Genomic DNA, 144,179 nt, shown 5'->3' with positions numbered 1-144,179 from the left:
TCCACTTCGAGAGCGGTCCTGCTCCTGCCAAGCTCTACGCTGCACATTCTTATCTTGGGCCACGACAAGGTTAAATCCTTTTCTTCTGCGAAAGGTACTGTGTTACACCTTTTTTTTTCCTTTTCCCGGTTCCTCATTTCCGCTGTCAAGCCGCTGACTGCTCGCGCACGCCCTCTGTTTCTAAGAGCGTCACCTAGCAACCTCGCTGACTCTATCCTGACGCATGCCAGATGCATTTCATTGAGTTGCTTGACAACTTCTGTTCCTGCTTCCCAGATACAACCTCAGCTCATTGACGTCAACTTCATTATGGGCCTACTTACCAGAAGTGCGGCCATTTTGCTTCTTCACAATTGTGCCTCCTATCAGCTCTACGCCGCCCTTTTCTCTGCAACACTGATACATTGTTGCAGCTTCTCATACTAGTCAGCTGATTCACTCTGCCGTTCACTTTTACGTATTTCTCCAGTGTTTAGCAGTTCGTACAACTTAACCGCTTCATTCAACCGCATTGTTCCTGTGATCTATTTACTACATACTGAAACATTCTCCAGCATATTACTTCATTTACGTGTTTGCTCCCTCTAGATCTCTATATTATCTGCCATATTTTTTTTTACTCCGCTGGTCAACTCGGTGGCCCGCACTCCATATCTATCCAGCGTATACTCTTACTGCTGCCTCCACATTACCTTGCAGATTTACACGCAGATCTGCACACCTTTACTCCTTCTGGCAGTTTCAGTTTTTTTTCCCCTTTATTTTTTCTGCAGTGATTCGCACACCTTATTTGTGCTGATTAAATCTAGGTTTTTTCACTTCTCTTTTCTTTTCCTTTTATCTTCATCATTTTCTTCTCTTTCTTCCCACCGTGGCTGCTAGCCAAATGATTGCTCCACCTCCTGTATTTTTACCTGAAGGTGAAACTCCATCCATTGAATGGGAGAAGTGGATTGGGATTTTTGAAAATTATCTTGAAGCCATCGATGGACAAAGATTCCAAGTGTCCAGGAAGAAAGCACTTCTGCTCAACTCTTTAGGCAAGGCAGATCAACACGCATTCACATTCTTGCCTGAGTTCCTGAGTGCTGCTGGCAAACCTATTGATAATCCCTATATTGCAGTAAAACAAAGACTTTCCAAATACTATGGTAAACAAGTTAACATAGTAATGCAACGTCATTAGTTTTATGCTTTACCCCCAAAAGAAAAAGAGCCTGTTGATCAAATGGACATTCGCCTACGTGAACTTGCTCTCAAATGTGACTTTGGTGCCATGACTGATCAACTCATCAGAGATCAGTTAACTGTTCCGTGTAAGAACAAGAGGATGCAGGAAATTCTCTGGGCTGCCAAAAATCCCACTGTTCTTGAGGCCATTGCAATTGCCAAGGTTGTGGAGGAGTCCGACAAATGTATGCAAGAAATGCAAGAAATGCATACCCTGGAGTTAAGAAAAGAAGATACTGTTAACAAGACCACATTTTATGGCTGCTATAGATGTGGTAGCATGGATCATGCTGCAAATTTTGCTGGTTGTTTCTCAAGAGACAAAATGTGCAAAAAGATGAGAAGAAAGGCCACTTGAGCAAAGTTTGTAAAAATCATTTTAAAAATAGGTTTGCTTTTATTAATGAAGAAGTTGTTGCTCCTGATATTTGTTTGCGTGCTGAAGACAATTGATCTTGTCCCTTACAGAGACCCAGAGCTATCTTTACTTTGAATGGTGTTGACGTAGCATTAATGGTTGATCCTGGGTCTATGTTCACCATTGTTCCTCTTCGCATTTATAATGGATGTTGGCCTAATGCTCCCCTTACCAATAGTGATGTTTCTCTCAAAGGGTACAGCGGTGAAACCATTTCCATCAAGGTTGTCATGGAAACCAAGTTCGAATTCAAGGGTAGAACTGCCATCGGAAAAGTGTATATCTCAAATGATGAACCGGCTATTCTTGGGTAGGCACAAGAGCATGACTTATAAATTATTAGAGACCCTAGGTCCTCTGAACAAGTTTTGGTTGTGGATGATTTCCCCACCAATGATTCTGTCTTGTCCAAATACAATGAGGTTTTCCAAATGGATTTGAGGAGTTGAGCAGGGTATGTTCATGAAATCAAGCTCAAGGATCATGCTCATCTTGTCAAGCATGCCCTGAGAAAGATTTCCATCTCCATTCGCAAAGAAGTCAAAGAAATGCTGGATGACATGCAAAAACAAGATGTCATTGAACCTGTGGAAGTCTCGGAATGGCTTTATCCACTCGTTGTCACAAAGAAAAAGGATGGCAAACTCCGGGTCTGTGTTGACCTTAGGCCCCTTAACTAAAACATCATTGTTGATAGTTTTCCCTAACCCAACATTTCTGAAATGGTGCTCTTGATGGACAAGCAAACTTTTTCTCTAAACTTGATCTTAGATCAGCCTACCATCAAATAGCATTACACACTGATTCTTGCAAATTAACAGCGTTTTTGACCATGGAGGGGGCTTTTCAGTTCAAGAGACTCCTTTTCGGCCTTGCCTCTGCTGCTAGCGTCTTCCAGCGTATGATGCACACTCTTCTTAAGGATATAAGGAATACACACTACTTTCAGGATGACATCCTTATTACTGGCAAGGATGAAGTTGATCACAACCTTACTTTGACCAAGGTGTTACAAATATTACACAGAGCGGGTCTGACCTTAAGAAAAGATAAGGGCAAATTTTTGATAAAAGAGGTGGACTACCTTGGTTACACCATTTCGGAGAGTGGCGTCCAACCTAAAGAAGATTTGCTGAAAGCCATCAGGTTGGCAGCTACTCCATCTACCAAGGAACAGTTTAAGTCCTTTATGGGGCTAATCAAATATTATTCAAAATGTGTCCGCAACTTTGCACACAAAACTGAAGCACTGCGTATGTTATTAAGGAAAGGTGCAACTTTTTCTTGGGATGCTCCACAAGTTAATGCCTTCCAAAATATCAAGGATGAAATTATCAGTGCTGGTATCCTCACCCCCTTTGAGCCCGGCAAAGATACCTTTATCACTGTTGATGCTAGCGCCCACCGCATTGGTGCCGTGCTTTCCCAAAACAATTCCGGTGTGGAAAAAACTGTGGCATTTGCTTTACACACGCTCAGTAGCTCTGAACGCAACTATGCGGTCATCGAACATGAAGTTTTAGCTGCAGCAGGGGGCGTTCAGCATTTTCGCAACTATGTGTGGGGCACACGTTTTACCCTTAGGACAAACCACAACCTCCTCATTAGAATGCTGAGTCCAGGTGGTGCCGGTTGATGAGGTTTGCAGCCAGATTAAAAGAGTTTTTGTACAATCTTGAATACATCTGTAGTTGGAAGAATGTTCAAGCGGACTGTTTATTAAGGTGTGTGTTGTGGCTAGTGTTGAGGATGCATGCACTGAGGCGTTCAAGTCCATCTCTAAGGACGAGTGGCACCAAGCTGTTACAGAAGATCCAGATTTTTGTGAGCTCATCAATGCCATTCGTTCTGGGTGGAGGCGTGAAAGTAATGTTAAGCCCTCCCTACGCAGATGTATCAAGGTACAGGATGAACTTAGTATTGGTGTCTCTGATGACCTAGTCCTAAGGGTTGAGAGATTTATTTCTCCTAGTGCGTTCAGGAAAAAGCTATTTCTTTTGGTGCATGAAGAGCATCTAGGGAAAACTATCACCATTAAACATCTTAAGAACAATTTTTGGTGGCATGGTCTTGATGAAGATGTTTGAATGTGGGTATAAAATATTTGCTATGTAAAGAAAGCGAGAAAAGGCTGAAAGTAAGTTCGCAAGGCATGGTTGGGATAATTCGCCATGGAAGAAGGTGTGCTTATTGATCCCATGGATTTTCTTGCTTGTGACAAACGTTTTGCCATGGTTTTGGTGGATTTTTCTTCTAGATGGCTCATTGTCGAATTCTTAAGAAACATCACCACTGGTACCGTCATCAAACGCTTGAGGTCCATATTCACGAGGGAAGGTTTCCCGCACATTTTGGTTACCGACAATGGAACTCAAGTTACCTCTTATGCCAGGCGCAGTTTTCATCAAGACAATGGCATCAGTCACATGTCTCAAAGTTTTCACAAGAGAGAAGACCCCACTAAGTTCCAGGGAACAGGGTACTGCCGACACTCAAAGTCAAAGAAGAATCCCTGGACTACACAAACTTTTCTTCACACTCTTAGATTTCATACACACCAAACTTTCGGAGCAACAGGATTTTTATATATGTATCAAACCAACACCAAGATATGACGTTTACTTTCTTTGTACTTTATTTGTTTGTGTTTTTTTCTATAAAATTCAGAAAACTTTCTGAAAAGCATTTTATAAAAAAACATACATAATATATCACATTTGAGACAATTATTCAAAATATTTCATAAAACATACAGTATTAAAAACAAAATATAGATAAAAACACAGATTATCCTGTCACTAAATTATCAAAACTCTACAGTACATAATGAATCACATTAAACAACCCCTTTTAACCTGTAGGTTCAAAAGTTCCTACTAACGTGCTTCACTGACCCAATATCCTCATATTGTTTTCAAAACAGAAATTACAGTATCCAAACTTTTGGTATATGTGCTATTTCGTTGGGCTCTTATTGGATTCTATTTTTCCATGCGTCGACGCGTTTCGGTGTCATTTCACGGATACATTAACACCTTCTTCAGGACAGCAAAATTCGTGGGGTCATCGTTTCTAAATTTCCTTTCTGTATATGTAAGACAATAATGAATAACACTTTCAGGAAAGGATTCTAAAAATTCTCTTTTCCTTGCATTTCAATTACTAGTTTACATTTTTAATATAAGAAAGTTTTTATCCTATTCTTCCTATCCCTGTTGTAGCTCTTGTTAAAAAAGAAAACATATTTTGTTTTGCAACATTGTCACAATGGTTTCATATATAAGGTAGACTTTTCTCCCCCTCCGTTATATTTTAGTGTTGGGCCATACATATCTGAAATCAATCATTCATTCTCATCATTCACTCAATTCCCAATACTCGCCTTGGCTTCAAAACAAATGAGAGGCGATATTATTTCAGCCCAGGAAAGGATTCTATTCCTTAAGGGTTTTTTCCGGTAGGGTATTCACTTCCTGTTACTGGTGTAACCCTGTAGGATCAATAGATGATATTCAGATATCTGATCTTTTATTTATCCTATATTCTACTTCTGATTTTTAAAGAAATTACCTTTTCTATGAGAAAAAGAGGTAAGAAGAAATCTGTAGTTTAGGCTGATATTCCTGTCCCACTTTTCTTCAATCTGATTGTTATTATGGTTGACCTAGATAATTGGAAACATAGATTAAATTATTTTTCCAATATATCCATTACTTCAATCTTTCTCTCTCTTATACCTTTGATTTACCTTTGAGCGACCTGCCCAGGGACAACACGGCCTTCCTTTCCGTTAGTTAATGTTTCCTATATACACTTCTTTTTTTCAGCGACTGTAAACTGTTGAGAATATATTATAGCATATCAGTTATGTGTCCCAATCTCTAGCTTATAGTCTGGTTTTCTTAATTAAAAGGATTCTTACCTTATTATGCGTTAACATTTTCACAACGAGGTATAGCGTCCTATTTCCGTTTTTCATGAACCGGATATGTTCTGTAGAGTAATATTAATGGGATTTTGAGTTAGTGATCTCTATCCCCCATGTTATGATACATGTATTGAGGAGACATACTATATTTGAAACCATATCCGTGCTTTATATTTTTGTTAGCTTCCTATACCAGGGAGAATTTATTTTTTTCCTTTGGTTGAGACGTATTTCATAATTAAGCAATATCTATGTACTAGAAGGCACACTCCCTTCCCTTATTTGACCATATGCCATGGTTTAGTCATTTGCGGTTTAAAACTCATTCATAAGCGTCTAGCATAAGCTGAGAGTATGTAGGCTCTCGAGACGGCGGGAGCCTTTTTGTTCCCGGGTGTCACAAAACCAGCCACCCACACACGATTTTACGATGTTTCAAATAACCCGATAATGTGGTAGAACTCGAGACGGCAGTTACCTTCTTGAGATAAAGGAAAAAAGGGGAAATTTTTTATTATATATTAATGTGTAGCCCGAGGATTTCATAGGTTACACTGGAAGGATTTCAAAACCCTTTTGCCGATTCTACATTTCAAGATATACCCATGAACCGTTAAGCCCCGCGGCATCAGTATCCCTTATTTTTAAAAGAATTCTTTTTGGCATAAATAGGTCGAGGCTTCTTAAAGTAACATTGGTAAAATTTCAATTCGCATTTACTGATTCTTCATGCTTCTATTAAGGGGGTCTGTCAGGGACACTTACCAGGATTCTTTTTCGTCCGTTCGTCTACCTCGTTCCTTCGCTATGGTGTCAATCTACATTTTGCACCCTTTTATCCTGTGTGTAAACATTGTTCATGGTACACAGGTGTGCTGCATCTCGTTTTCCCACGCATGCGCATATCGATGTTTTTTTCTTGTTTTGTGGCGCCGCCATTTTAAATTTTCCTTCAATTACTGATGGTTGCTACGAGTTTAACCTGCATTTCTTTATTACTTTATATTTATATATCTTGCATATCTTTTTTAGTTTATGTATATCTATCCCTGTCCATTTATATCCGACCTATATCTTTTTATCTTAATGAACTACGGCGTGCACGTACACGCGCATTACGATCCTATTCATAAATATTGTGCACCATCTCGTTTTCCCACGCATGCGTATATCAATTTTTTTTCCTAGTTTTGTGGACTCGCCATCTTGGATTTTCCTTTTATCAATGATGATTACTACGAGTTTTAACTTACATATATTTATTTCGGCAAATAATTTAATTTATACTTATATATTTCTATCTGTTTATATCCGACCTTAGTCTTTTATCTTGAAAAAAACTGAGGCGCACATGCGCATACGCACTGCGATCATGTTCATAAATGTTGTGCGGCTAGTCTTCTTTTTTTTAAAAGAAGACCTTTTACAGTTTGCTGCACTTTTATTTTTTAGTTTTTTAAATACATTTTGAGAACTTGACGTTTAAATGTCTTTATCGTAATTATTTCTCACCTTAGAGGAATACATTGTGTATGTTCGACAATCCTAAAGATATTCGCTATGCTTGTTTAAACAGGGAAAATAATCCCAGAATTAGGTTTCTAAAAAGTAGAAACCTCATGTTATTGCATTATATCACGTAGTTATTGTATTCTTATATTCTTGAAACCTTCACTCATTTTCCTGTGACTATGTTTATATTATTGCTTAGGATTCGTCCTTCCTGATCTCTGGTTCTTCATTTAATTAGTGATCTGTTCATATTTCAGATTAGTGTGTCCCAATCCTCTTTAGAGTTGAAACCAAATTTAATGGTGTTGAACTTAACTATATACCACTGTTCCTGCAGTTTTCGCCTCTTTTTACTATCCCCCATCCTAGTCAATTCTTTTATTTTCTCCAGAATAACCCACTGTATATCTTCAACCTTGTGTCCCATTTCTCTCCAGTGGTTTACTAATGGGGCATTTTCTTTGTTGGTTCGTATTGCAGATTTGTGTTCTCTTATTCTGAGTCTTAGTTCCCTACCTGTTTCGCCAATATATCCAATGCCACAAGGACAAAGGATCAGGTACACCACATTCTTACTTCTACAGTTATTTAACGTGGTGATCTTGTGATTAACTGAGTTGAGGACAATTTCTTTTGTTACCATACATAGATCACATATGCTACATGGTCCACATTTGTGGTTTCCTATAGCTTTTTCTCCTAACATGTTCCTTTGAGGTTCTACCTGGTCCTCCCTATAGGTATGCACAAGACTTGAACGTAGATTTTTATTTTTTCTGTAGGCGTACATTGGACGTGGTATATTGATTTCTTTACCATCATTTATGATTTTCCAGTTTCGGTTAATGATATTTTTCATCTGATTTGTGATACTGGAAAATTGGCTCACCATCACTATTTTGTCCATGTCCTTTTTTTTAACTCTATCCTTCTCCAGCAAACTATCCCTATCGTAGTACCGGGCTCTTTTTAAAGAATGACTTATTAGTTTCTTCGGATAGCCTCTCTCATGAAATTTTTGTTTAATTTCTTCTGCATATTTATAGTAGTCATTGATTGTTGTGCAATTCCTTCTTAAACGATGGAATTCGCCGAAAGGTATGTTATCCTTTTGGCTCTTTGGGTGGTAGCTATTGCAGTGTAGTACCGTATTACGGTCTGACTCCTTTTTAAAAAGCTCCACCATTAGTTGATTACCCTCAGCTTTAATACAGATGTCCAGAAATTCACTTTAAGGTTACTATAGGATGCAGTGAACTTCAGATTCTCATCTCCTAGGTTAATCCAGATTAGGAAATCCTTCAAGTCATTTTCCGTTCCTGTCCAGATGAAGAAGATATCATCTATGAATCTGGTCCAATTCCTGATGTTTTCATAATGTTGACTGATCTCATTATAGATGTGTTTTTCCTCAAACATACTGACGTAGATACATGCTAGACTTGGTGCGCAGGTTGCACCCATACTGGTGCCTTTGCGCTGGATATATAGGTCTTTTTTAAACAGGAAAATATTATTTAGTAGGACCATGGACACACATTGTAAAATAAAGTCCTTATTGGCTCCTCTAATTTCTGTATTTTCCAAAACTGTCCTAATTACTTCAATAGTGTCTCTTTGGGGTATGTTGGTGTAGAGTGACTCTAATCTAGAGGCACCATAATTTCTCTCTCACCTACAAAACTTATAACCTCTGTTTTCCCTATCATGTCAGATGTATCTTTAATGTAGGATTTCTGGGCCTGTACTATGGGTTTGAGGAATTTGTCTGCATATTTACTTAAGGGTTCCAATAGTGAATCAATGGATGCTACTATTGGTCTAAGGGGAGGATCTTCCATGTTCTTATGAACTTTTGGAAGTCCATAGATTGCTGGGGTTTTCGGGCTGTTGTTATTCAAAAATTTGAACTCATCTTCGCTAATTTCTCCATTCATTTTTGCTGTTTGTAAAAGTGTTCCTACTTCCATTTTAAGTGTCTTGAGTCTTACTTGTGATACTTTTGTGTAGTGTAATTCATTAGATAAGAGGGACATCACTCTTTTATTGTAATCATCTGTGTCAAAGATTACCACCTCCCCACCCTTCTTTGCTGGTTTGATAGTGATTTGGGTATCATTTGCTAAGGATTCTATCGCTTCTCTCTGAATTTTGGAGATGTTGTGGAGTTGGAACTGTTTTTTCTCCACTAGGTTTCCTATTTCCATTTTTACCACAGATTCAACAATTTCAATATTTTTATCTACCATTCCTGTGCTAGGGGTGAAGGTGGATTTTACTCTGAGTCCTGAGTCTGTTGGGGCATCTCTCTCTGGTCTATTTTCGAAAAATCGACGTAGTCTGATTTTTCTAAAAAACGCCCTAAGGTCTTTCTCTACTTGGAATTTATTGATGCCCGCCGTGGGGACAAAATTAAATCCCATCCCTAATACTTGTTTCTTTGCTTCTGTGAGTGTCCTGGTGGAAAGGTTTATTATAGGAGTTTTCACTAGTTCCAATACACCTTGTTCCTTGTCCTTTTGTATTCCTGAGGGGCCTGTGGTTTCTGGTAGTCCTGGTCCTGATCTCTCATTGTGGGTTTCCTTATGTAAGACCCCCTGCCTCTGTTCGAAAAGCCTCTTCGAGATCTTTGTGGGCGCTGTCCTAAACAAATTTCATATTCCCTATTTGGATGTGCATATTCATCATCATCCCTTTGGGGTGCTTCATCATCACCACTGCTTTCTGAGGTCCCTGAGAAGTTCATATGTCTGGGCCTTCTGGACTGTAATCTGACTCTAGGTCCCCTTTCCCAACTTTGTTCAGGTTTCTCTGTATAGTACTCTTTGTTTCAAAAAGGATAAATTACCTCCTGGCTAAACTTGTTTATATCCTTTCTTAATCTCTGAGTCTTCCTGTTTGTTATATATTCATAATATCCATTCATGTCCTGATTTATTTCATCTATCTTTTTTTTGGCATCTTCCAGGACATTCGTATCTTAGAGTATTTTCTCCAGCTCTTCTATTTCTTTTTTTTCTATTAGTATAGTGTTTTGGGCTGTTTCTATTATGAGGAGCATCCAACCTCTACTACATCAGTTTGAGATGAATGTCCATGTCTCCAAAAATTTGGTGTTATTTACAAAGAGCCCAGGCTCATTGCGTACCTGAAGTCCTATGGGTATAGTTTCTGCCCTTACATATTGAGTCATAAACTCCGCATGGAGCTCAGTACGAATTATTTTTTTCTGTAGGCTTACTAGTTGATTCCATTTTTCCCCTCCATTGGGAATAACTGTGATATTGCCACTATTTTTATTTGAGCCAAGTATTTTATTTAACTGCTCTTCACTGAAGCCAAGGGTCTTCAAGGTGTCCATTTTGGAAATTGGACTTTGGACTTTTAGTTTTTATAGGGAAACTTGTGATTCCACACAAAACCTATCTCTCCAACACAAGGCTGTACACTAATGTTTTCACAAGAGAGAAGACCCCACTAAGTTCCAGGGAACAGGGTACTGTCGACAATCAAAGTCAAAGAAGAATCCCTGGACTACACAAACTTTTCTTCACACTCTTAGATTACATACACACCCAACTTTCGGAGCAATAGGATTTTTATATATGTATCAAACCAACACCAAGATATGACATTTACATTCTTTGTACTTTATTTGTTTGTGTTTTTTCTTTAAAATTCAGAAAACTTTCTGAAAAGCATTTTATAAAAAAAACATACATAATATATCACATTTGAGACAATTATTCAAAATATTTCATAAAACATACAGTATTAAAAACAAAATATAGATAAAAAAACAGATTATCCTGTCACTAAATAATCAAAACTCCTTTTAACCTGTAGGTTCAAAAGTTCCTACTAACGTGCTTCACTGACCCAATAGCCTCATATTGTAGAATCGCCAAAAGGGTTTTGAAATCCTTCCAGTGTAACCTGTGAAATCCTCGGGCTACACATTTATAAAATAAAAGATTTCCCAATTTTTTCTTTATCTCAGGAAGGTAACTGCCGTCTCGAGTTCTACCGCATTATCGGGTTATTTGAAACATCGTAAAATTGTGTGTGGGTGGGTGGTTTTGTGACACCCGGGAACAAAAAGGCTACCGCCGCCTCGAGAACCTACATACCCTCAGCGTATGCTAGACGCTTACGAATGAGTTTTAAACCGCAAATGACTCAACCATGGCATATGGTCAAATAAGGGAAGGGAGTGTGCCTTCTAGTACATAGATATTGCTTAATTATGAAATACGTCTCAACCAAAGGAAAAAAATATTTTCTCCCTGGTATAGGAAGCTAACAAAAATATAAAGCACAGATATAGTTTAAAATATAGGATGTCTCCTCAATACATGTATCATAACATGGGGGATAGAGATCACTAACTCAAAATCCCATTAATATTACCCGACAGAACATATCCGGTTCATGAAAAACGGAAATAGGACGCTATACCTCGTTGTGAAAATTTTAACGCATAATAAGGTAAGAATCCTTTTAATTATGAAACCAGACTATAAGCTAGAGATTGGGACAAATAACTGATATGCGATAATATATTCTCAACAGTATACAGTCGCTGAAAAAAAGAAGAGTATATAGGAAACATTAACTAACTGAAAGGAAGGCCGTGTTGTCCCTGGGCAGGTCGCTCAAAGGTAAATCAAAGGTATAAGAGAGAGAAAGATTGAAGTAATGGATATATTGGAAAAGGAATTTAATCTATGTTTCCAATTATCTAGGTCAACCATAATAACAATCAGATGGAAGAAAAGTGGGACAGGAATATCAGCCTAAACTACAGATTTCTTCTTACCTCCTTTTCTCATAGAAAAGGTAATTTCTTTAAAAATCAGAACTAGAATATAGGATAAATAAAAGATCAGATATCTGAATATCATCTATTGATCCTACAGGGTTACACCAGTAACAGGAAGTGAATCCCCTACCAGAAAAAACCCTTAAGGAATAGAATCATTTCCTGGGCTGAAATATTATCGCCTCTCATTCGTTTTGAAGCCAAGGCGAGTATTGGGAATTGAGTGAATGATGAGAATGAATGATTGATTTCAGATATGTATGGACCAGCACTAAAATATAACGGAGGGGGAGAAAAGTCTTACTTATATATGAAACCGTTGCGACAATTTTGCAAAACAAAATATGTTTTCTTTTTTAACAAGAGCTACAACAGGGATAGGAAGAAAAGGATAAAAACTTTCCTATATTAAAAATGTAAACTAGTAATTGAAATGCAAGGAAAAGAGAATTTTTTGAATCCTTTCCTTAAAGTGTTATTCATTATTGTCTTACATATACAGAAAGGAAATTTAGAAACGATGACTCCACGAATTTTGCTGTCCTGAAGAAGGTGTTAATGTATCCGTGAAATAACACCGAAACGCGTCGACGCATGGAAAAATAGAATCCAATAAGAGCCCAACGAAATAGCAGATATACCAAAAGTTTAGATACTGTAATTTCTGTTTTGAAAACAATATGAGGCTATTGGGTCAGTGAAGCACGTTAGTAGGAACATTTGAACCTACAGGTTAAAAGGGGTTGTTTAATGTGATTCATTATGTACTGTAGAGTTTTGATAATTTAGTGACAGGATAATCTGTGTTTTTATCTATATTTTGTTTTTAATACTGTATGTTTTATGAAATATTTTGAATAATTGTCTTAAATGTGATATATTATGTATGTTTTTTTATAAAATGCTTTTCAGAAAGTTTTCTGAATTTTAAAGAAAAAAACACAAACAAATAAAGTACAAAGAATGTAAACGGCATATCTTGGTGTTGGTTTGATACATATATAAAAATCCTGTTGCTCCGAAAGTTTGGTGTGTATGAAATCTAAGAGTGTGAAGAAAAGTTTGTGTAGTCCAGGGATTCTTCTTTGACTTTGAGTGTCGACAGTACCCTGTTCCCTGGAACTTAGTGGGGTCTTCTCTCTTGTGAAAACATCAGTCACATGTCTACCTCCCTTTACAACCCCCAGGGTAATGGCATGTTGGAGCGCATGAATAGAGTCGTCAAGGGCACGATTCAATTGGCCGTACAAGGTGCTCGTGATGCTCAAAAGTGTGTGAAAGACATGGTATGGTCCTACAAAACCACCTTGCACGGTTTACAAATGTAATTCCTTTTAAAAAAATGAGAGGGAGGATACCGAAGACTAAATTGGCTTCCCAACGGATGTCTGAGAATGTGTGCAAATCCGCTCTTGTTAGGCTTCCTGGGAGGGTTAGCAAAATAGAAATTGGGGATTTCATCAAAGTCAAGTTAGGGTGAAGAGAACATGGTTTAAACAAATTCTCCGATCCCTTCAAAGGGAGAGAAGTGCACAGGTGGCACGTGGTGTTAGAGAATGGGCAGAAGTGGAACTTGAGGAGGGTTGCCCTGTATATAAAAAGCAATGACAAAAACAATGACAAAATGAGTGGTAAAGCTGTTCATTGAAGTAATAATGAAATGTATAGTGGCTCTGCTCATAACAAACCCTCTTGTGTTGTTAAACAACCACGCAAGTGTCATGTGCCAGAAAAGTATGGGGATTTCGTAATGTATTAATTTTGTTTGTGCTATTATGATGTTATATACATTAGTTTTCTCAATTCAGTTCATACACTGTATACTGTTGTGGGTTTTCTTTTTTGTTTCCAGTTTTCTCTGTTCTTGTTCTGTTGTAAGAAAAGGAGATGTGTTATGATGGGTTTCTTACCTGATTTTTCTTTGCTGCTGCGTCTCACGGGCTGTTTGAATTCTGATTGGAATTAAGGGGACAGGCGCGTTTCTTGGACAGGCGATTGCTGGAGGCAGCAGGCTGGGATTCCCATCTTGTGAAGACAACCAATAAACTTATTGTGCTGGAGCTTATTTCCTGTTTGACTCCTTTGTTTCTACTTGAACACAGGGTCATGCTACACATCCCATGATGACACAGAACAGCACCTGTCGGCTCCACAAACTTGTTAATATGAAATAAGAAATACTTCGATCTTCTATAGTATGCCCCAGGGAAGACATAGGAGAATGAGAAGTCTGATCTTAAAAACAAACACTTACTGTCATGCTGGAAAAGAGAGGGTCTTACAAGACCCGTCTCCGGTGGAGACAGATGAAATTGGATATCTGGATACTCATAGAAGCAAAAAACTTTTTGGGAAGAGTGTTTTTCTTTTTCCAAGCAGGCAAATGGATTGCCAATCCAGTCCAATAGGTAATTGAATAATAGATTTAGAATCTATAGAGTTGATCAGGATGTCCTGCCTTCCTCCTTGTGCACATGGAAAGGCTTACTGGTGTTAGAGTCTAAAGGTAGACTTTTAGTACTCATTTGAGTGAAGGCATAATTTAAAGACGTAATTAATTAAACCTTGCTGGCTGTACCATAGGTTTCTCAATTTGTATTGTTACTATTAACCAATGTAATGCTGCTAAGTTTATCAACCTCAGAAAGCTGAAAGACTGAGTTGGTTCTGCCAAGATTCACACATATTGACGGCAGGGATCTATTTCATTTTCATTTTAGTACATTTCAGAGAAATGTCATTTCATTGTACATGAAATCCATTTCAAGTTTGCAGGCCACTGATCTTCAATGAGACCTCCCTATTCTTTGCTTTGCCATTTTATTATTTTGATCCTAGTACAATTCCTAAGCATTACTTCCTCTAAACCTTTTTCACTACCCTCAGCTATTTGCTATCTTGTGTGAGGATGATTCCTTCATTCATAACTTTAACTGAGCCCCAGTGTCACTGGGTATTATGGATAGGCCTAGATGGTTTGATAAGGGTTGTACCTTGGCACAAAAGCATGTCATGTGTGCCCTGAATGCCAAGCCTAGGGATCCTGTTCTTGTGCAGCTTAGTTGCATTCAGTACAAAACATAACATAATATAACATGTGTATTTGTAAAGCGCATGTCCACCGTAGACATCTTAAAGCTAAATAACAGATGTTTAATGTTACCCAACTCAATGGTACTCATTTTATCAACCTCAGATGGATGAATGGCTCAGTGGACCCGCCCGGATGTGAACCTGTGACCATGAGGGAGAACACCGGGCCCTGCAGTGGACCCATTAGTTCACTGAGCAACCAAACCTGGCAAAAAGGAGCTGGCAGCCTGGGAAAACCTGTTTGAAGCAAGTACCTTACAAAGTAGCTCCAAATTATGGGAATTAATTAATAGCCCATTTTGACCCCAGAACCTGTAGTGTCCCTGGCTTCTCATATCACCAAGGATTATTGGGTCACCCTTTTTGAGCAGTCTTACAAGATTACGCACCCCATTGATGTGGAGGTTGAGGGGATGGTGACAGGGACCTCTAACTTGGTATTTTCCCTTGAGGAAGTTAAGAAGGGTTAGCAGGCTTAACAAGAAGTAAGGCCCATGGACCCGATGGTATCCCTCCAGATATGAATATTTGTGATGCAGAGGTATGGGCTCCAGTTTTGACTTCACTTGTGAATGTGGTGGTGATGGATGGGCCTCCGCTGGCATGGGCATCTTCTATCATTGTCCCTGTATTCAAAAAGGGGGATAGGGACAACCTGTCATGTTATAGACCCATCTCACTTCCCGATTCTGTCAAGAAGGTAGTAGGGTGAATGCTCCTGGACAGATTAGGGATGTGGGTTACGGAAAATGCAGACATGCAGTATGCCTTCCGTTCGGCGAGGTCAACAGTGGAATAGTGTCTAACCCTCTATATGGACTAAAGTGAATATACCATTGCCTGCCCTGGCTCAATTCACTTAGGGGCCATGGATGTTTACTCTGTGTTTGCCCAAGTCAATCAAGAAAAATTATGGCAGATCGTGTTTTCGATGCGGGAGGACCATGATATAGTCCTCTTTTTAAGAGATCTGCATATGAAAAGAGCAGTCTCAGTTAGTTACTCTAGCGATCCTAAATGTTCTTCAAGTTTCCACATCATAAGGGTGGTTCGTTGGCTATATCCTGTCTCTGTTCCTTTTTAACTTGTATAATAATAGACCGGAGCAGGCCCTGATTGATTCCAAAGCAGATTGTCCACATGTGGGAGCCCGATGTTTACAATTTTACATTCCAGCCAACGGGAAGAGGAGAGAAAGAAAAACGCCCCCCCAAATCCGAAAATGACACTGTGTTTCTAAGAGGTATTCCTGCTTCACCTCGGAGAAACATGGTGGTGTGGAGCGCTCCTCTCTTGTTTTCTCTTCTTTTTCCCTCTTCTTCTTTCTCCTCTCCCTCTCCTTTCCAGCTCTCCTCTACCTCCTTTTCCTATACTTCTCACCCCGCTCCCTAAGTCTTCCTCCTCCTTTCCTGGCCGCTCCCTTTTCCTTACTCTTACCCTCCTTCTGCCCCCCTTTACTGCCCTTCCACCACCTGGTCCCCGTCTTCTTGCTCTACATTTACTTTCATGCATCTCCCTTCTCTTTACTTATTGTCCTCCCTCCCCCCGCCCCCTCTTCCTCTCTGAGCTCTGGGCGCCCCCTCCCTCGCCCCCTCTCTGCCCTCCCCACCCCTCCTCCTGGGTGTGGTGCTGTACTTTTCAGGGTGAGGTCAGCTTGGCGCCGCTGTGAGTCAGGCGGGTGGGGCTGGGCTCACTTCCCTCGCAGACCTCACATCCCTCTCTCCTACCCCTGCTCTCGGCGCTCCCTCCCTGCCTCTCTCGGGCTCTCCCTCCGGTCGGTGCCTCCTACCTCCAGACGCTGCTCCCCGGGACTCTCAGGTGAGCCTGGCCTCCGACCCCCTGCCAGCATCCGCCTGAGAACTAGCGACCTGACAGTAAACCAGGCAAAATTAGCTTTATGGCGGTAAGATTTGTGTAATTTTGCATTTCTATCGTTATGCAAACTTCCCAAAATGACAGCTGTGTAAAGGGTAGGATTAACAGTGACTCAACAACGTGTTGTAAATCAGTACAAGGGATAACACTAAAGGTGGCAGACACAAAGAGGAGTGCCAGCTGGAGATTACCTAATCGCAAGCACCATTTTCACCATAAAATGTACTTGTTTCACTCCAAGCTGAAAGGATAACCGTGTAAGTCGGCCTTGTCTGAGCTCGTAGATCTGCAGTTTACACATGCACCTGGTGCTGGTGCTTAATCCTCCGAGCTATCCCAATAAAGGCAGGAAAGGTTGCTGAACTCAGACAGACTATTCACACTTGTAACAAGGAGGTAGAGAACAAGGCGGAGCACAAGCCGGACACACCAGGGCGTACAGTACCCAACGTTCACACTCACTGTTTCACCAATGAACCCAGTATCCCTGTCACAAGAAGGCCTCAGGCACGAGCGCCGCTTCCCACCGCACCGAAGGACCCAGCTACTTTACACTGCCAGGCCGCTGTAAGGAAGATGGCCACCAGCAATGGATGGATGAATTAATACATTTATGGATGTCAATTAGAGGTGCAAGTGGTGTCCCTTGCACTGCCTTGGCTGCCCTGGGGTTCAAGGGCCTTGTGAACAGCTCATGAGGTCCGGTCTATCTTCTGTAATGTCTACTACACCATCCCCAAGCCCTTCAACAGGAAATAGGAAGGTGGGTGTCCATCTCACCTCTAGTCATCCCAGACACCATTTTTAGTCGCAATTTTTCATGATAAGCAGTTGCATTCTGGGTGTTGTAGTCTTGATTAAAGGTTTAAAGACCCGATAAGACTGTAGCTTAAAAGCACAAGGCCTGGATGGAGGGATTGTAATTGCATGAAGTGAGGTCCCTAGAGAGCAGCCAAGTGGTCACAACGGTGGCATTTTCATGGTCAACGTCTCCGTAAAGACCCCTCCTACCCCAGGGCTTTTAGTGAACCATTGTGCATAAAAGCACTCATAGCAAGGCAAATCGTATCAAGACCCTGTTCGGATTTGTTACTGATTTAGAAGCGCAACTTTAGAACACCCAATGGCGATGTTCCGTGGGCACCCAACGTCAGTACCCCGAGGGTACCCAACTGTGCCCCAGGGGTACCAAACAGCAGTGTCCAGGAACACCCAATGACAGTGCCCAGGAACATGCAGTGTAGCGGAACAACACCTAGTGTGTGGAGCTTATACCGGTTGCCGTGATACTGTACCACACCAAGGGTGCTTTATTTTGCTCAGGACCCTCCATGGCTGTTGTAGTTTTTTTTTTTTTTTTTTAGATTTTTAAAACTTTTATTGTCACGAACTTCAGAGACACAGCACTTTGCCTACAACCTCAAGGGCCGGCAGTGATATTCACCTTCATACGAAACATCTGTCCTGTGTGTACACAGCCCTTCAGCCGACAACCCGGGGGTCCGGCAGCGTAACCCTTGAGGGGGCAAACGGATCACTCAGCCAACATTTCCGAGAGGGTGCAGTGGCGATATCTTACACGGTTTCATTCTTTGTCTCATCAGCTTGTCTCCCCCCACCCTCCCCTATACGCAGAAACTTAGCTTAAAATCATGTACGTGCATGTCGTAACTAACAAACAACAACACCAACCCAAGTAATGACCCTCCCCCCCTCCCCGCCATCATTGCATTCACAGTGTGCAGCAAAGGTGTAGATGCCATAGAGCGGCCATATCCAGTTGCACATCCACGCTTATTTCAGATTCCCGCAAGAGCAATGCCAGCATCCCCTCAGCGCTGTCCCAGCCAGGGTGTCTGCCTCGATGTATGTGACCCAACCATCCGTGAAATGAGCAGTGTTCCCGCGCTGCCTCCCCGACCCCCGACCCCAACCCAACTCTGTTGAGCTCTGTGTATCAAAATCTGTGTCATGTGTGCGTCTCTACTATCCCACTATACGAGGTTCCGGATCATTGCTATGGTCAGTCTGCGGGCCAGGTGGCCCTGTGTCCGGATGGGAGATCCCCTCCTGCTCCGTTCTACTGAGGTACGTTTGGTACAGAGCCCAGAAGTTTTTAGGTCGACTCTTGGGGGGTAGAAGTTCACTATAATGCTCCGCCTGGGTGCTGCAGTATAACATGTCTCGCACCCATCTAGTTTTGGTAGGGAGCGGACCCCTCATCCAACAGTGTGCCACTACTCTCTTGGCCATTAGCATCCCCATGTCCGCAAGTCTACGCAGCGCAACCGGTAGCCGCTTGGAGTTGCCTATGAGTGCCAAACCAGGGTCCGGGGTTAAGTCCACCTCCAGGATTCTGCTAATTTCCGAGAATATGTCGCGCCAGAAAGCCTGGACACCCGGGCAGCCCCATGCCAAGTGCATAAAATCAGCATTGTCAGCATTGCACCTTTCACAGAGTGCCGTTTGCCACAGTCCGTACCTATGGAGTCTCTCCGGGGTGTAATAAACCCTTTGCAAGAATTTAAAGTGGATCAGCCGGTGTCGTCCATTGAGTGAGATCCGCTTCGTGCTTTCAGAGCAGTACCGCCACACAGCGTCGTCTAACGTGGTCTACAGGTCTCTTTGCCAAGCCACTCTAGCTTTCATAAGCTGGTGCTCTCCTTGTGACCTAGCTATTCTATAGAGATTCGTGAGGAGTTTGCGGGGCTCTTTGGCCTTGATGACGAACGTCAGTTCAAGGACTTCTGGTGGTTCTGCGCCAAGCAGCTCCGAAAGGGCGCTACGCACCCTGTGAAATTGGAATCGTTGCATCATAGTGATTTCACAACGGTCGCCACCTACTTGGTTCCAGGCTTTAACTACTCCATCCTGAAAGAGGTCGCCCGCTCGGTGCAGTCCGAGTTTCACCAGCTCCCTTGTGACACCCTTCTCTCCCATAGGCGGAAGCCAATGCATCCCCTCCAGGGGCCTTTCTGGTGAGTAGAGCAGCACGCCCCCCTGTCTCTGCAGTAGCGAGTGCCAGGCTTGGTTGGTAGCGGCTATGGAATCCAGTATTCCAGTTCTGTGGTCCAAAGGCATGCAGATCATGGCCGGGAGCGGTCGCAGGTGCGCAAGCAGTCGCTCAATGCGGACATGCGGGATCATCTTGTCGCCATGTACCCAAGTGTGCAGATGTGACGCTTGTGCCACTCTGTAGTAAAGTTCAAGATCCAGGGCGCCCAGGCCTCCCATGTTGTAGGGCAGGGTGAGGAGTGACCACCTAACCCTGGGTTGTTTTCCTGCCCATGCTAAGCTTATCATGAGACTCGTCAGCCGCTGGAAAAAAGCCCTGGACAGTACTATGGGAATGGCATAGAATAGGAAAAGGAACCGCGGCAGAACCACCATTTTCATAATAGCTATGCGGCCCAACAAAGTGAGAGGCAGTCTATTCCAGAGTTCTATATCATCTTCCAGCTTGCCGACTGCCCTCCCGTAGTTTGGGCTGAGAAGCAGCTCCGGGTCCGTGTGGAGTTGTATTCCAAGGTACCTGATCGGGTTTTCCGACCACTGGAGCCGGTATTCCATCTCTAACTTCCTAGTCGCGGGTGTAAGAGGGAAGACGATAGACTTCGCCCAATTGACTTTAAGGCCTAAGAGCGCTCCGAAGTGTACCACCTCTCTCAACAATGGGGACAGATTTATCGCGGGGTCATGAACATATAGCAGCGTGTCGTCAGCATACATTGACACCACTATTTTGTAAGTTGGGAATCGTATGCCTTTATAACTATGGTACTCTCTCAGTGCGCAGGCCAGCGGTTCTGCCGCTAGAGCATACAGCAACGGAGAGAGGGGGCAGCCTTGGCGAGTCCCCCTGGTGAGTAGAAATGGCCCCTCCACCGAGTCAAACGCCTTTTCCATGTCCAGGAATACCGCCATAGCCGCTATGTTCTGCCTGACATGTTGGATAATTCCTAGTACCGTTCTAATATTATACGTCAAATTCCTGCTAGGTATAAATCCTGCTTGCTCAGGAGCCACTAATTCGGAGGCCAATAATGCTAGCCTCGTCGCTAGGACTTTGGCATACAGCTTAGTGTCCACGTTAAGTAGTGGCAGTGGCCGATATGATCCGCACTCGTCGTGCGTCTTATCTGGTTTAAGGATAGTGACGATCATTGCCTCCCTCATGGAACTCTGCATGCTGCCCTGAATACAAATGTCACTCATCAGAGTGGAGATATGCGGTAACAGTTGTTCTCGAAACGTTTTATAAAAGTCTACTGTCAGGCCATCTATACCTGGGGCGCTGCCCATGCGCATGGAGGCCAGGGCCTCCCTTATCTCATCTTGTTGTATGGGATACATGAGGAATTCCCTGTCTGTGTTAGAGAGGAACGGGAGCTTTATATGTTCCAGGTAATCTAGAATGTCAGCCGACATGTCCCCGCACTTCGAGGTATGCAAGTCCGAGTAGTATGCTCTGAATATGTTAGCTATATCGGCCTTCCGTGACGTGTTGGCCATCGGCGGCCTTTAGCTCCATGACCAGCGGCTTCCCTTTTCTGCCCTTTAGAATGTTTTCCAGAACAGAGCCAGGCCTTTCGCCCTCTCCGTAAGTGCGGGCGGTGGCATATTTGCCCAATTGTTTCACCTCCCTGTCAGCTTCATCATGATACTCTGCTAGGAGGGTTTTTATTTCGGCCTCAGTCGCATCGTCTGGTCGACTTAGTTGCCACCTCTCTAGGGTCTGAAGCTGGCTTTCTAAGTCCGATAACCGTTGCCTTATGGCCTTCAGAACGCTGGAATGTTTTGCCATAGTAATGCCCCTTATATAGACATTGAACGCCTCCCATACCGTTTGGAAGTCTTCCACTGACCCCACGTTTTTTTCAAAAAACAAGTCAATTGCCTCTAGCAGTTCTCCTCTAAAAACAGGGTCTAGGAGGGAGTACGGGGGGAAGCACCACGTAAAGGGGGAATTGTCCTAGCCGGGGCTGTAATGACCGACAGTGGGGGGGAATGGTCCGACAGGGTACGCGGTAGGACCTTACAGTCTCTAATTCTGCGTATCACCTCCGGGGTAGCAAACCAGTAGTCTATTCTAGTGTGCTCTCCATAATACGCTGAGTAGTGGGTATACCCACCCGGGTTCGCATTTCTGCTTCTCCATACGTCCTCCATGTCTAGAGTGATAAGTCTAGCAGTCAGCGTCTGTGCCGCAGCCGAAGGCCTCCGAGGTGGGCCAGTCGACCTGTCAATATCTGGGTTTAGCATCAGGTTAAAGCCCCCCCCCCCCAGATTATTTGGGTTGTGTCATAGGTGCCGATCACCGCAGCCAATGATTCATAGAATTCCGGGGCATCATAGTTTGGGCCATAAGTGTTCACTACCAGTAAATCCAGCCCCATACCCTTGCAGTTCGCTAAAACGTATCTGCCCTCTGGGTTGGATCTCAGTGTCTGCAGTCTGATTTTCGATCCCGGGTTGACCCATGTGATGACCCCTCTGGCATGGGTCGTGAACCCCGCTGCTGCTATATTCCCCTCCAGGCCTCTACTGCGTAGCATCCTGCTCGAAAGTGGCAGATGGGTCTCCTGAAGAAGCGCTATGTCTACTCTTTGTATTTTTAAATAGCTCATCACTTTCCTCAGTTTCCTGAAGTCGTTTAGCCCCCTGACGTTCCATGTGAGGGTGCGCACAGTGGCCGGCTGTGTGTACTCCTGCGCTTCGGTGGGCTAGTCATCTAGGTAGGGCATGCTTAGTGTGGGAATTGCAAGTTCTATAGTAACGTGCCTGGCCAGTGTGCTCAACTTGTGAAATGCCAATGTGCTCATCCCCCCTCACTGTTTCCCCCTGTGAACTGCAATGAAACTGTGCCCCCTCCCCCCCAAACAAAGTCCAGAACTATCCCGGGGCCCCAAACATCCCCGTGTAGAACGTCATACAGCCCCCCCTCCCACAGAAGACCTCCCCCAACCTGGCCTTACAGCACCCGTCACCACCCATCCACCCACCCGATTCACCCCAATCAGTTTCGACTCGTACGAGTCAAACTGGTGCATTGCGCGCCGGGGCCGAGGTTGCCGTATCGCCAGTTACCGGAGCCTGTATTACGCTCCTCAGTAAGCACAGCCCTCTTCGCCCTCGGTGATCAATTGCGTGCATCTGAGACTATGTACATAAATTATCAACAGTCAGTCAAAATTAAAGCTACAGTGGCTCAGAGGGTATCCAAGCTCACGGGATACCTGATGACGAGTTCCCATATCTTATGTCTGCCAAGCCTCGGTGTCGCTGCCCCTCCATCCAGCCTCTGTTCGTCATGTCCGTTCGCACTCAGTAGGGCAGCAGGGCCGCCCCCGTAGCCGTGGCCAAGACTTCCATGAGTGGTGATTCGTGAAGCCAAAAATTACTACCTGAGAGTCATCTCCACTATTATGGCCCCATGCATCCAAGCCAGACCCTCATGTCTATTGACGTCTGCAAGTTCACATATCCAACAGTTTCGCTGCTTCTACACCGTCAATAGTGTCATTCCGGCTCATCCAGGGGACTCCTATCTTCGTCTGCGTTATCCCTCGGCGAGTTGTTCCCACGCCGCTCCTTCGCCCACGTCTTGAGGGTTTGTTGCAGAGCACGTGGATCTGTGAATATGTGAGAGTGTCCCTGCCGATTTACCCCGGGTACAGCATGGCATAGTCCAAACCCATGTCTCTGAGCTGTTTTTTGTGCGGGGCAAAGCGTTTGCGCGCTTCTTGCACTTTGGCAGTGAAGTCCGGGTATAAAGAGATCTCCGATCCCTCATGCTGGGGGGATTTTTTTTCTCTGGCCTGCCTCAGGGCAGCATCACGGTCCCTGAAGTTGAGCAATTTAGCTATGATGGGGCGTGGTGGGGCACCTGGGCGCGGATGCGGCCCCAATGATCTGTGCGCCCTCTCAACTACAAACATTTGAGAGAAGGTTTCCGCTCCCAACAACATGTGAGGAACCGGAATTGATTTCCGGTTATGTGAAGCATATAATCGATGTTTAAGAATTAGCATGATGTATCTAGATTACTTACCGCAAGTACGCAAACACTAGCATACACACGAATTGCAGTAATTTAGGGTTCTAACCTACACTACATTGCACGTTTTACACTTGCTTGACTTGACCGATGCCATTTTGTGGCCTCGCTCGAAGCCCTATATTAGCAGACCATATTCAATTATTACACCGAAGCCGTTCCCCTGAGAAATAGCCCAACGGTTGCAAAACTGCTTGTCTCTGCTCGTTAGGCCTGTCAAGGTTATAGGTAGAAGGAGGAGGCCCGATAGGCACATTCCGGGAGGGGTGCGGGCGGACTCTCTCGGAGTTAGCAGAAGGGAGTCACCCGTACGACCTTGCTAATCTAGGATGAGCTAAACCAAGAGCGCTTTGTCTCCCATATATGGTCTTTCCCTCTGCACCAACATGTACCAACTTGTATTTTTCCATCTTAGGTAACGGTTTCGAAAATGTAACAGTATATATGTGATGTTCTGACAATGTGCCAGCAGTCTTCTTGGCGGACCTCGTGGGGTTAGGTCGCAAGGAGCTCCTCTGGAAGAGTTTGTTTATTATACTAAACGATTGGACCTTCTACACTGCCAAACGACTGATTATTGGTAATGGGGATGGGACTGGTTGTAAGTATAACTCTAATTGGGTGGTGGTAAATATTTTTAGGTACTTCAGTTGGCGACTCCGCCGGGACTCCGCGTTGGGGCCGTCCCTCTGTAATCAGAAGAAAAGCGGGACACTGAAAGGGGTGATTTCGATCGGGGGGGTTGAAGAATAGACCAAAAGAATTTGGGGTCTGCTCCGCTCTCCCGATCGCGAGAACCCCAGCTGCTAGTGGCCCCACGCCGGAGTCCTTCGGGTACAACCCGAGAACCAGCCACGTTGGCCTTAGCAGGAGTTGGCAGTGAAGAACATACAATCTGACCTGCGTGCACCAGGTGAGTGTCTTGTCTCGTTTTGTGTTGGATAGCGTTTTGCAATTTTGGACTTGAAACTTGGCATTTGGTGACCTGTGGTCACGGAGAAACTTTGGAGATAGGGGGTCTGACGGGGCAACATTGAAATTGCACGTGCAGATGCTTCTGGTTTGGTCTGTGAGGGATAACTAGAGATAGAGACTAGACGCCTTTGTGGAAATTGCGGTTTTCACCAGGCTGGACTGCTCTCGGGAACGCCGGTAGTTGAGATTGGGTAGCACCCGGACAGATCTGGAGCGGCGCTTGAAAAAGCGGGCTTAGCCAGAATAGTTAGGGAGGTGAACCATGAATGGTGTTGGATGGCCCGTAGGTCGGTCTGTGGTTTAGAAACCTGTGTAGCTATCTCTAGGCAGTCTAAGGACAAGACTGTTATAAGAACACGTTTTGCAGCTTTGAAAATTTGGAAAGGGTTCTCCACAGGTGGAGTCGACGGGCTCCACCTCTTGTTTGCAAATCTCTGTGTTTCTGTTTGTTGATGTCAAATTGAAGATTTGTTTTTCGATGAAAGAGTGACTTTGAATGAAAGCATGGCCATGTGTATGAGAGTGTTATGATTAATGATCATTGATTCTTCTGTGTTATGAACAATAACTCTCGATTCTTTTTCAGCTCAAATTAGGTGGAAAGAGGCAATGCCGTGCTTCAGTAAATTATGCTTTGGCTGTGTTCACCGAGGGAGCACAAGGTTGGACGAAAGCCAGCCAGCGCCTCCAGAAGGAACACCCAGCCATGATATGTATTGCATGCATGGGATAGGTCCCCTTCTTTTCAATACCTTATGGCACAAATACACCAAAGATAATGTGGAACTACAGTGGCCGAAAACTGGGTCTTTTGACGAGAAAAAGATTCAGTATTTGCAAGAACGTCTCTTTGCTAAGCGCAGTAGACAGCTATGTTTGACACCCTTAACAAATGGCAGAAAGAGGCAAAGAGTAGACGCATTCGGTCCGAGAAACTTCTGAAAATACAGCAAGGGCAGACTGTAACCCAGAAAACCATTGCACACGACAAAAATAAGACCGAGAAAAATATTGAGTACGCGGATAGACAGTTTAGGTTGCAGGTGGATAAGAGTTATGTAACACGGAATGAGACAGAGGATGAAATAGAGGATTTGTTAGATAAAAGACCTCCCCCACCGTAGGCTCCACAGCGCGTATATCCTGCGGTACCCCTTCAAGTGGTGACTGCGCCCCAAGCCTCCGCACCAGAGGAACGCAGGTCTCTCACCCCTCTGGGGAGTATCAGTGCCCCACCTACCTCAGTGAGAGACCTGGCCAGCATCGCCCTGAGCCCAGGCATACCCTGGAATCACCCCATGTACTGTTAAGTTTCCCGAGCCCCGTATGGACTTCCCAGTCAAACCGGCACAACGTCCGGAGAATCGGGACAGACACCAAAAGGGGGACCGGGAGGTTTGGGCAGTAAGCGACTATTCACTAGAGTATCTGTGGAGTATGGCGAAAAGGAAGCATTAGCAGATCAGGCCGCCCAATGGATGCGGAACAATGTATATACTGTAGCCGACATATGGAGTACTCTTAAGGATTTAGAGCCGGTGATGCAGCAACACGCACTGTACCAAATGTCTAATTTCCTCATAGGAGCTTGGAAAGTAAGCTTCCGAGATGGAAGAGCCCCTCAGATACTCTATAACATCCGAGATTGGACCCATAAATTCAATATGGATCTACAGGAGGTATATAAGAACGTAGACACACTGGTTAAGTATCGAGGCAGGATGTTTTTAAAGAGTCCCACTTCTCAACATCCTATGCGAGAGGTACACCCTATTTACTATCCCGAAATTCCCGAAGCACGCGATGATGCCCAGCAAGTAATACGGGCTCGAGTGGATGCCCGGTTCACGGAGCAATGGGTGTGCACTCCGTGGAAAAGTAGCGAGGTTCTTGCTCTAAAATCCCAACTACCTGATCCCCGTAAAAATCCCACCGCCTACTACAAGGAACTGACCGAGGCTGCGGCCTCTGCCGTAATGACCCTGGCAGATGTCGAGTTATTCTTTGGGTTACTAGTTCCCGTTGATATATGGCGGCAGGTACACGACACTGATCATGCTGAACTAGGGGGGACCTGGGAAGAATTGAGAGGTTGGGACCGAGATCGTAAACCAGGGGATAAGCCTTATGAATGATATAACTTCTTTGCAGGCAAAAATAATAGCATATATGCACACCTTGATACCTCCGCGAAAAGTTGACTGGGATAAACTGACAGCTTGTAGGCAGAAAAAGGATGAAAGTGTATCCGACTCTTCACTAGATTCGAAGGAGTCTTCATAGACTTTAGTGGGCAAGATTTGGCCACGGAGGGTGGAATTAGGTTGTTTGTGAACAGAGTTGAAACGAACTTGGCCCCAGAAATTTCCGCGGGGTTACAGGCTGCAGAAAGTACCTGGACTACCTCCACCCCCTCTGTGATCTTGAATATGGCTCAGTACTACGAACATAGAGAAAATGAAAGTAAGAATAATGTAGAGAAAAAGGCCAAAGACTAAGCATGGGCGAATTTTGCGAATTCCCGATCTGCGAATTTGCGGATTTGCGAATTCGCAATCCGCAAAATTCGTAAATTTGTGCGAATTTGCGGATTTTTGTTTTTTGCGTGTTCGCTGGTTTTTTTGCGTGTTCGCGGGGTTTTTTGCGTGTTCGCGGGGCTTTTTGCGTCTTCGCGAGCCGCTTGCATAGCGAAGTTACCTATACAGTTGTTTATGGGAGAGGGAGAGAGAGATAGATAGATAGATAGATAGATAGATAGATAGATAGATAGATAGATAGATAGATAGATAGATAGATAGAAAGAGAGAGAAAGAGAGGGAAAGAGAGAGGGAGAGAGAGAACGAGAGAAAGAAAGAGAGGCCCAATCTCTGAAGGGCCAGATTCCTGAGTTGCCCCTACAGAACATACAGCTTTTTATTTTTAGCAAAATGCATATGAAAATTGTGCTGTAAAGGTCTCTTTTAGTTTAACCCCTCCTGACAACTCAAAATGGGTGTATTTGCCATCCTCTCCCTTTTTCCTGTTTTTTATATCTGTAAGTGCTTCCTGATGAGGTTTAATTCCTTGGACAGGTGCCTCTTTGCCTACTTGTAACTATTCTCTGACCCTGCTTCAAGGGTCAGAGCAGGGTCAGAGAATAGTTGCAAGTAGGCAACGAGGCGCCAGGAAGCAATTAGCAGCAGGTGTCCAAGTTGAAGTTAATTTGTTTGTAACCCTTTTGTAAAAGGTTACAAAGAAATTAGGTTCAACTTTTGCACCTGCTGCTGTAACCCTTGCTTGGCTGAAAATTCGTCCCTGTTGATTCGCGGATTTTAACGCGATTTCGCGAGATTCGCGGATCGCGAAATCGCGGAAAATCCACAAATTCGCCCGCGAAACGGATTTTACGCCCACCCTTACCAAAGACCTCAAAACTCGGGTGCTGCTTCAGCAAGTTGTCCGAGGACAAGGAGGGGGGAGAGGAGCCAGAGGGCCCGTGTCCAGAGGGGCGGGCGCAGGCCGAGGCACGGGCGGGGCTCCGACGGTAGGGATAAACCAATGTTCATATTGTAAAGAGGAAGGACATTGGAAAGCGCAGTGTCCGTTGTTGCTTGCCCAGAACGGCGCAGTCCGAGGGTGGGGACGAGGACGAGGCGGCTCCGATCGGAGTGATATGCGCAGAGAGGAAGGATCAGGCAAGTCTGAACGAAATCATTTCGATGGTCACCAAGGCAGGCAATATTATCGTGATGATTACGCATTTGAGGATCAGGATGCGTATGTCCACGCATAGGACAGCCAGGGACAGAGTAGGGGCCAAGTGTTGATCCCAGTCAATCAACAGGGACCTTATGTAAAAGGGGAATTGATGGGGACTTCTGAGAATTTCCTAATTGACACAGGAGCAATGCATAGTTCAGTTGCTCGATCATTGGTTCCAGGGGCGGCTCTGTCCGGGCAAAATAATGTTTCTGTGGGATTCTCTGGAGTCCCAGTTGTCAGTCCCATCTCCAAACCCCTCCCCTTTACGATCGGTCCCGCCACTGTTGAATCACCTTTTCTACTAACTTCGCATTGTGGGGAGAATTTGCTGGGCTTGGATATGCTGAAAAAGTTGAATGCCAAAATACATTGCTCCCCTAATGGGGTTTATTTAATGATACAACCCCACACGGACTGCATGAAACAATGTTTTGCTAAAAACGAACCTCTTCCCCCCGAGTTTGACGGCATTCCCGCTGCCTTATGGGCAACCGGGGATGCGGACGTGGGTAAGTTGGATATCCCCCCGGTTCATATTACATTGAAGAATGGCGCAAAATTACCACGCATCCCGCAGTATAAAATTGCACCAGCCGGTGAACGGGCTCTGCTGTCCATTATTCAAGATCTCATTGACAAAGGGGTAGTGGAAGAAACTGCTGCCAATATTTGTAATAGCCCGATTCTCCCGATTTTGAAAAAGAATTCTGACTCCGGTACACAGGGCCATGGTGATGCTTACCGTTTTATGATTGATCTCAGAGCCGTTAATAAAATTGTTGTGCCACAGTATCCTGTGGTAACGAACATCACCACTATCCTCACGATGATTCCACCAACTGCCCAGTATTTTTCGGTCATAGACCTGAAGAATGCTTTCTTCAGTATCCCTATTCATCCCGATAGCAGGCAGATCTTCGGATTCTCGTTATCTGGCCGAAGCTTCCGCTTCTGTCGCGCACCTCAAGGCTATACTGAAAGTCTGAGCATCTATAGCCAAGCCCTTAAGGCTCTGTTGGACGACCTGGCCTTGCCAGAAGGCAACGTGCTGTTGCAATATGTGGATGACCTGTTAATAGCTTCAGACACAGAAGAAGGCTGCAAGGCTGCCACTGTTAAATTATTACACCATTTGGCAGCAAAGGTGAATAAGGTATCCTTGTCTAAGTTCCAATACTGTTGACAGGAGGTAACCTACCTAGGTCATCTACTGTCAAAGGAGGGTAGGCGACTAACCCCTGAACGTATTTCTACTGTCTCTAATATGTCTGTTCCTTGCACTCAGCGCGAAGTTCGTGCTTTTCTTGGCATCACTTCTTACTGTTGCCAATGGATACCTAATTTTTCTCTTCTCGCTAAACCTTTGTTGCATCTGACTACTAAGGACGTGCATGAACCCCTCCCCTGGACGGATGAATGTCAGCGCTCTTTTGACTCTTTAAAAACTGATTTATGTTCTGCTCCTGTCTTGGGCACTCCTGACGACCGTAAACCTTTTGTACTATACGTACATGAGGTCGACGGTTGCTCACTCTCAGTGTTAACGCAGGAATTTGGTGGTAAGCAAAGACCTTGCGCTTATTTGTCAGCCACATTGGATAATGTCGCCAGAGCTCTTCCTAGCTGTCTGAGGGCCACAGCAGCTGTTGCGGTGGCCATCCGGTAGTCGGAAGGACTCGGTCTAAATTCCAGTCTGACAGTGATGGTGCCGCATGCTGTGGACACATTGCTAAATAAAACAAAAACTCACGCCTCACTGGGTATGAATTGACACTGTTTGCCCCACACATCACGATCACACGATGTGCAACACTAAATCCAGCTACACTGTTACCACTCCCTCAGAGTGAAACTACCAATGATACACATGATTGCATTTACCGTACCGAAGAAGAAACAAAAGGAAGAATTGACCTTACCGACATTCCTCTATCTGACCCTCAGGGGGAGTTATATGTGGATGGGTCCTGTTTTAAATTAGCAGATGGTACAACAACAGCTGCATATGCAATTACGACTTTGAAGACAGTAGTCGAAACATTTCGAGTACCCCACCGGTCAGCCCAAGCTGCTGAACTAGTGGCTTTACTACGAGCCTGTTAATTGAGTGAAGGACTCGAAGTTAACATCTATACAGACAGTCAATACACCTTCGGCGTGGCCCATAGTTTTGGGCGGCTGTGAAGGGAGCAGTGTTTCCTTACTTACCATGGCCAGAAAATACAGATCGGCCCCCTGGTATTACGGTTGTTGGATGCCCTCACTCTGCCCAAGAAATTAGCCATAATCAAATGCAGTGCACACAAGGCAATAGTGGATGAAGTGGGGGAAGGGAATGCTTTCGCGGATCAGGTGGCCAAGCAGACAGCTCAATCCCCAATGTCAGCTATGTTTGTGATGTCCTCCGCAAGATGGGTGGAGGAATCTGAATTGTTTCATAATACTATGGAAAGTGTGAGAGAATTACAGAAGGAAGCCACCCCTGCGGAATTAGAGAAGTGGGAAGAGGAAAGTGCAGGCCGTTGTAACTATGGCCCACGGCCCTGCCCACATAGGAGCCAAAGGTATTTGTGGACTCCTGGACCCAGTATGGAATAACCCTAACATACAAATGACAGCTGTCCGGTTAGTCCAATACTGCATGGTCTGTTTGCAACACAATCCGGGGAAGGGAGAAAATGTCCTGAGTGGGAACTTTGCCCCTCCAAAATTACCCTTTGAAGTACTCCAGATGGATTACATCCACATGGAGCGTGTCAACAATTTGAAGTATGTATTGGTAGTAGTTTGTGCTTTTAGCAAATGGGTTGAGGCCTACCCTACCAAGGAGAATACTGCTCTGGCCACCTCAAAGGCCCTTCTCAAGGAGTTTGTACCACGATATGGTTTGCCCCGTTTGATCTGGTCAGACAATAGGGGACACTTCCATGGGGCCCTTGTTAAGCATATTTGTGATGGCTTACAAATAAAGCAAAAATTCCACGCGGCCCGACATCCACAATCAGCAGGGCTCGTGGAAAAATACAACAGGATTTTAAAACTTAAAATGGCTAAGATTCAGGAAAGCACAGGGTTGAAATGGCCTGACACCTTGCCCTTGGCCCTCATGTCACTACAGGTTACCCCTCATTCTGGCTCTGGTCTCTCTCCTTATGAGATAACATTCGGCCGGCCCGCTAATAAATGGGGGGTGCCCAGACCACGATCCTTTTCTGATATAGAATATCCTATGTTGATCGATTATCTGTATGCCCTGACTAAAGATCTCCGTTCTATTCATCAGCAGGTATCATCTGTACTGCAGCCTCTGCCAGAGGGCCCCGGACATCGACTACAACCCGGCCAGTGGGTTTTGGTAAAGAAGTTTGAACGAGACACCAGCCTGGCTCCAAGGTGGTCCGAGCCACGTCAGATCCTGCTCGTTAGAAAGCATTGGATCCACGTCTCCCATCTGAAAAAGCTGCCGCTTCCACTTCCACATGATCAGCGACGCCCAGGGGGAATTCTGACACAGGAGACCGAGAGATCTACTGCATTCGTACCCTTTTCCGACGCCTGCGAGACCGAACAAAGGCAAGAGGAGGGAGTGACGAGATCGGGTGAACCGGTCTCTGCTGAATCTGAAATTGCTCTAAATCCTGTTTTGAATACCCCGGCAAGCAAAAGTTTTAATGAGAAAGAGATACCTACAGTGCTGTTTTCTGATCAGGAAGTTCCGGGTCATGTGCGATACAACCTGCGGCCGAGAAAACATCACGGTGCCTCAGACCCCACCACTAGGAGATAAGGAAAGACTTGATTGAATAGATAGGGTTTGCTAGCCTGCAGGTCTGAGGTACTGAGCGAGACACTGGACTGAACCCGTTGAGAGCTGGAACTTTGATCACTGTGCTCTGTTCAGAAAGAAAGACTGACTCCTGTGAACAGCCAGGTTGTACAACAGGATCCTTCTGACCACAACTCTTTGTTCTCTTGAGATGAACGATAGGAGTCTGCCTGTGAGACTCTGACGGACACAGGGAGAAGAACTCTCTGGCAGGACGGACTGCTAGGCCCGAGTTTATTTTTTGGACTTTTAGCTAGGAATGTACCCTTTTGGTCGTATTGTACTTGAAGAAGAACTTCCCATTGCACCTCGATACGTGCCGTTCTATGAACCAATGTTTTCAACCTGGACCACGAGGGTCAAGGTAGCCTTTGTGTTGGTTATAACTGTCATAATAGCTATTTTTATGGGCTTATTCGTATATTTAGAGCATAAATACCCTTTGCAAACTCTTTTACCCTCTACTGTTGCACCGCATTTTATGTTCACTTTAGCACCCCACAAAGAACGACATCGCCAGACCTATGCGAAAAATGTATTTGTAGAAATGCTCCATCAGTCGCACAGTGCTACCAACATTACTGACTGCTGGGTTTGTGGGCTTCTGCCTTCTGTTATGCACAAACATGATCTGTTCCTCTCGCTACCCCTGTCCAATTTAGGAAGTTGTGAAGCCTGGTTTAAAATGTTTTCCGCTATGTACAATCATTATGTAGAAAATCCCAAACAGTACACCGAGAAAGATTATAATATGATCCTAGCATATATTGAAAAGCATCAGGGATTTGACCCAGAAGGTAATGAGGGACAGGGATCGTTAGATCCAGAAGCCTGTATGAATATGTATACTGAGGTTGAGAATAGTACCTGGTTGCAGGATGAACTTTATGATTTTGTCCATTTTAATGATCCCAATACTTCCCGCATTTTGTTGTTAGAAATGTTACCGGCGAACGCATTGTACCCATTCCTATTTTAAATACGTCCTCCGATTTCTGTGTACAGGGGATGGGGCATGTACAGGTTGGTGACAGTGTCTGCAATTACACTTATTGCATGAAGATATTTAGAAGCCCGCCATTATTGACGCCACCCAATGTGTATTTTGTGTGCGGGGAATATGCTTACACATGGTTACCCCGAGGTTGGGCTGGGCATTGCTATCTGTCCTTCCTGTAACCGCCTGTATACATAGCACCGTCCGACTATCATAGAACACACCAGCTACACTCCGCGAGAGCAGTACCCAATAGGCAACGTAGACAGCTCATAGCAACGGAAGTTGATCAGACTGACACCTCCTTGCAGCAGTTCACGGATTTTGGCAAAGGTTTGGTCCCATTCTGGGGACCTATATTTAATAGCAGAGAAATAAGAAGGTTGTCCAGAATAGTAGAAAATGTCATTAATATCACTACTGATATCATGACCAATATTAGGGTAGAGCTTCAGGCGACCAGGCTAGTTTCGCTCCAAAACCGTATGGTTTTGGACGTTATCTTGGCCGATCGAGGCGGAGCATGCCGAGTGATTGGCAGCTCCTGCTGTGTATATATTCCAGACTCCGCCCCCACTGTTCATTTGGCCATTCAGAAGCTGCATCGCATAGCGGCCGAAATGCATACCGAAAATGGATCCTGGTCACTGTCCGGCTGGTTCTGGGGGCTTCTGACAACTTGGGGATGGAAAGTGTTGTTAATATTGGGTGGAGCGGCCAGTGTAGGTTTCACCTGTTGCGTCCTAATACAATGTGGTCCGGCTTGTTGCTCCTATTGTGCTTCCAGAGTGACGACCATGTGCGTCCCTGCCCCAGTTTTTGCCAAGATTCAGATGCTCCAACAGGAGATTCATGAATTAATTGCTATTGATGAGGAGGTTTTCCAAGATTAGCGTCCCCTTTTTCTTTTGCTACATCACGCTAAAAGGAGGGTTTGAGGAACGGAATTGATTTCCGGTTATGTGAAGCATATAATCGATGTTTAAGAATTAGCATGATGTATCTAGATTACTTACAGCAAGTACGCAAACACTAGCATACACCCGAATTGCAGTAATTTAGGGTTCTAACCTACACTGCATTGCACGTTTTACACTTGCTTGACTTGACCAACGCCATTTTGTGGCCTTGCTCGAAGCCCTATATTAGCAGACCTTATTCAATTATTACACCGAAGTCGTTCCCCTGAGAAATAGCCCAACGGTTGCAAAACTGCTATCTCTGCTCGTTAGGCCTGTCAAGGTTATAGGTAGAAGGAGGAGGCCTGATTGGTAAATTCCGGGAGGGGTGCGGGGTGGACTCTCTCGGAGTTAGCAGAAGGGAGTCACCCGTACGACCTTGCTAATCTAGGATGAGCTAAGCCTAGAGCGCTTTGTCTCCCATATATGGTCTTTCCCTTTGCACCAACCTGTACCAACTTGTATTTTTCCATCTTAGGTAACGGTTTCGAAAATGTAACAGTATATATGTGATGTTCTGACAATGTGCCAGCAGTCTTCTTGGCGGACCTCGTGGGGTTAGGTCGCAAGGAGCTCCTCTGGCAGAGTTTGTTTGTTAAAATAAACGATTGGACCTTCTACACTGCCAACCGACTGATTATTGGTAATGGGAATGGGACTGGTTGTAAGTATAACTCTAATTTGGTGGTGGTAAATATTTTTCGGTACTTCACATGGTGAGTAAGGACTCAATGAAGCGTTCCATGTTGCCAGTCTGGGCCGTCTCTGGCAGGCCCATGTTCCGGAGGTTACAGCGCAGAGAACATGCCTCTAAGTCCTCAGTCTTGTCTTGGAAGGCCTGTATCTGCTGTTCGATTTTTTTATGGTTCGCGTCCAGCTCCATCTGCGCCCCCTCCACCTCTGAAATACGTCTTTCGTCCATATCTAGCCGCTTCGCATGCTTGTAGATTCTTTCCACCATCCTGTACATCCGATATATTAGCGAGTCAATCTTGGAGCCTAGCGTGGATATACTGCCCTGGATACCTTTTTCAATGGCTAGAAGCATGGCTTTCAGATCCTGTTCCTCTGCCAGGATCTCCTCCTCGTTGCGGGTCCGCTGCGACCTGTTCGCTCCATCCTGTGATTGGGAGCGTTGCTGCTGAAAGGACAGCTTCGACAGGGTCTTGTCTCCCCTGCCCATGACGGCGCCGTGACTACAGTGCACTGCACCTCTCCCGCCAAGGTGATCCACTCGACAGTTGCCCGTGGGGGGGAACGCAGAACCCCAACACCCGGCGCGCCAATGATCGGGTCCTGGGTATCCGGGGGTTCACTCCGGTAGCCGTGAGGGAGAGTGGGGATCCAGGACTTCCAAATGCGCACCAGCAGGTCTACACTTCGGCTGCAGGCGCTATCCCTCTCGTCGCCTAGGGTCACGTCGCCAATGTACTTCATTGACATGCTCGGTCCGATAGGGACCACAGTGCTGTTACAGTCCGGGGGTCCGTATGGACTTCAAACACCAGCTAAGGCGCTCATGAGGCACTGTTCCCCAGCCCACCTGGGCCGTCACGGCTCTTCTGGTATTGCCGGTCCCCCTGGGGCCCCGTATGAAGTGTCGGGCCCGGAGGCGTCCCCATCCGGCCTCTGTGCCTGCCAATGACCGTACGCAGCGGGGCACCCCAGCTCCCACTCAGGGCACAGCGTCTCCGCCTTCCGCCGGCAGCCGCGCGGTCCCGATGTCAGCGGGACGCCGCGGCTCTGGCGCCAAAGTTGCGTGCGTCACCCCCGCTCAGCTTATACCGTCATAGCAATAACTTCCGGCAGTGGTAGAGGTGCTCCGGGTTACTCGCCTTGTCCGAGTCTCCGGTCCCAGGCCTCACCAGCTGATGTGTTCTCGGCAGGCTCCGCATCACTCCGGCCCCTGATGCCTCTCCTCGTCCGCACACATGGCCACGCAGCTCGGGTCAGCTAGCACGCCAGCCCGCTGCTTCCCGGCCCACCGTGACTCCCACGCTTCTCTTCAGGGGATGATTTGGGTGGCGCTGTGCGGCGCGGCAGAGACATCTTCCCGGTAGCGCTGTGCTCAGGGCAGGTTGGGACAGCTGACTACCGCATCAACGGCATCTCAGGTGCAGGATAAGAAATGATTTTGGTCGATCACCGGCCGGAGCTCTGGGCATATGTAGCCATCATGTTTGCCGGCAAGCTCCACCCCCCCATGGCTGTTGTAAGTTCCCAAGTATCTACTCCCTCCATCAACGATGCACCAACACAGGTGAAGGGGGCATGCAAGTCAGGACGGGACAAGCCTCCAGTCTCAAGCAGTCTCAAGCAGGACCCTGTACAGATTCTGTGGCCACCGTTTTGACGACCAATGTTCTGACTTCCTCAGTCTGGATTGGCGAGAAGGCAGACTGGTACCTTTATTGCAAGCCTGGCCTCCGACCCCCTGCCAGCATTCCTCTGGGGGGGCTTCACTTCTGGACACCGTGGGAGAGTGCGCTCTGTGTGTGTGTGGCTCTGTGTGTGTGGCTCTGTGTGTGTGTGTGGCTCTGTGTGTGGGTGCAAATGCAATAGGTCTGCTTGTGATCGTTTTTAGTGCCTCTGTTCCCTGCTTGTGATCGTTTTTAGTGCCTCTGTTCCCTGCTTGTGTGTGTGTGTGTGTGTTTGTGTGTGTGTGTGTGGGTGGCTCTCTGTGTGTGTGGCTCTGTGTGTGTGTGGGTGCGTGTGGCTCTGTGTGTGGCTCTGTGTGTGTGCAAATGCAATAGGTCTCGCATTCGCGAGAGATTAAGCTATTGGCATTGTATAATGACAATGCCATTTATTTATATGTTTTAAAAACAAAAATAATGTCATGAGCAATGCCAATAGCTCTAACTTTAACAAGGACGAGACCATTGCAATGTAAATGCTTGTTCCTTATGGCTAGACATTTTAACAAGGCCTGTGTCAAAATTGAAGAAGGAGATTTTAAAAGACTGTATGTCCCCGGACCGGTCATTTCATATTCTCTGGCTCAAGTACATTAAGGACCTTTCTCAGAACCTAGGTAGGAGTGAGCTGTTTAGCTCTCCGGAGGGAATTGTTCAGACTGACCATAAATGAGCACAATAAAATTGTTTTCAGCTCAGGTCTGTTTCTAGATTAGAGGCTGCCTTCTTGAAACCCTGAGTGCATGCCCGTCTCCTGCTGAAGTCCGTTCCTTGTATTGAGCCATATATTTTAATCATAAAAAGTACATACAAGCGTTTTCTGTTAACCAGATTTAAGTTTTATCTTTTTTACTTTTTGCTAGCATTTCCCCAGGGGAGGAACAGGGGTCCTTTACTTGAGACCTGCTGTTGTGACAATTTGCCCCTGCAGGAAACCCTGCATTTTACAATGTTCTGTGAAATTATATGAAGTTCCAAGAAACATTATTGAGCTGCTAAAATAATGAACTTTCTTTCAGTACGACGTTCCCTCTTGTATTTACAATTGTTACTGGAAGAAATTGTTTTTAATGTGATTTGCTTCTTGAAAGCTGCCATGAGACTGAGGATAACGTATTATTGTCCTTACCCCGTCTGGTAATAGTTGTTTTCAGATGAGCTGCGTACATTTCTGTATTAATGTAATTCATGCTTGAATGTGTATTGTATATGCTAGGCATAATTCAATCATAGTTGTTCTTGTTTCTTGCTTTTATGGTATTTATACAAGGAACCGAATAAAGCATACTTTGATTTGATTTGATTTGAGTTGGCTGAGCAAGATTCACGGGAGTTTAGGTTAGGCTGAATGTAGATTAAGGGCATGTGTCTTCTTGTTTCTGGATTTCCTAACAACTTGTAAAGAACACCTTAGTGAAAAAAGTTGACAATTGCTTATTAGAGTTAGGGCAAAAATGGATTTAAAAATTGTTTGTGCAAGTTTTGCATTACAAATAGGGCCTCAATGAGGGCTTAGTTGAAGTTCAAGACAGCGGATCAAAAATTGAAGAAAATATGTATCACACATACGTACTTGTGTGTTGGGATAGCAATGTCCTTTGCGTGGCTTTGATGATCTTCCCTGCCTTGTTATTTTCCTGCAGCCTCTGTATGTTTTTCACATTTTTGTTCTCAGTGAACAATGCAATCACAATTGTTCATTGGAGGTATCCCTGTTTACATGGTTTGAAACCGCTGTCCTTTCAAACTGCCTGTACTCCAGCATGATTTCCTCTTAGTTTACTTTAACCTCAATATTTCTGTTAAAAGAATAAGCAGCAGTTTCTTTAAAGACACAGTCTGTGACAAGATAAAAACAAAATTTAAAGGCATCTCTTTTCCTCGTTGACCTTCTGAACTCTGGTGTGGTTATTGGGGGCTCCTGCAGCATCCCCAGCATCATTACTTCCAGTGCTAATGAACTATACCTGCTCTTTCTGCCAGTACCTGCTTGAAAAATGATAAAGCTGGGCTGTCTAGTCTCAAAATAGAAGAGCACTGGATTGGCTCACAGCACTTCATGGAGACCTACAAGAGTCCAACCCAACACAGGGTAATAATGCCAGGCTATATACAGTGCTTGGAGGAGCCCCCCAAAAGTCGAAGGTGATGCTAGAGCTGATTGGTCAGCTCTCGGGATAAAGGCAGATTTGTTTCATTAGTTTAGAGTGCTGGGAATATCTCATCAATCAGAGAGGAAGCAGACTCCAGTCTAACTGGAACGACTGCTGATATACATGGTTAGAACATTTGATTACCATGCTTCCAGGAGCCCTCAAGGAGAAATATTGGATTGCCTAGAGAAACAGTACTCTGCCAGTAAAGAAAAACGTGTTGCTGGACTGCCCACAGAGTAGCTGCCTTCAGGGGATATGTGCAGGATTTGGAACAATCATCAATAATGGGGACCAAGGTAAGGGTCAGTGCCTGTGCTGGAGCATGGGATTCAGTCCGTCACTTACTCATCTGCAAGAACTTTGCGCACATCTCAAGTAGATTCATCTTTATATCTGCTGAGACATCAAAGTTAAATTTCAATATAAATCATTACCAATTATTATTATCAGTTCAGTCAATAAAGAAAGTTCAGTTGAGTCAAGAGGTTTTATTTTTAAATATTATTGTTATTCATTCTTTTTATTAGAGTATTATTCTCCAAAGGTTATCAATGCAGTTTAACAATCAATCAATCAATGATGAATCAAGTTAGTGAATCCATTTTTAGCATTAATACAATAAAAGTAACCAGTGTGTTCCATGAAGAAACGTCCCAAGTCTAAGCTAAGACTAGATAATTGCAAAAAGGGGATAAAGGTGTCAGTACAGATTTCCATGAAGGGCTTCTGATGAAAGGATGTGCTGCAACATTCAAGGACACACATTTAATGTACGATTGTACTTTTGTGGGAAGATGACTTTTTCTCTTTCTGCTGGTTTGAAGCTAATCCATGAGTAAGCTATAAAGGATTAACAGAGCTGCACACCAGAATCTATGTTGAGATTTTTGCAGACATTGTGAATTTACCAATTCTTAAACACTCAACTGGTGTGAGACGAGATTCCCCCACCTCTGCTCCCTGGATTGTCAGCACACACTAGCATAGAGGTTTCAGAGAAATGCACCTTTATTTGCTCATGGCACTTTAATTTCCTTACCACTTTTAGCAGTTTCTAGGATATTATACTTTCAGACATTAACCTTGTTTTCGGACCTGGAGAACCAATGGTGCTGGCATTGCCAATAAGCATAAATCTTTAGCAAAATAAGCTGGAAAGTATTTTCAGCTCAAATAAAGACAAATCAAAGGATGAAAAAGACTTCTCATTAAGAGATGTCCAAGAAACAAAGTACAGAGTCTCCTTTTACAGGCAGGAAAAGGGAAAGGAAAAGTGAACACTCAGTCAGTCTGCTCTGCATCAAAGGATGGAAGAGTCTGAATTAAATCTTCCTAACTAGCTAGGAACATGTAATATTATAAACACACATTTTCTCTATTGCAACATTAAATGTTCTTTTTTCATCACGTTGACCAAGAACATTTTAGCACGTTCATGTGAACACGTCGTCTACTCCCCATCTTCCCACAAAAGTACATTCGTCCATTAAATGTGTGTCCTTGAATGTTGCAGCACATCCTTCATGTTTCTCAAATCTTCTATCCATAAATCATCCTCCATGTCCTTTACCTGTTCTGTGGTGTGCAGTTCACTGCCAGACATCTAATACAGTAACATCTATTCATTACTTAATAAACAGTAGCTTACAAAGTCGCAACGTTTGCAGCAAAAGAAGATAAAAAACTTGCACAACTGTCAGTCAAAGGGAAAAATAAGTATTTCAATATTTATGTGCCTTCACATTAAAACATGGCATTTTATATATGTCATGTCATCTAAAGAATCCAGGCCTTATTCCTAGGCTACAGGCCTATCATTTCTAAGTATGGTTGCCTACAACCATTTTTGTATTAAAACATACTTAATTTGTAATTGTAAATTCAGCAAATTTTATTTTAATGAAAGCATTTTATAAATAATTACGTTCACGTTAGCACATGCATTAATTTACGGTGAACCTCCTTCATCCCTCACTTCTCCCAGATGCACCAAGATGCTTTCCTCAGAGCCTTAGCCTTGACTTTTTCTCTTTCTGCTGGTTTGAAGCTAATCCATGAGTAAGCTATAAAGTAATAACAGATCTGCACACCAGAATCAATGTTGAGATTTTTGCAGACATTGTAGATTTAGCAATTCTTAAACACTCAACTGGTGTGAGACAAGATTCCCCTACCTCTGCTCCCTGGATTGTCAACACACACTAGCATAGAGGTTTGAGAGAAATGTACTTTTATTTGCTCATGGCACTTTAATTTCCTTACCACTTTTAGCAGTTTCTAGGATATTATACTTTCAGACATTAACCTTGTTTTCGGACCTGGAGAACCAATGGTGCTGGCATTGCCAATCAACTGTAGTCCCCCACACAATGTGACACAATTGTTTTATTTGCACCTGGAAATCCGCCTTTGTGCCAAGAATCAGTGCTCCTTTGTTGCTGGTGTCGGGTGTGGGATTGTGCCAGGTTGACTCCTGTAAACCATGCAGGATCTGGAGAAATCATCCCCAAAGGCTTCACTGTGCAATACACTGTCTCTGCGGGTGCAACTCACAAGGGGATGCCTCTCTGGCTCCATCCCTGGCTGCTCTTCCTGATAACGCAGACACGTTCAAAATAAACGAGCCCACACTGGTTCAGTAATGTGGGGACTAAAGGACTGAAAGTGCAAATAGCATGGTGAAGATGAACCCAGAGTAGTGCAAAGTAAAACATGGTAAGATTATCTCCATATCCTCAAAGTGACTGTGCATTCAGTTCAACAGTGTATGAACACAGTAGGTGTGGTGTAACCTTATGATAAACTCCATAGGATGAGGCTGTTTGTTGCAATGTTTATATGTGTATCTTTTAGTATTTCTAAAGCACAACCCTAACTGGTTAAGCTAGCAAAAGAGCGCTCTGCAGGGGACAGGCCCCACTGGGGATACATAACAGGGAGGGGACAGAGGGAGGCCGTAGAGCTAGTGGAAGAGGTCAGAAGTCAGACTTTTTGAGGTACTGATCCTTGAAGCAGTGAGTTTTCAGTTGCATCCTGAATTATATGACGTTTTGTGCTGTGCTGATGTCGAGGAGATGTTGTTCCATCATGTTTTCATTGTGTGAATTTCCATTTTATGTGTAGTAGTCAGCTGTGTGTGAATGAAAGTACTTGTTCTTTTTCAGAGAAAAAACATTCGACTAATTGGTAGCATTATTGATAGAAATTACTGTCTACTGAGTTCTGTGATTCTAGACCACACCACTTCCCTGAGTAAGTTTTGGACTTCGATGCCGCTGTGTTTTAAACGTCTAAAGGAATGTAGTACTGAGGCCTCAGGGCATCAGAGGTATATTACTCCAATTTTTATAACTGGGGCCCAGTGTCCCCTGATTGCCCAAGGACCCTGAAAGTCTTCCCATACTATGGGCCTGATTCTGATGGGGGTTGGAAAGCTTCCCGACCAAATCGGTTTGGAACTGGTTTCCGACCCACTCGGATCGGGAGAGTCCGACCGACGGAGTACGATGCATCCGGATGCTTCCAGATATGATTTGGTTGGACTCCCATTGACTTCAATGAGAGCATATGGTCCTAACCGCATCATAATTGGGCCCTGGGTCGGGAAGACACGTTCCCGATCCGATTTGGAAGGAGCAAATGCCATTAGGAGGCCTTCCTAACCGCATCAGAATTAACCCTGGACAAAGCACTATGCTACACTCGCATAGTTTGCGAAGTTTGCGCTACTTCGCACTACGTGAACTGCGCGTAGCAAAGTGCAAACACGCGTAGCGTAGTGCAGCGGTCATTTTTTGCTTGCTCGCAGTCCTCAACGTCAAGTTGGCGACCGCGAGCAAGCAAAATGACATCCCGGTGAGACGTTTTCCTCGTTCGCGATCAGCAACATCAAGTTGCTGATCGCGAGCGAGGAAAATAAACGTCCCGGCGAGATCCTCAACGCGGGGAGGTCAAGTTTCTCATTGCAAATGGTCGCGTATGCTTGCAACCGCTCGCGATGAGAAACTACCAGTCCGCGTTCAAAAAGCTTACGTTCGAGAAAGAATCTACTCGAGTGGCAGAAAACTACAGCTCGCACTGTGCAAGATGCCATTTTCAATGATTGCACAGTGCCGGATGCTTGTCTGCACGGTGCAATCATTGAAATTGGCATCTTGCACAGTGCAAAAAGGGTACTACGCAATTCACGTAGTGCTACGTACAGCTTGCGTAGTGCGAAGTGCACTTCGCTTAGCTACGCGTAGCTACGTGTAGCGCTACTTCGTGAACTACGCCTAGCCCTAATCAGAAGCAGGCCCTAGTTGGGAATGCTTTCCTAACCACATTAGAATCAGGCCCTATGTCTCCAGTCACTTTTTATCTAAGAATGAATGATTTGTTAGTGAATTTCAGTTTGGACTTTCAGACCATTGAGCATCTGATGTGGTGCATGCTTCTGCCTTCTGCCCAAGGCAGTCCCTGGGAATCTGTCTACTGAATTAGGGCATAATGATTATTTATCTGTTTTTGGTCAACTGACATCTACCTAAGAGACATTTTGTTATCACTCCTTTAAATATGATCCTTCTCTTTGCATTCTTCTTATCCATAGAATGTCCACTACCAAAATTTGCCAGAATTTCACTGTCAGCTGCATTCCCTACATCGGTATTACTGAGCCACTACAAGGGCATAGTCACACACCTTTAGACCAGCCTCTTGTAGGTCTTATGTGGGCAGTGTATGTGGAGTAACTGGAAGGTCTCCCTGAGCAACCTACTGGATCACACTCATGCTCAGGGAGCTGGCCACAAAGCCCCTCTTGTACGAAAACAATACACTGACCCTTGTGACAAGGTGTTCGCACTTCCACTTGGTGTTTCTGTTCAGTACTGGCACGACATGAGCAGTGGTGAGGTAAACGCTCCACACAGACTCCTTTTCACGCCACCTTGACTTACCACCACATGCTTGCCCAATGGATAAAGTCACAGCTCACTTGGCGTGTTATTTTGTTTTCTAATACGGACTTTGGCTATTTTTATGACGGTAAAATGTAATTCCAAGCCTTCCATGCTTTGATGACAATTTTATGAGTGAAGTCATTAGCCAGTATCATTTAATCCGGTTTCCAAAAAACACATAAGGATCTGGTTAAGCTGTGATCATTCTGGCTAACTTTTTGGATGCCGATATGTGACTGGGAAGGAGCAAGGAAGTAATGAGTACAAGGATAATTAAATTGTCATATTTTCTGTTGGAGGGCCACAATGTTAGAATTAACATAATTTTATTTTGTTTTGATCTATTGCAGTGTGCGTCATATGGACATACTATGAGACATATTTATTTTTAAAAAACATGCAGCGCAGCAAGTCAACTTGTTGTGCTGGAATCACTGAAAGAATATTGACTCCGAAAATATTGAGGTACAAAAATATCGACACAAAAATATAGTTGGCCAGAATATCGAAGTCCTATCTACATAATGATAAGTATTAAAATATCAAAACAAAAATATTGTTGTTAAAATATCTTTTTTTTAAATGTTTAATGTACAAGATAAAATAATACTTATAACTTAAAAACAAAGAATTCTTAGAAAATGTTTAAACTGATAAATAATACATATAATGTAAAAATAAATTAACCATGCATATATATAAAATACAATATATACATTTACTTGATAATATTGATTTAAAATTATTTTAATAAATTAAAAATTGTTAGAAACATATTAAAAATTATAAATAGAGATATATATATATACACATACACCATTAATACAAAAATTAACTATATATATAATAAATTAAAATAAAATAATTTTTATCTTTTTAAAATACAGTTTAAACTACATTAACTGAAACAGTAAAGAACATTTTGGATAGCCCAGGGGTAAAAATGACTATTCCCACTCCAGCTAGTGCAACAGTAGGGAAAGTGTTGGATAGCGGAGCGGAATAATTTACTATTCCATCTCCAGGGAGTGCAACAGTAGGGAAAGTGTTGGATAGCACAGGGGTAAACATTACTATTCCCACTCCAGTGAGTGCAACAGTAAAGAAAGTATTGGATAGCGTAGGGTTAAAAAGTACTATTCCCACTCCAGAGAGTGCAACAGTAGGAAAAGTGTTGGATAGCTGAGGGGTAAAAATTACTATTTCCACTCCAGCAATTGTAACAGTAGGGAAAGTGCTGGATAGCGGATGGGAATAATTTGCTATTCCCACTCCACAAAGTGCAACAGTAGGTAAAGTTTTGGATAGTAGAGGGGAATAATTCACTATTTCAACTACAGGGAGTGCAACAGTAGGGACAATGTTGGATAGCGGAGGGGTAAAAATTACTATTCCCACTCCAGCAAGTGCAACAGTAGGGTAAATGATGGATAGTGGAAGGGAATAATTTACTATTCCCACTCCAGCTAATTAATTAGCATTAATTAACAAACTATTAATTGATAAAAAATAATTTACCTCGCACCATATTCCCCTATAAATGACACCCCAATGTAGTAAAACATGACACAATTACATCATTAATTAACAATTAGTTACTCACTTAATAGCAATTAACAAGCAATTTATAAATAATTATTAATAAATTAATTCACACAATTAACACTATAAAACAACATTAAATAAATATTTTATAAAAATATTGAAAGATTTATTAAAATGTAATTACTTCCCACCCTACTCCCCTATCAACCCACTACCACTGCTAAAAAAATGACACAATTAACACCATTGACAATAAATGTATAAAAATTATTAACCAATTAATAACTAATTAATAATAAATTATTTACCACAATTAAGATGATAACATATTAAATAAATAGATATTGATTAATAAAAAATATAAATTAATTAATTATAATTAAATTACTTGCCACCCTATTCCCCTATGAACCCACAACCCCCCAAAAACATAATACAATTAACACAATTATCAATTATCTAATTAATAATAATGAATAACTAATTAATAATTAATAAAAACAACATTTATAAATTACTAATAAATAACAATTATTAATTTCCTTATTAAATTTAATTACTTCCCACCCCAGTCCCCTATACACCCACAACCCACTGCAAGAAATATGAAACAATTAACATAATTATCAATTAATAAATTAATAAAAAGTATAACCAATTGATAATTAATTATTGTAATACTTATCTATAAATACTAATAGATAATAATTATTAATGATCTTATTATAATTAAATTACTTCCCACCCTATTCCCCTATAATCCCACAACCCGCGACAGAACTAAAACGCAAAATGTATTTCAAATAAAATAATATGTAATGCAAATGTAATGTAATGTATGTGTCTTGTAAAGCGCACTGCTGCCCTGAGGCGTCGTGGCGCTGTAGACCGCTGGTGAGCCCGTCCTGGCTATCCCTGTGAGATGGTCCCTACTGGGTATCTCCAAGGTGAAACCAGGCATCCCCGGTGAATGTGGGGGGCCGTTGTAGAGATGAGGCAAGCTAATGGCCAGAGTTGCCGAGTGTTATCCCTGGTTAGAGTAGGCACCGAGCCGAGAATTATTGAGGCCGCTGACCCTGGTCCACGACCCTGCCGCATCGGGAATTGAACCCTGGTCCCGGGCCGTTCTCTGCTTCCGGGTCTGCCGCCTCTAACCAGTGAGCCACCCTATTCCGAGTCCGCACTGTACGAAACGGGGGAACGATCCTTTTCTTTTCTTTCCCCCCACTTCTGAAACAAGCTTCTATTTCAACTTCTCTACATTGCCGACAACCAGCGCTTTCGTAAAGAATTAAAAACGTGGCAATTTGATCAGAAATTACGCAAGTCTGGATATGATCATCAGCCCAATGGAATCTCTGCAAGCGCCATGAGACCTATCTGGTGATATTAGCGCTCAATAAGATTCTCTGACTTGACTTGACTATATATGGGGACGGTCTAATGCTTCCATACAGTTTAGAGCCTTGGGTACGACCAGGTTTAGTCACAACCCAGGAACTCAAGGAACTACCCCTAGAGACTGAAAGAGAGCAACCACTTGACCTCAAACCAGAATAAATTGGGTCTAATTTAGACAGGGTCAGTGAAAGAAATTTTATCACAAAAGGCAAAATAATTTTTTGTCATGCACTCATCTAGCAAGGAGGCAACATTTTCTTATAGTGTCTTTTGAGGTAGCTGTCTGACCATAGAAATGGCAATCACAAAAAGGAGCACCAGTGGCTAAGTAGTCAAGTCGCCCAACACTCAGCAATGTATAAACACAAGAAGACCCGACTAACTCAGAACAGTTAACTCTATTTATGAGACATAGGGATGTTTTCAATCATAAAACTTCCCTCACAGGTCAGATTCACTGCCACCAACCTGTTAATCCCACTGTTCAATTTCAACTTAAAACGTCGATGTACCACATTCCATACAAGCTTTAAGAGGAAATTTATACCCACAAAAACAGTGACCTCATGTGAAAAAATGTGAGAAAGGCCAGAAAGTACCTTGTGTTAGTATCTCCAAGGGGGGCTGCTGGCAGGTACTCGCTAGTTTGCCCACATTATCATCATCGGTAACTTTCTTGACCCAAGAAAGAAAAAAGTGTGTGGAATCAAATTCCTCAGAGGTGAGAAATCAAAGAAAGAAAGTCAGTGAAATTGTATAGAGGTGCACTATCAGTGCAAATGTCGCTCAGGGGCCGATTCACAGAACTAACTTTTGACAAAATCCTAAACGTACTATTTTTGGTATTCACAGAAGGCATTTAGTAGTCTTGAGTTAGGATTCTGTACTAAGTTTGGATTTTGTCTTAAGTTAGGATTTTGTCTTAAGTTAGGATTTTGTCGTAAGTTAAATTTAAGACAAACTTAAGTTAAACTTCAGAAAAGTTGTGCTCTCGATCCCTTTAGCTGAAAGTATTTGACAGGAGTTCTCCTGCACAGTCATTAGCCAATCCCTGTTGGACATACAGACTGCTGACCATTCACAGAAGCTGCCAGAGGGCTCCTTCATGTAATGACCACTCTAACAGAGGGGACCCCTAAATGAAGAAAAAGTTAGAGAACAAAAGAGTCAATAAGCAAACTACTCAAACAAAGAATCTCTACCTGTATGAATCAAAGTGCGCAATGCGTCACAGATTTGTAGACACATAGGAAGACGGCCTACTGACAGAAACATACCACAATTGGAATAGCAGATCATATCAAAATGTATATATATTCAATTCATGATATTTAAAAAACTGAACAAGCACAAAGCACATCCCACCCCAAGCTGACTCAATCATTCAGACAAACAAACTCATGCCCACACATACTCATACGTCCTGAAAACTAGGAATCCAACAATACACACGTCACAACTCAATGACAAGTGGACCAATTTTATCATAAAGAGTAGACATCAGTGGTGATACATTAAAAAGCAAAATTTTAGAAAAATACAACAAGAAATAATGAATTGAACATATAAAGGATTGAAAAAAAGGGGCAAAACGAAATAATCAGATAGTCCATGTAGTAGAGATCAAAGTCTCCAATGATATAATTGAAAACTTGGTCATAGACGTTTAAGGTCCACGAAGAAATTTCAGCGCCGACGCGTGTTTCGATGATCGACTCCAATATGTGTCTCACCTAATCAGGGCACATGTACCAAAGGCAATGGACATGGGATGTGCCAGCGCTCGGAGATGAGCGAGCCAAACAACAACGTACAGAATCCTTGTATAAAGAACAGTAGAGACTCTGGTATGGACCGAAGGTTGAAGACGGCGCTCAGAGACATAAAACCTGAGGAGAGATGTGTCCTGGGCAGCAAGACTATGGCACTGAGGGTAGCGTGGTAAGGACTTTGGAGAAAAATAATACCTCAAGAGTAGCTCACTTAGTTATAGGAACAGGCTCGTCGGCGTGATGAGAAGAGCACACTCCGGGTCGAGTGTGTGCACCCGCCCCTGTATGGATGCGACGCTCTGAGCAGAAAAGCCGCTCTGACACCGGATCAGATATCCTTCAGATCTCTTTCACGTAAGGGCCTTGCACAATTTAGCTAGTGGTAGAGCCCTTCCTTTATCTTGAAAACAGCAAAAAGTCTTATTTATGTGTCTTTCCAGTTATCGTAGCACAAATAATAAGGGGGATCTAAGTAGTCCTGGGCAGTACACCTTTAAGTTTTAGAAAGGATAAGACACATTTTAAACCAAAAATGGCTTCCCAAGATGCATTAGAACAAATCTGTACACGCTAAATTTCCCCATAGAAATCACAGTACCTCAGCAGTAACACCACCTCTCTATAAATGTAAAAACTCAAGGTTATGTTATGCTACCATGTGCATTGTGTAAAGCCTCAAGTACCACTGAGTTGCTTTGCCATGAGCTACAATTTAGGCAATAAGCTGATGGTTCCCATTTCTTCAAGTAGGAAACAAGGATGCATGTAATGGCGAAAGAACTGGTGATCGTGAGTGGATGTGGGGGTTATTAAAAATGATAGTTTTGCAGCTGCAAATATCAAGGTAAACATGGGGGATGATTTATGAGTTTTTGCTGTAGAGGGCCTTTTCCCCTGCACTGGTGCACAATGGGCTGCCATGCGCCAACGCAGGCACCTTTGCTTCATGGTGCAAGGGAGCCTGTGTTGCGGGATGATTATTTGTATGCAAGAAGGGAAACCTCCTGCACAAAGAGACTTTTTCCTCTTTATATGTGTGCTGCAGAAAGAAAACCGAGGAGTAATAAATATATCTCTCCTCGAAGTGCCCCCTTATACCTTCCCTGGGAGGCCTACGTTTTTGGCACTGCCTCAGAGTTACGATTTCTTGTAAATCTGCGGCAGTGTCAAAAAGCTATGGATGTTGCGGGGAATGCCCTCAGCAACACCCATTGCATGCCCCTTTAACACAGAAAACTGTGTTTAAGGGAACAATATTTACAAGGCAGATTTAAGCCCAAAAAAGTTTCTGCCTGGCAAAATATGGATCAAGCTCCTGCGCCACCGGAGCGTCACAAAAAGTGATGCACTGGTGGCGCAAGGGGCTTATAAATAAGCCCCTTGGTTTTGATTGTTGGATAATTTGATAAGGGATGAAGGTTCATAATAAACTGTTGGGATTGAAAATGTTGGAGAAGAAAGATGCCCAATGTATATGATTCGGAGTGCATTGACCTCCTCCTCTAATCACTACTTAATGGTTTCAAGGGAGGGTATGAAGGATGGTCTCTGTTTCCTAGGTCAGAACCAAGATGGGCATGAGCACATTGGATGGACTTTAGCCTACACAGAAAGTAGTGGAGTAGATAAACTAGCTGTTAAAAAGTCCCACTACGTTGCTGAGTTAAACTGAGGTTATAGATGAGGTGACCAGTGATGTCTGCGAATGAGAGACAGGGCAGGATGAAGGAGAAGAAAAGTTTGGTGATGGCATCAACCTTTAGATGAGAGCTAATTTACAGTCTATGATAAACCAAGGGATGATTTAACTGGGAATGCAAACTATGCTGAATGAGTGATGGTAAGTCCTGAAGTTTAGGGGTGAATTGAATTCCAGATATCCTCCTGCTCAATGAACACGACAATCTTAGTTATATGGATGACTTATTCAAGGAAGTTTAATTAAATCCAATGTATGATGATCACAAAGCTTAATTTCAGACAGAGTGCTGATGGGGTTTTTATCAATGTGTATTGTGGAAGGATTTGGGTGTTGACAGCATAGACCTAGAAATGGATCTGAAATGCATGATCATTACCATCTGGGGTGAACCTAAAGAGATTGTTAAGATGCTGATGATTGAGTGGAGTCTCAATAAAGAGATTGGAAATGCAAATTTCACTTTGGAAGTCAGAGTATTGCATAGCCAGGATTATGTGCAGCACTTCAGTGAGGAGGTGAAGTCAGTAGTTTTCGCCTTAAGATGGTCTTCAAGCATGCATTGGAAAAGATGAGTGAAGTTGAGCCATACATTCCACACTTTTTTAACAAACCAGATGTAATAGTCAGCGATGATTCTAAAGAAAAATCCATTATCTCCACATCTATGCCCATCAGTTACGTTTGGCTTTCCAGGCAACAAGAACCATGTAGAGCAGCAAAGGCAACATAAACAAGGGTCTCCAAAGGTAGGTATAAGAAAAACTGCATATCACTAAAATATTGGGGAATAAATACAACAAAAAGAATATCTTTAGCATTGGCACCTTTCAGGCACACCCCAAAAACTGTTCAATAGCTAGGATTGCCTCAGTCAGAGCTCACAGTCAAGAGCTTCAACAGGGATTAAATAGGCTCCAGTTAAGAGCAGATGTTTTCAATTCAGCAAGTCCTCAGTGGAAATGGAATTGTATTTTTCAGTATTGTACATGATTTTATTTCTTCATAGCTTGTTCTGGTTAGGGCTGAATTAAACATTTTCATTAATTCTTGAAATGTGTTTTCACTCTGGTGTTCCTATCAAATGGCAAATTTGTCTGTGTTAGGTATGTCAATGGTGTCATAAACCTATAATTCACTGTAATATGTCTTTCAACAGGTATTAGGGAATCCCAGGAGATCCTTACAGTTGGTCCAGACTCATGGATTGAAGTAATTCCTGTATGGTTTGTTCCTTGGATTGATCTTTTGCTGACAGATTTGAGGAAAGATGTCATAATGCAGGAACTAAGCTTGCTGCATATGAAATTCAAACTCTTCCTGTTTGAAATATATGAAACTCAGAATCCCCACAGAACCTCTTCTATCTATTTTGCTAATGTTCAATTCATTTATGAGTGCAGATTAGTGGGCCGGATAAAAGCATGAAAACAAATATGACTATGCACTCTCATTTAGAAATTGGTGACATCCGCAAGTGCATTGCACTCACTAAGTTGCATCAAGGGCCACAAAGTGAAATGCATGTTTCAATGACCCCTTCCTTCGATTTTAACTAAACTCTAAGGGCCAGGTGTATGACCATTTGATTTTACGCCTAGCAATGTGCGTCAAATTGTGAGGTGCAAATTGCATGGCACAAAATCAAATGTACAACGGTGTGTTTAACACTGTTTGCAATCCCTTATGGGGTCACAAATTGCAAGGCTCATTAATATTAACGAGCCTCTCACAATTTGAGAGCCCATTGGGAATGACAGGCACTCCCAGGGATGGTGGCCTGCTGGGCTCAGCAGACCACCATGTCTGGGACTGCTTTTAAATTAAGCAGTCTTTTTAGGGCTCGCACTGCGACGCAATCGCGAAAGCGATTGTCGCAGTGGAGTCCTATTGCAATCATTCTGGCTTTCAAGGACTAACGAGGTTTAGGACAACAGACTGGCACGCGCACGCACGCAGCCTGCCAGAATCGGATCAGGTCGCGCGCTCCGATTCCGGCAGGCTGTTCACAACACATGCACACGCAGGCAGGCACACACAACACAGACAGACAGACGCACACACACAACACACACACACATACAGACGCACGCAACCGCCTTCACCCCCACTCACCTCCACTCACCAGGCTCTTTCAGCGTGTTCTGTGTCTTCACCCGGGCCCCCTCCTGGGACCCGGGACTTCAGATTCCTGCATGCTGCTTTGGCGCCGGGGGCGCGCATGCGAGGACAGCCCCCGCCCTCTCACTGTAAACCCGGGCTGCTTTCGCTGGTCACGTCCCCGTAGCCACGACAACACACGGCGCGCTCGCGCGGACCCCGAGCAGGAGCAGAGAAGCGGCTGGCAAGTGGTATCCCGAGCGGAGGACCGGAGCAGCCTACATAACTGAGTGGCATAGCTAGGGGGGTGCGGGGGGGACGGGACGCCCATTGCGGCCTTTATAATTTATTTGGGACCTGGACCGATCGAATACAGTTTCCCCACTCCTCCCCAAATACATTATAATGGCGGCCGCGGCTGCAACGAGCCTCCAGTGCCGCGGCCGGGCCCAGTAGACAGTAAAAGTGCATGGGGACAGAGTTCACTTTGCCAATGGCCTGTCTTAAAACGTCTCCGCTTCCTGCCGCTTAATTTTGCCCCCCCATTATCTCATTATCTGCATGCCTCACGCGCCTCCGCAGAGAAAGTGACAGGCAGGTAATATTTCGTATCTCTGACATCGCAGAGATGATTTTCGTACCTCTGTAATCCCCTTTGGCAGTCCTGTCATTCAAGTATAATGCAGTCGATGCTGCTATCAGTCAACCGTGGGCGTGGCACACCATGGGGGCCGGGATTAATTATCCGGATGTGCCGGGCGGCGGTAGAGTTTGCCATCATGTCCGAAGGAAGTCAGAGGAAGTGGCGGCAGTAGCGGCGGGAGACTCATTTGAGTCAGTGGAGTACTACACGAGACTCGAGTCTCTCCTGGCTGCCACCGCGCAAAAGAGCATGATCGATTGCGGGGGCAAGCAGGAAATTCTGATATGAAAAGTAAGTGTGCCATCGATGTGCACTCTGCCTGCCTCCAGGCTTCACCCCAGGCTGCTGGCACTCGAGTCGACTCGTCCCGACCCGCTGCAGGAAATTCTGATTTGAAAAGTAAGTGTGCATCGATGTGCACTCTGCCTCCAGTCCAGTCTTCACCCCAGGCTGCTGGCACTCGACTCGTCCGGTCTCGGCCATCGACTCGAGTGCCAGCAGCCTGGGGTCAAGCCTGGAGGCAGGCAGAGTGCACATCAATGGCACACTTACTTTTCAAATCAGAATTTCCTGCTCGCCCGGCCTCCAAGATTTCATTGCCCCCCTGTGCCAAATTAGATAATTACAGGAGGAGTTCGGTGGTCGACCTGTCACCTCCTGACCTCGACACTTCCTGCCTTTTTATTAGTCTCTGTTGTGGAGGATCTCTGAAGGTTGTGTCCCACACAGTGTGAGTCTGAGAGTAGGTGCTGTGTGTCTTTAAAAGGCACAACAAGCACGGCTCTCGAGACAACAGTGCCATTTAGCAGAATATATCACGGCCATCACTACCTGAAATGTGTCCAGATTGCCAGCAGCTGCGTGCGTCCAAGGAGTGTGACAGACTCGGGACCCATCCCCAGCAGTCTTTAGATTTTCCGCTGCAGCACTGTGACTCGTTAAACTTGGTAAGAGTAAAACATGAAAGCTGCTGGCATTTTAAATGTTCATGCTAAGGTCAGATTTGAAGTTTTATTAGATAGCTGCCAAGGTTTTAGATTGCTACGTGTGACATTTGCATAATTTTAGTAACATTTTTGATATGTATATGTTTCCCTCATCTTCATTGCTTGATTTTGCTCGCAAAAAGTGTCACTCATATTTGTTGAAATGTCACTCATAATTGCACTACAATTATAACAATGTCACACATAGCAATCTGAAACCTTGGCAGCTATGCTTTGGGTGGAAGGCGTGAGCGCCAGTTTCATGTCACTGCACAATACCGCCAGTTTTCACCACACCATAGGATCTTGGGGAACTGTCTGCCACTTTTTTGCAGGCTCCTCAGTGGGAGATGTGCAGGGTGGTGAGGAACCGGGCATCAGTTACAGCATCTCACCAATGGTTTAAACCCCAGTAGTTTGTCCGAAAAGTGAAACCAATGGCATGTTTAGAGCGGGGATTCCCAGCTGACATTTGAAAAAGCCATGCGTAATATTAAACATCCTATTAAAAAGTTAATTTATACCCAAAATAACTTTGTAGCAACATTAGGATAATGAAAGACTGGGCCAAAAAATAATAATCTTACCTATACCATGCATTTTGCATGCAGCTTTTTGATAACAGTCCAAAGGAGACTGCTATATTAGGATTGTAACTTATGAACTGCAAATGACAAAAGGATTTCTGTGACCAAAGCAGTAGCCCATTGATCTATGCACATAAAATACAGTTCTGTGATCTGTATGATACATGTTCTCTGCAGCACGGACGCTAACCCTCTGAGTTACTTTATGATGACTCAAAAACTGCCTCTAGACACAACCCTGATCTCTCTCAGCAGAAACATTAATCACCAGACTTATCTTTACTTTTTTATTGTAGCCTGAAAACTACTGAACACACAAGCAACTCTCCAGCAGGTGCTTTTAAACCATAAGTTACTGCTATTATTTCCAAACACAGCGCCCCCTGTGGTCAGCGCCTGGTGCACTGCCTAGGAGGCAGAAGGTGGAGAGATGCACAAGGAGGCGCCATACAAATGTATTTGCCTTTGCTTTGTTACAATATGGGCCGGAAAATAAAACGCACCGGGCCTTTTTTTGAAATGTGACTTAGCATTAAAGATGTGCTGACTTTTCACAATTTAAATGAAAATAGACCAGTGCTTTAATTAAATACCCCCTCTCCCACTTGTGATAAAGTTACTGGGAAAGCTTTCAAGTGCTCACCGTCCGTTTTCCCCAGCAAACCCCCTCCCCCCCCTCCCCCCCGAGGGGCAGCAATCTGAGGGATAGCCCATTTGTTGCAGCTTTATATAGCACCAAATAGATCCAAAGGTATTGTACACTGGTCCCTCTCACCCACTTCTTGTGGCGAGGTTAATGCATACTCGAATTTTATTTTGGTGTGATTACTTTCAAACCTTCCCCCGTCCCATTGCTGTTTTCAATGCCATCATCCACCTTCCCATTATTGTTTTAAACCCCTCACCCCGCCACTATTTCCAGTTCTCCCCCACTATCCCTCTGTGGCTTTCTCAATTCACCCCCACCCCTCCTGCTGTTGCTTTTAAATCCCCAAAACCCTCCAGTTGTTTCTGTCAGACCTTCCCCTCCTACCTCGCCAGAAAAAACATCACCCGCTAGCCATCCCACCAGATTGCCTTTGACAATGCTTCTTTACTTAGATTTCTGCCGTGCTGCGCTTGGGCAATATGCATTTCTGAGAATGACAGTCCGGCAACTAGCCCAGAGCGTGCTCGGGGTAAATAAATACAAGTAAGAGTTAGAGTCCTAAACAGCACGGACAGTGTGACTGACTCGAGACGAGGTGCTGCAGTTCCTCAATGCTACTGTCTGTCAGACCAGAACATGTGCGCGTGGGACAGCAATGCACCGGACTTGTTCATAAAGCTCTTAGCCACCGTCCCATATCTTTGTAAACCGGCTTTGCTGCATGAAGTGACTGTTCTGCATGCCGAAACCTAAAACCCACGTGCCTTTATTATTTATCGCTCTCTCTCCTTTATTGTTATTTATCTCTCCCTCCCTCTCGTTTGTTATTAATCTCTCTCTCTCCTTTATTGTTCTTTATATCTCTCTCTCTCTCTCCTTTATTGTTATTGATTTGGACTGATCAAAGTGAACAACACTGCTGGAGTCCTGCTCACACGTTGTCATTGGTGCCTGAATCTTGTTTCCAGTGGGTCTCAGCCGGTCGGTCATCCCTTTGTTTTGAATCTGTGCTTTGTACATATGGATGCTGACAAAAAGGGGAGGTTCACAATAGGCTGCAGCATCACAGTCATGTGTTTTGTCTTGTTTTGGGTAATTACAACATGACTGTGGGCTCCGTCACTGCTCATGCGTCCACGTAGCAAGACTAATAAGCATTTGCAATCCAATAGGTCTCGCATTACTGAAAGTTTGAGCTATTGGCGTTGCATCATTATTTGCAATGCCAGTAGCTCAAACTTAAACTACTGCGAGACCTATTGCATTGCAAATGCTTGTTTTAAAATTCAGCTGGTTTTCCTAAAGGAAAACGGGATGCATTTAAAAACAAAATTAAATGTTTTTGTTTAATTTGTTAAGGGCAGGCAGCAGTCCCTGGAACCAAAAAATAATTGTGCATGCACTTACAAAGGGGAATGGGTCCCCTGGCGACCCCTTCCCATTTGCAAATGCATTACCACCTACTTGAAGCGGGGAATTGCGGTCGCTAAACATTGTTACATGGGTTTGAGACTCACTATTTGGAAGGGAACGCCCTCTCCAACTAGCGAGTCTCTAGACACTTTTTTTGCGAGTCACAATCTATTTGCGACTCGCAAAATTGTGTTGGTACATGGCCTGACAATTTTAGCATGCGCAAACGGGCGCTAACCTGTTTGCGCATGCTAAAATTGTTGTACATCTAGCCCTAAGCTCCTTGTAAATAGACTTAGATGTAATTTGCATAATCCAGTGTAGCATAATAACCTGGAGATACCAAGAATTCAGCAAGATTACACAAGAAGAGTAATACAGAATTTTTGTGCAATTTGTTTCTGTAAAAATACACCCAAAGTGGATGCAAGGATGCACTAAGAAACAGAGCTAAATGCAACAAAACATGAATAGTGAGGATGAGTGGCTGTTTGCGCTTGCTAAATGTGCTCTTCGGGTAGGACTTTCCCCCCACTTACTACTGTCATTTAGCACTACTATTTAAACACAAAATGCACCCTTGCATCCAAAATGGACACAAGGATGCACTTTGTGCTGAGAAACAGCGCTAAATGAAACTGAACAGAAATAGCGATTGCAGCAGTCGATCATGCTCACGAAATGTGCTCTTGCATTACGATTTTCCCCCAATTCAATCTTAATTATATGAGGAGGATTAATTGCGTAATTATCTGGAATTCCGCATCTTTGAGTAATGTGGAATTACCAAAATTACTTTAGCATAATTGAGATTCCGCCCAGGCATACTTGTATACCAAATTTGATTAAGATGATTGCTCCCTGTTCTCCAGTAAAAGGATCAGGCCCATATGTTCTGGACCCACTCTAGAATCACAATTCGATGGTTCTTTTTATCATAAGCATGGAGGTGAGAAAGTGTGTTAATATTGCCAATCAATTCAACCGAAATTTCTCTAGACACATAGTAACCACAGACCACTACATACGGTTAGTTAGTTTATTACAAAGCCAAAAATAACTGAACATAAAGACACCTCAAAATGAGAGTGTAGAAATACATCGGAATCAGCATGAAGTCTAATCTGCGTATACAGTTTAGATGATGTACCATAAGCAAAATAATCAATTAATGAATTAAAATTCAGAGGATCAGAAAGCATGAGTCCAATTTTCCCTGCATGAGGTTTGATGAATATAAAGCATTCATCTATCCTTACACAAACACTAAGATAACATCCCTACTTAAGCATTTTCAGGAAAAGGATTAAAAGGTGTCAGCCTGTGGAGGCTTCATAAGAAGTCTCGCCACCATCAATGGGTCAGATATCATAAAGCTATTGTAACAGAGCTGGTTCTAAGTTGCTCTCTCTCTGAAGGCAGAAGGAGAAGAGGGCATTTTCTATACTTCCAACAAGCCAATACTGAAGAGAACCTTCCCAAAATCCTTTGCACGTCATTCCATCCGCTCTGGATACCATCCTAAAGGTATTTTTCTATGAGACACCAGTGTTCTTCTCTTGACATTTTATTCTTGGTTCCCAAGCCTTCTCCTGTGCGATTGACAACAGCCTTTCCTTATCGATTCTAACCATATGATGTAACTTTACTCTCCTTTCCTGACTAGTAAAACAAAGACATTATTTTAGTTAACAAAAGCGCTTCTTTCACCTGCAACACAAAACATGAGAAAGAACAAATTCCAGAGCACACATGAAATTCAACCTGTTAATCCTAAAACGAAAGCTTCCAGAGAAAATACATTTCAGGCCTACAAAATTCAGCTAACATAAGAAAATGGCATTTGAGCTTTACAAAATTGCATAGGAAAATAAGGCACTTTCAGTTAATATTTCTACCTACATGTAAATAACAAATTAATAAACATTTGATTAATGAATGATTGTCAGTTTTCTTAACGTTAATGTTTTCTGCCAGTTACATCCACTTTCTACATTAATTCTCCATGCGACTTTTCAATGGCCTAGATACACCAAGTTCATGTTATCGCATTTCACAATTGTAGCACTTCACGTTAATACAACAAAGGATTATATGCGGGAGCACTCTACACGTGTGATTATAATGCACCCCTACAAATAAGATACAATTTCTGCTACATCATTCTTAAACTGGTGGCCAAGATTATTTATCTCTAATAGTTATAGAATTCAGATGTTGTAATCTATTCCTAAGGTAGGTCAGTCTTTATGTTATGTTTTTGTACTACTCTGTAACTAAGGTTCAATCGCAGAAAATCTCTTTTACACCTTTAGTCTTGTGCACTTAACTGGATGTTTCTATTGGCACCAACTGTTTCCTATTTAACTGATGATCCTACACAAAATGATTCAGTTCTGTTAGCCCTAGCCACAGACCCACAGAAAGACCCCAGATCAATCAGATAGTAAGAAGTGGTGTAAGCAAGATCTTGAAAGAGTTAAAGAGAAAGAGAAGACAGAGGATTAATGAACTCCACTTGAGCTTCCACAGCACTCCAAGCGGTACTCCTGTCTCTCCTTTTTAACTTGGCTGAGCGGAAGACCTATGCACACAAGTTATGTTTGACTCTGCCGGCAACAAGAACCACATAGAACAGAGAAGGGAACACAAAACAAGGGTATGGTAAAGATTGGTAGAAAAATAGCAAAACTGCATTGGTTGCTTATCACTTAAAAATCGGGGTGTATATTTAATAAAAATAATCTCTTCAGCATTGGCATCTGTCAGACGGAGGCAAAAACTGTTCATTAGCTAGGATCGCCTCAGTTGGAGCTCACAGTCAAGTGCTTCAACATGACTTAAAATGGCTCCAATTAAGAGCCGTTTTTTCGGAGACCAAGAAGGAGATAAGGCCTTCTTATCAATTTAGCAGGTCCTCCAAGTCATTCCAGTGAAAATGGAATTGTATTTTTCAGTATTATGTGGAGTTTAATATCTGGAGTTCACATTTTTTAAGCCAGTTCTTGTTCACAAGTCACACTAATTTGTCTGCCGCAACTCTTAACAGTGTTTTATTTGCAGTTTTAAATTGCACTACCTCGGACCAAGGGCATTTGGGCAGCTGCTGTCCATCCTAATGGGCTGAGGAGCCACCCCCTCATCTTTTGGCCACCAGAAAAGGTGGCTGAGCAAAGGTTCGCCTGACAGACACTCTTTATGCACAAGTCAGGCAGCCAAGAGCTAGACATGCGCTAAAGGCTCAGGCACCTGGCTGCATGAGCTGAACTTTGCCAAGTTAAAGAAGTCACAGTTCATATGGTTGTGACCTCTTAAGCCTGGCAAAGCACCTCAAGGCCCACCCCCTCATGACGAAGGGAGCGCCACTGATTGCCTCCAACCTAGGCGCTTCTGTTCTAAGTATTGAAGGGCCCAGGGCAGAGTGCCACTCACTGACACCTCGGCACAGTGTGAGGTGTTGTAAGCATCCTCACTGATCCCATCCCTGGGTAAGCAGCAGTCCTAACCCTCCGGGGATCTCTGATGCAGAGCAGCACAGGTTAGTATGCTTTATTTTTAATGTTTAGTGTGTGCCTGCATGCGTGCATGAATATTTGGGAGTGAGTGTTGTGAATGGATGTGTGTGCGTGTGTAAATGCAGGAGTGTGTGAGTTTTTATGTGTGCATTTGTGCCCTGACCGCCCAACTCCCTGCTAAAAGTACAAGCCACCACTGTATTTGGGCACTTTACAGGAGCACCAGAGACATTACATAAGTTTAGGTTACTTTTTTTAGGCATGGGGAGCTTAAGGTGTTTGCCCAGGATCAAATTATGTTGAGTCGATGCGGAACTCAAACCTAGTTCCCCAACTTCAAAGCTGGCAGCTCTGGGAGGAACTCTACATCCTTAGTGGTTGTAGTGATATAGTTGTACTGTTAGCTGCTACTCGGACATTAAGAAAACACCAGTGCTGCAAATATGCTTTCGGCTCTTTGAATCACCACAATCTCTCACTCAGTTTTGTCACTGGAACAAAACAATTACATGCTATCTTTGGCACTGCATCAAAAGAGCCTTTTGCCCAGACATGCTATTTGAATATCAGGTTTGCAGAATCTTGACAGCTACTATCTGTTCATTTTTTTTCCCATAACAGTGGCCAAGTCCAAGCCTCTATAATAGCTTTCTTAATGCTGTTATGACGCATGACTTAATTCAAATGCAAATTATTGGTATTAGAAATATTCAGTCAAGAACAGCACGGTTTTCAAATATGAACCTGAAGCAGGCCAAGGTCTCCCTGTTAGGTAAAGATAAGTTACTTACCTGTAATCCTAGTTCTTTTCCAGGGGTATACTCATCAAAGTCATAAGCACGGAATACTCCCGCCCACGTGCGGGAACCCCGGAGCAATAACAAATAATATGTATATATATATATATATATATTTAAATACTCATATATATATATATATATATATATATATATATATATATATATATATATATATATATATATATATATATATATATATATATATATATATATACATATATATATATACATATGAAGCCTGAAAACATATTACTAGGCTCACACTGCCATAATTGCATTGTAGATCTTTTCCATTTGAGAAAATAAACAAACAAACATCATGATATTTTCATGATACAGATAAAGAAAACTATTTTCAGTTTGCTTTTAAAAAAACAACCTTTATTTTCAAAGGTAAAGAGGCAAGATCATAGAGACCGAATTAGCCTAGAGAGGCTGCATATAGAACAATTGGAGAAACTGGTGCCTTGCCTTAAGACTTCCAGGAACCCCCAGGCTCCCATCATGTACCACAGGTGGCAGTTAGCTCAGTTATTTTGGGCGGCGCATAACAGTGTAAACATAGCATGGGTAACAGATATATATATATGCCCTTGGTATACGTCCGGGGAGGAGGTAGGGTTGCTTATGACTTTGATATATATACCACTGGAAGAGAACTATGATTACAGGTAAGTAACTTATACATTTCCTCCAGGGGATACTCATCAACAGTCTTAAGCACTGAATAGAGTAGCAAGCCCATCCCCATAGCCTGCGGACGAATACCAGACATAATAGCCTGATTACAGAACACATATTACCCAAACAAATTTCTTAAGGATGCTTGACCAAATTGAGCATCTAAGTGAGTGTCAGAATCAAGGCAGTAATGGCGTGCGAAAGTTTGAACCGAACGCTATTTGGCTGGTTTACAAATTTCCTGAATAGGCACATTTCTGAGCATCACTACCGTAGCTGCTTTTCCCCTTGAAAAATGAGCTCTCGGCTTGCCCGGGAGCTGTTTGTGTGCCAGCTGATAGGATAACATGATACATGACACTATCCATCTAGCAATAGACCTTTTAGAGGCAGGAAAACCAGTGTTCAATGGACCATAATTAATAAACAACCTGTCCGCCTTTCGTACCCTCTCTGTTTTATCTAGATAAAAAGTTAACACTCTTTTTAGATCTAAAGAGTGCAACGTTCTCTCAGCAGGAGTGACAGGGTTCGCAAAGAAAGTAGGAAGAGTGATTGACTGGTTGATGTGAAACTCCGAGACTACCTTAGGAAGGAACCTCGAATGAGTTCTAAGCACGACTCTGTTCGCTTGAAAAACGAGATAAGGCTCCGAAGAACACAAGCCTTGTATCTCGCTCACCCTGCACGCAGATGTGATTGCCACTTGAAAAGCAGTATTCCATGAAAGATGTTGTAGGGAGGCTTTGTGGATAGGCTTGAATGGGGGACCCATTAACTCAGAGAGACCCACATTAAGCTCCAAGGAAGGAGATGGAGATCTAACTGGTGGGTAGACCTTTTTTAGACCCTCCAGGAAATCCTTAGCAACTGGCATCTAAAAGAAAGAAGCCTGAGTGGGAGACTTTCTATATGCTGTTATCGCTGCCAGGTGAATCTTTATGGAGGAATATTGCAAACCTGTTTTGGCCAAATACAGTAAGTATGGTAACAGTACTTCTTCCTGACCTTGAATAGGGTCATGACCCTCAGCAGTACACCACATGTAAAAACGCTTCCACTTAAAAGCGTAAGACTTTCCTGTAGAAGGTCTCTGAGCCTCCTTCAAGATCTGCATGCAGTCTTGAGAGAGACCTAAATGTCCATATTGGATGAACTCAGGAGCCATGCTGCTAACCTCAGGGACAGCAGGTTGGGATGGAACACTTTGCTGCCCCCCTGGTCAGCAGATCCGGATGACACGGTAACCTCCTGTGTGGTACTTTGGACAGATGAAGAAGGTCCGGGCACCACCATTGGTGAGGCCAGTCTGGCACAACCAGGATCATCTTTGCTTTGGATTCATTCAGTTTCCTTATCACCAGGGGAATGAGGGGGACTGGTGGAAAGGCGTAGAGTAAAGTCTCTGACCAGTCTATCAACAGAGCATTCCCTCTGGAGCCTGGTTGTGGGTATCTGGAGGCGAAGACACAGCAGTTTGTGTTTTCAGCGTCCACAAAGATATCTATGTCTGGTGTTCTCCAGCTGCAAAAGATGTCTTGCACTACTTCTTGTTTTAGCACCCAGTCGTGCTCTTCTGCGAAATGCCTGCTTAGGCCGTCCGCTTGGATGTTGAGGAGGCCTGGTAGGTGAACTGCAGAGAGCTTCATGCCTCGTGCCATAAGCCACTTCCAAATCGCTTATGCTTGCAGCGACAGGGTCTGGACCTCCTTGTTCAGGTAATACATTGTTGTTGTATTGTCCATCTGAACAAGCAGAGCAGTCAAATTGATGGAAGGAAAATATGCCTTGAGAGCCAGAAGAACCACCTGAGCTCCAGAATGTTTATGTGGTATAGCTGTTCTCTTTCTGACCACAGTCCTTGTATCTGCAGGGACCCCATGTGAGAGCCCCATCCCTGAAGGGACGCATCCATCACCACAGTCTGTTTGGGAAGCTCCTCGTGAAAGGGAGTTCCTATCAGGAGATGAGACCATCAAATCCACCAACTGATGGAGAGCCAGACAGATAGAGGTAAGGTTACAGTGTCTTTCCAGCATTTGGAGATCTGAGACCATTGATCCTCCAGAGTCTGCTGTAGAGGTCCCATGTGGAGACTGGTGTTTGGGACCAGAAAATAGATGAAGCCATCAACCCCAATAGAGATTAAACCTGTCAGGCCGTGGGATGAGGCCTCTTCAAGAGGGTCTGCCACTTGCAGAGAATGGATGATAGTCTCTCCTCCAAAGGATACGCTCTCACGTTTACCCTGTCCAGAGTCGCGCCCAGGTAATCTATCCTCTGTGTTGGAGTGAGGATGTATTTTTTTAAATTGACGTGCAGACCCAGCTGATGTAGTTGCTGAATGCAGTAAGTGAGGTGTTGCTGCAGAAGAGATGGAGATGCACTTTTGAGAAGCCAGTTGTCTAGGTAAGGGTAGACGAAGATGTATTTCCTTCTCAAGAATGCAGCTACTACTACCATGCACTTTGAGAAAGTGTGAGAAGCTGATTTCAGTCCAGAAGGCAGGACCCTGAATTGGAAGTCGTCTGACTGGATGCAAAACCTCAGAAATTTCCGATGCTTTCGAGCGATTGAAATGTGGGAATAGGCATTTTGAAGATCTATAGAACACATCCAGTTCCCTTATTGTAAATGCGGGATTATTTGATGTAATGCCAGCATTCTGAACCTCTCTCTCAGAATGAATTTGTTGAGAAGCCTGAGATCTAGTAGAGACCTAAACTCCTTGCTTGGACCTTTCTTTGGGACCAAAAAATATCAGGAGTAAATCCCCTGTCGACGTTGGTGCCATGGAACCTCCTCGATGGCCTCCTTTAGGAGTAGAGTGGATATCTCTTCTCTCAGAAGATTGATGCAATCGATGACAGTTTTTCAAGGAGGATTAGCAGTTGGAGGGGACTTGAGCCTGATAGAGTATCCATTCTTTACAATATTGAGCACCCACTTGTCTAGTGTGATTTTGGTCTACTCTTCCAGATAGAAACGGACACTTACCCCACCGGAGTGCCAGGACGACGCTGGTTGGACTGTGATCTTCCTTGCTGGGAGGACCACTGAGGGGTTTGAACCCTCTGTTGATATTGGCGTCGTTCGTAGGGGTGGTAGTGTTGCCTGAAGTCCTTCCTCTTCTCGAGCCCAACCGCCTTCACAGTGTCCAGTTCGGACTTCATCCTGGACATTTCGTCATCAGCATGTGAGCCAAAGTATGATGTACCATTAAATGGGCGATTGAGGATTCGATGTTGAGCCTCTGGCTTCAAACCCGTCAATCTCAGCCAGGCAGAACGACGGGCACAAATCCCATGTGAGTATCCATGGGCAACTATGTCAGAGGCATCAGCTGCTGCACTGATGACCTGATTGGCAACTAAACCCCTTCATGGAGGACCTCCAGGAAGTCCTGTCTGTCTTCCTTTAGCAGCTTCTCTGTGAAGCGGGAGAGAGAGTCCCAGTGAGAACGGTCTTACCGACCTAGTAAAGCCGAGGCACTGGCTACTTTCCTATAGGATGCTGAGGGGTTGCACATCCTCTTGCCAATGGAATCCATGGCCCTACTATGCAGGGGTACCGCAGATGATGCTGCCCCAGTTTGGTTCTTCTGCGCCGCTGACACAATCACCGAGTCCGGAGGAGAATCAGCTCTAAGAAAAAGTGGGTCCTGCTCAGGAGCCTTGTAATTCTTAGTGATCCGCGACAGGGCCACCCCCACCAAAGCTGGAGTCAGGAATTTCTGGAGAACAGGTTCTATTAGACCAGGCACTAGGGGAAGCAAAGGCCTAAATAAAGACCTGTGATGAAGTGTTTCAAAGATGACTGATGTTGCAGGAACAGAAACAGGCATCTTAATCTGAAGCTTCGCAGCCCCCCTACACAAGACCACATTGAAGGTTAGAATGGCATCAATGGGTGATACTCTACTTGGAGGAGTGGAAGAAAGAGTAGGAGAGTAGCCTGCCTTCAATGGTCTGGAGTCTGAGGACCACAAAGAAGATCTGTGGCTTCATCCTCTAGGAGAGCGGTGGCAAGATCTGGACGCCCGACTCCTAGGAGAAACTGACGTGCGCCATTTCTGAGTCGGTGACCTCTGCGGAATGGTACGCCGCTCATGTCTCTTGAAGAGTGCACTGACTGTATTATCTGAGATATGGATCTGCTAAGAGTATGCAAAGGTCTTGTTATCCTTCGGATCTTCCAATCCCTTATGTTTCCCAGCCATCTCAGGGAGATGTTAGTTACGGGGGCGGGAGCCTGATTGGTGTGGTTTCAGGAGTGACTTGCACTATTTGGAGTTCCGGGGAGGAAGAAACACTCCTGGAGGTCTCAACCTCGACATCCTTCGGCATGGAGCAGTCCCTTGACGTCGCCCTAGGCCTTTTGGCAGGAGGAGACCTGTGACCGGACTGAGATCTCCTCGACGTCGATCTGGACTGCGATCTTCCTGACCTTCTAGGCCCAGAGGGTGAAATGGGAGGTCTCGACGTCGACCTCCTCGACGTCGACCTTCTCATGATGGGTGCGTCAACGCCATGCTTCTCGACTTCGAATGTCACGACGCCAACTTCCTTGACAGCCATTGCCTGTGCTGACTCGTAGTCAGAGAGTGACTGTGTCTTACCGGCGTCGAATCTCTCAGTGTTCGGGTCGACGTCGATGCATGTGGCACTCTCGAAGTCGGTGGTGTCCTCAACGTTGCCACAGACACTCTTGGCGATGGGCTTAAACCCTGATGTGTTGACGTCGAACCACGATTGCCTGCCGTCGTAGGTGAGCCAGACCTGGACAGCCTACGCAGAGGTGTCGAGTTCGGCCTGTGATGGGACTTCTCACCTTGAGTCGGTCGCTTCGGCGGCGAAGGAGGCGTCGACTTCGACTTCAATGCTGACTCGGAGCACAAAGGTATTCTAGACGTTGATCTGTCGCTCGACGGCGTGTGAAACCGGTGTTTTCTTTTTTCACCATTTTCTTTGCGCTCCAGCCTGTTCTGAGACGAGTGCTTCTTTGGGGAATGTTCTTCTCGGTCACATGGTACTTCCTTTCCTCTCTCCTGCATGGAGTGCAGCTTAATCTTCTCCCTTTCTCTAAGGGTTCTTTTTGAAAACTTACTGCAGTAGTAGCACTGGTCTGGCTTGTGGGATGAAGGTAGATAAGCAATACAGACCGAGTGCGTGTCCGACTTAGCAATCTTTTTTCCACAGGCGAGGCACTTATTAAATAAGGCTGGCATTTTGACAGGAAAAAATAGACAAAATTAAGAAAAAACACAAGATTTAGTACTCCTAGTACTAAAGACGTCGAGTGAAACTAAAAAAATATCACTTTAGACCAACAATTAGTAATAAAAAAACACTAACTGGTGAGCTCAATGCTCCAGGATCCTCACAGAAGGAGCCGGAAATATGAACTGACCTAACTGTCACCTGTGATGCATGATGGGAGCCTGGGGGTTTCTGGAGGTCTTAAAGGCACAGCACAAGTGTTTCCAGTTGTTCTATATGCAGGCTCTCTAGGCTAATTCTGCATCTATGATCTTGCCTCTTAACCTTTGAAAATAAAGGTTGTGTTTTTCAAACCAAACTGAAAGCAGTTTTCTTTATCTGTATTATGAAAATATCATGATGTTTTTTTTTTCTCAAATGCAAAAGATCTACAATGCAATTGCGGCAGTGTGAGCCTAGTAATATGTTTTCAGGCTGCATATGTATATATATCCGTATTATCTGTATATATGGGTATTTATATATATATATGTAGATATATGGATATTATTTGTTATTGCTCCGGGGTCCCCGCACGTGGGCGGGACTATTCAATGCTTATGGCTATTGATGAGTACCCCCTGGAAGAGAATGTTTCTTGCACAAAATGTCCAAAAGATAAAGGGTGTGTTGCCGCTGAGTGTACTAAACATTCCTTTTTTTTTAGGTCCCAAAACATGCGCAGTATTATTATTCAACTCATATGTATTCTTGAAAGATGTAAACAAATACTGATGAAGCCAACAACTTGGGCTTTTGTTTAGAAAAGGCATTCTCAGACATTGAAAACCCAAGCACAAGTGCACCACTGGCATCACATGGTTACCTCGGAAAATGGAAACATGCAATAATAGCACCAAGAGTTCAAGCTTCCCTAAAGCACAGAAAAAACTGAACAAAACCTGCCTCACACGTAGATCATTTGCAGCACACTCAACAGGGAATGGCATCAGTAAAGCACAATGCATGTTTAACTGACACATGGAGCACTAAAGCGGAAAATTATCAACACCGCGTCGGGTTTGCGTCACAAAAGTCACGCAAACCGAGTGCAAAATATTGAGCTGGGATTTACTTTCCACTGCAAATCCATATGCTGGAAAGTTTCCTACAGTAACCAAAAGTAGTGTTAGGCCCCACTTTCCTTGGGTGGTACATGGGAATTGCCATGCAACTACCCTGGGGTGTTCACGCAAATTCCGATCTACTAACATTGGGAGGCAGGGATTTTCAAAAAAAAGGTACACCTCCTCAAGTCTTTTCTCAAAACCTTTCCCTCTTTGCATGTGTACAGCTCACATACAAAGTGAGAAAAGTATTAGAGCATAGTTTTTGTACGCGAAGGATCCCCATCAAGCACAAAATCCATGCTTGACAAAACAAAAACATTCTTCCACTACGGTGCATGCGTGGGCCATGACAGCAAAAAGAGTGCCAGCACTAGGGGTAAGAAAAAATGTGAAATATCTTTGTATATATATATAGCTGGGTTTATCGGTCCAATTGACGCAACGCATCACAGCAACTTTGGTTGCAGCACTTAATTGCTCCAAAAATTAGTAAAGCTGCCCCTAACACATTAACAGTTAACAATTTATCGTATATATCACAGATAGAACACACGCAGCAGCAGTACAAGGAAATCTCATACAGAACAGGAACAGGAGATGCAGCACCATTGCAAGGTTCCCTTTCACACGTATATCAGGAATATCAATCAGGCATGCTACACAAACACAGACACACTGTGAATATAAGCTTCCCTTACATACAGAACAGGTGCCGCACAAGTGCTTGGCAAACTTCCGTCATTCACAGACCACAAAATCTAAGGACTGATAGGATGCCTTTGAGCTCAAAGTAACACAAGAAGAGTCAAAAACAAAAAAGAATGAGGTCAAAAAACAAAACTTTGGTCAGAGGGATGTGGAATGACTGATTTATTTTTATTGATGACATAGAAAAGAAGATGATTCAATCACTAATATGTTTAATAATATCCCCTTGACTTTTGAAAACATTTTCCTAAATAAAATCCAGGGTAAGATTTCTACCTTCGTTTGGGCTGGTAAGGGGATTAGACTCTCCTGGAAAAAGCTCAAATGAAAACGGGCACACGGAGGTTTGAGTCTACCAGACCTATAAATTTGGCGCACCAATTTTTTTTTTTAAAGTTCGCCTGAAAGTTTTACATGCTGCCACCAAACTATGGTTTTGATAGTCGTAGTATTTTAGGCATTCCTTATTACAGCGAGTGGGCACTGGTGTAGGACTCCCCAGTAAGCATGGGCGGAAAATCCGTTTCGCTCGCGGATTTTGCGGATTTTCGGTAAATTCGCAATCCGCGAGATTCGCGAATCTCCCGCAAAATCCGCAAATCCGCGAGCAGCGGATTTTGCTCGCACTGCTCGCACTGTTCGCGTGAGTTCGCGGCTTCCCAGTACAACTTCGCGCCCCGCGAATAAGTGCAAAATTGCAGAAATACGATCTTAGCAAAACTGAAACTACTTACCAGGTTCAAAAGTTCAGGCTCATCATTAGTAGCCATTTCCTGTAGTGCTTCCTGAGGGGCCCCTCCAGAGTTCAGTTGCCAGTTGCAACTATTATGTGACCCTGCTCTGAACCTCAGAATAGTTACACATATGCCACAAAGGTCCTGAATTACAGCTAAGGGAGACAAGCAGGAGCCAGGCTGGAGGTTCAAATCCATTAATCAGCCCCTAATTCATTATTGTCCGTTGGGGCAGGGCAGGTGTTGTAACTAATTTTGCAACAATGAAAGCACTTAGCAAGTTCAAAAGATCACTAATCAGGAAGCACTAAGGAAGCAGGTGCCAGCTAAAAAAATATTCTGTGACACATTAATCAGCCCCAAATTAATTCAGGTCACTTGAGGCAGGGAAGGTGTGCTTGCGTTGCCACAATAATGTACACTGACTGGACAACCAGAGGGTGCTGTGATGAAACAGAGGGTGGCATGGGTGGGCCAGAGGGTGGCATGAGTAGTCAGAGAGTGGCAGTGGTGACAGAGAGTGGCAGTGATGAAGAAGAGTGTCCCAAACAGGCTGGACACGTAGAAAACAACAAGTTCGCGAAACTTGCGACCCGACAGGTAAGTTCGCAATTTGCGACATTGTACAAAACCCTCGCGAATTGGCAGAAACCCGCGCAAACACACAAAAAAAAAAATCCGCAAATTCGCGAGAATTCGCGGATTTTGCGGATTGCGAGTTCGCAAATCCGCAAAATTCGCGAACGCGAGATTCGCAAAATTCGCCCATGCTTACTCCCCAGGTACTCCGGAATGCTTGAAGGACGTTTTATCTCAACCTTTAAAAGAGGAAGGGGTGAAGAGGTGGGGTGACATAGTTGAAGGAAACAGCTGTCTCTCGCGGGATGCCTGGAGCCATCTAACTAAAAACAGCCTCTCCAGAATTAAATATTATCAAATATCCACCTGGTGTGAACACCAATACTGGCAATTCGCAGGAGACTGTGCAATGGAAGAGGACCTCCAGGATACAAACCCAAGGAAGAAGGAAATCGCTCTTTGGTACAATTACTTACTGGAAGCTGCGGACAGAAAACTGGACCCCCCCCCTCAAAAAGGTTTGGGATAAGTGCTTGCCAGATGAAGAGCTCCAAACGGCAAGTATCTTCGGATAAATTATATTTATTTCTTTATTTGAAAAGTTTTATATAGCGCTGGCTAGACCCTGAGGTATCAGAGCGCTTTACATGAGGAAGAGCATTGTTTAGGAGCGTAGTTACCAGTTACATAGTTACAGGTTACACAGTTTCAGAGCATAACTACAAATTGCTGGAGCGTAGTTACATGCATTAAAAACATATCCGTAAAGGAAAAAGCAGGAACGGGAGAGATTCAGGTGACAGGGTAAGAGCAGGGAAGGTAGACAAAGAATGAAAGAGGGAAAGAGGTGGGGGATTGTGAAGGAAACATAACCGGAAGAGGAGGAAAAAACGTGGAAATTGTGTCATTCCCACACCTCTGCTGTGTGTGGCTCCCTTTACACTGTGGATTCTCTCAGGGGGGTCTCTTGTTTAATTAAATCCGCTGCACTAAGAAAGAACCACCTCTTTACCATTAACAGGATATATTGGTCTGCGCTCAAGATATTTAAAATGAGGGGAGGAGGAGAATCAAGCTGCACAAGATGCCATGCCCAAGAGGCAGACAACATTTGTATGTTTTTAACCTGTTTAGTGTTGGAGGGTTATTGGAAGAATGTGGGTAAGACCCTGACTGAAATACTTGGTAAAGAAATAGAGGTAAACCTAGTACTAATATTTTTTGGTATAGTACAGACTTCAGAGGGGGAGGGGGACATCACCGTTGAACAGGGTAAATTGGTGTTTTATTTGATCCTCCTGGCAAGGAGAGAAATTTGTAAAAGGTGGCGTCAGACAGACCCCCCATCCTGAGGGAATGGTGGAACTCAGTTAGATATTTTTAAGAATTAGATCAAAAGATTAATTGTTTTACTAACAGAAGAGAGCATAGCCTTTTTGGGGGATTATTAGATCAGGAGTAATGTGGAGGGTGGTTAGAATCGACCAATGAACTGTCCAGCGATTACACCTCTCTGTCAGTCTACATTGTGCAATGTGGGTTTGCCCCCATATAACATCAGCTGAGATCAGATCCTCTAAGTTATAAGTATTTGAGCTGCTGCCATCGAGAGGATGCTTATACAATAGTATGGAGGTTATATGAGGTCAAAAAAAAATTCAACAAAAAATCACTTATTAATAAGGTGCTTGAGAAACTGTGAATGGATTGTTCTTTTTCTTGATTCTTATTTAATATCAACTAAGACGAACATAGTAATATTTGTGATTAGCAATGCATAATCAAGAAGTATTTTGAAAACATTATACTTCAAAGGGGATTTAGTACATCTTGATCCCTAGGAGACTCGCGTGTAAGGTTGCTAATACCTCAAGAAATGAAATAATATGTATGTAATACAATAGTTTCAAAATTATTGATTCAGGATGACGGATTCCATCAGAAATTGAAGTGCTTTGTATCTAATAATAGATGCCAGCACATTATGGTCAATTTTTTAAATTTGATTATATTGTTATGATACTGAATACATTAGGGAAAGATGAAATGTATGTGCCTAGCCCATTAGCGGCGGCATATTATCAAGCAGTGATCTTAATGCTAAAATAATTCATTAAAGCTTCAAGAGTCATGATAAAGTCTATGAATAACGTGTGCCGAGGCCTTTTCACAATCCTTCAAGTTAAAAAGTTAGAATCTGCTCTTGTGAAGTTGCTCCTATGTTTCAAAGTGATTTTCACTTTTTTAGGAAATATAAAAAGTACTAGAGTAGTACTTGCAGAAATCCTGACAGTTATAGATTTCCAGGAGTACTCCTATATATAAAATGTACTCATGCAGTTTCCTCCAGGTTTAAAATTCTGCATGTGCAGATGATGCACAAACATATACTTTTCCCTTAGATGACCCACCCTCCCGTGCAAGATTGTTTCTTTTCCTTTCTCACAATGAAAAGTCTCAAATGTCTGCCTCCCATAGGAGCAAATTCACAAGCATTTCCAGTGTGAGAAACTGCCTGAAGTAGGATTGTGAATACTCTCAAACTTGCAAGTTTGTAGGTGTTCTTTTGCTTCAGCAAAGAGTCCCATCAAGAAACGCCTATAAGCTCGTTCTTGACCCTAACGTTGTAATTGTAACAAATTGATTCGTTCTCCACACCAGTTTTCAAACCCTACCATGCGTTTTAGAGCACCTAGTACCATTTAGGTGCGCCTCAAAAGTCTGCATATCGGGTCATAAGATATTGTCTTGCTATTAGATACCACTATACCCTCCTTCATGTTCTCTGGCTGTTTCAAAAATTGTAAATGTTAGTAAGTTTAGACACAGAAGAGGTTGATGTCCCAGTTGTAGAATGTAGTAAAAGAAGCATATAGTAGTCATTTGAACAACATCTCTAACTGGCGCTTTGAAAGGATTTCATGCTCATTAAATTTTAATCAATATTGGCTATTGCTGCCCATTGGATAGGATTGTGCTATCATTAAATTGTAGCAGCCTACAGCATTTTGAGCAGGTGGGGCAGCAGGGCTGGGATTTCACAGCACTTGGTACATGCACATTCAAATCCTTTTTGAAGAAATTGGCATCTGTGTCTCTGACTACAGCATAGTTGCTTAGGCTGTGACTGGGCTATGGGGCGTAACAGACACCCTTGCAGCCCCCTGGGTGCCGGGGGAGCCAGTCTTCAGCACATGAAGGGGGCCTGGTCTTTATGTCTGAGCAGCATGTCTCTCTTAAGCAGCTGCAGTGTGCAGCCCACTCTGAGCTGATACAGAACTGACCCAGGACTGAAAAGAAACAAAAAAAAGTATTTGTTTCTCTTGGAACCTGCCAGGCACCTTACATGAGTGGGTGGGGCCCCATTGAGAGAGAGCGCCCACAGCAAAGCACTGCTGGTCTTAGAGGGGAAGAGGAAGCATAGAACTGACCGGAGCAGAGGTAGGGTTTCCACCTTTCCCAGAGAAAAATGACAGCTCTCTCTCTTCATGTTTTAAGATTCTGCAAAGGCCTGCACGTGTTTCTTAAGTAGAACTTTATATGAAATAATCTGTATTCATTTTAATATTGCCTTTCTGTCTTTGCTTACTTAAGTTATCAATCAGGAGAAAATAGGGCAACTAAACACATTTTAAAGTGTTTTCTTCGTACATTAACTGTTAAAGGTATTCATTGTCAAGGGACAAAAACCAGCCATGATATATATTAAATGCTAGTCATTGCGAGTGATATCCCAATGTTTCTATTAAAGGATCTGGATAGAATCCCAGTGTTCTCATTTCCCTCTGGCATGCTTTGAATAAGGTGGCAGGCAAAAGTTAAAAGAAACATCCAATGCATATAGTTTAAAAATATATACCGTAAAAGCACAACATTCAAAAACTAAAGTGACCAGCTTTACATAAATATTTTCATGGGCTTTGTGTATTTATTTTAAACTAAAGTAGTCTACAAAGCAGATTGCCTTTGAGTTACATAAAATTTCAGTAAATTCAATATTTAAAAAAACATTTTAAGTTGCAGAACTGTAAAGCAGAGATCTCAATCTCTCTCTTGTCAGATGTATCTTTTGTTGCCACCTGTTCCTTGTTATCTTGCTTTTCTCATTGTAGATGTACCAGAATGCAATGCATCCACTGCTCACATCTGGTGCCCTATTATGTAAAGGGCGCGCTTTTCCTGTTTGGGCTCAGCGCACCTTGAAACAGGTGCGCTGGGCACAAACAGGGAAAGTGTACTCTATTACATGAAATGAGCTGCCCCCAGGGCAGCCACGAATTCGTGCTACATTGGGGGCAGCACATTCAAGAGAAATTTGGAGGCGCTTTGAAGCAGTGGCTCCGTGTTTCACTGTGCAGGCGGAAGTCAGTGACTGCACCTGCCTGCAAGGGGATGTCTGGGTGGTCATAGGACCCCCCTTTAAACTCTCCAGAGGACGTCTCTGAGGGGGAGCACTAACAGTGCTTCAGTCAGTTTGCCTCCTGAGACCTTCTTAGGCTGTGCGCACAGAGGCAGAGGGAGTCCCTCATTTGCATGGGTTACGTCCCATGCAAATGAGGGAACACACTCTGGAGATAGCGCTGGAGCAGTATGTGCGCCAGCCCTATCGGTATTACAGAAGGTGCCGCACAAACGTCTGTTGCCCCTTCCGTAATACCAAAGTGCTCCGAGGGCCTGCAAAGGGGGCGCAAATGCCCCTTGTGCCCCCCGGGGCACCTTCTGTAAAACTGCCCAAGAAACTGAAACATGCGAAGTTACTTTGTAGGGCCTAATGGATGATTCCTTGTATACATAAACAGCATGAAAGCCTTTTCCTTCATTGTTTCCACAAAGCATGTTTGTGTTTTCATACTGGAAGGACATGAATGTTTAACAGCATTGCAGTTTTAGTTCTTCTTTCATGTTTAACAATGGAATCCGTGATACCAAAGCATTGTTTATGAGCCTACAAGGTAGGGGACCAAGCACATGGTTTCATTAGGCAATGGTGATAATACCAGGTGGCTGTAAGAAAGTTATTGCTGAAAGTGGAGTCTGAAAGGCTTTATTGAATTGCCACCTGGGTTTAATGCATATTAAAAAGACATTTTGTGTTTGCAAACCCCATGACTTTGTGAATCGCAGGGACTAGAAATCCAAAATGTTTTGGTTTCTAGGTTTTATGTTAGATAAAGAATGTATTTATATTCAAGTGGTATGTTGCATTTAAAGAGGTAAATAGCTTTAAATGTAATATTTTTATCGATTTTCAGTTAAATATTTACTTTTCTGTTTTGTGCAAACAAAATACAAATATGGAAAATAGAAACAAAGTCTGCTGGTTTCACTATGGGCAATCCCATACCTAGACTACTATTCATCACAGAAATATATATATTTACTGGATCTAGTGGAGTGGGGAGACTAGTGGTGGGGGCCACATCATTATATCTTGCTGTGGTGACCCCTTAAGTTTTGTTGCACCACTGACTGGGTTTCCCCAAATAAAATGACACTAGATAAATGCAACTTCTCTGTACATGGAAAATCAAAGAATCAACATAAATATCAGGTCTCTGGGTGATAACAGCATCTCTTTGAGGACATTAACGTAGAATATCACCTAAGTGAGAATGGTGTCAGAACTCACATTCCCCTCATGTGATTTAAATACCCTTTACGACGATTTGACAGTAACCTACATTTCAATCATTCCTTTACTGTGCATGTTCAGTGAACAATAAAAGCTTCTGTTAGTCTATCCTGCTTGATTTGTTCTGATAGAAGATTGTACTTGTTGCCTTCTGTGAGAGAGGGAAGCTTGCTTTGCTACTGCCATGCAGTACCTGTTCTGTGAAGACTCCAAGCTTGCTCCGTTATTGCCCGATTTGTGCATATCCTGTAGTGAGGAATGCATGTGTTGCTTCTGCTGTAACCCTACATGTACTTTGAATGAGAGATGACTGCTCTATTTCTGTCCGAAGTGCTCCTGTACTCTGAAGAAGGGATGTTTTCGCTGTTGTTGCCACATCTTATCAAAAAATGCAATGAATATATTTAATCCACTTTCAAAACATGCCCTATCAACCAGGGACTGTAGCTATCACACAACAAATATTGTGAGATAGCGATAGTCCTGAGGAAGGTGCATAACACAACAGGAAAAATAGTAGAGCACTAAAACATGTTGATGGAAAAGATATACAGGGACTGTTTCTCTTCCCCCCTGTTTTAAAACTTATGGTTGGGAGATACCAGTAAGAAATATTTTTAGTTCACCCATACACAATGTTAAACAAAATACAGACAGTTTAAAAAAGGGAGAACATAAATGTTGACATAAGAGATATAACCTCATCCAAAATATGGTACCCGTAACAAGGTGACTATGCATCCAGTGAACTGCTGCACTCTTGTATGATTTTGAGTGCTAGATGTGGAACATACTGATGAAGCATATCACTAGGTAGGTGAAGATTGATCATACTACATAAGCTTGTGGATGTATGGTAATTGCATAAGAGGTTTGGCTGTTTCTTCTAGTAATGTAACACTTTTTGTATATTTATGGGTTTCTATAGACTGCAACAGACCTTTATTTCTCTCACTGGCTTTTTAGTGTGTTAGCTGCCTTTGTTGTTCCGGTCCTGTTTGTTAGCCACCTTTGTTGTACCGTTCCTGTTTGTGTGAGAGAAGTGTGTGGTGTTTCTACTAAAATAACCACATGCCCTTCTCTTACTTTTTGTATAATGAAGGTTGCAAAGTTGCAGTCCTTGTTTTGCCTTAGTTGTGTAGCTCAGCATTCAACTTTCCACCGCACAAAATACAAAACGATTTGCATTGTCAATGCTTATTTTAATGCTTAGTTTGAATGAAAGTATGAATCATCACAAAATATCTGAGCAGGGGTTACATTTGCTATCACATGTGAAACAAGCAGTTTCTGAAATGCGCTATTCAATTTTATAACATTTTAAAACATGGATGTCAAGTGGCTCCATGTCATGTATAAGGCCTTCTGCAAATTGAGGAATTTTAGCCAACATCACTTCGAAAACTGGAATTTTGGGCTCATAATGAAAGTGTAAAAATCAAAACTACAAGCCCCTCATTTCAACATGCTGTTTGGTTGAGAATCCAGGAATGGTGTATGGCATAGTACTAACTTGCTTACTTGTGAAAAATAAAATAGAATTTATTTCTCGACTTTCTGCCTTTGGAAATCAACAGCCCAGCGGGTGAGGAGACAGAGATAGCCTTTCAAATGCAAAAGCAAGCATCTCAATGGGCTAACATTAACACTCATGGGAAAAACAAACTAGCTTGCTAAATAGACGTTATTTACCAGAACAATGCGAGCAGCAGCTGCTGAATGTTTGCGCTAAGACACACCGAAAGGAAAAACAATGTGCTGGCACCCCTTTTCCCGAGCCCATCCTTGGCCTATAGGTTGGGGTGATTTAAGTGGAGCACCTGCAGCAGCAGTGGGATGACGCCCTACCTTAAACAGGTGTAGCACATACTGCAGATGCAGCTCCTTGAGGGCTGCCATTACTTTATAAGAATAACCATGACATCACACCTGCTAACTCACACAGAGCCACTGCATTCACAGGGTCACCTGGGGGAGAGCCAATACCACGTGGTGTGTACAAGGAGAGCTGGAAACCCTACCAGAGAGCTGGGGCCTCATTTATGAGGCCTTGCGTCACTTTTGCGCTTACAGATGCGTCAGAAATACTGACGTATCTGTAAGTCCTTGCGACATGATGCGCCATACATTAAATATGACGCATCATTGGTGTCGCAAGGAGTGCGCAGTGAAAAGTGACGCATCGCTGTTTTCACGCAGCGATGCGTCACTTTTCATAAATGAGGTCCCAGGTTTCCAGCTCTTTGTGTAGAGGTTGTGTTAGTAGCAGCTACAGAAGCTATCACACTTATCTTTTGACAAAGGCTGGGGTCTGCTCGGATGATGTTGGTTCCTAAACCCACCTCCCCTTTGCTTTGGACTACCGATTCCCTCAGTTTATTTATTTATAACGTTTTTTATAGCGGGAACAAGATCCCGAGGGATAACAGAGCGCTTTGGAATATGATGGGAGGAAGGACAAAAGCAATATCTATAACAATATTCATAAGAGTAAGGGAGAGAAAGAAAATACAGTGCAAAATACAACTAGGAGGGTAATACAATAAAACAAGTGAAGGCGGGTAAGGGTGGAACAGTGTACAAGGGGGAGCTGTATCAAAAGTGAGAACAAAGTCAGTGATTGCCCAAGTGGTGATGGACCCAAAGCTCTACCCCTACACCAGATCCCGCCCCTCATTGCAAAGTAGAATTTATTTCAGATATGACAGGCTGCAACGCCTTTATGTCGAGTGAACCATGTGACTATTGGATGCTCTGGTAACAGTGTGAGGGCGCTGCGAGGTTTTCATGAGAACAACTCTTCATGTTCCCACGATAAGAGTTCTTCCAGTAAAACGCGACTCCTAAAATATTACAATGCCTAGTTCAGCAGTTTTCTGGCAAGTATGAACTGAAGTATTTGGATGTAAAGGCAAAAAGAGAGAAAGTGAGATTAAACCATGTAGACTGGCGCTTTAAAATTCTTATATGTTAGTACATAGTAAGAAGTAAGGTAAGATGTACGGATTGTTCTTTTTAATTCAATTGGTTCTTTTCCTAAATAAACACATTTCTTGCTTGGTTTAGAACTAAAACATGTATCAAGAGAAAAGAGTGAGAGTGAGTGAAACCATAAGCGACACAGAAGGGAGGTCGAGTGAAAAGCAGTGAGGAGATTGGGGGGGAGAAAGGGAAATGGAAGAGCGGAAGAATGAACGAGAGAGAGAAGAGGACGAGACAAAAGAGCAACAAAAAAGAGATGAGAGAGATACAGAAGGGAAGAGGAAGAGAGACATTCACAAAAGAGAAGCAAGCGAGGGAGAGAATGTCAGAATCTGTATTGTGAAACAATGTCCTTTGGCACACATACGCGCACATATTTTGTTAAAAGAATCCACTTAGAGGAACACTTTGTTCTTTTCCTACAAAGACTCGCTAGATAGCGTTTCGAATGTTTGCTTAAAACATGTATTTGCTTGGTGCGCATCCCAGGCACCACTGAAGATAATTCATTCGAGAATATGGAAATGGTTAAAATATTATCTAGTAAATGCATGCATTAAACAGGCAGACTGCATTTGAATAAATCGTGAGCAGTACGAACAATGGGAATTATTAGTCCATAAACTGAAAAGGTGCCAGCCCTAAGCTTTACAAACCCAAGCAATGGTATTTTCAGCCATAAAATAAAAAGATAGCTGATAAATAAATAAATGGAACGAGCTCTTGAAGTAAGAAAGACTTGAACACGAACTTTTTAATCAGTCATTTTGGGGAAGGCCGTGACCTACATGACAGATTCTTTGGCGGCCAAAGGCGGACAGAGGACACTGGACGCTAATGATGTGAACTGGATTCACTTGCGCTTGTTGACTGGTTTACTTGCTCTTTTAGCGCTTTACTTTCAGGGTAGAGAAGCAGACAGTATGGAATTAGAGCCTCCGATTTCAGAATTAATAACATCCAGCAAATCCATGTTCGACCAGTGCTTAATCATATTAAAATGTCAACACTTTGTTATATCAACAGCAAACACTGCAAAGATAACAACACACATGTGAGGGGTCTACTATTCGATTCAGGGGTCTCGAAGTCTGTGATTGGCAGTAGTGGTTTTCTCTCGAGACAATGCTGGAGCTTCCCTGATAATCTCTGGGATATGTAGTCCTACACTAGTGATGTATTCAGGACCCAGTTCTCTTCCACTCACTGTGGTAGCCGTCCATGCACAGTTTTGATCCCACCACTTTTGCATTAGCCTCGTTTGGCTTGTTTGCTGTTCCTCGGCTAAGCCCTCTAATGCGCATGTGCACAAGCTGTTTGGGGAGTTTTATGTGGCCTGTCCTGAAACTGGAAAGAAAAGTGTGGCTCTGATGAATGAATTAATTAATTGTGTGCTTATATAGCGCAGGAATCACTCCCAAAGGGGTACCTCCACGCTTCGACCGCTGCCAAACCCTTCCTGGCTTCCCTGAGAGATGGTCCCTTAATGGGTATCTCCAGGGTGAGACCAGGCATCCCCGGTGGTCTGGTGGGACCGTTAGTGAAGATGAGGCAAGCTAGTGCCCAGAGTTGCCGAGTGTGATCGCTGATCAGAGTGGGCACCGAGGCGAGAGAATTATCGAGTCCGCTGACCCTGGTCCAGAAACCTGCCGCGTCGGGAATCGAACCCTGGTCCCGGGCCGTCCTCTGCTCTCGGGTCTGCCGCCTCTAACCAGTGAGCCGCACTACTTCAGTAGTGTCAGTAGTGCAGAATCAATAGATCTCTTTCTTTCATACACAGTCTACCAAGGGAGGGGTCGCTCTGGCACAGGACACACCCCACCCAAATGGAAAGAAGGGCCTACATTGCATCTGTTATGGCTGGAACCTGATGGAGGACTTTAATTGATGCCTGGTTTAGTTAGTAGACAGTTTGTTATTCACGGTCAGAGATGTTGTAGTTCAGTGATCATTTTGCCGTTGTTAGAGGTGTCTCCTTGGGTGCAAGTAGGCAAGGGAATTGCAGACCATTGGGCAATAGTTCTTAGGCCATTCCTCTCAGCAAAGTGTCACTTGATTGGGTTCTGAGTCCAAAGGTCAGCCCTTGAACTACAGGGATATTTGGGCCGCCAGCGGGTCGCAAAGCTCCAGACAGTCTGCTTTGTCCTTCATGTCACCTCAATGCTTTATTCATGTTGCTAAGTCTGTCTTTAAAAGTGCTAATCTATGGATTGTTTTTGTTCTAAGGAGCTCATCACTGATGAGGTAGCTTCACCAGCCAATTCTCCTCACTGGTAACTTTGTCCGTATAGGCTTTTCTTAAGCCCTTCTAACAAGGTTGTTGCTGGACACCAGGTCAGGTCCTGACCAGTGAGGAGACTGGCTTCCTTGAGAAAAGGCCCATTGTAGTGTAGTTGACGTTGTCCTTCCATCTAACAATTCCATGATTTTGAGTAATGTGTAAAATGCTGGGAAAGCCAGAGATATCAAATCATTACAGGGAAACATAATTCATGTAACCCTTACCACTATACATCCATGCAGAAAGTAGGCTGTATAACTTTAACAGCTGCCAGTGGAAATGATGAAATGCTTTTATTTTTGCTGTTAATGCTTAGCGTATAAGGATGCTAAGTTATCATCGACCATATGGTATGCATTCAATACAATATGATTTTTATTAGCAACCTAACAGTTGGCGGTGATAATAATGAAATGCTTTTAATTTGCTGTGGATATTGAGCGCATAAAGATGCTGATTTAATATTCCATGTATAATATATATCCAATATTATATGAAAGCAAACCATGATCAAGTGAAATATAAGGAAAATAACATTCTTTAGGCTTCAACCTGGTCCACTATAAGATGGCCGCCATAGTAAAGTCCATTGTTTATTTTGATTAAGTTGCACAAGACACTTTCTATGTTTCTGAAACACGAGCACTGTTTTATTTAAACACCAAAGAGTAAAGTTGTTGCTGACGAAGGCGGAAACGCTGAAACGCATTTGTCAACCATTGGAGAAACTTATTAATAAATCTAAATAATGGTTTGACCCCGTGCATGGCTTTTGATTGCACTCGATTGGAAGCAGTTCCCGTGATTGAGAAACTGGTGTTGTGGAATATATATATATATTTATATATCTCCACAAAAAATTTTTCCCATTCAGGAGAGCCACATTGGCAGGTAGGTACGAATACTGTTTAATTCTTGAAGCTGCAGCAAGGTCGGTGAACAATCGCCAAAGTTCATAACTGCCTGACGCGTTTCATGCTGACAAAAGCATTTCTTCAGAGGCACATGGTCTGTACCTGCGTGTAGCATCAATGCTCATTTAAATTGGTTCCACCTGCCCCAGTGGGCGTCGGCTCTCGGTGAGCCTCGCTGAGCATGATGGTCCTTGTAGTCTTAGTATTTCTCAAGTGAGTTGCTGCCACGCGGTAACTAATAACGACATTGAAGCCACAGTGGGTTTGGAGAGAGTTCAGCTCAACTGTGATGCAAAGTATTTCTTCAGGAAATTGACCTATCTGCCAAACAGCTGCCAGTCAAGTGACGGCATAACCAACCGCATACAATGCGGCAGGGCTTTTCCCACAACTGGGACCAGCCGTTTTTATATCCATTATAAATACGGCTGTGTCTATTTTCACAAACTACAAATATTCCTTAAAAATCGCCTGTATGACTTAAAAGCATTCTTCCAACTGTTTACAGGAGATGCACCAGTGCTGGGTCCAGAATCCACCACTGAGTAAGAAAAAGTAACAATAACACTTCTTACCTGCTAAGTGAATTAACTCCCGTAGGATAACATTGGTGATTTTATTTGAAAAAGTTTCTAAGTGTCAACTTTAAAAGTACAATAATATTCCTTAAAAATCACTACTGTAACGCTTTTACTGAACTGTTTACAGGAGATGTCCCAGGACTGAATCTAGGATCCAGTCCTGTGGTTAGAAAAGTAATCCATAAAGTAACTAATTGCATTTAACTAGAAATTCCCATTGAGCACAATGTTGCATTGTGTTTGAAATTGTGTTGCCCATTGCAACAACTGTAACTACTGCACTTAAAAGTCTATTGCCTATTTGCAAAGTATTTAAACTAAAGTAATTCATTCTGAGAAAGTATACTTTGTAATGTAATGTATAATGTAATTATAATGTATTTAAAACAATAAAATATCTAAAAATAAATAGTTTAAAAAAATGTCGTAAATCAGTATCAAAAAATAAATATAACAATTAATACATTTAAAAATTGTCATTTACAAAACCTTTGAAATTCACTGAAAAAAACATAGGTTTCAGACATGTTATAGTTAGGATTTTCTCGATACAGTCACTTATACAAGCACTGAGTCTTATGACAACTGTCACATACACTGACTTTTATATTTCTAGTTTGTTGGACATGTATCATTGAGATATATATTTACTCATCACCACACCCATAAAGAGATTCACTCACCCAAACAACTGTTTCCACATATAGTCTTACCACATATACCTACTAAATCAACTATTTACACATCTTTGGACAGTCACACACCTCTCACCCAACCAAACACACATTCACTATGCCATACAAATACTCACTTAACTAATTAATAACTAATATAGACTTTCACATAGCTAGTAACCAACTTATGTAGTAGTTTACACAACAAGAGATAGAGTGTTCACACATACAGGTATTCACAGAGTTTAATCACTATCCCATATAGTAAGTGAGACACCAGACCAGACACTTATACATCCACTCAGTCTTCAATGCAGATTGCTATATATATATATATATATATATATATATATATATATATATATATATATATATATATATATATATATATATATATATATATATATATATATATATATATATATATATATATATATATTCACTGAAAAAACCATAGGTTATAGACCATATATAGTTAGGAATTCGCATTTACAAAACCTAATTTTACTCACACAAAACCATTGAAATTCCATATATAGTTAGTTGCACTAACTATATATCGCGCACCCGCAATCCACTGCTGATGATGTCACATATTACATCATTCATGACATGGTCAGTGACATCACTGATGACATCACTGATGACATCTCAAATGACATCACTGATGACATCACTGATGACATCTCATTTGACATTACTGATCACATCACTGATGATATCATTCATGTGATAATACGATGAACCTCTTCAGACTCTAATATAACCTTAGATACAATCAGTGTAAACAGACACTCACAGACTGTCACTCATCCATGGAGTTACTCACACACCTAGTCAGTCATGCAAAGAATCAATCACACCTCCATTTCCTCAACTATACAGTTATACAAACTTTACTTATTCAAACATATACTAACACATATTTACTCTCTTATACAATCCCTGATACAAGTTCACAATGATCCATACAGCCACTCACACATTCACTGGCTCTTATGCACAGTTATTTATATATGTCAACTCTCACATGTACTGTGTTTTACATATGTACTTACTTTGACATGTAGCACTGAGATATCCATTCACTCACCAATACACTCATGCACACAGTCAACCGCCCATACAGCTGTTTCCACATGCACTTTTGAAACCATACATCTAGTGAATCAACTGCTCACACATCTATGCACAGAGTCATACACCTCCCAGCCACCCACACACACACTCAGTCTCCCATACAAATACTTGGGCAACCAATCAATAACCCATATAGTTACTCATATAGCTACTTATCAACACATGCAACAGTTTACAGAACAACAGACATAATGATGCACAAATTAAGACAGTTTAGTCACTAACCCATGCACTCAGTGAGACACATTTAATCACTCACTCATACAGTCAGTCATGCACCTACTAAATCCGTCATCCAGACACTTATACATCCACTCATTCTTCAATATGTAAGACATATTTTAACTTTACAGAAACATACAGTCACTGGATGTTGTCATCAGTGATGTCATCAGTGATGTCATTTGAGATGTCATCAGTGATGTCATCAGTGATGTCACTGACCATGTCATGAATGATGTAATATGTGACATCATCAGCAGTGGATTGCGGGTGCGCGATATATAGTTAGTGCAACTAACTATATATGGAATTTCAATGGTTTTGTGTGAGTAAAATTAGGTTTTGTAAATGCGAATTCCTAACTATATATGGTCTATAACCTATGGTTTTTTCAGTGAATTTTCAAGGTTTTGTAAATGCTAATTCCTAACTATATATGGTCTATAACCTATGGTTTTTTCAGTGAATTTTCAAGGTTTTGTAAATGCTAATTCCTAACTATATATGGTCTATAACCTATGGTTTTTTCAGTGAATATATATATATATACATACATATATAAATATATATCATCTGTATATCTATATAAATACAAACATAAATGCATGCATACATATACTTATATGCATACAGATGCATGTTATTTACATGAAAGTTGAAAAAACACTAATAAAAGCAAAGCTAAAAAGCCACCTCATTACAAACAGAATGGCTTTAACTTAAACGAGGGCGAGATCTATTGCATTTTCAATGCTTGTTTACTTTGGTTCCATCAAGAAGGCATTCAGATGTGTCACACATTTGCCATAAATTCTGAATGTTAGCACTCTAGTTGCACATTAGATCACTGTAGTAAAGCTACTGCTCACCAGGGACGTCTGCTGCTGGTATTCAAAGTGCATGTTTCAGTCTGCATGTCAGAATTTTTTTAATGAAATAGAAGAGGATTTGAGAAGTCACTCAAAATGATCCCTAATTTTTCTTTCTGAAGCACTAATCATACTTTCTATGGCAAAATTAACCCCCTCATGTTGTTCCTTTTTAAATTGAGTGTTTTCAGACTTACCACTTCATTCCAATCAAGATGGCTTCTGGTGTGCCATACTTTTGTCATAAGTAAGACTGTTAGCGCTCTAGTTGTTCTTTAGAACACTCTGGGACCTTCTGTCATTGGGCTATACTTGGGGTACATCTGGGTGATATTTGGGCTACATTTAGGCTCTTTTGTCTCTGGTGGCAATCTTGGGAGACTGTATGTCAGAATTTTTTAATGAAATTGAAGAGGGTTTGAGAAGTCACTCAAAATGTGCCCTAATTTTTCTTTCTGCAGCACTAATCATAATTCATATGGCAAAATATACCCCCTCATTTTGTTCCTTTTTAAATTAAATGTTTTAAGAGTTACCACTTTATTCCCATCACGATGGCTCCAGGTGTGCTATACCTTTGTAATAAGTAGGACTGTTAGCGCTCTAGTTGTTCTTTAGAATACTCTGGGACATTCTGTCATTGGGCTATACTTGGGCTACATCTGGGTGATATTTGGGCTACATTTGGGCTCTTTTGTCTCTGGTGGCCATTTTGGGAGACTGCATGTCAGAATGTTTTAATGAAATAGAAAAGGATTTGAGAAGTCACTCAAAATGTGCCCTAATTTTTCATTCTGCAGCACTAATCATACTTTCGATGGCAAAATATACCCCCTCATGTTGTTTCTTTTTAAATTAAATGTTTTAAGAGTTACCACTTTATTCCAATCAAGATGGCTTCAGGTGTGCCATACCTTTGTAATAAGTAGGACTGTTAGCGCTCTAGTTGTTCTTTAGAACACTCTGGGACATTCTGTCATTGGGCTATACTTGGGCTACATCTGGGTGATATTTGGGCTACATTTGGGCTCTTTTGTCTCTGGTGGCCATTTTGGGAGACTGCATGTCAGAATGTTTTAATGAAATAGAAAAGGATTTGAGAAGTCACTCAAAATGTGCCCTAATTTTTCATTCTGCAGCACTAATCATACTTTCTATGGCAAAATATACCCCCTCATGTTGTTTCTTTTTAAATTAAATGTTTTAAGAGTTACCACTTTATTCCAATCAAGATGGATTCAGGTGTGCCATACCTTTGTAATAAGTAGGACTGTTAGCGCTCTAGTTGTTCTTTAGAACACTCTAGGAGGCTGCAGTAGAACACAAAGGAATCAACTGACAGTCTCTGTCCTTGTTGGATGTACATGTTTTACTGAGAATGTCAGACTTCATTTTCACATGACTGAGAAAGATAATGTGAATTTACAGAAAATATGCTTTCAGTTTAGCTTATAGATCCCCTTCCAAACCACTGTGGGAAAATCATGAGATATTCGTTTTCTTTCAAACAATATTCATGATATCACAGCAGAAGGTTTTTTCACATGGTAAAATCACCTTAGAACCCACCACAATTCCTAAAACGAGTATGGTACCATCAACAAATGATTTATAATGTAACTAAAGTCCTAAAACCCTCTATTAACTACAATGCTTTTTAATGAGGTGCTATCATGTATATTGGTCCCAAGATGGCTGCCAACACTTCTTGGATGAAGTGCTGACAGCCAAACAGATCAGATGTGTGGTTAGGCTCCGCCCAGATATATATCTTTTTTTGAACCTAAATTACTCAAAATCCACTGGAGCACATATATTTAGACCTAGCAAAGGCACATCAGGCTAACAGTCCCTACAATTTTGCCAAGTTTCGTGCAAATCCATTCAGCCGTTCGAGCTAAAAGTGAGGCCAACCGCCCTATGGAAATTAACATGGGAAAAACGCGTTTTGGGACCCCCCTTTTTTCTCGGCTCCCCCTTGATGAAACCCCCCCAAATTTTCAGGGGCTGCTCTGAAACAAAATGTTCAATTTTCCTGAAAATTTCAGCCAATTCCGTCCACAAACGCCAAAGTTATTAGACATAGAATTTTCAAAAGTCCCATAGAGAAAAAATCCTAACTATATATACCTACTGGCGACCGCCAGTAGGTAATATATATATATATATATATGTGCGGTGATCTTCTAGCCGAAAGGAAGAAGCAGGACCCCAGGGAAACAGTTGAAGGCTTTTATTCAGTGTTTGTGGCGGATGCATTTCTGGCTGTTGATATGCCGTCGTCAGCGCCTCCAGCCTTCACAAGTAGTGCAGCACACCGTAGACTTGAGCCCGCCCTTTTGTAGGCCTTGTTGTTTAAGGTCAGCTCCACCCCCTGGTGATCCACGCAGCACACCTGTGTAGCAGTCCGTCTGAAGGGAAACTACACATCCCAGAATCCTTCATGTACAGGACACCGGGAAAGTTGCTGCGGGGGGTTATGATGTAAATATTAACACCATCCAGCTTGCAGGTGCGGGAAGCCACAATGTGTCCAACACGCCTTGTTGTGTCAGCTGGAAAATCCTGAGCAAGGCCTCCTCTGTTCCCCAGTGACGCTTCAGCCTCAGGTGCCGGGGGTAGAGTAACAGGGACTGCTGCCCAGCGCGAGGTGGAATACCTCGCTACTGTTAATGTTCGTCCCGGGTTCTGTGGCGGGCTGCAGACTTTTCAAATACCTTTGAAGAAAAACGGGGAACTGGAACATTTCTGCCAGTAAAGTCCAAGTCCAAATTGAAGCGGAGGTCCTGGAAGGCGTCTCTGGCTGACGCGTGAATATGTGCGGTGATCTTCTAGCCGAAAGGAAGAAGCAGGACCCCAGGGAAACAGTTGAAGGCTTTTATTCAGTGTTTGTGGCGGATGCATTTCTGGCTGTTGATATGCCGTCGTCAGCGCCTCCAGCCTTCACAAGTAGTGCAGCACACCGTAGACTTGAGCCCGCCCTTTTGTAGGCCTTGTTGTTTAAGGTCAGCTCCACCCCCTGGTGATCCACGCAGCACACCTGTGTAGCAGTCCGTCTGAAGGGAAACTACACATCCCAGAATCCTTCATGTACAGGACACCGGGAAAGTTGCTGCGGGGGGTTATGATGTAAATATTAACACCATCCAGCTTGCAGGTGCGGGAAGCCACAATGTGTCCAACACGCCTTGTTGTGTCAGCTGGAAAATCCTGAACAAGGCCTCCTCTGTTCCCCAGTGACGCTTCAGCCTCCGGTGCCGGGGGTAGAGTAACAGGGACTGCTGCCCAGCGCGAGGTGGAATACCTCGCTACTGTTAATGTTCGTCCCGGGTTCTGTGGCGGGCTGCGGACTATTCAAATACCTTTGAAGAAAAATGGGGAACTGGAACAGTTCTGCCAGTAAAGTCCAAGTCCAAATTGAAGCGGAGGTCCTGGAAGGCGTCTCTGGCTGACGCGTGAATATGTGCGGTGATCTTCTAGCCGAAAGGAAGAAGCAGGACCCCAGGGAAACAGTTGAAGGCTTTTATTCAGTGTTTGTGGCGGATGCATTTCTGGCTGTTGATATGCCGTCGTCAGCGCCTCCAGCCTTCACAAGTAGTGCAGCACACGGTAGACTTGAGCCCGCCCTTTTGTAGGCCTTGTTGTTTAAGGTCAGCTCCACCCCCTGGTGATCCACGCAGCACACCTGTGTAGCAGTCCGTCTGAAGGGAAACTACACATCCCAGAATCCTTCATGTACAGGACACCGGGAAAGTTGCTGCGGGGGGTTATGATGTAAATATTAACACCATCCAGCTTGCAGGTGCGGGAAGCCACAATGTGTCCAACACGCCTTGTTGTGTCAGCTGGAAAATCCTGAACAAGGCCTCCTCTGTTCCCCAGTGACGCTTCAGCCTCAGGTGCCGGGGGTAGAGTAACAGGGACTGCTGCCCAGCGCGAGGTGGAATACCTCGCTACTGTTAATGTTCGTCCCGGGTATATATATTCCAAACCACCGTCCCTCGTCCTTAGGAAGAAAAAAACGGAACGGACCACGGTAATGTGCCACTTCTTTCTTTATTTAGTTAGGGTGCAGATTCTCGCCATTAGGCGTTTCAGCCCACTACAGGCCTTGATCACATGACATGGAATACGCTTAGTTGCCGTTATTTGAAGTGAAAGGTGCTCAACAATTAGTTTCACATATGAAAATATTATCATAGACATAGAAGACATTTAAGACATATTTGTACCGCCTTATGCAATTAAAAAGATAAATAAATAAATGTCAATATAACCTCATTTTTTTGTCAAGTAGAATCTGTTTGTATGACTGTATAAATACATAAATACAAAATACAATATATAAAACCTCTTGATTACAACCTCCTTAACTACAATTACATGAAGTTTGCGAGTTTTCTTTGCACCGAGCAATGTGAGTCATCGTGTGGAGCACCCGGCATCACAATTCTCTTCAATAATGTAGATATTGGCAAAATATATACCAATTATTTACCACATAATGGGTCACTGTCCATCCGATACCATATTCATGATCTGATTGTATCGTGAGACATTTTTTTGGCATACTCAGTTGTTGTTGAAATCAAATCTATTATAACTCCATATCATTCAACCCATGTTGATTTCTTAATTAAAGAGGTATTTCAAAGTTGATATTGAGGTACGTTCAATCAATTATTGCATATTATATAGTTCTGGCGTGTGTCGCTATATGTCTAAGAAAAAGTGCTAGTGCAAATCTAATAAAGTGCAAAATATATGTGCAAAATGTTAAATAAGTGAAACGCTTGCAATCTACTGTTTTATCTCTTTGACAAGTTTTACATTTTAAATGGACTGAATTGAATTTCAGTTTCAATACCCATAAAACTCTAAAATAACTTGTCCTTAAATGGAAAATGCGCATAAAGGAACACTTAAATTATGCTAGTGGGGGGGGGGGGTTTAGAGCCCTAGATCTGATACACATTTGTATGATTGTTCATAGTTGTATATATATATATTTAGCACTTTATAGTTTTACTGACACTTTTGAAATCGGTACTGTAGCACAGTGTCACTTTTTTCTATGATATATGTAAGGCATAACAATTGTTGGGTCACAAATATAGACCCAAAAGGAATGGAACGAGAGTTATTAAACTGATCATTTAAGCCTTACATAATGCAGAACATCAGTAATTTGGTGCTCTGAATTTTGATTCTTAGTGAGGGTAAGGACAGGCAACTGGTTTTAATCTATTTTTGTTTCCTCCACAATTGGAAGGGGCACTTTTTACAATTCACTTATTTCAACTATGGACTAGAAAGGAAATTTATCATATTAGCATTTAAGCTGTCATGAGCCAAAACTGACATCATTGATATCTATATTGTATAACAGAAACTGACAAATGTCTTATATCGTTTAATAACTGTATTTTACAGTTATTTATATGTCACAGTTTATCCAGCATTTAAGCAGAGTAAGAAGTCTATACCGGAAATATGTCTTCTAAGTCCATTGTTTATTTTTTGCACTAGCACTTTAAAAGGTGGTTGTATAGTCTAAGCTTTGTCATGTGATCAAGGCCACTAGTCCAGCAAAAACGTGCCATGGCAGACTACTTTTGGCAATTAAATGATATTTGCACTTAATTTGGGTCAGCGCTCATTTCCCTTGGAGGTGGAGTGTCCGCAAGGTGTTGAAGATATATATATATGCTGACATTGACGAAGGCTGTCAGGCCGAAACGCGCTTATCAAGCCATGGGACAGGAATAAAGTAACTTGATATATTTACAGACTTGAGTGTGCTCCATACTTTGTTGCTACAGATGATTGGAGAAAAAAATATATATACACACACATATATATATATATATATATATACAATCCAAGAGTTGCCCCAAGTGAGGAAGTCACACCCGGAGGGGTAAACGCACACAGCTGCGGGCAGCAACATGCGCAGCTTCTCTCCTTCCTGCCACCCTTGGTATTAGCCAGACGCGTTTCAAGCGGTTATCGCTCTTCCTCAGTGGCTATATGAACACAGAAGCAGCTGCGTGTGGTGGAAGATTTTATATTTCAAATTACAGTCCCGCCCTTATGGTCGCATGGCATCCTGGATATAGTAGTCCAATAATGGTTGCCCCGACTTTAACTTCCATAGTACACCCCAGTGGGTGCAGCTGCCTCTCGTGGAGTGTTGAACAATGTCTCTCCCCCAGTGGGTGATGGCACATAGAAGAAACTCTGCGCTGCTGCCAATATTTCCTCACAGCTAGGCCCCCTCCGCTCCTTACTGAGTCCGCGTTTGCGAGCTTCTGGATCCGCCCGGTTAAGGCGGCGGGACCTCCTCGCGGCCGGACCTGCCGCTAAACACACAATCCAAGAGTTGCCCCAAGTGAGGAAGTCACACCCGGAGGGGTAAACGCACACAGCTGCGGGCAGCAACATGCGCAGCTTCTCTCCTTCCTGCCACCCTTGGTATTAGCCAGACGCGTTTCAAGCGGTTATCGCTCTTCCTCAGTGGCTACATGAACACAGAAGCAGCTGCGTGTGGTGGAAGATTTTATATGCCATCACCCACTGGGGGAGAGACATTGTTCAACACTCCACGAGAGGCAGCTGCACCCACTGGGGTGTACTATGGAAGTTAAAGTCGGGGCAACCATTATTGGACTACTATATCCAGGATGCCATGCGCCCATAAGGGCGGGACTGTAATTTGAAATATAAAATCTTCCACCACACGCAGCTGCTTCTGTGTTCATGTAGCCACTGAGGAAGAGCGATAACCGCTTGAAACGCGTCTGGCTAATACCAAGGGTGGCAGGAAGGAGAGAAGCTGCGCATGTTGCTGCCCGCAGCTGTGTGCGTTTGTCCCTCCGGGTGTGACTTCCTCACTTGGGGCAACTCTTGGATTGTGTGTTTAGCGGCAGGTCCGGCCGTGAGGAGGTCCCGCCGCCTTAACCGGGCGGATCCAGAAGCTCGCAAACGCGGACTCAGTAAGGAGCGGAGGGGGCCTAGCTGTGAGGAAATATTGGCAGCAGCGCAGAGTTTCTTCTATGTGCCATCACCCACTGGGGAGAGACATTGTTCAACACTCCACGAGAGGCAGCTGCACCCACTGGGGTGTACTATGGAAGTTAAAGTCGGGGCAACCATTATTGGACTACTATATCCAGGATGCCATGCGCCCATAAGGGCGGGACTGTAATTTGAAATATAAAATCTTCCACCACACGCAGCTGCTTCTGTGTTCATGTAGCCACTGAGGAAGAGCGATAACCGCTTGAAACGCGTCTGGCTAATACCAAGGGTGGCAGGAAGGAGAGAAGCTGCGCATGTTGCTGCCCGCAGCTGTGTGTGTTTACCCCTCCGGGTGTGACTTCCTCACTTGGGGAAACTCTTGGATTGTGTGTTTAGCGGCAGGTCCGGCCGCGAGGAGGTCCCGCCGCCTTAACCGGGCGGATCCAGAAGCTCGCAAACGCGGACTCAGTAAGGAGCGGAGGGGGCCTAGCTGTGAGGAAATATTGGCAGCAGCGCAGAGTTTCTTCTATGTGTCATCACCCACTGGGGGAGAGACATTGTTCAACACTCCACGAGAGGCAGCTGCACCCACTGGGGTGTACTATGGAAGTTAAAGTCGGTGCAACCATTATTGGACTACTATATCCAGGATGTCATGCGCCCATAAGGGCGGGACTGTAATTTGAAATATAAAATCTTCCACCACACGCAGCTGCTTCTGTGTTCATGTAGCCACTGAGGAAGAGCGATAACTGCTTGAAACGCGTCTGGCTAATACCAAGGGTGGCAGGAAGGAGAGAAGCTGCGCATGTTGCTGCCCGCAGCTGTGTGCGTTTACCCCTCTGGGTGTGACTTCCTCACTTGGGGCAACTCTTGGATTGTGTGTTTAGCGGCAGGTCCGGCCGCGAGGAGGTCCCGCCGCCTTAACCGGGCGGATCCAGAAGCTCGTAAACGCGGACTCAGTAAGGAGCGGAGGGGGCCTAGCTGTGAGGAAATATTGGCAGCAGCGCAGAGTTTCTTCTATGTGCCATCACCCACTGGGGGAGAGACATTGTTCAACACTCCACGAGAGGCAGCTGCACCCACTGGGGTGTACTATGGAAGTTAAAGTCGGGGCAACCATTATTGGACTACTATATCCAGGATGCCATGCGCCCATAAGGGCGGGACTGTAATTTGAAATATAAAATCTTCCACCACACGCAGCTGCTTCTGTGTTCATGTAGCCATTGAGGAAGAGCGATAACCGCTTGAAACGCGTCTGGCTAATACCAAGGGTGGCAGGAAGGAGAGAAGCTGCGCATGTTGCTGCCCGCAGCTGTGTGCGTTTACCCCTCCGGATGTGACTTCCTCACCTGGGGCAACTCTTGGATTGTATATGTATATATATATATATATATATATATATATATATATATATATATATATATATATATATATATATATATATCCAACCTATAAAGGCAGGGGGGAAAAATGTGTGTGAGTGCTTCTGTGGACTGACAGCCAAAACCTATTAATAAGGAGCAGGAGCTCTGAAACACATCAGGCAATAAAAACCTTTTGCATTGTGTGTGTTTTTTTTAATAAAACTCTGGATGACACTTCCATTGTCGAGTGCATCTTCAGTTCAGGGCAATGCACTTGGATATATATATACATATATATATTCACTGAAAAAAACCATAGGTTTTAGGGGTGTTATAGTTAGCTGGACATTTCACTTGTACAAAACCATTGAAATTCCTCTGTTATAGATAGTTGTACTAAATATAACTCACACACCCGCAATCCACTGCTGATGATTTTACATATTACATCATTTCATTCATGACATGGTCAGTGGCATCACTGATGACATCACTGATGACATCATCCAGTGAATGTGGTTTGGTTCGATATTTTAATAAGTATTATATATATAGAAATTTGCATTGAAGAGTGAGTGGAAGTTTTAGTGCCTGTATAAAAAATGTACTATTAGTGTGATTAACTGTCTAAATTACTAATTTAAAGTGTCTCACTAAATATTTGGGATAGTGATTAAAGTGTGTGAATATCTATATCAACCTGTGTCTTATTGTGTAAACTACTGCATACGTTAGTTACTACCTATGTGAAACTCTATAATAGTTTTTAATTAGTTAAGTGTCTATTTGTATGGGAGAGTGAATGTATCTGTGGTTGTGTAAGAGGTGTGTGACTGTCCAAAGATGTGTAAATAGTTGCTTTAGTAGGTATATGATGTTAAGACTGCATGTGGAAACATTTGTTTGGGTGAGTGAATATCTTTATGGGTGAGATGATGATTAAATATATTTCTGAATGATACATGTCCAATAAAGTAGAAATATAAAAGGCAGTGTATGTGAAAGTTCTTGTATTTAAATAAATCAACATAAGACTCAGTGATTGTATAAGTGACTGCATAGTGATGAAGCGGACTTTAGAGATAAGTTTAGATTTAGTTCGCAGATTTAGACTCCCATAATTTATAATACATTATCGAGTGTTGCATGTTTTTGTATTAATTCAACCTAGAATAATGTGCACCTTCACGAACACGTGGGTCTAATAATATGTGCTCTTGTCGCAACGTTTTAAATAATATATTAACTTTGTCTTTTGTTTTGTCAAACATTCCCTGCGGCTGTTTTAAATAATAGCATGTGCATTTTCTTAAATGTGCTCTTGTTTATGTCGTGTCTTTTATGTGACAGTGTTTTGTTTGTCTTTCGTGCAGTAAGCTAGGTAACATAGACTAATGGGTTAACATTAGTGAAGGGGGTGGGTAACAGAATAATTATCATTACTCTAATTAATTGATGTCTTGTGTTTCCTTGCATACTAGAGTCATGCTAAAAAGAGGCCTGTGGCCTATTTCTAAAATGGATGTCTGAAGTCCTGTCGAGTTGGGCTTTGCACAGCAGAGAATGAAAGAAAACATTTTCTTCATAACTCTTTGAAAAACACACGCGGAAGCTGAGCTGTGCGGAATGCTGAGATAAATGTTGTATAACTTTCAATGCCAAGGACAGGACATAGCGGCGGAAAAGCTTGGGCAGAGGAAGCAATGAACTGTTTCATTAATTGTTGCAAACCTCGGAAGAGCTTGTGACATACGTAAACAAAGGACAATGCCGCTATTAAGGAATATGGTTTTTGCAATGTGAAAGGCGAATGACTTCATGGACTGACATTTCTCGACCAATCACGCTTCGAGTTGGTCTTCTTTTTGTATTCTTTTAGTTAGTCTTAGATAGAGAAAAGGTATAAAAATTGCCCTCTTGGAAAGAGCTCTGTTGGCTCGTTCCTGTGCTCCAGAGATGCTGTCGGACTTTTGACTCACGTAAGATCTTTTCGAACTTATGTTTTTCCTTTTAGGTTTCTTTAGTTAAGTTAGGGAAGAAACAGGTTCTAGGAGAGTTCTTAAAATATTTAAGCATTTCTCATGCTGATTTTGATTTAAACTGACAGTCTAATGTGCCTTTCTAAATAAATAATGCTGCTTAATAAAATGCAAATAAAGAAATAAATTCCTAAAATGATTTTTGCTCAATAAATAAAGTTAATAAAATAGATTTTGAAATGACAAACTGGTCTTGTTTGTTTCGTTTAAGTTACCATTAGTTAATCCATTGCCTATGATTTTTTACTTCATTAAATGTTTATGAAAGTGTTTGATTAATTAGGTCATATGATTCAGGTGATCAATTCATGTCTCAGTCGTCTATGGGCCTAGTGATAGATTTATAAAATATGGTGAGTATCGTGGTGTATAGTTGTATATTTGAGACTGAATTTCCTTTTGCCCGCTGGATCAATAGAAAACAGTATACTTTTAATAGTGATTTTATAACACACTAAGTGTGACTTTCTATGTCTATGAATAAATAAAGTACTGTTTGTATAAGTGTGTAGTTGAGTAAATGTAAGTATAATAATTATTTGCATAAGTGAGAAAGATGGCTGCTTACCTGAATAGGAGTGTGCTGGTGTGTAATGTCAATATAGGTGTATAAGTATTTTTAATAATGTTCTAATGATCTTTCTTAGCATGTGTATGTGAATCTATAGGTAAGTGTTTAGATGTGTGTGTAGATCTACAATTAGGGAGTGGGTTTTTAGAAAGTTGTATTGGCATGTGACTGTTTTAAATATGGTACTATATATTTTATAGTGAGTAATAAAAGGTTATTCTAGTGTATGATGAGGTGTATCAGATTGTCGCGTGGATGATGTCATCAGTGATGTCATTTGAGATGTCCTCAGTGATGTCACTGACCGTGTCATGAATGATGTAATATGTGACATCATCAGCAGTGTATTGCGGGTGCGCGAGTTATAGTTAGTACAACTAACTATAACAGAGGAATTTCAATGGCTTTGTACGAGTGAAATGTCCAGATGACTATAACATCCCTAAAACCTATGATTTTTTAATGAATTTCTAAGGTTTCTAAAAGCTAATTCCCAACTATAACATGTCTGAAAGCTGTTTTTTTCAGTGAATTTCAAAGGTTTTTTCAATGACGACTTTTAAATGTATTAATTGTTATATTTATTTTTTTGATACAGATTTACTACATTTTTTTAAACTATTTATTTTTAAATATTTTTTTAAAACAAAATAACATTTCATACTTTTTACATAAATTGAAAAAAATGTTTTTTAAAAATGTCGAAATTCTATATATTTTTTAATTTTATATTTATTAAAATATATTTATAAAATATTCTTTATTGGGTTTTTTTCCCAACATTTTTTGGGAGTCGCGCTCCCAAAGAGCACCTTCCTCGACTACTGTGCAGAACCTAGCCGCCGTTTTAGTATTGCTGTGTAGGATCAGTGTAGGGTGTGCGATGGGTGCGTATTTCCCTGCGCGATCGCTATGCGGCCTGTACGCCACTTCAAGCGCATACGCGACATGTACGTATTATGTTACGTGACGCTCATGCGTTTCCACGTGATGTCATAAACCTGTTTGACGCAGTGGGTGCTCGACTCCCGTGAAATTTTTTAATGTCTACAAAGCTATATATATGTATTTAATATAAATATTAAGGCAAGACATTATCTGAGCTAATCATAAAAATAATACTCTTTAAATTTAATCAACCTATACTACGTTTAAATGCAATTTCGCGAAGTAGCGCTGGGTGCGCGCTGCGTGTGCGCACCCTACGCGGATCCCATGTGACCAGAAAACAAGAGATTAGATTGGTTCATAACACTTCCTATTCTAAATATTGAAGAACCCCACCCATTTCAATCATTCTTCTTAGACCTTCTTTGGCGCAACAACTCTACTAGAAGGAACCTAATTGTTTGCTGTTTGGAGACCCGATTTTCATTTTTATTAAAGGACAATGGCTACTGGACAACGAGAATCATCTGATTCTGAACAATTCAACAATGAAGAATTTCTACCGGAGCCTGCACGCCCTGAGAGATACAGTATCAAAGTATGGACATTTTTTACATTTCCTGCAGGCCTAAAAAAAGTGAACGCTACCAAGTTCACTTGTAAGATATGCAAAGTGATACTCTCACGTGGAGATCTGAATAAAATGTTTTCTTGCGGGACCACAAGCATGGTTAAACATTTAAAAAGTTTACATCCTGTCAATTTAGCACGCGAGGAGTGCCGAAGACTCAGAGAAAATCCACCACCAGCACCAGCAGTAGCAAGCACTTTGGGGACATCTCCATCAAGTCAACATCTAGACATACGTCCACAATTGGCCAATGCAAAAATACACTGCATTAAGTGTGATAGGCTGTTGTGCTATGGAGCACAGTCTGTGGACTTGGTTTGCCGGGCTTTAAAAAAATCATCGGTGCTACATTTTTTTTTGTTTTACCCCAGAAGTTCATTGCTTTGTTGCTCCAGTTCTCTTTTTTATTTAAAAAAAAATAAAAATAAAAAGATTGTTTAGAAAAACACACATAAAAAGTTATTTTCAGAACTAACTTCTCTCGTTAAAAAAGAGCTATATTTGTATGATAGTGTGTGAAAGTTTGGTTGAATGAATATGTACTGGATAATTGACTGAAAGAATGCATCTGTGGTGTTTGGTGAATGTATAAGTGCAGAACTATAAGGAAGTGCTGCAGCATGACACTGTAAGCTCTTTAGCTGCAGCATGCTGTGGTACTTCCAAAGCACAGGCATGCAACATATGTACATAAATATGTTGCAAGTCTGTGCTTCCCTCTGTACTGCTGAATAAACAGCAGCCATGTGGTGACACAGGCACCCTTGCACCATGGTGCAAGGATATCTTTGTCGTGTGGAAATTGTTTTTCTGAAAAAAGATACACCTTCTGCACAAAAACAATCAGTGAAAGCATATTTCTCCTTCAATGTATGCTGTGCTTAGGTATTGGCAGACTGTTACAATAACAACATATTGCTAGTTAATTATTTGAAAAATTGCATGAAAGTGATAGGAGGTAAGCACAGACTTGTGTCTGCAAAGATCCTCCAAGAAGAATGATTGAAATGATTGCGGTTCTTCAATAGCTACAATAGGAAATATTATGAACCAATCAAACCTTTTTTTTCCAGTTCACACAATATCCTATGACAATGAGATTCTAAAACTATATTGGTATAAACTGGGTGTTTTCAAGACTGTATGGATACCTTGTAGCTTCTTGCACATCTGTTTGCATAGTATATAAAGAAATGAATTTGTGATAGGATTAATACTTAGGCCAATCCTTAACTATACAAGTAACAAGTACAGTAATTTCAGTACTGCAAACAGAAAACAAGATACATTTATAAGTACTTATGTTTTGGCAAACTGATAGGACACGTTTATAGATTAGAGAAGGGAATGGATGGGGCCTGATGTGACATGTGCAAACACACTCTGTGACTTGTTTTAAGTTAAGGAGTTTTGTCTCTTTTAATCCTGAAAGTCCCTGCGTACTACTAGCCCGCCATGTCTCTCTATTGAACACCATACAGTTCCGTTGCAGAGAGGTGGTCCGAAGCCATAGCCCATTTTACACCTCTCTGCAATGCAACTCTCTGGCACTTTCTGCACATATATGGTGGATTAGTTGGACCCCAGTGACACTCAATAGTCATGTTAACTTTATCTTGTAACTTAAAACGCCCACAGAGCATCTTTCAACACATATCTATTCCATCCATCTCCCCTTTCTTCACCTGTGTGCAAACAAAGGCCATTGTGCATTTTAATACTTAGTTAAACTTACCTTCACAGTAATAGAAATAAAAAACGCTACACATTTTTTTCAGATGCTTTTTATAATTTACATTTCTGAAAATTTCATATTTTAGATTTAGGATCTGTGAAAGAAAGAAATGTAGGTAATAGTGTTAATAGGAAAAATAGTGCTCTTTTTCTATATTTCTTCATATCTGAGCAAATTATGTAGTACTCTATTATAAAAAAAATAGCGTATTTCTTTATGCTGATCTTTATGCTGATTTTGTCTCTTTCTGATTTTATCTCCTTCTTGATTTTTCAGGCATGGTAACTTTATTTTAATGATGATAAACAATATCTGTAAAAAATAAACATAAATAAATGTATATTAATAACTTTATAAATTATACTTTTCTATTACTATACAAACACATTCTATATCAAAATCATTTAACCACTTTCTTTTCTCATCACTAATTGAAATTGTAATTACCTGTCAACAAACACATGAAGTTATCAAATGCTTCTCTCACAACAGTTCCCAAATGTACACAGACTCACAGTGTGATTCTAGACAAGCAAGACTATCCTTTGAACTTCATCAAAACACATTTACTGATCTGGAAAAACTGAGGTGATTGCACACATTTCACATCTGCATTTTAGTGTTAAAGCCTAACTTAGGCCCTCATTAGGATCAGGGAGAATCTGCATCCTCCGGGCCGGAGGAAGCCACCGCCGGCCCGGAGGATGCAGATTCTCCGCAGCGGAGCCTCCAATGTCCCCCCGCCAGATTAGGATGGCTGGGGGGACGAGAAGTCCGTCTGCTGCTTTTCCGCCACGGTCGCCTTCCGACCACGGCGGAAAAGCTCTAATATGGTGGCGGTGTCTATCAGACACAGCCAGCCATATTAGGATGGTGGGAAAGTTATGCTTTTCCACTGCGGCTTTCCCGCCGTGGAAAAGCATACGGACTGTCACCTCGGGGGCCTGTTGCGTGCCCCCTGGGTGAAGGGGGTGGGGGGTGCACATGGGGGGTACCTATCGTACCCCCCTGCATTTGCGTGCACAAAGAAGCAGGCACCACTTGGTGCCTGCCGTTTTGTGCATGCAAATGCGATGCATGCATTTTTCACCTTGCAGCGGGTGCAGCTTGAAGCTGCACCCGCCGCAATGTTAAAGATAGTGGATGTGACCGCCACCCTGGTGGTCACATCCTAATCTCCTCGGAGGGAACGTCGCAGCCCCTGCGGACGTTCCCTCCTCCTCAGGGGTCGTGGACAGACTCAAGTCCGTCCGCGATCCTAATCGGGCCCTTATTTTGCAAATACATAAGCAATGATTGTTTTTTAATTCTACGAAAACTTGACAACAAGAAAGGTTTTTAAGCACATATGTCTCTGCAAACACATGAACCACCCAAATTCTTCTCTCACAATTTCCCCAAATGCATACTGACTCACAGTGTGATTCTAGACATATAACAGTATCCCTTGCCCTTTACCAAAAATACATTTACTAGTGTGGAACAGGACAGATGACTACACACATTCCACGTGTTTTAGAACTGTACTTTACTATGGAAGCCTTACTCATTTTACAAATACATAAACAATGACTGGCTTCTAAAGCTACCAAAACTTTACATCATTACAAGTTTTAAAGCAGTTAGCTGTCAACAAACACATGAAGTTAAGAAATGCTTCTCTCACAATGGTTCTAAAATGAACACAGTCTCACAATGTGATTCTAGACAAGCAAGACTACTCCCTGTACTTTACCAGGAGAAACACATTAATCTTATTCAAAACAATTTCACCATAGACAACCCCTCACAAATTAATAACTCACCTTTCAAATTGATCTGTAGATTAAGAAGTATGTCAATCACACACCAGATTTTCTTATACAGAATCTCTGTACTGTACTGCTCTTAGGAAAACCAAAATAATTGCAAACTTTCCCTTTCATTGTGCACACATATACATGTAAAAATCAAATCACATTGCTTCCCACATTCATTCAAAAGCTAACACATTTCAACCCTTTCCAATTGACATAAATTTGAAAACTACCCCCAATCTGATTACTGCCTGTTACTATGGTGACAGTTCATGGAACACTATACTGAGCTCACAGGTCACAGGTTCAGCACACAATATTCCTAATCCAAACAGCAAGTGTGCTTAACCTTTCAAAATATCACCTTATCCTATGTAATGTTCCTTTCAAACAGTTTTTCTTAATTCAATAATAAACATGCTTTTAAAAAACAGCAACATGCTGCCTACTTTTCAGACTAGAATGTTGTCAAACAGCCAATCATTTCTTTTCTTTTTTCAAAGCTGCATCTTTTGAGTGTGGATTGTGGGACACAGCTATATCTTCTGGAGCCAAGGGTATGCAGAAAACAAAGGCATTGACAAAGAACTAGCTTTATCAAATGTAGACATTAAATGTATTGGACAGAGGTTAAATCCGTTTTGCATCTCCAACACCCTGACCTCATAATTGTTCACTGTGGTGGCAATGACCTAGGCACTTTGACTGGCGTAGGTCTGGAAATGCTTATGAAGGACACCTTTTGAGAATTTATGTCACTTTTCCCACCAAACTGCCTTTGTTTATTCTAACATATGCCAAAGGTAAAAATAGAACTGGTCCAATCAATTTTGTCCACAGATTGAGAAAGCTAGGAAACATGTCAATAAATCTGTTTCTGCTTTTCACCGAGATTATAGGATGGGGTCCATTTACCACAACGATCTGCGTTTCAATATGGATGGCATCTATTGGAGAGATGATGTACATTTTACAGATGAGGGTAACTGAGTCTTCCTCAACAACTTTAGAGTCTGCATCGGTACTTAATTTTGGCGGCCATCTTAGGTGGGGTCACATTCGCCGAGCGGTCTAGTCGCCCTATAAAAGGAGGGCTTAGCGACCAGACCGGGAGATAGAGAACTACTGAGAGGCTGCTAGTCGAGCGCTCAGTTGTTGTTTTAGCTGATAAAAACTGCATTTGATTTTTTCCTTTGTGCACCACATTTTAGGACTTAAAAAAACGGAACTTTTAAAATCAATTTTAGAATCTTCTTACTGAACGCTCCTACCCTCGTTTGGGCTGAGAATTCATTTCCCTCGGTCCCCGATCCCTGGGTGCTGTGTTTAGACCAGGTCCCGGGCTCGATCCCGTTTTGGCGGCCATCTTAGGTGGGGTCACATTCGCCGAGCGGTCTAGTCGCCCTATAAAAACAGTTCCTTATGGCTCCGCGCAGCGGACGCGTGCAGCGGATGCGCCAGATTTGCGCCGGAGTTTCGCCAGAGTCAAGACGGGACTAGGGCCAGTGGCTATGCCCGATACATGCCCCCAACAAGCTAATAGGATCAGGTACACGAAGGATGAGCTCCTTTCCTATAGAACACCGAAGTATGCCACATGTTGCTATATTGCCAAAGGGGGAAAGCACTTTAGGGGATGCAGAGTTTGTCTACCAGACCTAGGAGAAACTACCCCCACTACCCTGCGTCATCTCGCCCTGCTGAATTGCAGGTCTCTCCCCTGCCACGCTACGGAGATTAACTCCCTACTTCTGGACCACAAGGTTGATGCCTTGTTTCTCACCGAGACTTGGCTATCTGACGCCTCGGGTCCGGATGTGGTTACAGCGTTGGCGCCGGGATATTTGATCTACCATCTTGACAGAGGCGCAGGGAGGGGGGGGGGTCTGGCTATTATTTATAGGGAGTCACTGGGCTGTAAGGCACGGGAGGCAGGGGTTAAAGACTGTGAAAGCTGCCAATTCTCACTTCAATTCTCCCCTACCTGCACGCTGACAGGCCTCCTAGTTTACCGACCACCTGGGAGTGTGGGTGATTTTACATCTTCACTTATGGAAACTACCACTCTCCTGGCCTCGGCCTCGTCCAACTTCATTCTGTTGGGAGATCTCAACTGCCATTTTGATGAAGCAACTGACCCAATGGCAACTAATTTGATGAGTGAGTTGAGCGCCCTGCAGATGAACTTGATAAACACCGGGGCCACACATGTTAAAGGGCATCTTTTGGACCCCCTCTTCGCGAATATGGCGGGTATATCAGCTATGCCCCCCCTCGCTCTTCCCTGGTCCGACCACTCACTGATCATGGCTAACTGGGAGGTCAAGTGTGATGACACTCTCCCACCGAGGAAATTTAGAATACACAGGGCATGGTCAAGGCTCCCGGTAGAGGCCTGGAATGCCCAGTTGGAGGGCTCCCAGCCTGAGAAAGGTCGGGATCCGGTGACTGCAGATGCTATGGTGAGGAACTGGCTGACCAACGCAGTGGACCATGTGCTTCCACGCAAGAAGATGCTTATTAGGGATAAGAGAGTGGGGTCCGCCCCATGGTATACCCTAGAGCTCAGAACCCTGAGAAAGAACTGTAAACGGGCAGAGAGATTATGGAGGAGGAACCCGGAGAGAGAGAGCAGGGAAAAATATCGTATGGAATTAAGGACATACAAACTTGCAATACGAGCTGCAAAGGCCTTCTTTTTGGGAAGAGAGTGAATCAGGCTGCGTTCTCATCCAGGGAAGCCTTTCTAGTGATGAAGGAGCTTCTTAAACCGCCTGATCCCATTCTTGTCCACGACAGACCACAGGAAAAATGTGTGTAATTGGCCACTTACTTTAAGAATAAAATTGACACCATTATTAGTTCTCTCCCCCCGGTGATGGGAACCTCGACCTCTCTCGAGGATGCGAGCATGTCGGAAAATCTATTGACGTCATTTGGCCCTGTAACCTCAGGCGAAGTACTAAAGGTCCTCGGGAGCTTGAAAAGTGGCTCGCCTCGAGACCCAGTCCCAATGCGGTATTTAAAGCAGGCTGCCTCATCGATAGGAGAGCCCTTGACCGATTTGGTCAATCTCTCCTTCGCTCATGGGACTGTGCCGCCGGACTGGAAAAATGCGGTCATTAAAGCGCTTCTGAAGAAGCCTGGCTTGGACCCACAGAACCTGGCCAATTTCAGGCCCATCTCCTTGCTACCAGGGGTTAGTAAGGTTGCCGAGAGGTTGGTTAACCGTCAACTATCCAACTTTCTTGAGGAGAATGGCCGGTTGAGGTACTCCCAGACGGGATTCCGACCGGGTCATGGAACTGACACGGCTCTGCTAGCAGTGGTAGAGGAGGCCAGAAGCACTTTGGACGCAGGGGGGTCAGTGGCAGTGATCCTCCTGGACCTTAGTGCGGCCTTCGATACCGTCAATCATGGAGTGCTGATACAACGCCTAGCAGAGTCGGGTGTCACAGGAGCGGCCCTGGAATGGTTGGCTCTTTTTTGGAGGGGCGCACCTTCGAGGTTTGGGAAGGTAACGCGAAATCTCCTCCCCTCCCACTTCATTGCGGGGTGCCCCAGGGCTCATCCCTGAGCCCCACGTTATTTAACATGTATATGGCACGGAGGGGGTGGTGTCTCCGTTTGGCTTTAAGACCATAAGCTATGCGGATGACACTCAGCTAGTGGTGGGTCTGACACAGCTGGAGAAACAGCCTGAGACGCTCCATTCATGCTTAAGAGAGGTGTTTGATTGGATGTCCAGGTCATCGCTCAAATTGAACGGCTCAAAAACTGAGCTGATGATCTTGGGCCAGTCAAGCTTTGCCCTTTCGCCGAGCAGCTGGCCCAACTGCATGGGCACCCCGCCTGACCCAAAGAAGGAGATTAAGAGCCTGGGGGTCTGGCTGGAGCCTGATTTGTCCTTTAGGACACACGCCAAGAAGACCGCTGGCGTGTGTTATGGATTGCTCCGATCGGCCCGTAAGGTTCTCCCCCTCTTGCCAGAACTCTTCCGGAAGCTGTTAGTCCAAGGTCTAATCATGCCTGGACTACAGTAATGCACTCTTTCTCGGAGCACCGGAGTCAACGTTCAAGATCCTGCAACAAGTGCAGAACGCAGCAGCTAGGCTGCTGCGGAACATTCCGGCCAGGCAGTCAGCCAGGCCAGCTTTAAAAGCACTCCACTGGCTCCCTGTCAGAGAGAGAGTGACCTTCAAGGCCCTTTGCATTGCTCACAAGAGCATACAGGGGAAAGGACCAGCTATTCTGAAGGACATGATTCGGCCTTATAAGCCCACAAGAGCTCTACACTCTGACAACAAACACCTCCTTCAGACAAAGAGAATCAGGAGAGCCCGTTCAGGTGGCAGGAGTTTTTTTATCCATACAGCGTGCGCCTGGAACTCCCTCCCACTCTCACTATGCTCAGAACCAAATCTTCTCAGGTTCCGGAAACATCTGAAAACGTATCTATTTCCAGAATAATCTTTAGCTCTTTCCGTCCTGTATAGGCAGCCTGCTCTAGGTCTCTATAAGCGCTGGGATGCCCCTGGGTAACTGTGCGCGGTACAAAATTCGTTAATAATAATAATAATAATAATAATAATAATAATAATAATAATAATAATAATAGGTACCAAAATCTCTCAATAAACACAACAGCTCTTTTTAGAGCTACCCAAGATCTAAACACACAAGCTTGATGTATATATAAAAAATATTTATTTCTTTTTGCTTGGAGTTGCACACCCGACGTGTTAGAATCGCGCACCCAACGCGACAAGATCGTGCACCCAACGCGCTGGAGTCGCGCACCCTACAGGTTAGGAATTGTGCACCCAATGCGTGCACCCCAGGGGCCGCACTGAGCGCCGTGCTGGGATGCGCGACTCCTAATTATACCATACATTTTTGTTAGCTCCTATCACTAATTTCAATTTTCCACGGGGACCCCATCCCCCGGGGCTCATATATAACGTTAGAGCAGAGCTTTCCAAAGTGTGTGCCGCGACACCATACTGTGTCGCCTCCACTCTCTGGGTGTGTCGCCTGACAATGACCCCCCCTCGTGTGTGGCAGCCCGGGCTCAGACAGCTCCCCGGCACACACACAGCCGCATCCGAGCACTTCACAGGTCATTAAAAGACTGTGTGCATGTTAAAGAGGTTTGGTTGACGTTTCACCCCTTCTAAGAGCCCCTGCAGCGCCACCCTACTTACTGCTTAATGTTTCAGCCCCCCCTGAAATGTGGCTCTAGTTGCGCCTCTGCGCTGGGGGGTGTCTGCTGCTGTTAACATGCTCTGTAGCGCCTCCCTTCACCCTGGGCCCAGCAGGCACCAGTCTCGCCTTAACCAGGGGCACCAGGGGCACTGGCTGCTTCGAACATGATTCCTGCTCCTTGACCTTGTCGGACACCTGGCAGTGGCAGCTTCCGAGCGGTTTCAGAAGGAGTCTCTGCTTGGCGCACTTGTTCAAGGCGCTGCATCTTATTACTTCGAAAACTCAGGCGTTAGCGAGGTAGGGACTCTGTCCAGCCTCAGGTCCATGGGCTTTTTATCTTATGACCTCCGCATTTATTTATAAACATTGCATCATTGTATTGGTCTATTTTGTTGAATTTATTTCTCAGTAGTTGCATTAGAAGGGTAATGGCAAAAGGGTGCCACAGAGATATGGGGGGGGGGAGCAGAGATAGAGGGAGAGAGCGAGAGAGGGGAGGGACAGAGAGAGAGAGAGATACTGAAGGATGGAGAGAGGGGGCGAGAAACATACCGAGGGAGATAAACACGGAGAGAGAGAGGGGGAGAGAGACTGAAGGATGGAGAGGGAAAGATAAAGAGAGATAAAGAGAGAGGAGGGATAGAGAGGGGGAGAGAGACTGAAGGATGGAGAGAGAGGGCGAGAGAGATACTGAGGGAGAGAGCCAGAGAGAGAGAAAGAGAGGGGGAGAGAGAGAGAGACTGCAGGGAGAGGGAGAGGAGGGAGAGGAGGAAGAGGGAGAGTAGGGAGAGGGAGAGGGAGAGAGAGGAAGAGGAAGAGGAGGGAGAGGAAGAGAAGGGAGAGGGAGAGGGAGACAGAGGGAAGGGACAGGAAGAGAGGGAGAGGAGGGAGAGGAGACAGAGGGAGAGGAGGGAGTGGAAGAGGAGTGAGAGGGAGATGGAGAGTGAGAGAAGGGAGAGGAAAAGGAGGAAGAGAGGGAGAGAGGGAGAGGAGCGAGAGGAGCGAGGGAGGGAGAGGGAGAGGAGCGAGATAGAGATGGAGAGGGAGAGGAGTGAGAGGGAGAGGAGTGAGGGAGGGAGAGGAGTGAGAGGGAGATGGAAAGGAAAGAGAGGGAGGGGAGAGGGAGAGGAGTGAAAGGGAGAAGGAGAGAAGGGAGAGGAGGGAGAGGAGGGAGAGGGAGGGAGAGGGAGAGGAGGGAGAGGAGGTAGAAAAAGAGGGAGAGGAGGTAGAGGAAGGAGAGGAGGGAGAGGGAGACAAAGAGAAGAGAGAGGGAGAGGAGGGAGAGGGAGAGGAGACAGAGGGAGAGAAGGGGGAGGAGACAGAGGGAGAGGAGGGAGAGGAGGGAGAGGAAGAGGAGTGAGAGGGAGACAGTGAAGTAAGGATGATGTGCCTTTTGGCGCACCTCGCTGAGAAAAGTGGTCTAACCTGAGTTTAATGTGCAGAGACCGGCTGATAAGTTGCATGATTGGTCCTGAACGGATTTTTGTATAACTCATATTCAGCAAGGCATCAAGTGGACTTTGTGCATTATTGGAAGGGTTGGCAGTGCGTGCCCCCCCCCCCTTTTTGTGCTGTAAATCAATGGGGCATGTGTCAAAGTGTGCATGGTTATATTCTTGTTTCAGGCACACACCTAACCTTGCTTATACCAAGTTTTGCTAGTCACTGTCTTTGTTAGAACCTTCCTGCTTCCTCAAATTTGCTTGAAACTGCACCATTGACCCACTATTTTTTCAAAATGCTCTTGCAGACGTACCTCCCAGAACCCCCTGTAGGAGGTTCGGCTTGCTCGCTGCGCTCGCTCTCATTACCGTGTCACAAGATGAAGATTGTCGAAAATGTGTGTCACCGACGTGGAAAGTTTGGAAAGCTGTGCGTTAGAGACTGTGGGGGGAGCCCCAATGCCCCCACGGTCCCAGCCGGCTCCCCGCATTCTTCGGGAGCTGGCATTGCTTTTCCACATGGGGAGCTGCTAACATTCATCTCCCCGAGTGGAAAAGCAATATGGTTTGGATTATGAAAGAGAGAGCAGGTTTCCCTGCTCTCTCTTTCAAAATCCAAACCAAGTTTGCTATAGCAGGATGGGAGCAGCGAGGCCCCCGTCCTGCCATAGCAAACAGCAGTGTCTTGGGGGTGGGTACCCCGAGACACTGCAGGAGCCGGCCTTGGGGGGTGGCGGTCCCCAGGGCCATCACAGGGCTCTAGGAGTGGGGTCACGTGGACCCCCCTCCCACAATACACAAAGGCCTGGGGGTGGTGGTCCTCAGGGCTGGAGGGGGCCGTTGAGCTCCCCCACCCATGTATTTTGCTGCGGGGGCCTTTGAGCCACCCCCAACCATTTATTTTGTAGCCCTGGGTGGGGGCCCCATGAATTTAATATTGGGGCTAATTCCTAAGCCCTCGCTTCGTTTTTTTTTTTTTTTTTATGAATTGGCCATGTGAGGGGGCCCACATGGCCCCATTTCCGCAACATTTATATATATGCACATGGCGCTTTAGAAGCTTCATTTTAATTAAAAGCACATTGTTTTACGACGGTCAGCACAGCATGCCTTCTTCGAAAAGAGTCTTGCCTCATCACCTCTGCACCTACTACAGGAAATACAAGCGTTAATTGTACAGTATGGCGCAACGAACCCACTGATGGTATTGAACTTTTAAGCTTCATGGACCACGCGTCCCACAAGGCAACAGACACTTCACGCCCTAATTGAAAGTCACGAGGGAGAACGATCCAATTAAAACAATGTGCTTTTAATTTAAATGAAGCTTCCAAAGTGTCATGTGTATGCTAGCTGCCTTTGAAGAAGCGGCGCAAAGCCGTGAAACGCGTCAGGCAGGAAGATTGTAAGAGAAAGGTGTCAGGGCAAGCTGATTTATGATGCCGAATGGCAGGCGAGTTGTCGAGTGATTCCCTGAGCTCTTTGGGCATTTTGGTGAAAAACTAATATATATATACATATATATATATATATATATATATATATATATATATATATATATATATATCACAAATCCTGTATTAGAAGCCACGTCTTCAATCACGCGCAGGAGCCAAACAGGACACGGGCCCAAGATTATCGTGCTGCTTATTTCTTTATTTTAGCCAGATGTCAGATATATATATCTATATATACTGAAAAAAACATAGGTTTCACACCAGTTATAGTTAGCTGGAAATTTTACTGACATAAAACCATTGAAATTCCCACGTTATAGTTAGTTGGACTCACTATAACTTGCGCGCCTGCAATGCACTGCTGATGACGTCACATATTACATCACTCCTGACATGGTCAGTGACATCCCTCATGACATCACTGATGACACCATCCTTGTGACAGAGTGAGAGACCTCCTTTTGAGATTTTGCATTGAAAAAAATCCTAACTATAACTACCTACTGGTGACCGCCAGTAGGTAATATATATATATATATATATATATATATATATATATATATATATATATATATATATATATATATATATATATATATATATCCACACTGGTTTCTTACGAACAATGCAGCAGGCTCAATCCCACCACGATGCAACAGACAGCATAACATTTCGGCCTCGCAGAGGCCTTGGTCACATGGCGCCTCAGAGGGCGGCGGCAGAAATTTAAAGTGCTAGTGCAGCTGGATTAACCAATTACAGTGGGTGTACAAATTAAAGCACAAGGGAAATAGTAAAAATACTACAATGTTAACCCTTAATTCAATCCGCACTTTAAAAAACAGAAATAACAGTATAAGGATCAATCCATTCAAACGTGATATTGCACATGAATCAACTTAATAAATTGAATCGCATAATGCTGGTAATCTCATATGTCCTGGCAACACAAGGTCATACACAATATATATATATATATATAAATAACTATATGTTGGATTCCGTCCACTTAGCCCGCACACTGCAGGGACGTAGCATGAGCCAATCCACTTCCCCTGCCCATATGCCACTCACAAGGTATAACTATGAGTGTGCACATGAACCAGGAAAGGGGGTGGAATAAAATATAAGGAGACACCAAGTCAACTTCCACCCTTGTTAAAACGATGAGGTCACTGCTCCCTCCTCCACGCTTCTGCACCGAAACAGACAAAAACACACTTCATGTATCTTTCCAATGGCACTAGAGCCAATGACCATGTTCCTTCACAACATTCAATTATTCCTACCAGTCAGGGATGCAGGTTTTGCTTCGTGGAGACTTCGGGCAGCAGAAAACGCCAAATCCGATCCAAGATTTACCGAAATTATCGCATGCATGTGTAAAGTATATTTGCCTTTGTTGTGTGGTGTGAGTTATTCAGCCGTGGATCGGCATTGCTCACGGGGTATGATGGATCTCGATATTTACAGAGTTTATGCTTTACCTAAATGGGAGGCCAGTTCTTCATTCCTATTAAGTCCCAGGGGGGCCTTTGTTTGGAGGTCAATTATGTAGCGCCCCTTGGGTCTACAGGTATATGATCTAGCATGCGATAATTTCGGTAAATTATAAAATGCAAAGTGCCTGAAATCATTTAAATGTATTTTACAATGCCTTTATGATTGTGATTTCTGAAATGTTGAAGTAAAAAGTAATTTACTATGTATATATCGTTTCTCACGGAGGCAAAACGTCAGTCCTCTTTCTATGTGCATGCAAGAATGTGATTAAAATGCGCTTCCTTCCGTGTCAATGGTAGACACTGACGAAGGAATACCGAAACGCGTTTGTCTGCTGAGCGATTAAAAACATACTGAACACTTACCCTGTGAGTGCCGTAATTTCTTTCCATGGGATGTGAAAGAAATCTGGAGCTGTAATATATATATATATATATATATATATATATATATATATATATATATATATATATATATATATATATATATATATATATATATGTGTGTGTGTATATCCTTCTAGCGGTCACCAGTAGATAGTATTAGGACCGAGTTTCCATAGGAAAAGCATTTTCTGACTAGGCGTTATTTTACCAATCTTCGTGAAATTTCCCCCAAAAAGTGTCAAAGTAGGTTCTGGTTATCATGGAAGGTTTGGGAGTGATCCATTCCGTGGGGACCAAGAAATAGGGGGGCAAAAAAAAGGTGCGTTTGCAAGGCTAATTCTCATAGGAACGCTTGTTAAACCTCAACCCAAACCGCTGGATGGAATGACACCACATTTTGCAGAAAGGTCGATGTTTTGTTATTTGTTTCAAATCCGTCCAGTAGTTTCTGTGAAAATGAAGCCGAAAATGTAAGATATATCTCTGGCTGCGGATATTTAGTGGCTGATGAATTGCTAATGCACAGGGTAACAGGAACGCCATGATTGACTGGATGCAACCTGAATAGAAAGTTGCGACTGACATTTTATTGCCCGGGAACAGTTCCCTGGGCTTAAAATTTGTGCAAAAGCTAACATAAGGGGTCAGGGTGGGAGTACTTTGACCCCATGTTTGAGAAATGGGTGTGATCATGACACAAGTTATGTTTCCCAAATAGTTTTTTTTGTAATCCAACACAATATCCGCAACAACACCACTACTGCTCGTGGAGCGCTCTATGTACCATCACGGGGATATCACAAGTATCTTGACGTCCTTGAGAATATTGATGAAAATGTATATATAAAAAATGTGAATAATTAATACATATTGTTATAGAGATATTGAGATTCTGTTGAATGTTTTATAGAGTTATGTAGATAGGTATTTATCTAGTGTGTAAAACACTGTAATATGTGTGCATTTATGAATTTTTCACTTTATGGAAAAGGCATGATCGTCGCAGTTAACAGCGTTGTCATGACTCCCCGAATAACCGCAAAAACAGGAAATAGGTCTGAAAGATTGATTTTATAGAAACTTAGTACCAAAACATGAGTTTAAACATGTTTTTAAAGAAGCACCTATATAGTTATATGTGTAGCGCAATGTAAAGAATAGATTTGTTTTACTTATTATGTTTGGATGTGCTGGATGTCTGCTTTTGTAATGTGTTCTCGCGACGTGTCCACGACCATAAAAACTGAAAAAAAGGATCTTTATAAAGAAAAAGAAAAAAAATGTGGGTAGTAAGACCGGATGCAGAGTTTCAGGTTACTTAGAAAAACACCCTGTTGCCTTCATCTGTAAAGTGCACTTCATCATTTCTTTAAATTCGCATGTCAAAATGCAGATTGTTGTTATGTAGACGCAGCCCATGCGATGGTCTCTGAGGAATGCAAAAACTGTTTTATTAACCTGTTTCCTAGCTTTGTCAATCTACGGACAGAATTGATTTGACCACTTCCATTTCTGTCTTTGGCATATATTACTGTACACCAAGACCGTGTGAGGGAAAAGCGACATCAGTTCTGCAAAGATTTCTTTCATTAGGATTTCTAGCCCTACCTCAGTCAATGTGCCAGGTCATTGCCACCACAGTGCATAATCATGAGATGAGGAGCTTGAGAATCCACAATGGATTTAACCAAAGCCAGCAACTAATGAAACGTTAACCCTCTCTGTTCAAACCAAGAAATCTGCACATTTGGCAAACCTATCAATACCTCTCTTTTTTGCAGCTTCTTTAGACCAATATACATAGCTGTGGCTCACAGTCCATACTCTAATCATTTTGAAGTCAAGGAACAATAGAAGCCAGGAGAAGGATGGAGCTGAATGAGGTAATTTTCCAAATGAAAAGCAGTTAAAATGGAGGTGTTTTTTATTTTAAAAATATTATATATTTCATTGAATGCTTTCAGCATAAAAGTGAATAAAATTAGGTAGTGTGATGGGTGCATTATCAAGAAATCCTATTATTGGCTTAAAGAAAAATTGAATACAGGCATGGATATACTTTGAATTGGTAGAGTAAACCACGCCTGCTAGGCTCTCATTTGAAAGTTTCATGCTCCTTCTACAATGTGTTGTGAACTTGTGACTAAGCTAGGTACACTGAGCTAAAAGTGTAATGGGGAAGAGTGTTGTAAAGACAGAACATTTTTTTAAAAATTGAGGAGTTATGACACAATTTAAGTAATGACAAACTTTAATTTTCAACTCAGGACTATGTAATAAACTGTTGTGCAATATTCAAACTAAAAAACTGAAGTTAGATATAGGCTTTGACTCCCGATTTTTTTGCAATTACTCCGCGATGATTGTGAAAACATCATGAACATGCAGAGACAAGAGCCTCATTTTGAAAGAGAGGGAAAGGGTTAACAAATGCTAACCATTCAGAGTAGTCTAAAATGAAACATGATTTCATTTGCTGTCTTCCGCATGATCATAGAGTGGAACGTTTAAGATATTGCCATTTTTTTGTTGGTTTGTATGAAAGTAGTGTACAATTATTTAGCTTAGTTTTTTACAAATCTTAACAGTGTCAAAACTATCCAGAAGGAGGTAAAACAACAATATAATCTGCAAACTGAACTCACTGGTCTGTATATAACTTTTTAATTGTTTAGAAAATGTAGATTAGAAATGAAGAAGTGTATGGAAGTTTGACAAAAAACAGTATCACCTTGATATGAAAAAAGATATATATGATGTACTGTATCAGACAGAGGGTATGTGTTTAAGATGTTAGTATAGTTGAAAGTTACCATGAGTAATGCCTTTAAAAATGACAATGCTTTAAATGTCTAAGGGGCATGTGCAGAATAGCCAGATCTATGTTATTTGCATTCTGAGAACTGTAGTACATTTAGTCACATAATTAAATAGGAGTAGTGTAGTCACGAAAAAAGCATAAGAAAATGTGCTGTGCCTGTATTTAAATTAAAAAGTAGTAATACTTGTTAGGTATATATTAGGGAGTGTTTGTCAGTTAGGTTTTTAACTTATATAACCACTTTGCATATGTTTAGAGGGTGAGATATGATTCTTTGGTTGCAGCTAGTTATATGTACAATTTGGCTGTTGAGTTTACTTATAGATGCATACAACTATATATTTTTGGAAAGATGGCCTGAAGGTATATATCTATTTTGAAATCAAATATATGTTTACATGGCGATCTATGTTCTTCAAAGCTGTTGAAAATGCCCTGTATATAGTGAGGGTTGTGAATTTCTTTCAACATGAGGGGCCTTATACACAAAGGTAACTTTATGATTTTTGGTATTCACAAAGGGCATTTACTACTTGTAAAGGCCCTTTGTGAATACTGAAAGTCTAACTGTACAACTTTCAGTATTCAGAAAGTGCATTTACAAGTAGTAAATGCCCTTTGTGAATACCGAAAGTCGTGAATTTATACTTTCGTCCTACTTTTCCTTTGTGAAATGGACCGCTTTGTGTAAAATTGGGAATGGTTAATAGTGCAGAATGTCTTTTGAAAGTTTGTGTCCTAGCTTCACTTGGCATGTAACTTTTCTTTGAGAAATGCTGAATATTTGTTTTAAAGACACAAGAAATATTTCTGAAATGATGTAGGTATGCCATAAAGAAAAGGTTTTGTGCTTTCAAAAGGTGATAATTGTTGTTTTCAGTTTTAGGAAACTTACTGATGCATGTGCACGTATCAGAGCAATGTATACTCTTAGAGAGGCATGTATGGAATTATATATCAAGTGTAATATCTAGACATATTCAATCACTCAGCACTATACATGCACTCTTCCGATCACATAGGCATTAATTATGTACTCATTGAACTACACAGGCAACACCAATGCCCATTCATCCAATCACACAGATTGTAGCAATATAATTATGTGAATACACAGGCACTAAATAAACAGATATGGAAACACTGATGTAGTTCCTACGTACTCAGCAGTGAATCATGCAGGCACTACCTGTATTCTGAGGGAATCACCTAGGCACTATCTATGCACTCATCCAATCAGCCAGGGACTATTGTTGTACTCAACCAGAAACACATGCATTTACAAGTTTTGTAAGGACTATGTACTCTTTTAGAACCATGTGGTGAATCATATATGTAACCTGTTACACTGTGTTTGCATGTACTCGAAAGAATTAGTGCGCTATGTGCTGTGACACAGATTAATGTGCAGATTTTTATATGCAATGTTTCTCAACAATTAAATCTGAGACCTGTAAGTAGAAAAGTATTGAAACACTAACTCTACCTTTGACACAGTGGTAGAGAGGCAAAGAAATAGTCTTATGTTGTGTTTTTAGATTTACAGTATTGAGGCACTGCATGGACTTTTACACTTTGGTTGATGTTTATTTAAAAAATGAGTACAAAAGGGATATAGTGGTCTTTTAGTGTATATCAGTGAGAACTGAGATATGGTGCAGCTGTGTTGTAGGGGAGGGTGCTATAATCTTAAAAGGTAAATAATAAATTAAGTTTTGTGGTTTGGTTTGGGATTGGTACATCGAAGTAAGTGCTTGGAGTTATGTAGGTAGGTTGATTTGTAGATTGAAAACTGCAATATAACATAAAAACAGTTTTTCTGTTATTTGTGCAGAATGCTTACAAAAGCTCAAATGAAAAAGGAACAGAAGCCAGTACAGTATCTATGCAGAACTAAGACAAAACAGGGGCAAAACGAAGACAAAGTGGTGAAAGAAAAAAGAGCTACTGGTAAGAGAACAAAGTCATTTCTTGAAGATATATGTTGACATTTCCAAAGTTACAAAATAATGAAAATAAAATTCAAACTATGAGAAAGAATAACAGTGGACAAAATCTATATAACAAGAACAATAAATAATGCAATATAGATGGACACACCTTAATTAGGAGACAGAAGCACTTCTAGGAAATCAGAGCCAGGATGATTCGCAGTAGAGTAGTTGCAAATCTACAGAGAACTATAAAGAAGTACAGAAGAAGGAGAGAGGCACTGAAACAGAAAGTATGAGTTGAGCGAGTAGTTTATAAGGCCTTTGCTTTGAAGAGAAAGCTTTCATTTTGATTATAAATAGAATAAAGACTCCTGACAAAATGGTGTTGTGCATGAGGATACAAAACCAGAAAAAAAGGTAATAGAAGTAACTTTTTTACAGTTTTTAGTGGAGAATGCTTACATAGTTCTAGTACAGAGTCTTTCTTTAATGAAGAAAGCTATCACCAGGATAACTAATTAGTTCATGAGATTGATTACAGAGGACAATGTTATGAAATGAAAAATGTCACTCCTATAGCGAAAGAGGCGATGGTATCTACAAAGGTAGAACAAGTTAGTGGAGAAACGGTATGAGGAAGAAAGAGTCAAGCACCTGTATAGAAATATCAATTGTAGTAGTGTTTGTTGTATTCAACAGTGATCCATTGATATATTAAGGACATTTCTACATATATTTCCAATGTGAAGTTTAAAACACAAAATAAGTACTTTCCAAGGAGTGGAGCCTTGCAAGATTAGAAAGCATGCACATTTATAGGGACACTCACTAGATTGTTTATCAGAGAAAGTTTGCTAAAGAACCTTTCATAATTTCAGGATATTAGTTGTGCACCACTCAACAATGCAAACTTTATTTGGGAGGCTGTACTATGAGAAAACACCTGCTTTATGTTTAGGAAAAATGAATACAACACTTTGCATGGTACTCTGGCAAATGTAGGAAAGGTTTGTAATGATGTGCAATTTTGTTTCTTTGGTCCTCACCAGGATTCCAGGGAAAATGAAGAGTTATTAAAATGAGGAGTTGTAGAACAGGACATGGATATTTCAGTTGATAGTTTAGAAGATGAGATTACAAAATTTAACACAGTGTGGTCTAAAAAAACAGATTATTTTTGGATATGTTGTCGGTGCACTTACTGGAAGATTTAAACAAAGACTGTTGACTTGTGTTTAAAAAGTGAAAAAGTAAATAATGATAACTGGCAAAAGTTTCTGTGTCTTTTTTTGTTAGAGCTAGTAAAAGTTAGCTATATATTTATTTGTATTGGAACGCTTTGGCTTGTCTATATGGCACGTTATACGTAAGTAGTGTTACAATAAATTAGAAGATAATAAAATGAAAAACACAGAGATATTAGATACCCATTTTGTAAGATAATAAATTGTCTGCTAATGTAGAAAAACTATAAAGGGCCAAAAATAAAACAATTGGCATTTATGATTCTTTGCAACATTGCAAAGAGCTTCTATGGACTTCTCTCCAGTACTCACTACAACTCCACAATCCATGCAGTATGATGCCATCTGGGAAAACTTTGCAGTCAAATCTTGAAGTTGAGATTAGGCCGCTGAAGAGGCTCTCTGCCCTGGTGTTGTTGCAGCTGCATTGAAGTTGAGGGTCCTTCAGACTCACATTGCCTTTTTGCTACTTTTAGATTATTGCCATGGCATGTTTTGAGATGGTGAAGCATGGACGTAGTCTTGCAAGAATATTTTTTATTTGTACCCCTTGACAATGTCTTGTCACATATTGTGCATTGCACAATTCTAACAGTAAAAATGTGTCTTTGTTTGATAGGTATGTTCTATTTGTGAGTTCCGATGCTGAAAGTTATTTTTTGAAACAGTTGTTTTTTACAAATGTGTGGCTAAAAATTTTTTAAACCATTATGTTACTAAACAGCTAGACTCAAACTTTCTGTAAAATATGTCTATATTTCAGTTTTACACTTTGTCATTTGTATATACGACTACTGACAAAATTGCGACTTCTGGTGTTGCTATGGAGAAGGAAAATGCAAATTTGTATGTAGTTATTTTGACAAATGAATACAAAGGGGAAAGATAAATTAGTATCCTATGAAATAGCTACACTGAAACTTTATGTAAAATATGTCTATATATGGATTTTACACTTTGTTAAAAACACTCGGTTTTCACAGTGTATCCTTGGCAGTTGCACTCATAGAATCACACAGGCACTACCTATGCAATCACACAATCACCCAGGCACTGCTCATGCACACACGTAATTACCCTGACATCACAGACCAATACAGCTACACACACAACCAGTTACCAACTTACACAGCCACTCATACAGTCACTCTCAAAGTTTACTGGTTACAGTTAGGAAGTAAATTTAAAAATACCCTTGAAATTCACTGAAAAAAAACAAAGGTTACAGGGACATTATAGTTAGAAATGAGCATTTAAAAAACCTTAGAAATTAAGTGAAAAAAGCCAAAAGTTACAGAGAAGTCATAGTTAGGCTCAAGTTTCACTCATACAAAACCAGAAACATTCAGCAGTTAACTCGCACCCCCACAATGCACTACTTATGACCTCACATATTACACCACTCATGACATGGTCAGTGACATAACTGATAACATCACTCATGACATCTCATATGAAATCACTCATGACATCACTGATGACATCATCCACAGAATCGCTGTGGCACCCACTCATACCCCAATGGAACCTTTCATACACCCACTCCAACTTCTACACCAGCATCCTCAAAACCATTGACACACCTATACCAGTACTTATACACCCACTCACTGATTCATAGGTGTACGCACACATCCACTCAGTTACCCATTCAGCCATTCATACACCAACTAACTCACTTATACAGCCACTGATTTATCTATTCATACACCCATACAGCCACTCACACTTAGTCAGTCACTCATATAGCTACTCACATACGTACTCACTACTTATAGAGTCAAACACACAGCCATTCACTCAACTGTACAGTTATAGAAACACATACTAATTTATTCATACAGATACTAAAACATACTCCCTCAACTATACAATCATTGAGACAAGCATGCACTCACCCACACAGCCACTCTCACAATCACTTAGTCACATGTACACTCACTCATATACTCTAGCACTTACATATACTTACATATACTGCCTTTCACATATGCACTTACTCACCCATATTCCACTGACAAATCCATCCTGTCACTGACACAGCCATGCACACACTCACTCACGCATACAGCCCCTTACACACACACACACACTCACCCATAGAGCCACTGACTCACCAACTCACTCATCCATTTAGGTAGTTACACATCCCCTCACCCACCCACATAGACATTGAGACACCCATACATGCGCTCAGAGAACCAATCAGTCACCCATACAGAAATTCAGGTACCCACTCTCACACCTATACAACCACTTAGACACAGATCCAGACATTCAAACAGGTTATTCACCCATACATTCACTGAGACACCTAATCACTCACTTATACAGTCAGTGAACCACCCACTGAATCATCCATACAGGCACTCACACACACACTGATTCATCAACATACCTCAGTATATATATTTAACACTCATATTTTTTTAACACTCACAGTCACTGGATTATGTTATCAGTGATGCCATTTGAGATTTCATCAGTGATGTCACTGACCATGTCATACCTGATGTAATATGTGAGGTCATAAGCAGTGCATTGCGGAGGCGTGAGTTATAGTTAGCTCAGCTATCTATAACTGCTGAATTTCACTTATTTTGTACGAGTGAAACTTGAGCCTAACTATAATGTCTCTGTAATCTTTGTTTTTTCAGTAAATAAATATATATATACATATATAAATGGCCATAATATACCCCACATATTGTGTATATAGAATCACGGTCCATTTTATTTATGCCCACTTGGGCTGAATTCCTCGTCATCCAGAATACTCTTGCAGCACATTTTACAGGCCCCCCCAAACAGGTTCTCTAGGCTATTCGCTGCCGCCCCTTTGTAACTCAGTTGAAGAAGGGTTATTGGAAGTATTTTCCCCTTTCAGATACCACACTTATGCACTAGTCTGATATTCTCCAGCATAGGTTTGTGTAACTGAAAACAGGTACACAAGTGTCCCGCGCATGTTTACTGGGGAATAGCTCACTGATTAATCATTTTTATCATAATTAAATGGGCCATTGAATACAATAGAAAGAACGGAATGCAATGGGAACGAGTGCTTAGTGCATCAGTGCCTACACTTTGAAAGTGCATCAATTGGGGAAAAACAAATGTTAAGTTTTTATTTAAACTACAATTTTGAGTGCCATGCTTTAACTCAACCGTATAATTATAATTTGTATTTTATTGCTATTTTGATTTACCAAATTTTGAAACTGCAATGTCATTGAGTACAGCCATACATCATTTTTCTATGTCTATGGCTGACTTTCGGTTGCTATGGCAACCATGGGAGAATTCACTTGTATATATGTCGAAGTAATGTAGCAGTGCTTGGAATGCAGTGAACAAGGCGGTTGTACCGCCGAAACTCGTCTGACCTTGCTAATGGAATAAAAAGCTACCTGTCCCACAAAGAATCACTGAGTCGGTGCCTGTTTTGCCTACACTGTCAGGATGATGAAATATTGAAAGATCCACCGGGATCTTGACGCTGACCCTCCTCGATCAAGAGCTCTGAGTGCACGGACAAGAGGGTAACAGTTTCGAGAAGCAGGAAAACTCAGAGCCCCCCGGCAGCAGACAAACCAAAGAATTGGACTATAGTCTCGGCATCAGAGGCCCCGCAGAAGTGGGGAGTTACTGATTGATATGAGAGCTGGAGGGCGATCGCAGCTTCAGGTAAGCTCCTCTGAGCGGACTGTCTGAGTGAGAGCAATTTTAGAGTGGTGGCTGCTGGGAGAGGGAGTCCCTTGAAGGGTAATACTGGCAGTGAGTGAAACAGGGCACACATTATTCCGCTGCAATGGCTGAGGACTGGATCAAAGAGAGAGAAGAGGCAGCTCTTGATATATATAACAATGAGGCTAATGGATCAGAGCAAGTGCAGAATGTGCAAAGGGCAACGGAGCAAGAGCCGGTAAACAGTAGTACCAAACAATTGCATGAACTAGAGAAACTGCGCAAAAATGAGGTGGCAAAGTGGTGGGACTGTAAATCCTTATAGAGGTATCTGGACGTAGGTAGGATCCCAAGAGGCCTGCGCATTCTCGTAGCACGTCATATGAAAACCCGGATCCAGAAATGTTAAAGGATTGGGCAGACAACAGCGCAGAATCGTCCAGGAGAATGCTCCAGATACTAATAAAATATGCTGACAGGGATCGCAAAGAAATGCTAAGCAAAATCGAAGAAGTATTAAAAGATTTGGAAAAATGCAATAACCATGAAGAAATCATAAAGAAAATAGATGAAATTTAATGAATGTTAAAAAAGCATGAGGAATCAATCAAAGAAAGAAAAGCTTTAACATTTCAGCGAGACAGAAATGATTACACCCAAGGCAGAATCTACACATTCTTAAAGAAATTCGATAATATAAGAAATCAACAATTGTCATTCCATGGGGGTGTAGAAGCAAAGATGAGTCTGGACCTGAGTGCTTCTGAACTGAGCTCGGAGGTGGAATCTGAAGTAGAAACGGCAGATACCCAAGTGAACAAACACAACTCACCAACAGCAGGGCAAGAGTTTGATTTTTTACGCTTGGAAATGCAAATGAACCTACGCCCTCGGATTCAGCGCCAAAATACCGACAGTACAAACAAAGCACAAACAGGAGAAAAAGAAAAAAACTGTTGTTGGGGAAAACAAAGCCCAAAAAACAAACAGACAACCCTACAGAAGAAACAAACGCAGATAAAGAGCCACAAGGACTTTGAAAACACAGTAATTAACCTCACTTCCATGGAGTTGACAGATATAGAAAAACAAACACTTGCCTTGGGTCTCTCATTTTGTGAAAAGACTAATTTTGAATACTCACAAGCACGAATAGACCTTTTTCAATTTGTTCGAAAACTGAAACTTAAAAAATATTTCTTCAACCTGAATAAAACAGATATGAATGACACAACACGTGAGAAAAGTTTTGTGGAGCTGACCAGATCAGATGAAAGACTGCTACATGACCTGATACAAATGCAACAAGAGGGCCAAAAGTACTATGAAGGAGGAGCCAGTAACACAGGACTAAGTGTAGGAAGTACAACACGCTCTACGTTTAAACAAAAGTCTACATTCACCCCCTTAATGCCCAAGGATGGCATAGACATTTTTGTGGAAAATGTCATTAGGGATTTGAAAAATCTGGCAATCAAAAGCAGTAAAGAATTCGCAAAGACACACAATGCCAACAGAACCACCTACAATAATACCATAAACAAAATCAAAGAACGCCAGGATATTGTTGTAAGATGGTCCGATAAAGGGGGAAACGTTGTCCTGTGGCCCCTAAAAGACTACAATGCGGAAGACACAACTTGGAGATAGAGAATGCTACAGTCGTATAGCCCCTACCTGCATAGTAGGCATAAACAAAAACACCAGAAGGCGCTCTACGAGTGGAAGAGAAATCGTCTTATCGCTAGAGCTGAGCTCAAATACCTAAAAACAGATTATCCGGTGACCCCCCAATTGTACTGAATCCCGAAAATCCACAAATCCCCCACAAATCCACCAGGAAGACCGATAGTTGCAGCCATTAGTGGATTGTTTGAAAGCACCTCTTGTTTTATTGACTTTTTTTCTGCAACCTCTAGTCTGTGAATTACCATCTCACCTTAAGGGCACTGGGGACTTCCTTACAAAAATCTATGATGTGAACTGGTGAGATGATTATGTTCTAATGACACTGAATGTCAATGCTTTGTACACGAGTATTAGACATGTGGATGGGCTGAATGCCCTAAAACACTTTCTTGGAAAGAGACAATCTAACCAACACGAACATTCAATTATGTTACTTCAAATGGGAGAATGGTGCCTGGAAAACAACGTCTTTATTTTTGACAAACTGTTCTATAAACAACTAAGGGGCACGGCCATGGGTACTTGCTTCGCCCCCAGCTATGCTAATTTACATATGGGCTGGTGGGAGGAGCAAGTAGTACTCATGGTGGAGCATGCAAATGTTATGAAAGAAAATGTAGCATTGTATGTCCGTTACATTTATGATATTTTCATGTTATGGTAGGGGACTGTTGAAAGTGCAGAAATGTTTTGTAAAAAACTGAACAACAATAGTCTAAATTCATCAATCACAAGCCACACTAGTATGACTACCATACAGTTCTTAGACATAGAGCTGTATATTGAGTACAAACACCTACAGACCAGAACATACAGAAAAAACACTGCAGGGAATGCAATTCTGCATGCGTATAGTTTTCACCGCACAGTGTCAAAGAAGGAATACCATATGCGGAATGTCTCAGGATGAGGCGCAACTGCAGCACAGAGGAGGGCCTAGACAAATCTACTAGAGAACTTTTTGACACATTAGAAAAGAGAGGATACAAGTCTGAAACTCTGACCAAAGCTAAGAGTAGAAGTGAAAAAATAACGAGAAAAGATCTACTCTTTAAACATGACAACAGAAAAGTGAAAAAAACAGAGTTAACTGATACCCCGAGACTAATCACTGGGTTCCATGTATACCACACCAGACTCAGGCAAATACTCTACAAACACTGGGATTCAGTTTGGAATGATCCGGTATTGGGCCCTACCTGTCCGAAAGTAGCCTCGATCAGTTTCTGACGGGCAAAGTCCATGCGCCAACAACTGGTACAAAACGCACCAGCTGTGGCAAAACCCCTGAATTGGTTACAGACACCAAAAGGATTTGCCACGTGCAGTAGGTGCAAAACCTGTAAGCATGGCGTTAATACAAAATCAGTACAAATGCCATTCAGACAAACACCTTACATCATTCGCGGCAGTTCCAATTGCAAAACTGACTTTGCAGTATACATACTGCGATACACCTGTAATAAATTGTATGCAGGAAGCACCATACACCCTGTGCACATATGCATACTGCAACACTTGAGTACAGCCACACATCATTTCTCTATGCCTATGGCTAACTTTCGGTTGCTATGGCAACCAAGGGAGAATTCACTTGTATATATGTTGAAGTAATGTAGCAGTGCTTGGAATGCAGTGAACAAGGCGGTTGTACCGCCGATGCGCGTCTGACCTTGCTAATGGAATAAAAAGCTACCTGTGCCACAAAGAATGACGGAGTCATGCCTGTTTTTCGTACGCTGTCAGGATGGTGAAATACATAAACATATATATACGTATACACATCAGGATAAGTTCAACTATCAAGCATATTCTGCACGTCTCAGCACATTCAGTTTTGCTGCTAAAATAAATTTTAGGCCTTGCACTGATAGGTATATATGTTATACCTTGCATGTGCCTCTTTACTATATTAATTTGCCGCTTGTAGCTGGTGATTGCTTCGTGCTGCGAGGAGTTTCCTGGAAGCTGGGAGACAGCGTTGTGTGGCGTTTCTGGACCCCCTGGACTGTAAGGGGCTCCGTGGACTGCGAGGGCGGGATTGCGAGTCCCAGCAGGAGTAGCGCTCAGGTCATCAGCGCACCTGCGACTCTTCCCGCCCTCCCCCCTCCTCCCTCCTCCTGCTGTTCAAAGCCTGCTCGCGGCCCCTGCTCTGCGGGTGCCGCTTGTAGCTGGTGATTGCTTCGTGCTGCGAGGAGTTTCCTGGAAGCTGGGAGACAGCGTTGTGTGGCGTTTCTGGACCCCCTGGACTGTAAGGGGCTCCGTGGACTGCGAGGGCGGGACTGCGAGTCCCAGCAGGAGTAGCGCTCAGGTCATCAGCGCACCTGCGACTCTTCCCGCCCTCCCCCCTTCCTCCCTATTTAGCCCTACCCGTTGACGCGCACGCGGGACGCGCGCGGGCCGAAGCCAGGGGCGAAGACCGGGCAAAGAGCGGGCCGTTCTAGGCCGTTAGAGGCCGGCAGAGACCGGACCGGGCCATCCCTCTGACGCTCCCGGCCCTGTAGCGCTCCCCAACACACTCCATAATGGCGACCAGAACCTCACGAAGTAAGTCCGCCCAACCAGGTCTAAGTACCCTGGAAAAATTCTTCCCAAAGGCGAGTAATCAAGCTAGCAAATGCTCGCCAATCACAGAGGTGCACCTCGAGATGGGTCCGGAAAGTGTGTTCCTGGATCAGGGGGATACTGTTTCTACAGATGCTAGCACACCGATCCCACTGGATGCCACCCATTTGTCATTAATGGATAGTATTGATCAGACGATTGAGTCGGTCCTTCAGCAGTTAAGAACTCCCTTGACGCAGAGGGATAGGAACTCCTCCCGGCTATCTGGGATCTCTGACCATCCTACCATTTCGGAAATTAGGGGAATAGACTTGCAAGATGCTGGCCAGGTTGACCTGCTTCCAGACCCGGCAGGCAGTGGCGTGGAACAGCCCCCAAAAAGGAAAAGGTCCAGGAAAGCAAAGAAGGCAAAGAGGGCTAAAATCGATTTAACTGAGCTAAATCAGGTTGACAGCACAGACATTTCCGCCTCCCCTGATCTTAATTTATCTGGGTCCAGGTCGAATCACACGGGTTCTCCAACTACTGCTGTCCCACTTTTGCACTCGGGCCCTTTTATTTTTGGTGGGGCAACTTCTAATAGCACTGACACATTGATTAATTCACTCACAGATATCATGAGGAATTTGCTAAACCCCATCTCAGCTAAATTGGACGCCATAGAGACTAGACTGAAGGCCATGGAAAACAGTCACTTAAGGAAAAGTCCTGGGTCAGCCATAAATGTGTTAAATGCCCCTCCAGCCCCCCGGGCACTATCAGGGAATAGACCGTTGCTCCCTGCACCGTCTCAGGGCGCCAACACGATACTGCTGAGTACGGACGGTGCGCCTGTTCCCCAGACGCACCCTCTTCCACCTTCAGCACCTAGGCCCCCTGTCCCGGCCCCAAGGAGATCTAAGCAACTTCCTGCACCACAAATAGGGGGAGTGGTGAACTCTACCAATGGTCCTACTGATGGTACCACGCCCCCTTTTGACAGGCGCAGGGTGGTTAACCTGCCCCCAGAAGCAGTCCCATACACGGCAATCATGGTGGGAGTACCTGAGTTAACTGGTGATATGAGGGAGCCTCAAGACTCCTTACGCAACAAGGTGATAAGCTGGCTTAGTATTAATAGGCCGCTGCCTCCTAACCTGAAAGGCGAGGTCCTGATGGTCAGGAGGATCCCTTGGATTGGTCTTACCCCAAAGAATAGGGTAGGGGATTGTATTATTATAAGTTTTAAAAGCCCCCACGTTGCTAACTACATCTGCAACTGGCTTGTAAGGCCTGATAAGTCCAAGATCGAACTAGTCCCCCTCTCATACTTCTACCCAAATGTTAGCAATGTAGAGGCAGGGGGGGAGAAGGGGTGGACTAGAGTAGGCTTTGCGGTAGACGGCTCATGTTACAGACCAAGGCATTACCTACCACCGGCCCAGGCAAATTTTATACATCATAATAGATTTTCCTGCCTAGACCAGGTCGACTGACCACAAACCAAGGTGACATCCTCCAGCCCTGGGAAGATGGCGGATGAGGTGCAAAGTCGGGCGGGAGAGAGTACAGCCCCTGTAACTGAGCAGGGTCCGCAGGATAATGTTATAGATGAGGTGCAAAGTCGGGTGGGAGTGAGTGTAGCCCCTGTATTGGAACATGGCCCGCAGGATAATGTTAAAGATCGTTCACTTAGTACGGGTGACAGTCTGGGTCAACAGGGGCCTCCACCCAACAGCGGGACTGACCATATTCTGCAACCCGGGGTGGCGGAGTTGGCCGGTCCATCCGCCATCGTGGAGTGCATTACTGCTTTGCCAGGAATCCATCCACCCACAGGCTGTGCGGCTCCTCCCATTGTAGGCCAAGGCCCTCCACCAACAGATCAGGGCTTGAGAATTGTCTCATGGAATGTGGCAGGGATTGCAAATAAGGAAGGCACACCGGAGTGGGACCATCTGGTGGGTAGTAGCGACATTCTCCTTCTCCAGGAAACATGGGCGAGGGACACCCAAGCTAGGAGAGGGTTTGAAGTATTTGAAATCCCTGCCAAATGGGGTGGGAGGGGGAGGCCGTCAGGTGGCTTGGCAATATGGATCGCGAGTCACACTCGGTGCCAGGCGGAACAGGTGCACACGTTCTCGCAGGACATCCAGTGCGTTCGGCTCACATGGCCTGGTAAACCATCATGGGCTATTGTGAATGTCTACTCGCGACCTGTTGCCGCGCCAAATGAGTCACCAACCCTAAACGACTTATCCTCCTTCCTGGGGCAACTCCCGGGAGATTTCAGGGTGGTGCTTGGAGGAGACTTCAACTGCCACTTTGAACCTCTCGAGGGCTTATTGGAGGGTGCCCTCACGGCTGAGGATGACTACTGGGGGGTTCCACCCTCGTCTTCCCCTCATCCCAAAGTCTGGTCCCCCCTTGCAATACAACTTATGTCCCTTACCCTGAACTACGCACTGAGGGCTTGTAATGGGCGTACCCCGTCCGATACCCCCTCAGTGTGTACTTTCAATAGGAGGGGCCATGAGTCGAGGATAGATTATATCATGTTAGATATTACACTCTGGCCCAAAGTCCTCGACTTTAGGGTAATAAGCAGGTCAGATAGTGACCACAATGCCCTTTGTTTAAACATCCGGTGGCCCCTGCATCTAGCGGGTACATTGGTAGAAAGTCCGGGGGGAGACACAGGGGAACTGGTCCTTACAACTAACAGGCGCCGGGTTAAGTGGGGTAAGCTTGTGAGCTCAGAAGAGGCAATCAGTAAGCTATACGAGTTGGCACTCCCAAGGCTTATGGAGGTGGACGCACTTTTAAATGCACCAAGAACCCCAGAATACAATGTGAAACTGGGTGGCATCCACCAGGATCTTGTCAGCGATTTGGCTGAGGTATTTCACCCGGTGGTGCCAAATCGAAAGAAAAAGACCCATGTACCCACCTGGTATACCTCCTCCTGCAGGGCAGCAAAGTCTGAACTCATTGCTGCAATAAAAGAGGGGTCTAATAAGGCCAAGGTATGTGTCCTTAGGAAACACTACAAAGCAGTGATGGCGACTGCTAGGACCGAGTGGGACTGGAATCACTGGCAAGATCTCCATGACGCCCTAAAAGTCAGGGACTCCCGTAAATTTTGGGCCCTTGTTAATAATGGGATAGGAGAACTTAAAAAAGCAGTGGAACCCAACATTGCCCCCGAGGTTTGGGAGGCCCATTTTGGGGCGCTTTACCAAGATACTAATTCCTGCCCTGACACGGCCCTCTTAGTGCCCTGCGGCGCACTGGACCATGACTTGGAACTATCCCTGGGGGAAGTGGAGGCAGCCCTGAAGCATTTATCATTGGGGAAGGCGCCAGGTCTGGATAGGCTACCTGGGGATCTGTTTAGGCACCACTTGGACATCTGGGGCCCATACCTTCTCATTCTTTTTAATGCCATTCTAGGAGGTATGTCAATCCCCGGGTCGTGGCTGGGGGCAGAGATTGTTCCGATCCATAAGAAGGGGTCTACTCTGCTCCCCGCGAACTACAGGCCCATTAGCCTAATAGATGTACCCCAAAAGCTTTTTGCACGCCTTATCCTTAATCACCTCCTGGACTGGGTGGAGGACAACGACATCATGAGCCCCCTCCAGGCTGGTTTCAGAAAGAACACGTCGACCATGGATCAGATCTTCCGCCTTCTCCTTCTATATTGGAAGACTGTACCTCTAGAGGGAGGAAGACTGTACATGGTCTTCGTGGATCTGAGGTCAGCCTTTGACCTAGTCCCTAGAGGGAAACTATGGGAGGTTCTGCAGAAGCTAGGAGTACCCCCCCACCTCCTTAGTATTATCATCAGGTTGCATGAGAACAACTATGCACAAGTGAGGTGTGGGAGGGAAGGTAAGCTTTCGGGCAAATTTCCGGTCCGCCGAGGAGTCAGACAGGGCTGTGTCTTGGCGCCGACCCTGTTCTGTCTTTTCATCAACAGTGTCATTCAACATCTTGACACTGTTAAGGACAATGATGCCCCGCTTTTGGCAGGCAGGAGGGTCCCGGCAATTATGTTTGCTGACGATACCCTCCTGCTTTCCAAATCCCCCATGGGAATCCAGAGGATTGTGAATGGTTTTGGCCTTTTTTGTCATCAACATGGGTTGGAGGTGAACACTGAAAAAACTAAGTTCATGATCTTCAATCCCCCTACCAAAACCAGACCCAATCCAAAACTCGGGGAAGTTAGCCTTGAGAGGGTCTCGACCTTTATATATCTGGGGGTAACATTACAAGAAAACTTAGTTTGGGACTGTCAGATAGCGAGGTCAAGGCTGAAACTATCCCAGCTATCGGGCGCACTTTTGAAGGTGGCAAACAAGTCCACCTTTAAGCCTGTAAGCCCGGCCCTGGAAACATATAGATCCCAAGCGAAGGCAGCAGCCATGTATGGCAGCGAGTTGTGGGGTCACAAAGCAGGGAAGGCACTGGCAGCGGTGGAAAATAATTTCTTGAGACGCTTACTTGCTCTCCCGCAAGGTACGCCACTTCTCCCCCTACGACTAGACTTGGGTTTACACTCCATTGCTGAAGACCTCCTGTCGAAACCCGTGAAGTTTTGGCACCGGATATGGACTACCGAGGAACTGTACCATTACAGACAGGACCTTGTTCATGTATTGAGGCTGAATGGTAGCAACAAAATTCCCTGGCTGGCTTTCATCAAGACGGAGTTGCACAGTTTGAACTTGCCAGACCTATGGGATGATCCAGCTCAGGGCTGCCACAGGATTACGCGCAAAACTCTCACCCAGCTTTATAAAAACAAAAATCTGGCTGACATGGATAATGCTCACAACAGCGGCACCTTGACGGGACGTTTTATGGAATCCAAAAATTCTTATCTTTTCGAACCTTTTATGGATTTTATCTTTCCTCTTTTGGCGAGGAAACTGTTCCTGCAATGGAGGTTTGGTACACTTCCCACCAAAGTATTCACCCATAAATGGTCCACAGGGGGTGACAAACTTTGCCCTTGTTGCAAAACCCAGGACGAGGATGATTTACACATAATGTTTGTTTGCCAAGCCTACCAGAGTCCCAGGAAGCGCTGGGTAGCACCCCTGTGCCGAAACCTGGGTTTTAGGGAGTACTCACAGGCATACAGGGTTATGAAAACTAACACCCTGGGCCATATTGTCTTTGCTGTCTCAAAATTCTTAATGGCAGTATGGATAATAAGGAAGAAAATGTCCCCCTGAACTGGTACCATGTATTCCTTACCCCATGCAGATCTAGTAGAGCTTTTTATATGTAAATACTGTGTTATATATGTACTGTATTTTATTCTATCTTTTATGGCCCATGTGGCCGAAATAAAGAATTTTTGGAATTGGAATTGGAATATTAATTTTACATTTGAATAAACAGCCCTTTTACCTCCAACACCTTGTGTGCCTCATTCTGACCTGGATATCCAGCACATACCTGAATCACAACTGCTCAAAGAAATAATTCTTTATTTGCTAAGATAAACAAGCAGCAACTATGACATGAATCTTGATGGTTTTGAATCCCAGTTTTCTACACATATAAGATATAATAGATTTACCCTGCACAAAAACCTCACTCCTAAGGAACATATTGTCAAGAAAACAAAGGCGACCTTGTTCCAGCTCTCTCTACTAAAGAAAATAAAACCATTCCTCCTAGAAATCCACACCAGAAAAGATGTTCAAGACATCAATATTTAGCATCTTGATGCTGGTAATACCCTGCTCCATGGCCTCAAGGACTCCACACTTTCCTCCCTTAGGAGCATCCTACACTCAGTAACACTTATCATCCATGGCATGCAAAATTATGACCACACCACCCCCATCTTGATTGAATTTCACTTGCTTCCCTTGCTGGCTTGCACCAATTTCAAGGCCAGCTGCATTATTTACAAAGCCATCACAACCAGCATACCTACCTCACTATCTGGCTGACAAGTTCACCATCTCCAATGGCTCCCAGCATACCCACAGCCAGGGCATAATCTGAAGGTACACAAAGAAGTGTAAAAAAGAAAAAAGCAAGGCAACAAACCTTTTCCATCTATGAAGCTAGGATTTGGAACAAGATCCCTTATTACAAGATGCACCTCTGCAAAGAACACTACATCACAAAGCAGTATCAATAAACTTCTGCTTCTAGGACCCAACTATCTCTTCAATCATTTCTTGATTGCAACTTAGCCTTTTTCTCCGTATCGTGCTTCGGTGTCTTTTGGCTTGGTTTGTGCTATTCAAATTCCATACTCATGCATACAACATATATAGGTACATTATTTAACATTACCTTTGAACACACCAATACCACATTAATAGTTAACAATATATGCACGATAAAGTACACTTTGCATAAATTTCAAGTTTTGACAGATTTTTTTTAAAATATCCTGTACAAAAAAAACCTTGCACGTCACACATCAAGTAGGCATTTTTAGGGGTTTTCAACTTCTTTTTAAGTGGGGGAGGGTCAAATACCTACTTATGAACCCACTCATGTGTATTTGAAGATAAAAGCAGGTCTTGTGCTGAAAGGTGATTCTTACAGGTGTAAGAAAAATACTACAAAATGGAACAAAAACCAACACCCAAAACATGTGTGGGAAAAGTGTATGTATGTGACCTAAAAACTACTAACTGGGTAAGGTACACATCTAAACATATGTGTTCCCTATAGATCCCCATCAAGGGAGGGGAGCTTATTTCTCACATGCACTACAAAACGTAAACATTAGTTAAGGAAAAAAAACCCTGCCCTTGTCTTTAATTTGCTGTGCCCACACTCATAATTAAAACCATACCACATTTAGACCATTTTAAGCTGAATGGCTGACATGTTTCATTGACACTTCACTTTTTTCAAGAAATTCATCAGAGCACGGGACCCCATTCCACCTTTAAAATGCACCGGACCTGCAGGTTAAAAGAAATAAGAGGGGACAAAATATAGCATAGAGAATGCAAGGAGTAGAACAAGAAAACAATTTTTTCCAGTAAGCTGTAACATTCTTTCACACAAAGGTTACTTCACATAATGTATGTTATAGTTACCATGTGGCTCCCAGATGGACGCCTACGCAGGTCACATGCAGGACCAAAGGGAAAAGCCTACACTCATTTGCCTATAAAATGAAATGCAAATGCCTAGGTTTAGAGCTTAACGGCCCATGTTTATCATTGGAAAGTTACTCAGTGAAAGGTAAAAGAAAAAAGAAAAGGGGGGTTTCTTGTGCACATTAACTCACTCACTATTCTTTATCGACAGAGTGCCTGCCCTTCCATTCTGTGCTTTCTGCCCACACCTTGGGGCACAATGATATGCCCTCCCACTAGGTGCACATCATGCCCCCGGGAAAACATTCTAACAAATGTGTGGTTACCATCCGCATCTCAGGGCACATTAAATGTGCCTGTCACATTCAAGTTAGTGTCTTGAACCACAACTCACATACAAAACGATAATTTTAGTAGACCCTGGGGTCCACTGATCTGCTTTGTCAACATTCATATCAACTTGACGTGTAAAGTGCAATAAGAGCTTTTTTGTATAGGAAATTGTTGTTGAGTGATGGGCATCGTTGATGCCGGTATCTCCCTCTAAGGCTCCTTCTTGTTGAATAATAGGTTGAATAATAGGCAGCCATGAGAGCATTGAAATCCTTTTGGAAATATAGAAATATTTGGGTGAACAGCTTTGCATAGAGATGCAATTGTATACATCACCCACTACATAGGACTACTGTTTGGCTTGATATATGGGGTAAATATTCCTCCATACCTGTGTGGGTGTGTCCAATTTAATTTTCCTCTATTATAAACATTTACCTGCGTGTCAGACACAATTTGGGCTATTGTTTTGAGAGACGGAGAATGGAAGGATGGATAGAAACTGCCTGGCATTCACAAATGTACAGATTGCACACATTCTATCTGGGCCCTCTTTACTACCTGATACCCCTCTTTTAGCAGGGACTACAGCAAGAGAAGAGTGGGAGAAGCTGGCTAATTCTAGAAAACACCGGGTACGGAATGCATTACATATGGCGTTGATGACAGGATATTTACGTGCAAAAGCAGCCCCTGAAAGCCTCCTTTTGAGGATTGAACCTATGAACGTTTTGGAAGATAGGCAATTTCGCCTTGATTGGAATTACATTGCCAATAAATGCACCAGAGACTGGTTCATTCTTATTATAAATACCGCCAAATGGATAAGTGAAGAACTGCTGCTGGAGATCCTCGACCTAGAAGAAATCCTGAAGGGGGATGCAGCTATTATTGAAGGAACAACTAATGTGTACTCAAAGCGACCTCTTTGAGTGCAACACATATATGGCGAATCAGAAGATAAGGGGCCTCAAGAGAAATTTAGATAGGTCCTTCCAAGGATGGACTTTCCCCTATGTAGAAGATACATACTATTAAACAGAGACTAGTCCAGGACAGCACCTTAAACAACAAAGAGGACGTCGATTTCAGAAAAGACAGACCCCATATAATTGGACTTTTGATAACACAAGTAGTGAGGGGGAGGAATTGGCAGAACACCCTTCTACCTCTAACAACAGTGGGATACACTTTGGCCCACAAACCAGACAGGGAGATGACTTAGGGAAGCTCCTGAGGACTTTTTTAGGTCAAGAACAGCGGGGTAACTGCCGGGAAGATGACAGAGAGGCAGGGGGTGCGGCAGACAGGACCAACCATGGCAGACCAACTCCTCGCAAATAACACGCAGCAGGGGAAGTGGGCCACAGTAAAGGATTCCATTGTTGTTAACCGGCCCAACTATACTCTCTCAGTTCCAGAGCTACAGGTCCTTAAGAAGGACCTAGGATTAGTTTCAACACCACAGCATGATCCTTTTAAATGCAGGACAGAGATTATTTTAAACAATGCGGAGAATCCACCTGTACAAGTTTTATGAGGGCAACTCAGTGGATCCTCCATCTGTGCTTTCTACTGATCCACATAGACCATCATATTTTTGCACTCTGAGTTCCACTATAGGCCCAGAGGTCACATTTTTCGAACAGCGTGTCCTTAATGAGATCACTGCACTTGAACAATCTATAAAACTCCTCTCTTTTCATAATATGACAAGAGCCAATTGGTTAGCTATTAAATAGCTCCAGACAATGGGAATATAATAATAAAAGTGGCAAAAAAAGGAGGTGCAAATGTTGTACCTAACACCCAGGATTATGAAGCAGAGGTGCCGAGACTTCTCGAGGTATGCCCTAACTATGTACCGCTGATTAGGGACCCCACAAATGAGCTTTAGGGCATCATGAGAAGTGTGGTGGAGGAGGCTAAGGACAGAAAGTGGATTACCACCAAGGAAGCAAATTTCCTTATAAATCCTGCACCTAGGACTCTGACATTTTATATCTTGCCAAAAATACACAAAGTACAATGTCCACCACTGGGATGACCAATGGTCTCTGGTATACAGTACTTATTAGAGAACATCTGTCCCAATTTGCAGACTTTTTCTTGAGCGAGATGGTGAACAATAAGTCCTCCTTTATACGGGACACCACTGACATTTTGAATATCTTGGAGGACATTGAATATGATTCTAAAACCCGGTTCTTGGTAACCATTGACATAGAGTTGCTTTATACCAGCATTTCCTAAGATGCTACACTGGTGGCAGCAGCGCGTGTGCTTGGGACCCAGAATGGCTTTATGACATACCCCTAATCATTTGTCCTCAAACGTATTGAACCAGCCTTGACTAGGAGTTTCTTTTGTTACCCAGATCACTTGTTCTTACATATCTCTGTGACTTCGATGAGGGCAAATTTCGCCCCAGGAGTCTGGCCTGCATTTATGTGGGACAATTTGAACACAAGTATATCCATCACGCTACTAAACTTTTTCTTCAGCACACCCGTCTTTGGAAAAGGTACACAGATGATGTCCTATGCATTTGGTCAGGGACAGAGGAGACCGCCATGCAGTTCCTTCATTGGATCAATTGAGTCAATATGAGTATACACTTCAAATGTTTCATTAACAGAAACATGGCAGTATACCAAGAACTATACATCGTAGCAAAGGTTCTCAGGCTACACACTGTGGTTCTCCAAAAGCCTTCAGGTATATACTTCCTCCTACATTATTCATCTTCTTGAAAAAACTAGAAGAACCAACATCTCCTGTATTCCAGTGGCATCAACGTTTGACCTCCTGTTGAAGAAGGTGAGAGAGATTATACAAAAAAAACTGGCATTTTCTGGATGTGGGTCAACACAAAATGCTACAGCGGAGATTTGCTTTTAAGAGGGCAAGTAGTTTGAGGAATCGCCTTGTCCATTCTTGTCAGATTTGTCAACCCAAACGGGATACTACTGTACCCACTGGCCATTTTCCTTGTGGATGATACGCAGTTTGTAGTCTAACACAGGCATCCAGGAGTGTGGTTCTGAATAATGACCGCACATGGTTCCAAAACAGGTTCAGCAATTGTAATGCAAATTAAGTTGTATACCGGCTGACCTGTAGTTGTGGCAACAATACATTGGCCTAACCTCTAGGAAAGTTCAAATCAGAATCCAGGAACATATTAGTACCTTAAAAGCAGGGAAACTTACAACTAGATTGGTCAGACACTTCCAAGAGATGGGACATGGACCGAGAGACTTTAGGAGCCACCATTGCAACTTACATGGACTGACCATGCCTTAATCGAGTTTGCAATTAAAAGCCATGAAGTAGAATATAGGGGTCAATATCAAGACATTGGTAGGACCCACAGGCAATGGCAGAAGGTTTCTCCAGAGAACTTTCAAGCTTCTCTGAAAGCTCCTTGAAATAAACCCTTAGACAGTCTCGAAGAAGCGTTTACAAATGATAACCTAGAATGAACTCAATTTGTGTGAATATAATACCCAGGCAAATCTCTAATAAACACTAGCACATGAACAATGGCATTTGCCAAACAAAAATAAAATAAAAGTGATCAAAAAACGTTTTTGCACATTGGATACATTTTAATTACTATTATAAAACATAATTCAATGATAAAAATTTGGTACATTAATATACATACATGATAAAGTGTTTCAGCATTATAGCATATGCATAAGTTCAGACATTTATCAAATACATTTACAATACAATTAAAAGATGGTTTCCTGTCTACGCGTTTCGACACAGGTGTGTCTTCCTCATGACTGTACCATCGTATTTCTGTAAAACATATTAAAAATATTTACAAATCTATGTTTACAGTACAAAAAACCGTTTATGATTTAAGTTATGTCATTACATATACAAGGCTAGTGTTTCTCACATCACATATTTGATAATACTGCTACGCACTGATGTACAAGTTTTCCAAAGAGAAAAAGAAAACATAATATGTACATATATACACATATCTATATACAGGTCTATACACACCTATTTACATAATTACAACATATCTCTGAACACCTAATGTTTTCACTATAGGCTTTTTATCTTGATACCTCCTATTGAGGAGTATATTATCTTTGAAACAAAACTTACTAACAGACAAACCTATGATAGAGGATGAAAAACCATATAAGTAGGAGAGACAAGAAAAACAGAAGATATTTATATAGAATTTTGAGTACCTTGGCCAGACATTAGGATTGCATATCCTAAATTGCCCATAATGATTTTATATGGTGTGTGTCACATTATATGATTCATTTAGATTATTAGATATTACAAGAAACTATGTCAAGCAGTTTACAGTTGACTCAGCGTTTTATTTCAATATCTGCTTACCTAGATGGACTAGTAATAACGGTTAACATCATATATTGGTGTACAGAGGGATTATGCCGTTATACAGGTGGAATCAGCTGATTAAAATTCCTGAAAGTGGATAAAAAATATTAGACTCTGCAAAAGGGGTCAAAATTCATTGCAGTAATCCAACCTCATAGTCGACGCTGTTTGATCTGTTATATGCTACTGCACGTTTTCTTATTATTTTACTAAGCTTTTTCTAGATAGTTATAAATTGATTTAGATAAAGACAACAACTGATGTGTCATACTTAGCCAGTAGTAAACTCCTCAACTAGCTGCCTAGTTGGTATCTAGCATTTTCCATAGAATATTGCTATGCAGTGGTTTTCTTACCAAGTAAAAAACGAGTCTGCAGTGATTTTTTCTGTGAGGCGCCAGACGGTGCTGGTTAGAAAGAACGTCCTATATAGATATGTGTATATATGTACATATTATGTTTTCTTTTTCTCTTTGGCAAACTTGTACATCAGTGCGTAGCGGTATTATCAAATATGTGATGTGAGAAACACTAGCCTTGTATATGTAATGACATAACTTAAATCATAAACGGTTTTTTGCACTGTAAACATAGATTTGTAAATATTTTTAATATGTTTTACAGAAATACGATGGTACAGTCCTGAGGAAGACACACCTGTGTCGAAACGCGTAGACAGGAAACCATCTTTTAATAGTATTGTAAATGTATTTGATAAATGTCTGAACTTATGCATATGCTATAATGCTGAAACACGTTATCATGTATGTATATTAATGTACCAAATTTTTATCATTGAATTATGTTTTATAATAGTAATTAAAATGTATCCAATGTGCAAAAACGTTTTTTGATCACTTTTATTTTATTTTTGTTTGGCAAATCCCATTGTTCATGTGCTAGTGTTTATTAGAGATTTGCCTGGGTATTATATTCACACAAATTGTTTTGCCCTGACCCAGGAAATTGATCCACATCAGGGGGTCCTTGTTTGTTTCACAGAAAACTAGAATGAACTCAAACCATTGACCATCTTGCACCAGCGAAACTCTACCCTACGCATCCAAAGCTCCAACAGGCTATCTGGTATACACCTCATCTACTTACACAAAAAAAATGTAAGAAACATGAGAGGAAATGGCGTATCTCCCCAAGGAAAGTGATAAAACTCAGTTTTTAGCCTCTTTGTCGAGTTACCATAATAGCATCAAGCTCGCACGAAGGAATCACATTTCCACCCAACTTACCTTGGCTGGTAATGCGCCGAAGGTTTTATATAACATTCTTCAGCAATTTATAAACCCTAAGGCTTGTGAAAATGCAGAAGCTCCTACACAATCACTCTGCAATAAAATTGCATCATACTTTTCACAAAAAATCGAATCAATTTATGATAGTATCATCTCCTTGGGTAACTCACATCAATTGCCTAAGGCAATAGATGCACCAGGGTTAACTCCTTCCACGCTACTTGAGAATTTTGCTCCACTTACCATTACTGATGTAGAGGCTCTAATGCACCAAGTGAAGTCTGGATCTCCTTGCAACTTGATCCTGGCTAGAATTGTAAGCACTCTTATTCCTCAACTTACACCACTATTTGAACATCTTTTGAACCCATCATTGGAAGAAGGTCATGTTCTATCAGAATGGAAAGCAGCACAGATAATGCCTATTCGAAACAACACGAAGGCCCCTCTGACCGACCTGACCAATCTCCGTCCCATTTCACTCCTGCCATTTCTGAGTAAAGTATTAGAGAGACATGTCAACAAATACCTCTCTAGCTTTGTCGAATCTTCAGGCAGCCTAGACTCTTCTCAGTCAGGTTTTAGGCCCAAATATAGCACAGAATCAGCCCTGCTACTGGTCACAGATAATATCAGAATGACCCTAGACAAGGGCCATTCTATTATTCTTGTGCTTTTGGACCTATCCGCTGCATTCAACACTGTCTCCCATCAAATAATACTGAGAAGGCTGAAAGAAGTGGGACTAAGGGATTCAGCCCTTCTTTGGATGTCAAGTTTTCTATCGGTCGGACTCAGACGGTTAATCTAGGTCTGTATCTTTCAGCACCCATAGAACTTACCAAGGGAATTCCACAGGGATCCTGTTTGAGCCAGACCCTATTTAACATCTATGTGGCTCCCTTGGCTAATGTTCTAAGAAAGTATGGGTTTGTTCCAATATCATATGCCGACGATACACAGCTGCTCTTCCCCTTCGATGAACTTACTCCCACCATCCAGGAGACCTTCTCTCTGGGCATGAATGCCATCTTACAATGGATGAGGTGCAAATTTCTTCAACGTAATGTCGGGAAAACCGAGCTCCTACTTTTTGGGGAGGCTCCTATATTATGGCCCATTAATCTTGGAAAGCCCCCTGCTTCAAAAACGCCTGTTAAAAACTTGGGAGTTCGGTTAGACCAGGCTCTCACTTTCAAAGAGCATGTTGGTCAGACAGTGGGTGCATGTTTTCATACTCTGGGCCTACTCCGACAAGTCTTTCCTTTATTTCCAGACTGTTAGAACAACTCTGACTCAGGCACTTATACTTAGCCGCATAGACTATTGTAACAGTTTGCTTCTTTCTGCTATCGAAACTTCAATTAACATACTACAAGTGGTCCAGAACACAGCGGCACGACTGGTCTTGAACATGCTACCTAGATCAGCTTCCCGCCCTCTCCTTCTAAAACTCCACTGGCTCCCAATACGCCAATGGATAAAGTTCAAGGCTGTTGTACCATAAAGCACTGCATAACCTTGGCTCCAGATATCTTTCAGAAAAGTTTATTCCCTATCTTCCCCCGAGAGCTCTGCACTCCAGTACTTAATATCTGCTGACAGTCCTCAGAATTAAGGAGAGTGAGATTGGGGGGTAAATCTCTCTCTTACCTTGGACCGAAACACTGGAACGACCTCCCCCTCCAACTAAGAGAATGTTGGAATCATCTTCTCTTTAGGAAATTACTTAAAACCTCTCTATTCTGTTTTTAAAAATCTATAGTCTCCGCATGAACAACTGATACGCTTCCACAAACGCGCAGAGATACTCCTTGGAGTCGATTCTGGCGCTATACAAACCTTAAAATATAATAAAAATAACTAAATAGGTGGACAATATTGGAAAAGGTGAACACAGGCAGAAGTGGTGCTGATGATATTCTGTTCAGAAAAAAGGTACGCTGGATTTATGCTGAAAAGATGGACCATGAGGGACTAAATGATTTGACCAAATGGCATAAATTATGAAGATAACTTTTTAGTGGGCGGGTGCTCATTTAAAAACCCCCTCCTTGTTCTAGCTATTGCCTTTTGCTACAGAATGTAGGAAAATGTAATGGGTGCACAATAATACCTCTGGCTCCCACATTAGCAATGGGGATAATACATATGATTATATGACACAGGTATGGCTAAGTTCTGGTATGATGATGGAGGGCCCCATATATCGTATGCTTCTGAACATGATTGGTTAATTTGGTAAACCAACAATACCAAAAGATTAAAGTTTTGTCTATGGCTGTACAGTACATATATCTGGTCGGTTTAAGTGAACGGCTCAAGGAATGACGCTTTTGAATTATGAAATGACACTGGGATGAATATTAGCATCATACCTCAGATCTGGTTTGACACTCTTATATGGAGCACACGCTGATGGACGAAGTCTGCTGTTCTGTCTTCCTGTTGTGCGCCTGTAATTTCAAATAGATGGGTGCAGCAGTCCGACGTCAGACCGCTCAGACGCGGAAGACGTTGAGCCCGGCGGTGATTGTTTTAATTATGATTGTTAACAAAGTAGGTCAGTGGGGCCAAAGGGTTTACTAAAACAATTGTTTTTTATGTGAGTTGTGGGTCATGACACCGGTCTGAATCTGACAGGCATATTTAATATACCCTCAGATGTGGATGGTAATTGTAAAAGTGTTGGAATGTTTTGCCTGGGGTATGAAGAGCACCGATTGGGTGGGCATGTCATTCTGCCCCAAGGTGAGGACGGTAAGCATAGTACAGATGGGCAGGTACCCTGTTGATAAAGAATGTCGTTATGATTGTTCACAGAGCAAGTCAGTGAGGCCCAGCGTTTACTAAAATTGTCGTTTTGTATTTGAGTTGTGGTTCAAGACAATGGTTTGAATGTGACAGGCATATTTAATGTGCCCCGATATATGGATGGTGATTGCAAAATTCTTGGAATGTTTACCAAGGGGCATGATGAGCACCAATTGAGAGGGCACATCATTGTGCCCCGAGATGCGGACAGCAGGCACAGAAAGGGCAGACAGGCACCCTGTCGATAAAGATTAGAGTGTGGGTTAATGTGCGCAAGAAAAAAATATACATTTTGTTTTACCTTTTACTGAGCAACTTCCCAATGATAAACATGATCTGTTAAGCTCTAAACCTTGCATTTGCATTTCAATTATAGGTGACTGAGTGTAGACTTCTCCCTGTGTTCCTGCATGTGGCCTGCGTAGGGGTCCATCTGGTAGCCACATGGTAACTATAACATACATTATGTGGAATAACCTTTGGGTGAAAGAATGTTACATCTCTCCGGTAAAATATGTTCTCTTATTCTTCTCTTTGCGTTCTCTATGCTATATGTTGTCCCCTCTTATTTCTTTTAGCTAGCCGGTCCAGTGCATTTTAAAGGTGGAATGGGGTCCCCATGCACTGATTAATTTGTAAAAAGTGAAGTGGCAAAGAAACATGTTGGCCGTTCAGTTTAAAATGGTCTAAAAGTGGTGTGGTTTTAAATATGAGTGCGGGCACTACAAATTAATGGGAAGTGCAGGGTGCTTTTCTGTAACTCATTTTAAAGTTTTGTAGTGCAATTTTGATGGGGATCTATATGGAACACATATGTTTAGATGTTTACAACACACAGTTGTTTTTAGGTCACATACATACAATTTTTCCCACGCATGTTTTGAGTGTTTGTTTTCTTTCCTTTTTGGGAATTTGCCAATGATGAGAGAGAGCAAGTCGGTGAGAACCTGCCAATCACCCCATGGTGCTTATATAAGACACTGCCTAAACACGCATTTTGTATTATTTTTCTTACATTTGTAAGAATCACATTTTAGTTCATGACCTGCTTCTATACTCAAATACAAACATGGATGGGCTCATAAGTAGGTGCTAGTCCTGTCCCCCGCTTAAAAAGAAGTCGTTGGGAACCCCTAAAAATTCCGACTTGACGTGTGGCGTGCAACACAGGTTTCTTCGTATAGGATATTGTTGTTGGGTGGAGGGCTCCCTTGATGCCTGTTTCCCTCTCTAAGGTTCCTTCTTGATGAATAAGATTTAGTTTGTACAAAGCTTTTTCGAGGTTGCAAACGGCCCAAATTACAGAATCAGGCCGTTTGCGAAAGCAAAAATGCATTGTTGAATGTACACAAGCCCAATTTGAGATTCAATAACTTATGACCGAATCGCCAAGTGGGTTTGTGATTCGGTATTAGGAAGGGGCGTGTTTAGAGCATCCCTTCCTAATAACAAATCGCAATGCTATGTGTGAATATTTTGCAACCGAAATGTGGTCCCAAAACATTTCATTTTACTACCTACTTCAAGAAGGTGGTAACCAATTCCGCAAATGGACTGGGTCCTTCCCTTTGTAAATGTTTGTAAAAACATTTTTTACGATTAGGCAGTGCACACAGACCACTGCCTCCTCTTATAAAATGAAAAGAAAACTTTGAATTTTTCTTTTTTTAAAACAAATTTTATTTGTCAATTTACATATATCTTGCAGAGCTCTGCACACCAGAGTCATCTTCCAAAGCATCCTCAATACATCCATTACAGCAAACGACTTTTGATTTTTTCCTCCCCCCTGAGCAACAATACAATACCCCACCCTCAACTCCACCCTCCCACTCCTTCCCCCCAAAGATCACACTAGTCCATACCACCTTGTTCACCGCAATAAAAGGAAGATACTCAAAAGGTCCTGATCCAGGCCCGCCACTTTGCTTGCTCATTCCCTCCCCCCCTATACAGGATCCTCGGCTTAAACCGGCAGCAAAGGCTCCTCTATCGCCAGGGTTTCCAGCCAGAGGCCCCGATACTCCGCCCATCAGTTCCATATTTTATAGTGTCGGCGCGTGCACCCCCTGGCCACAAATATGGGTTACTCCGGACCCAAGCAAAAGTCCAGGCCATTTTTTCAAGCTGCCACCGATGGAGCCCTAGTTGCCTTCCAGGCTTTAGCTATGTCTCGTTTCACCAGGGTAAGGCCAAGGAGCATAAGGTGTCGTTTTTAGGCATTGCCCCCCACCCCCTCCATAACATGCAGCAGTGCCAGCTGTGGTGTGCGGGTGAGCTCCGAGCCCAGAACTTCAGACAGACAAGTAAATGCCCCCCTCCAGAAGCGATCCAGCGATGTGCACTGCCAAACTGTATGAATAAATGTACCCTCTGCCCGGCCACAGCACAGACATTCCGGGGAGGCGATCATCCCCGCCCGCCACAAACGCGTCCTAGTAAAGTATACCCTGTGAAGGTATTTCAATTGGACTAGGCGAAGCCGCATCGCTATGACCGTCCCCTGCGGAGCTGCCATGGCCTCAATTCAGTACTCCTCTTCCAGCCCGCCCACATCTGCCTCTCAGTCTCCACAGAGTTTCAGAAGTGTAGTGGAGCAATGTGTGACCAAAGACTGATAAATACGCGAAATGTTTTTTTCCTTTAAGTCCCCCATAAAGATTTTAGCTTCAATGGGGCTAAACTCAGGAATGGACTCCAGACCCTGCAGGCTAAGAGATAACGCATGGTGCAGCTGTAGGTAGTGATAGAATTGTGCCTGGGCATATGGAACTCCTTCTGGAGATCCTGGAAGGATTTACGTGTCGTGTGCCTCAGTACATCGACCAAGGTGGAGAAACCAATAGCGTCCCATCCCCGAAACCCCGGAAGGGCTGCCAAGTGGGGCAGGCGCCCATTGTTCCACAGTGGAGTCTCCCGGGTCAGGACGCCCCATCCAGCCCATGAGACGCAGTGCCTGCCTTCA

The sequence above is a fragment of the Lissotriton vulgaris genome, chromosome 3_1, assembly GCF_964263255.1.
Source record: "Lissotriton vulgaris chromosome 3_1, aLisVul1.2, whole genome shotgun sequence".
NCBI lineage: Eukaryota > Metazoa > Chordata > Amphibia > Caudata > Salamandridae > Lissotriton > Lissotriton vulgaris.
The sequence above is the reverse complement of the archived record's forward strand: the minus strand, read 5'-3'. Positions refer to the sequence as shown.